This window comes from Megalobrama amblycephala, linkage group LG12 (assembly GCF_018812025.1).
Source record: "Megalobrama amblycephala isolate DHTTF-2021 linkage group LG12, ASM1881202v1, whole genome shotgun sequence".
Taxonomy (NCBI): domain Eukaryota; kingdom Metazoa; phylum Chordata; class Actinopteri; order Cypriniformes; family Xenocyprididae; genus Megalobrama; species Megalobrama amblycephala.
Genome location: NC_063055.1, coordinates 28,818,705 through 28,950,382, shown reverse-complemented (window position 1 = coordinate 28,950,382; position 131,678 = coordinate 28,818,705). Strand labels below are relative to the sequence as shown.

The window sequence follows — 131,678 nt, the reverse complement described above, 5'->3', positions numbered from 1 at the left end:
TTATACTGAAGTCTCTTGCTTCTAAGATTTTTTCCTGAGAAAAAGACCTCAGAAATCTCACATATCATCTAGAGTTTCAGAAGAGATCCCAACGTCACACACTGTGTTCAGACCTGTACAAAACTCTGCAATCAAACATCTGAGATTTCAGTATGAACTTTTTTGTTTTCAGTTATCTGACCTATTTTATTCGCATTGATAAGCAGAAACATACCACACAAAGTTGATGTGTCATTGAAAGGGCAACCTCTGACTGCAAGGTGAAGAGCAAGGTGAAGCAGAAGCAATGGTTGCGAGTTTCAGCAAGTTTGTTCTTGTTGTTTGCTGAGAGCTTCTTAAAGAGCTCGAGTCAGTTCTTCTTTCACTCACCTGTCACAAGAAATCTTTTGCATCCATCAGTAAAGTCTTTTTATCACATTCTTTGTTACCTCCCCTCTGTCTTTTGATTTTTTTTAGCTCACAAATCCACACAGACACAAACACACAAAGGATGGTCAATGGGAAATGATGTTGTTTGCTGACCCTTTGTTAGAAGCCATGTTTGGGACTTTCCATTTACTTCCATTTATTTTTATCCCCTAAAACTACACCTAACCCTGAGAGAAAACATTTTATACATCTTTATTAAAGGTGCCCTAGAACTTCTTTTTAAAAGATGTAATATAAGTCTAAGGTGTCCCCTGAATGTGTCTGTGAAGTTTCAGCTCAAAATACCCCATAGATTTTTTTTTAATTCATTTTTTTAACTGCCTATTTTGGGGCATCATTAACTATGCACCGATATATAGGTTGCGGCCCCTTTAAATCTCATGCTCCCCCGCCCCGGAGCTCGCGCTTGCCTTAAACAGCAAACACAAAGTTCACACAGCTAATATAACCCTCAAAATGGATCTTTACAAGATGTTTGTCATGCATGCTGCGTGCATGCGTCGGATCATGTGAGTATAGTATTTATTTGGATGTATTACATTTGATTCTGGATGAGTTTGAGGCTATGCTGCGTGGCTAAAGCTAACATTACACACTGTTGGAGAGATTTATAAAGAATGAAGTTGTGTTTATGCATTATACAGACTGCAAGTGTTTAATAATGAAAATAGCAATGGCTCTTGTCTCCGTGAATACAGTAATAAACGATGGTAACTTTAACCACATTTAACAGTACATTAGCAACATGCTAACGAAACATTTAGAAAGACAATTTACAAATATCTCTAAAAATATCATGTTATCATGGATCATGTCAGTTATTATTGCTCCATCTGCCATTTTTCGCTATTGTTCTTGCTTGCTTACCTAGTCTGATGATTCAGCTGTGCACAGATCCAGACGTTAATACTGGCTGCCCTTGTGTAATGCCTCAATCATGGGCTGGCATATGCAAATACTGGGGGCGTACATATTAATGATCCCGACTTTTACGTAACAGTCAGTGTTATGTTGAGATTTGCCTGTTCTTCGGAGGTCTTTTAAACAAATGAGATTTATATAAGAAGGAGGAAACAATGGAGTTTGAAACTCAGTGTATGTCTTTTCCATGTACTGAACTCTTGTTATTCAACTATGCCAATATAAATTCAATATTTAATTCTAGAGCACCTTTAAAACATTAACCACCATTATTTAAAAAAAAAAGGCTGCTCCCCCACAAAAGTAGATGATTTCAGGTTTTTCTGTCCAAAACATGACATAAACACACACACACACACACACATAAAGTACCATTCAAAAGTTTGGGGAGTAAGATTTTTCAGTAACACTTTAATTTAGGGTCCAATTCTCACTATTAACTTATTAGCATGCATATTACTAGGATATTGGCTGTTTATTAGTACTTAAAGCACATTTTAACGCCTTATTCTGACTGACTATATTCTACATCCCTTAATTCTACACACTTACATGCTACACAATACCTAAACTTAACAACTGCCATACTAAATATTAATAAGCAGTGATTAGGAGTTTATTGAGGCAAAAATCATAGTTAATAGTGAGAATTGGACTCTCATCTAAAATCATCTAATCTAAAGAAATTAATGCTTTTATTCAGGACACAATCAAAGGTGAAAGTAAAGACATTTATATTGTTACAAAATATTTCTGTTTTAAATAAATGCTGTTCTTTTGAACTTTATATAAATCAAAAAAAGTTTTCACAGTTTCCACAAAAATAATAAGCTCACATATTTTTAACATTGATAATGATGATAAATGTTTCATAAGCAGCAAATCAGCATATCAGAATGATTTATGAAGATCATGTGACACTGAAGACTGGAGTAATGATGCTGAAAATCCATCTTTATCATCACAGGAATAAACTACTTTAAAAAAAAAAAAAAAAGTTATTTTAAATTGTAATAATATTTTGCAATATTACTGTTTTAACTGTATCTTTGATCAAATAAATGCAGCCTTGGTGAATATAAGATATTTCTTTCAAAAACATTAAAAATTCCAAAGTTTCGAATGGTACAGAAACTTAAACACACTAAAAAATGTTTGAATGTTTTTATTACATGATAAAATATAATATTTTCAACCAAAACATTTCATTTAAAAAGGCTTGAGTTTATAAGTGTCCCGACCCAAAGTGTCCAAATTTGGCCACTGTACACATTACTTAGATTATTTCTCCACTGTGACTGTGAGGAGTTTAACTGTTTATATTTTTTTTTTAAAAGCATTACTGAGGTGTGTGTGTGTGTGTGTGTGTGTGTGTGTGTGTGTGTGTGTGTGTGTGTGTGTGTGTGTGTGCGTGCGCGCGCATGTGTGTGTGTGTGTGTGTGTGTGTGTGTGTGTGTGTGTGTGTGAGAGAGTGTGTGTTGATAGGTGCAATGCAGCTGTCAGCATTTAGAAGATGAAGGTCAGCTGCTTTACTATTAGTGTGTGCATGGAGACCATTCCTTTTTCCTTCCCTGACTGTTGTTCACATCAGCGTTTTAGAGGACATTTCTTCAATTTGTTAAATCTGTCTTAGTGACTCCAACCTTTAATGCTAATACTGACTGGCAGTTTACAAGTGCAATATGTCTAAAGAAAGTAGCCAGGGCAAATATTTTTCCACAGTGACCAGTGGTGCTTGTTATTTGTGTGCGTACGAGAGACACACACATGGCTTTGACATTGGCTTTGAGCCCATGTGCCATCGTTAAAGGGCAGTTTGTCAGTGCGCACTAGCAGCAGGCAGACGTAAACATGAGGGTCTGTCTAAAGTGCTCTAAAAGAGTAACCTCTGCCTGTTTTAGAGCACCATAGAATCTAATAATGGCCTGTTACAGACCATAACTTGACCTTCTGGAGTGTGTATGTGCCAGAGGTCCCAAAAATTATTTGGTCACTTAAGATACTCTCAAAATAAAAGAATGTTATTGCTTTAAATACTAAAATATCAAACTATATCAAGTAGCTTTTTTTGCACTCTTTAAGCAAAACATTTAACAACAAAGTCACAATGTGAAATATGAAGTCACATGAGATATAACGTGACATTGTGATATGTCACAATTTTAACCCAGCCAGTTCAATCACAGGCATGGATTCATAAATTTAAACATATTTTATTGTATTATTATTATTATTATTATTTAATTTATGAATACGAATCACTTAAACTGAAATGGTCCATTCCCTTGTTCCATTAAGATGTATACAAAATGTTTTAAGCTCTATTTTTTTATTATTATTATTATTATTCATTTAAAATTCTGAATTCATAATATGAATACTAAGGATTATTAAATTCAATTTGATGGAAATTTACTATACAATTGAGATTCATAAATCTTAAAAAAAAAAAAAAAAAAAAAGTTTAATTTAGGTGTGTGTGTGTGTGTGTGTGTGCGTTTCTCCCTTTTTCTTGGTATGATAATAGCCATAACCTTAGCCTGTAATGACTGCATGTGTGTCTGTTTTAATCGTCTATAAATAATAAAGGTAATAATAGAATCAGCTGTTGAGAAGGAAATACTGAAGAACTCTATCATCCCTTGTGAAAAGAAGTGTGCTTAATTGTATTGAATGTACACTTGTAGTATTTTTTTTAAACTGTACTTGCAGATAATATAATATTTCTGAAATAAAAGGCAACTTAAGTGTACTTAGAGTACACTTTCATGACTATGTTTCTTAACACACTTAAGTACACTTTTAAAAATGCATTGTTGAAATCAAAAGTTATATCTATTAATATTATTTAATGGATCTGAGCTAACATGAACTAACATTGAACAGCTTTATTTTTATTAAAGTCCCACTCGTCAATAATTTTATCCTTTAAACCCATCTTTGATCACCAAAATTACAAATTTAAATGTTTTTTTGTGTGTGTGAAAAAAAAATTCTTAATGCCTTAAAGGTGCCCTAGAATTAAAAATTGAATTTATCTTGGCATAATTGAATAACAAGAGTTCAGTACATGGAAATGACATACAGTGAGTCTCAAACTCCATTGTTTCCCCGTTCTTATATAAATCTCATTTGTTTAAAAGACCTCCAAAAAACAGGCGAATCTCAACATAACACCGACTGTTACGTAACAGTCGGGGTGTACACCCCCAATATTTGCATATGCCAGCCCATGATCAAGGCATTACACAAGGGCAGCCAGTATTAATGTCTGGATGTGCACAGCTGAATAATCAGACTAGGTAAGCAAGCAAGAACAATAGCGAAAAATGGCAGATGGAGCAATAATAACTGACATGATCCATGATAACATGATAATTTTAGTGATATTTGTAAATTGTCTTTCTAAATGTTTCATTAGCATGTTGTTAATGTACTGTTAAATGTGGTTAAAGTTACCATCGTTTCTTGCTGTATTCACGGAGACAAGAGCCATTGCTATTTTCATTATTAAACACTTGCAGTCTGTATAATGCACAAACACAACTTCATTCTTTATAAATCTCTCCAACAGTGTAGCATTAGCCGTTAGCCACGGAGCATAGCCTCAAACTCATTCAGAATCAAATGTAAACATCCAAATAATTACTATACTCACAGGAATCGATGCATGCATGCAGCATGAATGACGAACACTTTGTAAAGATCCATTTTGAGGGTTATATTAGCTGTGTGAACTTTGTTTATGCTGTTTAAGGCAAGTGTGAGCTCGGGGGCGGGGGAGCGTGAGATTTAAAGGGGCCGCACACTGAATCGGTGCATATATAATTATGGCTCAAAATAGGCAGTTAAAAAAATTAATAAAAAAAAAATCGATGGGGTATTTTGAGCTGAAACTTCACAGACACGTTCAGGGGACACCTAAGACTTATATTACATCTTGTTAAAACTGGTTCTAGGGCACCTTTAAAATAGCTTGAATGTAACTCTATACCCTTGCCTCATTTAATATACACAGATCTATGAATATGATAATTAGCCCCGCCTCCACTCACTTGCAAGAGCTTAGGTGAGATCCACTCGGTCAACTTACTGAGGTAAACGCTGCACAATGATAGCACTTTTTACAATGTCGGACTGGGATAACCTTCTTTTGAGACTCCCTTGTGCAGTCAGTTAATGAAATGCTAAAGCCCGCCAGCATGTTGACATGATTGATTACAAGGTAGTTTGTGACATCAGAAACACCAACAATTTAAGCTTTAAGTTTACACTTAAGTATATTCTTTTAAAATATATTTGTACATGTTTTAAAAGTAGGGTATTACTTTTTCACAAGGAGTGTTATTCAACCGCTAAACAAGAGAGAGCAATATGAGGAATAGAAAGAAGAGGAATTGAGAAGACTTGCAATTTGCTGAGAAGGAAAATAGCAGAGTGGGAGGAAAGTGATTTGTGCCAGTTCTTGATTGGTTCTGGCTGCAGTGCTTGATTAAAGGACTAGCATGAAGATAAGGAAGTTTAGAGTGAACATACACAAGCACACGAATACATAAACACAGCTACTGGATGTCAATGACTGCATAGTCTTACAAATTGTTTGTTGTGTTTTACTGACTGCCCACTGAGCAATAAGAACTCCAGGACACACTCACACGTGCAAAGAGACGACGTACCGCCTATAATTCTCATGCTAGCACGCGCCTGTTAACAATAAGAGCAGAAGCCATTGTACTTGACAACAGGATGATGATTGTGCCTCTCACAGGAGCAAAACAGACGGCCAGCTAACAATGCAGCCAGGAAGCTGTAACATTATGTGCTCATTTATCATAGTACAGACGATCATTAATAAGATCGTATTCTCATGCAGCACTGAGATTAAATCTTAAATTTTTAAAAATGATTAAAAGGATAGTTCATACAAAAATGGAAATTCTGTCATCATTTACTCACCCTTGTGTCAGTCCAAACCTGCATGAAAAGTCAATGGGGTCCAAAACTGCACTGAAAAAAAGGACAAAAACAGAAATATTTTTGAGTAAACTATCCCTTTAAATAAAACATAAATTAATTTAAGGGTACTTTTTTACATTTTTGTAAATGTACTTGCAGATAATATAATATTACAGAAATAAAAGACAACTTAAGTATACTTAGAGTACACTTTTATGACTATGTTTCTGAAATAAAAAAACTTTAAAAACTGTTTCTTAACACACTTAAGTATACTTTTAAAAGGTGCATTTTGAAATCAAATTAAGTTAAAAATAAAAAAAAACTGACATTTTTAAAAATGAGGGTCACTAAATGGTGAAAGAGTTTTCATTTTTGAGGAAACTATCACTTTAAATTAATTTTTTTAATTTTTACCAGTTTACAAATATATTTGCTCATTATTCAACTGCCATCTTTAAAAAAAAAAAAAAAAACTGTACTTGCAGATAACATAATATAACTGAAATAAAAAGCAACTTAAGTGTTCTACTTTCATGACTGTTTTTTTAACACACTTAAGTACACTTTTAAAAAGTGCAGTTTGTAATGACACCATTAAATGTTTTACTTTAAAAAACCAAACATTTTTAAAAATGAGGGTGATTAAATGATAAAATACTTTTCATTTTTAAGTAAACTGTCCCTTTAAATAAAACATACAGTAAATTCATTTAAAAGGGTAATTTTTATTTTTTTTTCCCAGGCTCAGAGATACATTTGCTCATTCTTTCTGTCCATTCAGTCCTGATCATTTGGTCCATTTGGAGCACAAGAGTTTGTCTGTCTTTAACATTCAGTGCGGTTTACAGCTACAGTAAAATCTCTGGAATAGAAACACAGCTATCTGGTGAAACAGGGTATGAAATGTTTAAAATCCACCTGTCACTCAAACTGTGACACCTCTGCCTCTCAGCGGGACGCCACTATGGGGGTCTGACAAAGCACATACACACAAGCACAGAATTAGTTTAAAGTGGCTGCTCAATAACAACCACATTTGGGTCACTGTAAACCATATGGCAAAAGAGGTTTTGACAGAGTGTAAAAACAATCTTGGCCCGTAACAGAAACAGCCCTTCAGGGGCTCATGAATAGCACACACATATATTTAGAAAATTGACATCGCCAACTACTGGCCTGGCATGAATAATACAGCATTTTTAGATCCGTGTGAATGGGGATCATTTTGACATTGTTGTCATCTGTACACAAAAAAAACGCAAAAGAAAAACTTTTCCATTTTTAGTACATTGTTGTCGTGTAAACGTACCCTTACCCTTAATTAACAAGACACTGTCACATTATCTGATAGATTTTTCTGTTTGGTGTGTAATGGAGAATATATTTTGAAATTTAAAATTAGTTGTTAGTTGAATTAGTTGAATATTAGCCATTTTGCGAACTGTGCCATTTCATCACTGTTACATTATTTATTATCTATAGAATAAATTAATAGTAGAAATTAATTCTACTTAAATTTAGCTTTGATTAAAATTAAAATACCACACTTTTACTTTTTTAATATGATATATTTATGAAATTCTTTAGGTATTTTCTGAAAATGCAAAGTTGTGACGCAGCCTACTTGCGACATTTCCTCTTTAAAGTAAAATAGGCTAATTTAAATAAAAATTATTGTCCTGAAATCATAGAAATTTGTCAATATTATGTTTAAACTTATTAGCCTTGTCAAGCTCAAAAGTTCAATGGCTCTGTTCCCACCTGTTATTAGACGCGATTTTGGTTCTTTGGTCACAAGTGGTTAGCTGAGGCATTTTGTTGTTATTTGTGTTCGAATTTCACAGGACCATCCCCTCTTATTCTACCTTTCACGGGAACGTCTAATGCTACGCCCAAAAATTGCATTTCTTCTACAGATGTGATGGGGTTGCATTCATTTTACTTGAAAACACTATCCGCCAGACTTGTATTTAGCACTGACTGCTTTTGATTAAATCAACAAAATGCATCTTGATACCAGGTGGATGATCAATTTTTCACAGTTTACAGCAAAAAACATATAAATACTGTGCGTAATGTATTTTGGTCATTGTTAGCCATTTTGGACCTTTTGACCTGCAGAGTTAATACATACTGAATGTACTGGGTTTGACACAACCAAAAATTTTGGGTCAAACCTGTCATGGGTGATTTATTATGCACACAAAATTACAAGCATATGACTTCCAAACTTACTGTGACAGGGTTGAAGTTCTGTAGAGTGTAGGTAATGGAGAAATATGATTTCTTGAAAGTTTAGTAATAAATTATTTAAATGAAATGATGAAAAAAAAATAATACATCATTTTCTTAAAATTGTGTAACCATTTCCTGAGAGTGACACATTTGTGATTTAGTTTATGACACTGAACATTATAACCATTATAACAAGCAATTACTCTAACTTAACATGATGACCAGCTCTTTTGCTTTTGAAAACTGGTCTGAATTAGTTCTCTGTTTACTCTTGCACTGTGCTCTGTCTTCTTTTCACACAATCTGTCCAGTGTGTGTGTGTGTGTGTGTGTGTGTGTGTGTGTGTCTTAGGTAAAGCTGTGGAGAAGCTTTTGTTTTCTGCAGGATTTGGGTCCAGATGTGTCCAAATTCCTCTAAGGCCCCCAGGAAAGAGGTAACCAGATAGGCGGTAAGCTTTATCCTCATGTTTTAAATGTGCAATGGTGTGAATGCACATTGTGCATGTGTGTGTGTGCACGATTGAGTATTTATGTGTTTCGTTCTCCTCTAATCCTGCTCATTATCCATTCCTGCCTCTCATCACCTTTATCTTCTTCCTCTGTTTTTCCTCCTCTCGTTGTTTTTCCTTCTCATGTTTTCCCGCCTGTTTCCTCCCTCTCTCCCTCCTTTCCACTATCACCACCTTCCTGATCCACAGCCCAAGGGCTCCACATAAATGCTAGTTATACAAATAATGATTAAAGAAGGCACTTCCTGTTAATTCAGAGATGTGTTGCATAGCAACCACCGAAGAGTGAAAACAGCAACACCAGCTTGTCTTTTGGTTCTCAAGCCCTTTAACTCTCATGGCCTGTTTGACCCTAAGACCATTTTAATCATTTGGAAATTGTACTTAACATAACTATCAGGTCAATATGAAATTACTTGAAATATGATGAAATATGTTTTGAGAGACCACATATGCAATGAAGTTTCACATGAGTTAGAGGGTGATAGTTAAAGCTTCAATATAAAAAACTGTTCATTAAACATAATTGAATTAAAGGTCCCGTTCTTCGTGATCCCATGTTTCAAACTTTAGTTAGTGTGTAATGTTGTTGTTAGAGTATAAATAAAATCTGTAAAATTTTAAAGCTCAAAGTACAATGCCAAGCGAGATATTTTATTTAACAGAAGTCGCCTACATCGAACGGCCAGTTTGGACTACATCCCTCTACTTCCTTCTTTAATGACGCCACTAAAACAGTTTTTTGACTAACCTCCGCCCACAGGAATACACCAGAGTTGCGTTTGTAGAGTGTGTTTGTCGCCATGTCGTCGAAACGCTGTTATTTTCATCCCGCAGTCCAATCACCGGGTCTGATTCCGGCTCAAATTGATAGGGTAAAATTAAAGACATGTTTACAATAACACTGAGCGCGTGCATCTCCACGTTATGGTAAGAGACGTGACCTTTCCCGGCAAGGAGCGCTAAACTGCTGTCGAATCACAACACAGGAACCGCTGGCACAATCAGAACTCGTTACGTATTTCTGAAGGAGGGACTTCATAGAACAAGGAAGTCATCAGCCCGTTTTTATGACAGTGGAAACAGCGGTATACAGATAAGTAAATTATGTGAAAAATACTGTTTTTTTTTACACGCGAAACATGAACACATGTTATATTGCACACTATAAACACAATCAAAGCTTCAAAAAACCACGAAAAACGGGACCTTTAAGGAAAACTTTTCCACACAATTAAGTTAGGTTCATACAACAAGACTACAACAAGTCCATTTAAACAAATAATAGTTTGTTGAACAAACTTAATCAATTTAGGTTCTTATGTCAGAAAAAGAATTTGTTGAGTGAAATTAATTAAATTAAGTAAAAAGTTTCCATGAAATTTAATTATATTCTTCCAACAAAAAGAATTAGTTTGGACTGATTTATTGTAGTGTTGTTGGATGAACTTAAATTCATCAAGTTACCATTGTGGTGAAGAGTGAAGCTTGTGCTTAGGTTGTGGGTAACTGTTGTGCACATGAGAGTTCCATGATTGTCTGATGGGGGGCGAGGCCATAGACCGTACGCAGATGGCTTAATCTGCATATGAAGAAGAGCAGCGCTGTAATCAAGTGTTGCCAATTTAGGGATTTTGTCACTAGATTTAGTGACTTCCCTGCCCCTTTTGAGACTTTTTTCAAAAGTTTAGGGACAAATCTAGCAAGTTCTTGGACAAACCTTATCTAGATTCTTATTTTGCCCACTGATCTCTATTCATATTTATATAGATCAATGAATTTGCCTTTATGTTATCTAGTGACATTTAGCTTCCAGTTTTAGCAACTTTTGAAAGCATTTGGCAACACTGCTGTAATCAACTAATCTTACTTCAAGTTACAATAAATAGCTAGTCTGGACCATGTTCACAAAACTTTTTATAGCAATTGCTTTTGAATATAATGAACAAGAAGTTACCTATGCATTGATGCCAGCAAAGCTATGGCTCAATGAGTAAAGCAATGATAGTAATGCATGATAGTTTAATGTTGAAACACACACAACCTAACAACAAGCTCTACTCTTCAGCACAGTGGTAACCTCAAAAATTTAAACATAGAAACTCTTTTAAATGTCCAGCATATCTGAACATTGAACACTAACAAGACTTTCCCTTTACTAAAAAAAAAATAAATTAAAAAGCACTTAATTTCAACATTTACTCTCCTAATCTACCCCTATGCAAACATGCTGGGAACTAGAAATCCACTGCCCAGTTTCATTCAATGCAGCAGAAATGATTCATGTAGTCCCAACACATTTTAATTAACATTTTACTAATTTAATTTCATTTAACGTAATAAATTGAGTGCAGATGACAATTAAGTAAAAAAAAAAACTAATATTTGTGTTGTTTCAGCTTATTTTATTTAATAAAATAGCAAAGAGCTAGAATCTTTTTTTTTTTTTTTTTTGAATGTACTGATTACAGATATATGTGTGTGTGTGTGTGTGTGTGTGTGTGTGTGTGTGTGTGTGTGTGTGTGTGTGTGTGTGTGTGTGTGTGTGTGTGTGTGTGTGTGTGTGTGTGTGTGTGTGGTGGGATCCATGTGAGCGTTTGTGAATTTAACCTTGCAGTGCACATATAAATATGAACCAAAGACAACACTATGGTCTATTAAAGCCTTAGAAGTCCTATATTTGGGCCTATATTATCTGCAAAACCTTCTATAAAAACAACTCTAAATGTTATTTATGTGGAAGCAGACCCCACACAAGCACACACACAGCATCTTCCATTATCCTGAGTCCAGAGCTCTTCCTGCTTTGCTTGCTGCTTTATCCATTCAGGGGACGAAGGGCAAAGGAGAGGGGCAGGTCAGAGGTCACTAAGCCCTCAGTGCAAGCAGGGAAACACCTTGCGAACCCTGTTTGTTCCTGAGAGAGTGAGGAAGAGGGAGTCCATTTTAATGATGTAGAATGGTATATAGATTATTTCATGATCTTTGTGGGTGTATCAGGGTAGAAATTAACATTATTATATATATATATATATATATATATATATACACACACACATTTTGCCTTCAGAACTGCCTTAATTCTTCATGGCCTAAATTCAACAAGGTGCTGGAAACATTCCTGAGATTGTCCATACTGACATGATAGCATCATGCTTTGGCGTAACTTTGTTTTAAAAAGTGAGTGGGACATGAGTGTGTGTTTGTGTGTGTGTGTGTGTGATCGCTGCGTTTCAGTTCAAGCGGCACATGAACCGATCATCTCTTCCTAATAAACATGGATTAACATCAGTACAAACATCAGTGATAAAGCACTCTTCTGCACGAGCACCAAGAGAGCACAGTTGCATGCCACTGATAACAGCGGCAACATCAATGAACGCTCAGCATGATTTCAAAAACAACATCTTCCAGCATCAGATCACCTCTTATTTAACAAACGAATTGGTAGGGACAGTATCGACGCTGGTGAAAAGTTGTGGAGACGTGTCCCACCCGCAAATTACGCATATGTCATCACGCAGTTGCTGCAGTTTTGTCAGATGCACATCCATGATGTGAATCTCCCATTCCACCACATCCCAAAGGTGATCTGTTGGATTGAGATCCGGAGACTGTGGAGGCCGTTTGAGTACAGTGAACTCATTGTCATGTTCAAGAAACCAGTTTGAGGTGATCTGAGCTGTGACCTGCCGTGTTATCCTGCTGGAAGTAGTCATCAGAAGATGGGTACACTGTGGTCATAAAGGGGTGGACATGGTCAGCATCAATATTCAGGTAGGCTTTAGTGTTTAAACAATGCTCAATTGGTACTAAAGGGCCCAAAGTGTGCCAAGAAAATATCGCCCAACTCACCATTACACCACCAGCAGCAGCCTGAACCACAAGCCAGGATGGATCCATGCTTTTATGCTGTTTACGCCAAATTCTGACCCGACCGCCTGAATGTCTCAGCAGTTCACACTTACAAATAATTAAATAGAGTAAAGGTTGTGCGTATTTGGTGTGCTGTCCGAGGGGAGGGCACTTCTCTATTTTTACATTTAGCGTTTGTCTTCCCGGCACTTCCGACATGTTGCACGTACGGAAGCCCGCCGCAGCCTGTCTTCTCCAGTAATGCGTTTTGAACCAAGCACTTCTCCAGTAATGCGTTTTGAACCAAGCACTTCTCCAGTAATGCGTTTAGTACCGGCACTTTTATTTTTCCACTTCAAGCACTGGGGGTGGTGGAGGGATGCTGGAAAACTGTCATGGAACAGTGGTAGGTCTGCTGTATATATAATCAAACTGAGTTGATTAACTGAATGTGCTCCTCCTGTGTTAATTAGGTTAATTATCTGAACGTACTCCTCCTGAACTTTGTTAATGAAACATCATAAATCGAGACTCATCAGACCAGACAACATTTTTCCAATCTTCTATTGTCCAAGCCTGTGCGAACTGTAGCCTTAGTTTCCTGTTCTCAGCTGACAGGAGTGGCACCCGGTGTGTCTTCTGCTGCTGTAGCTCATCTGGTTCAAGGTTCAACATGTTGTGCATTCAGACAGAGATGCTCTTCTGCATACCTTGGTTGCAACGAGTGGTTACTTGAGTTACTGTTGCCTTCCTATCAGCTCCAACCAGTCGTGCCATTCTCCTCTGACCTCTGGCCTCAACAAAGCATTTTTGCTCACAGAACTGCTGCTCTCTGGATATTTTCTCTTTTTTGGACCATTCTCTGTAAAGCCTAGAGATGGTTGTGCTTGAAAATCCCAGTAGATCAGCAGTTTCTGAAATAACATAAATTGCGAATCGAATGACAAATATTGATTTTATACAACAATAAGTCTATGTCGAAGTTCAGTATACAAGAAGTTAATATTGGGTTTTAGGATTGTGATTATTGTCTGTTTTTACTCTATTTCGCCAACAAAATTTGTTCTAAACAAAGAGCAGAACTGTTGCCCGCCTCTAGACCCAGGTGAAAAAAAGTACATTTCTATAATATATTTAAAGTGCTCTATTTTCGTTCACTAATTTTGTACTTAATATACTAAAAATTCTTCTTTAGTACATCTTAAGAACATCTAAGTGTACTCAACTGTGCTATTTTGAGACAGTATTAAATATGAACTAAAATGTGTTTTTAATATACTATCTCTGTATTTAAAAAAAAAGTATTTAGATACCACTTATTGTACATTTGAACCCATACTTTATTGCACGAAAATAGACCACTTTAAAGGTGCTAAAGAGGATGTTTTGTTTTATACATTTTTGCAATATTACTTGAAACTGTCTTTACTAACTGATAAAAGACTATTTATTAGGTGCACTGAAAGTAATAATATTAATATACATCATCTGTGCACGAGGTACGGCCTTAAAAACATCAGCCAATCGTTTACGCGATCATCGCGTAAACGATTGGCCATCTGGCTTGTCAATCACTGCCATGACGTTCCTTGTGAGAGACGCGCGGCTGCGCACTCCAGTAACTTTCCACACTCCACAGGCGCCGCATGCGATGTTTTTGTCAGGAGACAGGAGTAACAACTGCAGATTATGAGTTACCTGCGGTGAGTCCGACATAACGAATCCACTAACACGACACAGCGAATGCCGGTGGTAAACACTCGTGTTCCAATACTCGTGCACTAGTTTTGGGAGGCGTTCCCTCGAATTGAGCTGTGAAGGAGGGGGGTTGTTCTTACGCATGCACTCATTTCAAAAACTCACTAACAAGTCTTTGGTTTCTCAGTCGACGGAAAGATCCTCTTTATCACCTTTAAGTACATTATAGAAGTGTATTTTTTTTTCACCTGGGGAGTCTAGACCAAACACTGTCGTTCGTTAAAGAATGAATCACATTTATGAATGAATCAGTTGAGAATGATTCAATGAACAATTCATAAAGACATTATTCTGGAATGAATCAGCTGTTTTGACTGAATCAGTTGAGTCACCACTTACCCAGTGTAATAGATTCTGTTGATACTGTTTTCATTTGATTGCTAAGAGCCCTATAGTGTCTTTTATTCTAATGGAATTTAGTGGTTCAGTTTAGGAATTTGACACCAATTGGCCAAATATAATGTACACATTTACAGTTTTTTTCGATTGCTAAACGACAGTGGGCACAACTGGAGTCACATGTGCAAAACTCTAAGTACAGTCTGCACAGCAGCAGTTCATGTGGACCAAACTCTAGTTCGTTTTTCATTGCTTGAACACAGTTTTCAAAACTCTACACACTTATCCCATGACTTTAACCACAACCTGCACAACACTGTGGATTTACAGCACTTTGTTCAAATGCTAACACTCTGCTGTCAAAACTGTGAACCACACATTCAAAACACAATAGATTTCAGCCTTGTGCCTTTCAAACACTGCTGATTGCAATTTTGCAGGATTAGCCCCTCAATTATTTGTTTGAATTACAGTATGTACTTTTAGTTTCTACCTTTTTTTCTCATTACTGTAATTCCGTAAATTACTACAGACTATTGAACCAAACTGCTCATTTTCATTTACCTTAAAGAACTGTTATGTTCTAAAAATTTAAATAAATCATGTGAAAGAATGTCACTCTTTTCTTTGAAGAAAATATTACTTTGTATGAAGTCACTGAAATTGTTCAAACTGTAAAGATGAAAAGATTGTATTTTCTGTGTTGGAGTTTGATGCTAGTGTTTTTACTCTCAGTGTGTTCTGAGTGACAGTGTGTGTTATCACAGTGAGGGTTGTGTATAGTGTTTGGCTGCACTGAGCCTGTTTTGAGTCATGTGTTAACTGTTTAGCTCAGGTGACTGTTGGTAGTGCAGACTGTAGTTAGAGTTTTGCACATGTAGCTCCAGTTGTGCTCACTGTCGTTTAGCAATCGAAAAAAACTGTAATAAAATCTGCCTTAGAAATGTAAAAGGCAGCCCTGGAAGGGAGCAAAATCTCCCCTGAATGGAAAAAGGTTCATTTTTGTCATTGGTGTGTATTTGAGTTTATTTGCAGAGGTGTATGTGTGCTTTTCAGCCTCTTACATGGGAAGTTTTTATGTATAATGGTGTAATTAGGGTCAGAAACAGTGCCATATACAGATACAGGAGTCAGCCACCATTGATCCCCTGATGCAATGGCTTCCTCTATAACAATGGTCTTATCTGATCCAGCACTCAGCATTCACACAGGTGTGCCTGTATGTGCGGCCACTTAAGGACACTGTGTATGTGTGTGTGTGTGTGTTCATGCACCATTATGTGTGTCCATTGGAGACAAGCTATTTATGAGCCACATAATTTATGGAGGATTCTCAGGAAATAGTGCCATTTGTGTCTTATGTGTGTCCCTATTACCTACATCTGATATATTTAGCAGGATACTGAACTCATTTTAACTCTTTTTTTTGTGTGTGTGTAATCATGAAAAAATAAAACATTTTTAAGTGTTTTGTTTTTTAAGTGGAATATCAGTCCATATGTATGTACAGCATTTACCCGTCTTGATCAGTATTTCATTATGATTTACGCTTATATCTGCCTTGTCAAGCTATTTATTCATTTTTTTAGTTATTACTTTTTTACAGTAAATAAGCACAAGCTTTGAATGCAAATAATGGTGTTGTAGTGCAGTGAAATTTGCTGCCATTTTGCACTGACCCACAGTGTTGGCATAAAACATATTTTGAAAGACAAATGTCATGATTTATTATTTTTCAATCAATGTTTAACTTATTTCAATGTACAGCAGAACTGATTGAATTGAATGTACTCCATTATTGTTACTTTTCAAGACTGTAACCACATATTTGAATTGGCCATTGAAAAAACAGTATTTGGTAAATATTTTGGCATGAAAATATGGAAAGGAAGAACACAATCAAGAAATGTCAAAAGCCACACTTGAACTCACATCACCCACATAAGCAACATGACCACTGCTTCTGAACATGTGCCTTAACTCCAGTAAATGGCTTTGGGAACATTGCTTTTTTTTCATAGTTGGAACACTAGTTAAGTAGTGAAACTTGAGAATTTCCAAACAACAAAAGAGGTGACAAATCTGCCTGGAAGAGGACATGTGTCTATATCGGCCAAAGACTCTCCAAGGATCACAGCTGGAGAACTGCAGAAATTAGTTGAGTCTCGAGGTCAGAAAGCCTAAATATATCAAACAGGACCAGCTTCTATGGTCAGATGAAACTTTAAAAAAAGAATTTTTTGGCAGCGTACACAAGATGGGATTGGTGCAAACCCATCTAAAAAAAGTAGCCCATGACCATAGTTAAATATACTGTTGGACCTTTGAAATTGTGGGCCTATTTCTGCCAGAGGTCCTGGACATCTTGTTCAGACACATAGCGTCATGGATTCTATCAAATACCAACAGAAAAAACCACAACCTGACCGCCTCTGCTATTAATCTTATAATGGGCCGTGGTTGGATCTTCCATCAGGACAATGATCCAAAACAAACATCAAAACCAACACAAAAATGGGTCACTGAGCACAAAATGAAGCTTCTGCCATTCTGACCTGAACCCTATAGTAAATGAGTGGAGTGAACTGAAGATGAGAAGCACCAACATGGAGCTGGAAATCTGAAGGATCTGGAGAGATTCTGTATGGAGGAATGGTCTCTGATCTCTTCTCAGGTGTTCTCCAAACTCATTAGGCATTTTAGGAGAAAGCTCAGAGCCATTATCTTGGCAAAAGGAGGTTGCAAAAAGTATTAAAAGGGTGTAAAGGTACATTAAAGTATAAAAGGGTGCCATTAATTGTGGCCAATGTGTATAGGAGAAAAACATTTATTTCTTGAAGAGATTTTCCCCACATTTTTAATTATTTTGCTTCAATGAAAGGTTAGATTTTTGTTTGTTTGTTTGTTTTTGTTTTTTTAATAAATGATCAAAAAGATTAACAATGCAGATTTATTTTTACAGGCTTCTTTGTTCATATTTACCAAGGGTGCCAATAATTTTGACCATAACTGTAATTACTAAAAAAACAGCCCATAAGGAAAGTCACCCAGCTAACAAAAATATGTTGTAAGAATGTTTTGCTAATGTTCCCATTAAAGGTGCCCTAGAATTAAAAATTGAATTTATCTTGGCATAGTTAAATAACAAGAGTTCAGTACATGGAAATGACATACAGTGAGTCTCAAACTCCATTGTTTCCTCCTTCTTATATAAATCTAATTTGTTTGAAAGACCTCCGAAAAACAGGCGAATCTCAACATAACACCGACTGTTACGTAACAGTCGGGACCATTAATATGTACGCCCCCAATATTTGCATATGCCAGCAAATGTTCAAAACATTACACAAGAGCAGGCAGTATTAACGTCTGGATCTGTGCACAGCTGAATCATCAGACTAGGTAAGCAAGCAAGAACAATAGCGAAAAATGGCAGATGGAGCAATAATAACTGACATGATCCATGATAACATGATATTTTTAGTGATATTTGTAAATTGTCTTTCTAAATGTTTCGTTAGCATGTTGCTAATGTACTGTTAAATGTGGTTAAAGTTACCATCGTTTCTTACTGTATTCACAGAGACTGTCATTATTTTCATTTTTTAAACACTTGCAGTCTGTATAATTCATAAACAACTTCATTCTTTATAAATCTCTCCAACAGTGTGTAATGTTAGCTTTAGCCATGGAGCACTATCTAACTCATTCAGAATCAAATGTAAACATCCAAATAAATACTATACTCACATGATCTGATTTAGATTAGACATGCTGCATGACGAACACTTTGTAAAGATCCATTTTGAGGGTTATATTAGCTGTGTGAACTTTGTTTATGCAGTGATAGAGTCGAGAGCTCGGGAGGGGGCGGAGAGCGCAAGCAATTAAAGGGGCCGCAGCCTGAATCGGTGCATATTTAATGATGCCTCAAAATAGGCAGTTAAAAAAATGAATAAAAAAAAAAATCTATGGAGTATTTTGAGCTGAAACTTCACAGACACATTCAGGGGACACCTTAGACTTATATTACATCTTGTAAAAAAACGTTCGATGGCACCTTTAAATTATCAAAATGTCATTTCTGAACCTTCTCTGAACTTTGTTTTAAAAACACATTTTCTTGGTTATGTGAACATTAAGGGAACATTCCATTTGATCATTTTGCATCAACATTGCAAAGTTACTTTTGAATGTTCTCTGAACATTCTGAAACAAGTAGTAACATTTAAAAAATATTTGATAAATGTCCAATTAAAACATTCCATGAATGATGTATAAATAATGCTTTTGAGGTAACATTTGAGAACATTATGAAAGTACGGAGCCCCGCATGACATGCAGGAAAAAAAATAGTAGGCTAAATTGTGCGCATTTGGTCCCTCAATTTGCTAAATCATGCACACAATTTACTTTCTTTTCCTGTATGCCATGTGCGAGCTGCGAATAAAAAAGCCCAGATAACCCTGAACGTACATTCAATTAACTTTACTGGAAAAATGTTTGTTCATAACCTTGCCAGAACATTAACTAAAGTTAGCTGGGCATATGGCATTTTCATTATGGCCTGTAGATTTAAGGGAAACCACGAAAAAGAAACACCATTTTAAAACTCCCTTGGCTATGGCTCCAGGTGAGTATGCGTGTTATCAGACTCATCAGTGAGGGCAGTCTCGGGGTAAAGAGTCAAAGAGTCGGGCGGCTGCCCGCAGGCGCCATATTTCAAACATGCCTTCAATAATGAGCTGGGCTGGACTGACCCAGAGCTACAGAATGGCAACTCACTTAAGAGGAGGTGAAAAAAACACATTCATTGACAGAACAACTTGTCGGTATCCTCCACTATGTGATTACTGAGTACACATGGGGGAGAGCGAGGGGGTGAGCAGACACATGTTTTCAGGGATTTCAAAGACTCACAAGACTCTCTACATCAAATCAGAAGAGAATGCTAACCTGCTAAGCTAAAAGGCAAACAAACCATCATGATTGCCTTTTAAATCTCAATGAATTAGCTTGCAGGCCTAAGTCAACAGAAAGATGGTGATCTCTCTCTCTCTCTCTCTCTCTCTCTCTCTCTCTCTCTCTCTCTCTGTGTGTGTTGGGGTGTTGAATGGCACATGGGTGTGATATCGTCTGAGGAGGTTTCTTGGTGTTTAGCATACTCATATGAACACTTGGGACGTTGTCTTTACAACAGAGAGATCCAAACAACCAATACACAAAATACAAGGGAAAATTCTCCCTTTCAGTTTAAGCGGACAGCTTCTTGAAACTCCTTCTTTTTCATTGCCTGAAGTGCCTCTGATGACACACAAAAGCACAGAAACACACACACACGCACACCTTGTGTGATTTGTGAGGTTTGAAGTTCCACAAATCAAGCCATGAGATCAGATCTGACGTGTTAGGTGCCTGACAGCTGTATACTTCAAACAATCCCCAAATTACAGCTCACACCCCTCCTGTAGCTTCACCTCTGCTGGCTTCAGCCATGCCAAACTGCTTGGTCTGTGTTTGAATGTGAGTGTGCATGCATTCAGACGTGTGTGTGTGTAAATGAAACATCACAGCTCATGAAGTGGAGGACCACTCTAGCCTGCTATGTAGCAGCGGTCCGGTCAGCTGTACAAGGGCAAAAAACAACACAGCTGCTATAGGGTCTCTCACACATACGCACTCGCAGGCAAAGTTGCGGTTTCTTGTGTGGTCTTACTCTTCACAGCTGATAGAAAAATAAAACTCACTAAAATAGTAACTATTGGAAAACTTACATTTACTTTAATTGCATCATTTTATTTATTTATTTTATTTTTTTGCCAGAACAATAATGAGGAAAAATGTCTAAAAGACATTAACTTTTTTCTTTGTGCTCTTAAATTGTTTTATACCTGATGTACTATTATATATATATATAAGATTATATATAAGATTTTATAATCCTGCCTTGTCCAACTTTCAAATAATGCTGTTCTTTCTATTCATCATTGAATCCTGAAAAAAAGCATTCCCATGAAATTTTAAGCAGCACAACTGTGTCAACATTGAAAATAATAATAAATGTTTCTTGAGCATCAAATCAGCATATCAGAATGATTTCTGAAGGATCACGTGACACTGAAGACTGGAGTGATGATGCTGATGATGATTGCCATCAAAGGAATAAATTACATTTTAAAATATGTTAAAACAAGAGTTCTGGTAAATTGTAATAATGTTTCAGAAATTTATTTTTTGTTTTTCAAATAAATGCAACTTCTTTCAAAAACTTTTAGTAATCACATACTCAATAGCACAATACTCTCAATGTGTTTATCTCTTCATTACTGTTTATTTTGGTAAAATATTTCCAGTGTATGGCAGTTTTTATGCTGATATGCTACACTTTTATATCAAACTCAACCTCTGAATTAACCTCTGACCTCTAACCCCCCAGTTAACCCCATCCGGTCCGTTTGGCTTCACTTGAACAAGTACAGTATTATCAGTGTGATAAAATGTCCATGAGTAAATCACGCTCAAACAAAGCTTTCACTAAAAAATTTTGATTTGTTACAACAAAGGGCTTTTTGGTGAAGATCTCAATTTCATCTGCCTAATCTGGCAATTAGAGGTGTGTGTTGAGTGTTTGAAAGCCGTCTGGCTAATCTGACCATCTGCTTCTTATCAGTGTTTCTTTTATTTTTAAAATGTGTGGATTTATTTATTTATCTTAAGGATCTATTAGAGCAGCAGGCAGCCACATCTCTCCACAGTCAATCAGATAGCAGCCTATCAACCTAGCTGTGTGTGTGTGTGTGTGTGTGTGTGTGTGTGTGTGTGTGTGTGTGTGTGTGTGTGTGTGTGTGTGTGTGTGTGTGTGTGTGTTTCAGGTATTCCTTATACATTATGGGGACCAAATATCCCCACAAGGATAGTAATACCAATAAATTTTGACCTTATGGGTGTATTTTTTGGTTCCCACAAGGAAAACGGCTTATAAATCTAGTAAATGTAAAAGTGTTTTGAAAATCTAAAATTGCAGAAAGTTTTCTGTGATGGGTAGGGTTGGTGTAGGGGGATAGAATATACAGTTTGTACAGTATAAAAATCATTGTCTATATAGAAATCCACTAGAGGGCGCATTCTCGTCTGAGGGCCTGCCAGCTTGATTTAAGCAGGAAACTGTCTGTTGTTTTTGCCAGGCTGTCTGCTGTGGGTGTGTGGGGTGTTTTAGTTTCTCCCGATATGAAGCACTGAGGTCCAACAAAAACAACATGCAGAGGAAGGGGTGAGGGGCAGACTGGGGCAGGGCAAAGGATTATGGGGGCACGGCAACCCAGTCGCCTTTTTGCACAGCAGGAGCTCCTCACTGACTTTATGCAAATTTCAAAATTATACAATTTATGGCTACAAGTAATATTTCAACAAATATGAAAGGCATGAGTAATAATGCCAAAATATGAACCATGACCTCGCTTATTCCTTGCCTTTAAAGTAATTTCAAAGTATAAGGCAGTGAATTAATCATTTAACAGGTGTTTTGAGGGATAAAGACCCATGAGGGATCTGATCTACAAACCTATGGAGAGCATTTTCGGTATATACTTTAAAAAATAAATGCTTTTAAAGGGGTGTTTTGCCATAGAAGACCATTTTGGGTTCCCTAAAGAACCTTTCAGTGAACAGTTCTTAAAAGAACCATTTTTTTTTAGTGTGAAGAACATTTTAACAAACTAAACTAAGAACCTCTTTATTTTTACAAGTGATATGTAAAGTATTGGATCAATCTGTTCGATATGCATCATTTGCTATTTGTTTTCAAATAACCACCTTAAAATGTGAGGTGAGAATGTAATTCAAAGTGAGTTCTGAATCTAAATCTTAAGATGTTTACAAACTGAAAAAATAAAGATCATACCACAGATTCAGTGTGCTGTATCTAGAATGTTCTGATGCCAAAAACCGATGCCACGAGTGGACATGTGCAGACAGTATCCTCAGAATAAATGGTGAACATCCTTTTATTCAAATGTATGCTTTGCCATAAGTGCCACTATTCACACATTTTATATCTAATCTGATGCATTTAAACAAATTTGTCAGAGATGCATGTCTTTATTAGTTCTCAGTGTTAGTCACACATTTACTTCACACTATCAGTGAAGTGTTATATACGCTTTAACTCATTTTTTTTCCTTTAAAAAATAGTTACAATCCTATAGCACTTGAGTAGAAGATACTGACAGCTCATTAAGTGATTGAGAAGATCTGCAGATGATCTCATCAGTGACACTCTGATAGGTTTTGATTGATGGATTACACACTGATCCTGCTAAATGTGATTGCACATTAATTTAAGGAGCATCGTGTGTGAAACAAGATAAATAGTGGTGGAGATATATGAAACGACCGATTTAGCTCATGGGAACTTCTTGAAGGATACTCATCTGTAGAACATCTCAGATGTATAAGGAAAAATAAGTTAGGTGTAGCCTATAGTTTTCCTGTTTGTTTTGAATGTGAATTGCTCTCTATTCAGCCTAAGCTATTTCGCTTTAACTGCCCTTTTTCAGGTGCTGCAAATTGGGTGTAACGCGTGAACAGCGCGTCCTTAAGAAACTCGTTAATGTCAAATGCGTCGTTTCCTTTTGTTTTTGTTTATTTTGCGAGTTTGTGTCTGCTATTATCATGCAAATAAATGCAAGAAAGTGCGAATTAAATTCACACATATCCAAATCCTTTTTCTGACATGTAATCTAATCACCAAAGACACTCAGCGTGCTTTATAATATATAGCGAACAATGTATTTTTTTAGATTTTATTTTTTTATTAGAATCGCTGAAATGAATTGGATTTGAGCTTTTACGAATAAATATCAGTACAGATCAGAAGTTCACAACGTAAATAAATAGCAAGTTATATGATGTTAAATGGAATATTTAACGAGTCTGTCTTTTTAAGAGTTTGAATAATGTGTCTGCAGGTAAATCTCTTCTTTCTATTAAAGAGGCTGCAGTGATGTGTTGTATGGTGGAAGCAGAGTGTTTGAAGTGACTGCATGTCACCTTCATGTAATGTTTGAGTGAGAGGAAATCACAGAGCAATGCCTTTTTTGTATTATCATTTGGTCCCAGGCGCTGGTTTCACTGGGAACCTGTCTGAAACTTGTTTAGGCTTGCCATGTTTAGTTAAGTTTTACTTTAGTGCCATATACATATTTGTAGGGAGTAATTATTTAGACTTGCTGTGTAAATTGAATAGCCTATGTCGTTTAATTATGCAGGCATGTCTCAAAACATGCTACTTTACTGTAACAATCTTTTCATTATTATAGCATCATTGTTTCCATCCATTTAACGTGTCACATTAATCCATTTAACTTGTCAAATAATTCTGTCACACTTGAATTAAAGAGTCCTCTCTCATTCTTCACATAAAGTGTCGGGAAAAATGAACGCCTCACTGCAAGTTTTACATAAAACGTTGAGGTAGCAATTTAACTAAAGCTCATAGTAGGCTATGCTGACGGAAAAATAGGCTACCAAAAATAGCCTAAATAAATTTATTCATTTATTTATTCGGCCAGGATGTTCAAGTCTGCATGACATGAATGAACAAATGTTTAGTGTGTGGAAAAGTTAACAACATCCATTGAAATTCTGCGACTGTGACAATACGCTGTTTCTCTTTTTTATTTAAAATGTGCTGTAAATGAGACGTGACGCAAAAATATTTTTGTCAGACAATTTAAGCTAAATCTAACTTGAAAGACGAGCAAGCCATTACTTTTTCATTAAGAAGAAAAACAAGAGTTAAGCTCACTTTGTTGACACACTCGCTCCTGCCGACTGCGTGGCCCGGGGGGGTTGGTGTGCCGTGGTGGGTGGGAGTGTGTGTGTGTAAGGGGGCTGAGGTTTAGTGGAGAGATAAGGGGTTCGATATATGGGTTCAGAGGGAGGGGTGAGAAGTCTGGAGTTTAAAAAGACAGGGCGCTTCTCTCCCTCACACAGACGCGCTTCAGCTTCCAGTGAGGGAAACTTACCACAGACTCTTGTTTCAGACAGAAGAATCCAAACATTCCCACTGAACTCAGTCAAATTAAGACCAGAGATTCGGATACAACTGCCGAACTAGAGATTCGGATAAAACTGCCAAAAAAAACTGAAGGACTCAAAGCTAAAGCCTCCTCACCAAATGGAGCCAACGCCGGAATACGTCGACACTTACGACTATTATGACTATAATGAGACTGTGTGCGACTACTCGGAGTGGGAGCCGTCTTATTCTCTCATCCCCGTGCTGTACATGCTCATTTTTATCCTCGGTCTCTCCGGGAACGGCGTGGTTATCTTCACTGTCTGGCGCGCGAAATCCAAACGGCGCGCGGCAGACGTTTACATCGGTAACCTGGCGCTCGCGGACCTGACGTTCGTCATCACGTTGCCGCTGTGGGCTGTGTACACCGCGCTGGGTTACCACTGGCCGTTTGGCGTGGCTCTCTGCAAGATCAGCAGTTATGTGGTACTTGTCAACATGTACGCAAGTGTCTTCTGTCTGACCTGCCTGAGTTTTGACCGCTACCTTGCCATCGTCCATTCTCTGTCCAGCGGCCGGCTTAGATCCCGTGCCACCATGCTGGCATCGCTGGGTGCTATCTGGTTCCTCTCATGCCTGCTGGCCGTGCCCACGCTCCTGTTCCGCACTACGGTGGACGACGCAGGGAACAACCGCACCACCTGTGCGATGGACTTCAGCCTGGTCGCTCACAATCAGGATCATGAATCCCTTTGGATTGCGGGTCTGAGCCTTTCCTCCTCCGCTCTCGGATTTCTTCTGCCTTTCTTGGCCATGACCGTCTGCTACTGCTTCATCGGCTGCACGGTCACCCGCCATTTCAGCCACCTGCGCAAGGAAGACCAGAAGAAGCGGCGTCTCCTCAAGATCATCACCACCCTGGTGGTGGTCTTCGCATTCTGTTGGACGCCTTTCCATGTGCTGAAAAGCATGGATGCGCTGTCCTACCTGGACCTTGCGCCCACCTCATGCGGCTTCCTACACTTTCTGCTTCTGGCTCATCCGTACGCCACGTGCCTGGCATATGTGAACAGCTGCCTCAACCCATTCCTCTATGCGTTCTTTGACCTGCGGTTCCGCTCGCAGTGCCTGTGTCTGCTGAATCTGAAGAAGGCCATGCATGGGCACATGAGCTCCATGTCCTCGACCCTCAGCGCCCAGACTCAAAAGTCGGAGGTGCAGTCGCTGGCCACCAAAGTGTGAGGGAATTCAGTGAGAAGAACAGAAAACATGAAGTTGATGAAAAAACACTGGGTTGAAGGGGTTAAAAAAAGTGGAACGGCTGGTCCGTTCTGACTAGTGCTGAACTGATGGACTTTGGAGAACATATTGCTTTATGTTTGTAAATAACACTCATAGTTTTGTGTACTCTACTGTATTCGTGGATGAGTGGCTGGAATGATGTGACTTTGTATGAATGCATGTGTGAATTTATGTTCGCTGACACCTTCGTCAGCTTTGACACACTCAAAAACACGCACACACAGAAATATCCAAGCAAACAGGAGGTCAGTTTTGTCGAAAACATTCAAACTGTATTCTGACCGCAGTGATGCTGCACTGAGGATGAACTTGCTTGTGTGGTTGTAAGAGTGTGTGATTGTGTTGAAGCCTGTATACACTGGTGTAGAGATGCAAATTGTACAGTATTTTCGTACTATTTTCCTTTCTGTTAATTTGCAATGTTCAGAAATGTGTTCAGTATCTGTAGCACTTGTTAAGAGGAGATATAAAAATTATAATTTTTGTTAAACTCCCTGATGTGAATGTGTGTGTTTTTTTGATGAGCGGATCAGTGTGTGTGAGTGTGTTATAGTGCAAAGGTGATGCTGCTTGATTAGATAGTTTAAAGTGCAGACAGATAGTCAGGGTTTGGGAGGGGTTGGGTGGGTGTTTGGGGGGGGGGGCAGACAGACAGATGGCTGGTGACAAATGTCTCTGGGAAAAAAGGAAGGCAAATGCGGAGGAAGGGAACAAATGTGTGGGGTGTAAATGGATATATATACATGAAATTATGTTATATTTTTGAAACTTCTGTAACTAACTACTGCTACTGTATTAAATATGTTCCTTAAATACAATACCGTCTTAGCGTCATTAAACATGATTATGGGTATGTATTGGTGTGCGCATTGGAGTTCACACTAATAGTCCATCCTTCCTTTTTCCAAATTGCTTGTCCTACCACTTAATTGTATTGAATGTGCACTTGTAGTGAACTTCAAATCTTAAAAGTATATTTAAAAAAAAAAAATGTACTTGCAAACAATATAATATCAATGAAATAAAAGGCCACTTAATTGTACTTAAAGGGATAGTTCACCCAAATTTCATCATTTACTCACCCTCATGTTGTTCCAAACCTGTATCAGTTTCTTTATTCTGTTGAACACAAAAGAAGATATTTTGAAGAATGTTGGTAACCAGACAGTTGACGGCACACATTGACTTCCATAGTATTTTTTCTTACTATGGAAGTCAATGGTACCGTCAACTGTCTGGTTACCAACATCACCCATTTTTGGGTGAACTATCCCTTTAAAGAGAGTACACTATGTTTCTTAACACACTTAAGTGCACTTTGTAATAATGTCAAATTAAACATTTTACTTTAAAGTACATTTTAAATCAGTGTTTAATATTTTGTTGTGTTTTAAAGAAGTGATGCATTGACAGCATACTAAAACATGTAAAGTACTTGATTATAATGTAACTGTTACTTTACATTTACAGTTAATATATTTTAAATTGACTAAATTGCTACTTCATCATTACAAATGTGTAATTACAAATACATTTAAATACATGACACACAAGTCATGTTTTATTTGAGCATAAAAGCTCAAGGCTCAAAGCTGTCAGTACATTTGGCAGTAAACTTTAACTGGGGTATTTCAAAGAAAATAGAAGTAATTATGAAATTACATATAAAACATTTACTTAATTTCTTCTTAAGTGTGTCAAAAAGCACTCTTAAGATCAACTAATTGCATGCAGTTAAGTGTCCGAAGACATTACATTTGGATCACACTTAAGTATTTTATTTTTCTATTAATATGCTTTTTAAAAGTATGATAAAATGTACTTAAGTCACAATGTAAAATCTAAATTTATGCTTTGCATACATCAAAACAACAACAAAGATGCATAAAAGACTTAAAGTTCCTCTGAAAACCAGGTTCTGTAGATAGACTGAAACTTTTCTTACGTTTGGTGAACATACAGAGAGTTTCAAATATTGAAAAGAAAAAAAAAAACCTCAAATATCTGATTTGTAATAAAATTAGAGAAACCAACATAACGGGTGGGGTGGTCCACACATTAAAGACCAGTCTTACAGGCCTGGAAAACACACACACATAACATGCGGTCTAATGATGGTGACTAATTAACAGTGACATTGTGAGGCCCCTATGATTTCTAAAGAATGAAACAGGATGGATACATATCTGTTTGAAGCTACGTGTAGCTATTATGGGGCAAGTGAAACAATTTTATTTGAAAAGATGACCGTTAAAGAAGGGGGAAAGGGACGCTACACACACTCACATAGAGGGACATCAAACAATAACAACAGAACCGACATGCAGACACTTTCAAATCAAAGAGAGCGGAGAATAAAGTGAATGGACAGAGTAACTGAGAAAAAAGACCTTGAGCACTTGTCGAAGCCCCTCGTAACATGCAGAGTCCCATGATAAATATCACCAGATTGTTTTTGGCAGACTGTCTGATATACGCACTGTCTAGAAGAGAGATATGATGAGGTAATCTCATTAGCTGGATAAACCAGACCAATGATGTCATCTCAAAAAATCATAACAAACCTTAAATGCCCAATGCATTTGTCCACAACACACTAAATGTTAAGCAGCTATTTCACATATATTCTTTCCAGTGACAGTTTACTGTAATTGCAATAGCATAAAGTGAATGCATTTGCAATCGTTTGACAGATGCCTTCATCAACAGTGATTTAGAAATGAGGAACATTGCAAGCAGTTCATCATAAGAACAAAAAAAATTGCATTGCTCAAAAAAAAAATTGCATTAATCAAGAGTTTTACATAAGCTCAAGCAGAAGTGAAATACATAAAAAATTATAGAAAAAGAGCATCAAGAATATATATATATATATATATATATATATATATATAAAAATATATATAATAAAAAAAACATTAGTTAAATGATTATATGTTTGGGGTTCTCAGTTTCATTCAGAATCTAATGGGAATCTTATGTTTCAGGGCTTTTGTGCCAAACATAACAAACCAAGCTTTCAAAAAGGAGTTTCAAATGAAAAGGACCATGCTTATTTCATCCTGCCAATCACAACACACTTTTCTTCACTCTTTCGACAAGTCTTCCGGCATCCCTTCAGCAACCCAGCTGCATGTTTATTTCATTAATTAGGTCCAGGGGGCAAATATGCTTGTGCCCATCGATTAGAGACTGCAAGAAAACAAAAACAGTGAATTGTCTTTTTTTCCCAATAAAATAGGCTATATACAATTATACTCAAATGCCTCCGTGTGAAAACAGCAGCAGGTGCTGAGCTACAGTGTTGGAGTGTGTATTCAGGGCTGTTATAAACCATTAACCTTGTCTCAGAGTTAGATTATGATATACATGCATGTATGTGTCCCAGCTGCTAAGCTTCATAATAAAGAGCAGAAGTGCATACCCTCTGTCATCACTACTCAAACTCACTCACATCCCCCAGTCCTCGACAGGTGTGTTTCCTCACTGGATTTTGCCGTCACTTGGGCATCCTATGTCATGCCTTCAAACTTACACTGAACAACTGTCTAAATGCACCACGATGGACAGCTCTCAGGAGGCTTGGGTGCACTTTATCTGACCGTACTCCCATTCCTGACAAAATGATCTTAATTGGAGAAGTACTGCAATTTAAGTGTGTCATTATGTTTTATATTAAAATGTTCCGTTTGTGTTGCAGCAAGTTATGAAATCCATTTTTTTTGCCCAATCAGGAAAAAAAACTGCAGCTTTATTTCTCGTAATCATGACTTTATTTCTCATGACTTCATATTTCCCACTTGTGACTTGTAATGTCTCTGTGTGACTTAAAGGCTTAGGTCACCCAAAAATTAAATTTCTGTCAATTAATTACTCATCCTCATGTCATTCCAAACCTGTAAGACCTTCATTCATCTTCAGAACACATAATAAGATGTACTTAATGACAGAAAATTAATTTTTATGTGAACTAACCCTTTATGGCTTTAATACACTATGTGACTTTTGCTCAGAGTTTTGCTCTGATTTACAGTCAGGAGGAGTCGACACTAGTTGCTAAAAGCCAAAGCCAGTCTGCAAATTTTGGGCAGTCGGAGATGACAAAATTTCACAGAAAATCATATAGTGTATAATGGGACAGACTCTGATTTTTAGCCTCAAACTGTGATTATTTCAATTCAAAGCAAATCAAAGAAGTTTCATATTTTGAGCCTATTTTTGAACATATATTTGTTTTTATTTGTCATATGTCTCCTAGCAAGGAGGCGAATGTTTCTGCATGAGTTTGTTATGTTTGGAATGACTCACATAACCAGACATTTGCATGATGACATGAGGTCAGCACTCTCAGAGTGACTTCCCTCAAGATTTTCCTATGGGGTTTTATAATGGGGGTTTTCAATTTATGAGTAAAATAAGGTGACAATACTTGAACGTTTTGCACTACAAGGTAAACTGCACACACCCATATCGAAAACGCATATTATGAAGTTTTTAAATTTTAAAGCTGTTTTTATTTTAAAAAACACAAGTAACTAGCAGAGCTGGGTAGTAACAGATTACATGTAATCTGGATTATGTAATCAGATTCCAAAAATCAAGTACTTGTAATTAGAGTAAATTACTTTTTAAAATACTCGTAATCAGACTAAAGTTACTTTTTTATAGATTACATGATTACATATTATTTACACAATGGCACTAAGTTGTTCATAATTCATTGATTCTCCTAATTGTTTTTTTTAATGGTTATATTTTTTTTCATAATAAACCTGTTGCTTATATACGTTCGTGATTCTTCGAGTTTTTCCGGCGGTGGGGGGGAGGGGTGTGGAATCGTGCACAGAAATCAGCAATAACAAGAATATTTGTTTTTGTAATGTTGCTGTTTTCTAAATTTACTTAATTTTAAGTAAATATGTTTTAAAATCATAAGATGTGATTTTGTTTTATTCAGTGTTACTCTCAGCAAACGCTAACAGGTACATTAGTGTTAGTATTTTGAAGTATTAACTGTCCATACATTAAAAAGAATCTGTTGAGGCTCTTGTTGGTGAATAGAATATATTTTTGGACTATATTTTTTCTTTGTATCTGTCAAAATAGTACAAGATTATCCTACAATATATGTGACATCAAATAAGGGTTAGCACTAAAGTAATCTAAGTGTAATCCAAAAGTGGGTCAGATTACGTTACCAAAAATGTGTAATCTAAGAGATTATATTACTGATTACAAATTTTGTCATGTAATTTGCAATACTGATTACAACTCATACGTAATCTACCCAGCTCTAGTAACTAGATAAGAACATTTGGGGTGTGAGTGAAAACTAACCAAAGTCTGATGTTAAAGGTGCCCTAGATTCAAAAATTGAATTTACCTCGGCATAGTTGAATAACAAGAGTTCAGTACATGGAAAAGACATACAGTGAGTCTCAAACTCCATTGTTTCCTCCTTCTTATATAAATCTCATTTGTTTAAAAGACCTCCGAAGAACAGGCGAATCTCAACATAACACCGACTGTTACGTAACAGTCGGGGTGTACGCCCCCAATATTTGCATATGCCAGCCCATGTTCAAGGCATTACACAAGGGCAACCAGTATTAACGTCTGGATGTGCACAGCTGAATCAACAGACTAGGTAAGCAAGCAAGGACAATAGCAAAAAATGGCAGATGGAGCAATAATAACTGACATGATCCATAATATCATGATATTTTTAGTGATATTTGTGAATTGTCTTTCTGAATGTTTCGTTAGCATGTTGCTAATGTACTGTTAAATGTGGTTAAAGTTACTATCGTTTCTTACTGTATTCACGGAGAGAAGAGCCGTCGCTATTTTCATTTTTAAACACTGGCAGTCTGTATAATGCACAAACACAACTTCATTCTTTATAAATCTCTCCAACAGTGTAGCATTAGCCGTTAGCCACGGAGCATAGCCTCAAACTCATTCAGAATCAAATGTAAACATCCAAATAAACACTGAACTTACGCGATTAGACATGCTGCATGACAAACACTTTGTAAAGATATTTTAGGTATTGATTAGGGTATTTTGAGCTGAAACTTCACAGACACATTCAGGGGACACCTTAGACTTATATTACATCTTTTAAAAAAAAAGTTCTAGGGCACCTTTAAACAAACCCGCATCTCAAAATTAGCTATTCTCTTGAAGTGGTTTTCGTGATTAGATGACAATCTGTTTCAAGTATATACGTGTGTGTTGATGAATCTGCTGCATTTGTCTCGCAATATTAGGTTATACTGCGCAATTGTGACTTTTTATCTCACAATTATGACTTTATTTCCAATTACTTTTAAATTCTCATTAAACACTAATTTTCTCTGATTTTATTGTCAGGCCTAATCCTGCTATCAAACAGAGTTCTCTTTTACTCTTACGGACAGACATCAGCTGCTCTCATCACGCACCCGCACACATTCACACACAGAACGACCGACGCAGTAAGTGTCAAGTCAATAACGCAATGTGTCTGGCCTAGCTTGACAATGGAGCCTCTCATCTATAAAAACACAGAGGCCATCTTTGAGCAGAGCTTTGCTGAAAGACACACACTCACACAGGAGAACATACTCAATGAGTTGTAGGGTTACTGTGAGATGGAGGGCAGAGCTCTCTTAGAATGTGTAACACATTAGCTCCTGCATGTGAGTGTTACACAACTGTCCGTATGACAGATGAGAGTGATGTCTACTCTGGGAATTCCTACATTTTCTATCGTGGTTTCTCCCAGATAAATCACATATGAAGTTTGGCATCAGATCAAGTGTCTAAACTAAGCCAGATGGGTCTTATTTCAGTCTTTTTTGATATTGCAGACTCATCATTTATGTACAATCAAAAGAAATCATCCTTTTAGCCTCCCTGTCATGATGTTTTCTCTCATTTATGGGTAGAGTTGTACCTTCTTTCCATTCTGAAACCAACTTGTCTTCTAACAGATTTGTTCATTTAATCATAATCTCCATACCTTGAAACTCCCATGAAACTTTTTACCCATTTTTCTCTCATCTCTCCTCTCTTTCCCTCTTTGTTCAACCCTGTGGTTTGGGCTCTTTTGATGTTTAATGTGATTTCTACTCCTCTGTTTAAGCTGTAATGAGCTCTAAGAGAAAAAGAAAGTATTAGCCTAAGGATAAACACAATTTTGCCACAGAGAGGTCATATGTGGTTGTTTTATAGCACCCATCTACTACTATGAATTTGGCTTTATATTTCAAATCCTTTAAGTCAAGATGAAAATGTTAATGCAACCCAATGATTCATTGAAGCACATTATTATTATTAGAACAGATTATTTTAAATAAGTTTGACAAGAGACCAGATAAGAAACTCTGTGACATTTAAACAAAAGAATACAAATTCTGAATCATTCTGCTGGCGCATGTACAGCATGACTAGTCAGCCAGAGGGGTTTTGTGTTGTTTGGGTTAAGTTGTTAGAAATAATCTACAAAAGCCTTGTGAAGATTTAAGGCTGAATTTTGATAATTCTCCAGCTGTTTCATGGTGTTTATGCCTAAGGGGACATTAAAATGACAACGGTGTACATGAAAACTGAAAGGTTTTTCCTTTGCATGACAACAACATAGTCAAAACATACCCCTTTCACACGGATCCGCGACTAAACGATTAAAAATGATGTATTATGCATCCAGACCAGTAGATGGCGATGTCAGTTTGTAAAGAAACACTACACGCATATATATAGAATATATATAGAATAAACACGTAATACGTATGCACATGACGTCACTGTTTTCACCAATTCTGTTTTTGTAGTTCACACATGTTTTCAAAAGTTTATTTTCATCCACCCAAAACGCAGTTTTCGTGTATAAATGAATGGTCAAAACACACAAAACGTTGTTCGTTTTTAGTTGAAAATGGTGTCTTGTAAACATCCCCTAAATGTCCTGGAAAATTAGATTCAGAGGAATCTACAGTATATTGCGTGTGAGCTTACAGTATTGTGTGACACGGAATGTTTATCAAACTAATTTTAAACAGACGTCATAAGAAGTTACATTCAAGCCAGAAACACACACACGCACTCTCTCTTTACACAGGTGTCTGTGATCTTTCATTCATGAATACATATTTGGCTCCAGCTGCAGATGCTGTTTACTATCGAAGCTTGTATGGCAAGTCTAAGGGGTCAAACCTGCTTTAGGATGTTTCTCTGAGTGAGACTACTTTTCCTTTCTGCAATATTGCATTCTGAGTGCCGAATGCAGCTATTAAGACAAATCTTGCAATTGAAGAAACGGTGATTTGGAAGAGTGATATCCATAATAATGAAGGAGACAAGCAATACACACAGCTGATGTGGATGATCCTGTTACACAATGTCAAAACCAAAGGAAAAGCTCGTTGTTGAATTGTATATTCTTTACAACTCCCGGTGACCACACCCAGAGAGGACCAAACCTGTCCATGTGTGAATTCAGATCAGACAAAGGCTGAAGTGGCCCCTCCATTCAAGTGCAGACAAAAGCTACCTAAACTTGTTTGCACTGACTTTCATTCAAGTTCAGTGTAGTTTTCCAGGCAACATTTGAGGGTCTCATTGTATGTGCCTGTATGTTTGGCTAATAAAAGATAATATAGATAATATAACACAGCAAGCAGAACAATAACCATATTGTACACCAAAATCACCATCTCTCATCCAGTTCCTTTTGTGTTGCACAGAAACAAAACATCATATGGGTTTGGAGTGACATAAATTTTTGTAATATTAAAATATTGCTCCAGGTGGTATTCTTATTTTTTTTATCATTAACATATAAGGTGTATTTTTTTGTAGCTTAAGTTAGATTTCTTTCAATAAAAAGTAATACATTTTTCATTAATCAACAAAACAGCTATACACTGCAATAAAACGGTTATCCAAAAAGTGATATAAAGATGAATGAAAATGCTGTTAATGTTTTTCACAGCAGTTTTGTATTTTAAAGTTTTATTTGTATTGTTAGCTCCTTTATGTTAAACTGCATATGTATTTCTTCATTTGTAAAAAGCATAACCATACACCACAATCACCAATATTGAAATATTGCTCCAAGCAGTATCATTTATATATACACAGTACAGTCCAAAAGTTTGGAACCACTAAGATTTTTAATGTTTTTAAAAGAAGTTTCGTCTGCTCACCAAGGCTACATTTATTTAATTAAAAATACAGTAAAAAACAGTAATATTGTGAAATATTATTACAATTTAAAATAACTGTTTTCTATTTGAATATATTTCACAAAGTAATTTATTCCTGTGATGCAAAGCTGAATTTTCAGCATCATTACTCCAGTCTTCAGTGTCACATGATCCTTCAGAAATCATTCTAATATGCTGATCTGCTGCTCAAGAAACATTTAATGTGTACAATTGTACAAAATATTTGTGTACAATATTTTTTTTCAGGATTATTTGATGAATAGAAAGTTCAAAAGAACAGTGTTTATCTGAAATCTAATCTTTTGTAACATTATAAATGTCTTTACTGCCACTTTTGATTGATTTAATGCATCCTTGCTGAATAAAAGTATTCATTTCTTTAATTTCTTTTCAAAAAAATAAAAATAAAAATTCTTACTGACCCCAAACTTTTGAACGGTAGTGTATAATGCTACAGAAGCTTTGTATTTCAGATAAATGCTGTTCTTTTGAACTTTCTATTCATCAAGGAATCCTGAAAAAAAAAGTACACAACTGTTTTCAACATTGAAAATAATCATAAATGTTTATTGAGCAGCAAATCAGCATATTAGAATGATTTCTGAAGGATCATGTGACACTGAAGACTGGAGTAATGATGCTGAAAATTCAGCTTTGCATCACAGGAATAAATTACTTTGTCAAATATATTTAAATAGTACACAGTTATTTTAAATTGTAATAATATTTCACAATATTACTGTTTTTTACTGTATTTTTAATTAAATAAATGTAGCCTTGGTGAGCAGACGAAACTTCTTTTAAAAACATTAAAAATCTTAGTGGTTCCAAACTTTTGGACTGTACTGTAAATATATATATATATAGTTGAACAAAAAAAAAAAAAAAAATAGAGCAATGTAGCCTAAGTTAAATTTCTTTAAATATCAATCAATCACCATCAATCATAAATCTGTCATTTATCTGCATTGTTGCCACTTAAATATGCCACAATAATGTTAAATAATTGGAAAAAAATGTTTAAATATATTTTCAAACAAATGCATTTTACAAATTAAGAAATACACATGCAGTTTAATATAAAGGTGCTCACAATTTTAGCAGTGAAGTTTTAAAAAATTTAAACAATAAAATGTTAAAATATTGCAAAACTGCTTTGAAAAACATTAACAGTATTTTCTTTCATGTATATGTAAGAAAGTACTGTTAACTTTTTTCAAAGCAGTATAGTTTTAAAAAAATGGTAATATAATATGACGATCTCAGAGAAAAAAATGTATCTTAATTATGTCAGATAACATTTAAGCTAAACATGGTCAGATCAAAGTGTCTGAATAACTTTTGGTTCCAAATTTGTATCAGTTTTACTGGTAGTCCACTGTATGAAGAATTTTTGGGTATAATATGTCACAGTTTATTTTATTTTGTTATCCTCACTTACATAAATGAACTATAGTGTCCTGCACCCAATAGTAAAATATCAAAAATATCAAAAATGTCTGAATAATTTTTTGATTTACTATATATATATATATATATATAAACACATCAGCTTCCATTAATAATGTGTGCGGGCTGCGTGTGTGAATACGCGTCTTTGCGTGTGTGATACGACCAGGAGGGGTGAATCTCTGACTGCCCTGAGAACAAGCAGCTCTTCCTCTCACATTGTGCTTCTTAATGGATTAAACATGTTGTTTCCCCAGGATGCTACAACTGGGTCAGGATTTGACCGTTTGAGATTAAAGCGCAAGAAATGCACACGCAGCACTATCTGCAATCGCAACACTTATATAATTCCACTATACCGCAATGAGAAGTTAAAAAAATATTTTCACAAAGTATTAATAATTGGACAATATTACATTATGAAAGATTAAACACAAGGTGCATGAACCACAGTCAGTCTGTCTGTCTTTCACTGGAGGGAGATGTGGCTGCATCCGATGGTGATTTTGGCGGGAGGATGTCGTGTGCTTATATGAGTGTGTCTGTATGAGTGCCCAGCTGGACTGGCAGTGAGAGCAGAATCATTTAGCTTTCTAACGGGCAGCCAGGGGTGGACGGCCCGCACAATGCCATCCTCTCACGAGCACCTAAACGGCCTCTTTGTAGCTCCAGGAGGAAGGATGAGTCGTCTCTGCATCCAGATCCGGCCTTGCACACTCCAGCACACACTCACATACAGGTGTTCAAACAGACTAAATTTGTGCTGTAGCATTCCTCTTCTTTCCTAGTCTCCTTTTGCTCACAAACAAAACTGGGTCAGCACCTTTATTAAGCTTTCTTAAAAATAAAGGTGCCAAAAGGAGGTTTTCACACACAGCAACCACTTTTGGGTTCCCCAAAGAACCTTTCAACCCAATTTGGACTATTTTTTATTTCTTAGTGTACAAACATGTGAATCATTCTTAAGAAATTTTTTGCACTATAAAGAATCTTTTGTGCAGTGAATGATTTCACTGATAAAGGTTCTTCATGAAAGGTTCACCAATGCCAATAAAGATCCTTTATCTTTAGAAGTGTAGACAAACAATAAGGGTATGGGGAGGGGGGTATGTATATTATCATATTGCAATGTATTTTCTCACAAAACTGTATTGATATTCTCATAAGAATAAATATTTTTATTTCAATTTTTCGCATTTAGGACATTTTTTTTACATATTGGAAAAAGACATTGGCCACCATCCATTTATTTCCCTAGTATTTTTGACCAAAATCTCAAAACAAGCTAAAGATATAGTTCTAACAAGTCCAATGCAGATGAAAAAGAAACAACTGATGTAAAGATCCCAATATGACACACTAAACATAAAGAATCATATTACTATATAATGACCCAGATATCAAAATAATATCATACCAATTAATATAATAAGAGATTCACACCCTACACAAGTTAGACCACTTTTTAAATGTTGTGTTTACATTCTTAGCCATATTTTGGGGACAAATTTGTACCCAGAAATGAAATAAAATCTATCAAAACCTCTTTTTGGGGACATCCTTTTTTTTTTTTTTTTTTTTTTGGTAAAAACAGTATAAATAAATAAATAAAATACTCTACAATAAGGTTCTGTACGGAAGAGGATTAGGGCCAAGCAATAATAAAAAAATAAAACCATCTCAAGATTAAAGTTGTTAAATTTCGAGAAAAAACTCGTTAAATTTCGAGAAAAAAGTCGAAATAAAATGTTGAGAATAAACTCGTTAAATTACGAGAAAAAACTCGTTAAATTTCGAGAAAAACGTCGAGATAAAATGTTGAGAATAAACTCGTTAAATTACGAGAAAAAACTCGTTAAATTTCGAGAAAAACGTCGAGATAAAATGTTGAGAATAAACTCGTTAAATTACGAGAAAAAACTCGTTAAATTTTGAGAAAAAAGTCGAGATAAAATGTTGAGAATAAAGTCATTAACTTACGAGAAAAAAGTTGTTAAATTACGACAACAAATTCGTTAAATTATGAGAAAAATGTCGTTAAATTTCTAGAAAAAAGTCGAGATAAAATGTTGAGAATAAAGTCATTAAATTAACGAATTTATTCTTGTGATTTAACGAATTTGTTCCCGTAATTTAACGATTTTTTTCTCGTAATTTAATAACTTTATTCTCTTAATTTAATGACTTTATTCTCAACATTTTATCTCGACTTTTCTCTCGAAATTTAACGAGTTTTTTTCTCGAAATTTAACAACTTTAATCTCGAGATGGTTTTATTTTTTTATAATCGCTTGGCCCTAATCCTCTTCCGTAGTTTATTTATTTAAATCCAATTATTTATTTGAATATTTTGAAAATAATATGTATTTTATTCAATTTATTTATGTATTTCCGATTTTTTCTTTGTAGATTAACATAATAAATTTGCATAAAATAAATATATTTTATATAATTTTAAAGTTATATTATTTAAAATATTGTTACGAACTTCACAAACACAACATTCGGTCATAACACAGAGAGCAACACATTGTACATTATATATAATTTATTTTAATTATTATTTTTTTATGATTTAATTACTAGCTGTTCATTAAATTTACAAACCCCTTGTAGTTCCTTCACAAACCCCAGTTGTAACCCTGACGTAATGTAATATTTAATGGACTTCATGTTGTTGATGATTTGTATATTTATATTAATATGGTACAAGATTATCCTATTCAAATCATATGTGATAAATGAGTTTTTAAGTTTCTTTTAAAAAAGTTTTTTTTTTTTTTTTTGATTAAGTCAAAAGTAATCTAAAAGTAATCAAAAAGTAGTCAGATTATATACCTAAAATGTGTAATGCAATGGATTATGTTAGTAATTACAATTTTTGTTATGTATTTTGGAAACAATGATGAACTACATTTTGTAAGTAATACCAGCAGAGTTTATTTAGTACAATAGTTAATATTTTTATTATTTATTTGTGTATTTTTGCATTTTTTTAACAGTTATTTTTTTCTCCTAACTTTTCCACAAACTGTAGCACTCCCTCGTGGCCCCCGTCAGGGGTCCCTGGACCACAGTTATATGGAATGTCCCATTTAGATAACAAAGCAAAGTGCATGCGTGTGTGTGTGTGTGTGTGTGTGTGTGTGTGTGTGTGTGTGTGTGTGTGTGTGTGTGTTTGCGTGGTCTGGTTAAATTCAGTCAAAACTGCCAACACACAAAACTGTGTCCAAACTGACTGGAGCACTTTAGCAGTCTTAAAACCCTTTACTTGTCACCTCTCTTTCTTCATCTGTCACCTAGCAGACATCTCTTTCCCTTCACACACACACAAATAGACACACACGTCTGCCTCATCTGGCCATTGCTGCGAATTCCCTGCCTGTAACAACAAACCGCCATTCCCAACTTCCTCCTGACAGGTGCTCCCAATGAAAAGACCTCCAGTGTGAGAGATACATGGCACCCCATCAAAGCTATAGAGTGACGGGAAGTGAGCAGAAACAGAGCGAGAGAGAGAGAAAGGGGGAGAGAAAGAGAGATGACCCTCTCTGAATGTCTTGAGAAGCAAAGCAGCATACCAACACAGTCATGCTTTAGTTAACAGAGACATCACTGATCACCCCGAGCATCATCTGAGGGTCTATATGCAACTGAGCAACTACAATGAAGCAGTCATGAACTCAGGCTCACCTGCACTTCCAGCAGAAAGATCACAGCACATCAGTCAGGAGCCAAAGAATAAGCTACATGCACTTATTTTGATTAGGCCTATTTAGCAGCACAAGGCTGTTGGAAATAAAGGCAATTCATCATTATCCATAAAACATATGATTACAGCTAACTAAGTATTAATGAGGTATATTTTACAGCTTTTCTAACTATAGTTTCAATACAAAAGGTACTGAGGTCTTTTCCAGGTCTTGACCTTTATGAGCCTGATCAACACTGCCATCTGCTGATGCCGGCAATGTGTTACAAGTTGACTAGTATTTCAGTATTTATCAGCCAAGGCCAGTTTTGCCAAATAAACGTGTGTGAATTAAACTTGGCTGATTAAATACTAAAATACTAGTCAACTTTTAATACATTAACGGTATCAGCAGATGGCAGTGAAATGCTTTTACACTGTTGGCGTGGCTTGTTTGTTTGTTTGTTTGTTTGTTTTATCTGTGGGTTGAACGCGATTTTTAACCCCGGTGTCGTGACAAGTCGGGTCCTTCCTCAAAATCGGGTCTCCACAAACTGTCAGTTAATTATATTATATACAAATTATATTAATTTAAAATATGCATATAGCAATGCATAAGAAAACAAATGAGTCCATAATAAAACCAACTGAGCATAATTTCTTACACTTAATACATAATAGGCCTAATTATAATAGCCTATTAAGTGATAAATCATTAATTTGTTTTATTTATAACTGAAATATTTAACACTTAAAGGGTGGGGTATGTATTTTTTCAACAACGCTGTTGCAATGTTGATATTTGAAATCAACTCTTCATTGCTCCGCCTCCAAAACTCACCCTCCAATCCTAACCGCCCTGCTCCGAGTCGGTCTCGAACGGGACCCAATCCGCTTGTTAAGTCGTGACGTAAGGAACGCCGTTTCCGGGTCCAAGCCTCGACTCGTTTCACTTGAGAATGCCATCGACGGCCGTTTATGAGCGCTATTTATTCATATTATACATCAATCATTTAAAAAAGTTAAACATTTTAAATACTTACAATCTACACAACAGTCACCGTGCTCACAGCGTCACAGATATTAATATTTTAATGATTTATAAAAGATGAATCATTGTCTGGCCATCTGGAATTTTGATATGGAGATAAAGGTTGTAATTATATATTTTTTGTAGTATTACACAACATCGTGTATGTATATTAGCACCATTTGTTGTTTTCTTGTGGTATGAGATAGAGCGTTAGGACCCGGAAGCTCTGCCGCGTGACGTCAGACTTAACAACCGGATAGACCCTTTTCACATATCCGGGTTTCTCAGAAGCGGAAGTCGTCATAGTTGGGTTAACTTTTATAGTGGTGAATGAGAGAGTGTTTCCATTTGAGCAAATAGCAAAAGAAAACGTTTTTGATTTTGCTTTAGTCAGTGGGTTAAATGCGACAAGTGGCCATGATTGGGCGGGTTTTGTTATGCAAACCTGGCAACCCTGGCCAAGACTTTCATCTTGAACTACATTACATGATATATGCATTTAATGTATACGGAGCCCCGCACAGGACATGCAAGAAAAAAAATTAAATCGTGTGCATGATTTACTATTACTATTTTAGGGTACTAGCCTAGTTTTTGTTCATATTTTAATTTAAAGGGTTAGTTCACCCAAAAATGAAAATAATGTCATTAATTACTCACCCTCATGTCGTTCTACACCCGTAAGACCTTTGTTCATCTTTCGAACACAAATTAAGATATTGTTGATGAAATCCGATGACTCAGTGAGGCCTCTATTGAGGGCAAAGCCATTGAAACTCTCAAGGTCCATAAAAGTAACATATTTAAAACAGTTCATGTGAGTACAGTGGTTTTATCTTAATATTATAAAGCGACAAGAATACTTTTTGAGTGGCAGAAAAACAAAATACTTTTCAACATTATCTAGTGATTTAAAACGCTGCTTCAGCTTTACGAATCGAATCAGTAAATCTGAGCGCCAAAGTCACGTGATTTCAGCAGTTTAGCCGTTTGATAGGAGATTCGAATCACTGATTCAAAACAAAAGATTCATAAAGCTCATGAAGCAGTATTCTGAAATCGGCCCATATAGATATTGTTGAAAAGTCGTTATTTTTATTTATTTTTTTTTTTTGGGCGCACAAAAAGTATTCTCGTCGCTTTATAATATTCAGTTACTTCAGCTAGCTGGAATACAAAAAGGTTAGGTTTTTAAAATGTTTAATTTCAGTTAGGTAATGTCTATTTCATTTTGAATTTTTTTATTTAATTGAATTTTTAATTGTTTTAGTTTTAATTAACGATAATAGGCTTGGAGTGAATATTTGTATTTCTTGATTTCGTCACGCAGATGAGAAAATATATATCATAATTTAAAATAACAAAAATCTACATGTAGCATCTGTATAGTGCTTTCTAAAAATGTTTTTAACAATCTATAATCGATACTTTTTTCATAGTTTCAGTAAGCATAATTTCAGCAATGTATCTCTGCAGTTTAAAAAGATTGTATTCAGTTACTGGGCCAGCCAGAAGTCAGCTTGTTGCTCAGTTGTCTTCCTCAAGGGGGCGCAAGGGGCTCAAAAAGTCCAATCCTCCAGTGAGCTGCATCGACTGCATTCAATCACAAGACATTTTTTTTTTGGATATTCTATTTTGTCTTGTTCTATATAAATTGTGTACTAGAACTCGGACTCGAAAGGTAAGGGACCAGCAAAAACACACTAGTGTAGCTTTCATTTCATCCTACCATGCATTTGAGAAATGATAGTAAATCCAATTTTAGCTGAGTTACATAATAAAGGCTACACAAGGCTACATGTTTTCTCCAGAATGAGTAAATCTAACTAGAGACAATATGGAAGTTCTGAGCTCTTTAACATTTGGAAAGTTACTAAATACAAAGAAACAAAGAAAAATCTCAGCTATAATCCTCTTAAAACTGTTACACAATAAGAAACAATCAGTGCTTTACACATTTTTATTGGGCAAATGCTCATTTTCTATTTGACAAGTACTTTACAAGGACACAGAAAAAAGAAATGATGTGAGATTGTCCAAAAGTGCCATAAAATAAAACATGGGTCATCTCCCAGCTCTAGCATCTTATAAAATATAAGGCTTCTTTTAACCCCCATTAAGTGGGGATATTTAAAAGATTCACAAAGCATAGCAGCCCAGACCCTTATAGGATAAAAAAATGAATTGTTATATAAAATATAAAAATATGATGCTCTGATTTTTCTATACATCCATATAACTGTCACTACATCAGAACTACTTCAACATGAAAAAGCACAAACTAAAATGTCTGCCAGTAAAACAGCACCAGTAACGTACCTCTACTTTTAGAAATGGTGGATAGTGCCTTTTTGCCATAAAGACAAAAATGGACTTATTATCAAACACGTATTTGTACATATTTCAAAATAATAAAACACCTAACCAACTTAGCAAAAGATATAAGACACACAAGTGTAGATGGCCTGAATAATTTGAAATACTCAAATATTTTCCAAATAACTTTACAGTAGATGTGCAAAAACCTAGAAAACTCTTAAAATTACTCTAAAGATTAATACAAGATTATATATGTAAACAAATTATACCAGGCTGTTTATAATCGCCTCTTCACAGCAAAAGGCCTTTTAAAATATCTCTATTAAAGTAATCAATCCACATTTTGTATTCACACAATCAAAACATGCTGAACAGAGAAAAACAAAATATTATACAATATTTATAATATAGATTCTGAGCTGTTTGTAGCCACAGTCAAGAGCAAGACAACACTCCCAAAAAAGCATTCTTTCTGCATCTATCCTAAACAGCAGTAACATAAATATGTTTTCATATGGCCTGGCACATAAATGATAATAGAACCAGCCGCTACCCACTGTTTGGCTGAAATACAAAATGTAATTTGCATATCAATTTACATGAATTTTAGGTAAACAGGTCTTCAAAATGTTATACAGTCATTCCAATGACACTTTCAAGCTGCGTTTTAAATAAAATATTAAGTATGAAGGGCTTTTCACACTTGAAAGTTAACTCTGGGTCATTCTAAACCCCGGGTTAATGGAATCCTGGATTATCTTCACATTTCACTCTGCTCATAATTTACCCAGGGTTAACAGTTATTACAGTTTTTTTTTTTTTTTCAACTGTGAATTTTTCAACATCTCTGCCAATTACTTTCAATCGTGTACAGAAATGCACATAGGAGCTCACGAAAGAAGAGCTTTAGGTTTTGAATAACTGATTATGATATATCCAAAAATAGAATATTATGGCAAATGTGTTTGCAAAGTAAGACAAATGTTTGCTTTTGAGATGTGATCGTGATATTTTGAATGCAGTGCTTCATTTTGAAAGAGATGTGAGGCATTTTGCATTTTGTGTGTGCAATTCTTGGATTTGTGTGTAAAGTTTTGAAAATGTGTGCAAGCAGTTGAAAAAAAAAAAAACTGTAACATGTATCAAGAACCAGTTCCAAATTTCCAAGAATGATGAATTTGATAAGACACACATCTCAATTCTGCTTATCGATGTGTGTGCATTTCAATTTGACCATTCAAGAATATACGAAAGAGAACTCAATTCGGCACTCGCACGCTGTTTTCTGTGCTGCGCACACATCCAAAGTGCGAGCCCACTTGAATTCAAATTCAAAATTATGTCAACATATCCTCTTAAACGCAAGAAAAAGCATGTGTAAGTATATTTGATCCGTGCGTCCAGTCTTAAAGTGACAGCAGCCTAATAAACCTTCTGTCTCTCATTAATGTTCATTAACAAAAAAAGAACAAAAGAAAAAAATAATCACTCACTGATCCTGACAGAATAACTTTTGTAACTTTAATAAGAATTAACATTTTATTTATAAAAAGTAAACTATGCAGTGTTATTTACAGTACAGTCCAAAAGTTTGGAACCACTAAGATTTTTAATGTTTTTAAAAGAAGTTTCGTCTGCTCACCAAGGCTACATTTATTTAATTAAAAATACAGTAAAAAACAGTAATATTGTGAAATATTATTACAATTTAAAATAACTGTGTACTATTTAAATATATTTGACAAAGTAATTTATTCCTGTGATGCAAAGCTGAATTTTCAGCATCGTTACTCCAGTCTTCAGTGTCACATGATCCTTCAGAAATCATTCTAATATGCTGATTTGCTGCTCAATAAACATTTATGATTATTTTCAATGTTGAAAACAGTTGTGTACTTTTTTTTTTTTTTCAGGATTCCTTGATGAATAGAAAGTTCAAAAGAACAGCATTTATCTGAAATACAAAACTTCTGTAGCATTATACACTACCGTTCAAAAGTTTGGGGTCAGTAAGAATTTTTATTTTTATTTTTTTGAAAAGAAATTAAAGAAATGAATACTTTTATTCAGCAAGGATGCATTAAATCAATCAAAAGTGGCAGTAAAGATATTTATAATGTTACAAAAGATTAGATTTCAGATAAACACTGTTCTTTTGAACTTTCTATTCATCAAATAATCCTGAAAAAAAATATTGTACACAAATATTTTGTACAATTGTACACATTAAATGTTTATTGAGCAGCAGATCAGCATATTAGAATGATTTCTGAAGGATCATGTGACACTGAAGACTGGAGTAATGATGGTGAAAATTCAGCTTTGCATCACAGGAATAAATTACTTTGTGAAATATATTCAAATAGAAAACAGTTATTTTAAATTGTAATAATATTTCACAATATTACTGTTTTTTACTGTATTTTTAATTAAATAAATGTAGCCTTGGTGAGCAGACGAAACTTCTTTTAAAAACATTAAAAATCTTAGTGGTTCCAAACTTTTGGACTGTACTGTATATTTGATTACAATTTTAATTTCTATACCTGACCTTTGTTGAACTGTATATATTTGTGCTATTGCTAATTTGTTTTTAGTTTTTCTCTTCTTCACTCCAATTGTCGCATTCTCTCTCACTTTGTCATTTTTACTAATTTGATTAAACCTGGTTCTAAATTACTGGTGCAAATGTGAAACTTTCCTTTAAAAGCTTGCTTTAGAGCGACGATAACTTGGGGTGAAGCGCAGTGTGAAAAGCCCTTTTAAATCACTTCCAGGGTAAATCTCTGAGCCGTTTAATCATGTTTTATTCATTAACTGTCATACAGTATGCTTACATTTAGACTTATATGCATTATTCAGACTTATCTACTTTATGCAGTTAAGATGAAAAGAAAATGAGTCTATTGTTATAATACTGAAAAACATTATTAAAGCTTACTATGCATTTGGATGTAACAATTTGGCCTAACCGTAAACGGAAATTCTATAAAAGAACTGTAGCAAACCAAACAGTTCTGGCAAACATGTTGATGATACTATTGAATGACAATTCAGTGATTCAACTACTGACTCGGGATGTTAAAAAAAGCCTACATTTTTTTAATTATTGACTGTCACTGTTTTTGACTGACACTTTCCTTGCCGGAAGCATCCAACGCACTGAGAGAGAAATGAAAAGTTCCCCAAGTTCAGGCAACCAACAGCAGCAGCAGGGAAATAATTTTGCAGTTACAACAGAGTGATGGTACAAATTCCCAATCCATCTGTATTAAGGTTTGTATGTTCACATAAAAAATTAAACAAGGCATCACAATATTGTGATACTAACATATTGCAGAATCCCCGATTCCCACGTTCTAGTGTCTATAAATTTGCGACAACATTCCATATTTTGGGAAAGTGTTTGGTGTGAGAACAAGGACTCATATAGTTGCGTAGGCTAAGCAAAATTCGCCTCTCCCCTGTTATCCAGTTGGTTTTGCATCTGAGTGATTTTGGCCAGAACCTCCAACTCCTCGTTCTGCCGCTCTGTTTTGTGGCTGACCAGTGAACGGTAAAAATGCACAGCGAAAACGATAAACACCAAGCCAAAGGGCACCATGATGGTGGTAGAAGCGATTGCCGCGGCTTCCCCTGGGCTTATGCCTTCAGATAGAGTTACATTCTCTTGCTTGTCAGGTGTTTTATTCTTCAGAGGAAGGAACTTGACCCAGCAGAGAAGAACCACCTCTGCGAGAAACAGAAGGGTGCCTATGACGGTGGAGAAGGCCCAGGCCAGCTCGATGTGACGGTGCATCCGCTCATGTGGAGATTCCCTTATGGAGTTGAGGTTGTGGACGTTGCTCACGGCTTCCAGGTTGGGCAGGATACATGTGCTGATCATCAAGGCAAAGAGATGGACGGCCACCAGCACTGTTGTGCAGGCACTGAAAGCAACCAATAAACCAGGAGGGTAATTGTGATCTTCCTCCAACTGCACTTCCACCATTGCTACCTGAAAACACATTAATTGGTAACATAAGACCTCAATAAACATGTTTCAGCAACTGACCCAAAAGACCTTCGTTCATCTTCGGAACACAAATTAAGATATTTTTCATAAAATCCAATGGCTCAGTGAGGCCTCCATTGACAGCAAGATAATTAACACTTTCAGATGCCCAGAAAGCTACTAAAGACATGTTTAAAACAGTTCATGTGACTACAGTGGTTCAACCTTAATGATATGAAGAGACGAGAATACTTTTTGTGCACCAAAAAAACTAAATGTTTTGTTTCCAATCAGTGGTTCGGAGCGTGTATCAAACTGCCATAATCACGTGAACCATTGAAATTTTGAAACGTTTTGAAACACTTATGACCTAAAGAAGCCTCGTTTACAGAAACCACGTGACTTTGGCAGATTGATACACGCTCTGAACCACTGATGATTCGAAACAAAAGATTTGTAAAGCTTCGAAGCTTCATGAAGCAGTGTTTTGAAATCACCATCACTAGATAGTGTTAAATAAAGTGATTATTTGTTTTTTGGCACACAAAAAGTATTATCGTCGCTTCATAACATTAAGGATAAACCACTGTAGTCACATGTACTGTTTTAAATATGTGTTTAGTAGCTTTCTGGGCATCTGAAAGTGTTAATTATCTTGCTGGCAATGGAGGCATTACTGAGCCATCAGATTTTATCAAAAATATCTTAATTTGTGTTCTGAAGATGAACGAAGGTCTTACGGGTGTGGAACGACATGAGGGTGAGTAATTAATGACAGAAATTACATTTTTGGGTGAACTAACCCTTTAATACATCAGACCACATGCACAGCTTTGAAGTCACTCCACTGAATTATATGAAATTGAAAATTATTCCTACAATTATGATTTTTTATTTTATTAATTTTATTATTTTTATTTTATTATTTTTTATTATTTTTTTTAAAAAACAACAACATTTTTTAAAAATAATCATTAGCTATTGACATTTATTTCTGGCATACAAGAAAAAAAAGGAAATAACTACATTTGAAATTACATGGCAGTGTTATTTTAGTATCATTGAGATACTATTATAGTTTTTATTAATATTTTGAAGGTTTTTATTTTAAATTTTTCCATTTTTATTTTTGTTAAGGTTTTAGTATTTCTATTTATTTATTTATTGCCATTTTATTAGTTTTTGGTTTTAAATACATTTGTTTTTATTCATTTTTATTTCAGTTTTAGTTTAGTTACCGTAGTTTGATATATCAAGTTAAACTAAATGAAAGTGAGAAATGTTGCCTTGGAAACTAGCGTAAACATTTTTTTCCCCTGTTAACATTTATTTGACTTGATCTTTTTTACGGTTTTAGTTTGATATTGTTAGATTAAAACATTAATGTTTGCATCTAACGTTACCAATGTGTCTGGAATGATCTGGAATTGGATGTGACCAATGAGAATTATATAATCCTAATGTAAATGGATTAGATAAACTTCCAAATATATTTAAATTATAAATTGAAAGTTTAGAATGAAATTGTGACAAAATGTTGAAGAATTTTGTTGCATTAGCTCATTTTAAATTGAACAAGCCAAAAAAATCCATTCTCTGAAAGCAATTCTCAACATCTATGCAATTTTTTACTATATTATTAACTATATTATTGATTTAAAAAATGATTTTTTTCCAGCATGGCAGACACATTTTTAATTTGGCAAACAAGCGTGTGACCTCGTTCTTCTTCAGAAAACACCACAGACCACAAGCCTTCTGTGAAAGGGGCCAGAAACAGCCCAACAAGTTACAGCCACAGATATGAAAATGAGCTTCGAAGTCAACAGCAGGTTACAGTAGAAGTGCTCTACTCTTGTGTAGTGCATCTAAACAATCTGAAATGTGTAATTATGTTTCACCGATCTCTTAAGAGACAGACATTTATGATCTGCAGTTTCTTCATGCCACACCTATTCATTTCATTTCCTGTTTTTCTGCGCTGATAGAAAACAGACTAAGCTCAAGCACAATAATCACTATATTACACCTTTTGCCAATCGCTTTACACACATTTCCGGAAAAAAAAACATTTCTGGTTCTCAGGTGGATGGAGAGTCTGTTCAGCAGGGAAACAGTAGTAAGAAAATATGCTTATAAATATTCTTACAGTAGCAAAAATAATATTCTCACCAACTTTTAAAGGGGAAGAGACAATGCTTCCCATATCTTTTGTTTTTGTAATCAAATGATGTGGTGCGTTCAATCAAACTCTACAGTATTTTAGTGTAAATTCATCTCTACAATATGAACACTGAGCATGACGTGCCCTCATATTAATATTTTGGCATTTTAGTTTACTTTTGTAGGATTTTGTGTTGCGTCACCACTTGATTTCTATCTAAAAGCAAAAAGTGTTGGTGTATTGTGAAAAACTCTAAATGCCATCAGGGAATAGCTGTATTCATATAAAACACAAATGTCAATTTCTTATAAAACTAATTTAATAGTATTTCAAGTCTTTTCTATAGTGCTTTTCACAAAACAACTTTACAGAAATGTATGGCATGATGTTAATAATACCTTAATGCCTAATTGTTCACGTTTATCAGTTTATTATTTTACACCTATCACTGGTAACAGAAATACTTAACCCATGGTTCTACATTTAATTTATAATGGACTTTCATCAGTTTACTACTTAACACAACACTGTCAAAAAGGAAGTGCATTTCCTGTTACCATGATGTAATGCCATTTCCTGTTGCCATGATGAAATGTCATGAAATGGATCTTCCAGCAAACGGAAACCTGTCACAGTGAAGATATCGAGGCCCTTACAAATGTTTACTGTAACTGCAGTTGTTGCCAAAATTCTAGTTATTGTAACTACTTTACAATCATAATTTTTAATACGACGCCTCCTCGCAACATTGTAAGAAGTTTTAATAATGTATTTTTGATATTACTTGGGGTCAATAGTATACCCTATGAAAATGAAGACCTCTTTATTGTACTGTATAACAATTAATGTAGTGATTTTGGTATTTTTGTGTATACTATGATTACCCAAAAAATTAATTACGTAAGAGACAAAACTTATTAACAAAATTTGTTTATTTAATAAATAATTTAAAAATTATTTATGTGTGGAATGTCAATTGAATTTAGCAGTGTTTTGGTTAAACAAATCTTTTAAATGAATGAATCGTTCTCGTTTACTCATGTTTTTCGTTCACTCAAAGACAGACTACAGCAGTAGCCAATAGCATTCGAGCTCGTATTGCGAAGCAACATTTCATTGGTTATGCCAACTGAACGAATACGCCCCCTTCACTGACGGAATCGCTGAGATTCGGAGCAGCGCTAAAAGAGAAAACTCTTTCGTGAAATAACCGAATTAACTCAGACAACCAGTTATTTAACGATAATCTGCAAACGGACTAAACGACAGGGAGACGGCTTTCGTTCAGGATGATGCTTTTCAGAGTTTCTTAATGGATCGGAGGGTACGCTAATGAATATTTTAATATTCCTGAATAACAAAAACAACACTCTTGTCGCCCCCTACTGGCACGCCAATGGAAAGCACAGAAAGGGCCACTGAATCGTTGAAAGGTAATGAATCTTTTTAGTCAGTGGATTCAAAAATTCGCCTGACTGGAATGAATTAAAATCCTCACCACTGAGGGCACCAACAACTAACACTTTTAAGAGATATAAAAGCTAAACTCTCTAGCCCTCTGATTACGCTGTATCCATGACAGGTGTCGTTTGCAAATCAAAGTGATTGACATGTCACGCGTCGTATTACAACGCTATAACTCTGGAAAAGTTGCCAGGCTTCCGAGCGTTTCTCATTTACATAAGTGTTAAGTAATTACTTTTATTAACTCACCATAGCAAAGCCGGAGAGCAGGGCAGAGGTTCTGCTGGTCGCCTTCAGCTTAGCTCGACTCAAGTAAAGTTTTCTCCATGACAAAGCTTGAAGGGAGTGCTCGTTAGAACTCATTGCGCTCCTTTTGTTGTTAGTCCAGAAGTTATGAAACTTTATGGTTTAATCTGAGATCGCCTTTGTATCTTCTTGGTTACCCTTCGTACGTTTGCTGGAGCCCTTCAACGCGATGTGGCATACTCAGATTGTAAGATGACTAACTCCAGTTACCCTCTTCTACATTCTGTTTCATGAGAAACTACAAGTCGAGCTACCCACAACACACCGCTGACGATCACTGCGCAGCTGACGGTTTGTGGGATTTGTAGTCATGCTGTATTTGAACTGTCATGTCCTAGAATTTTGTTGCCACACACACACGCACACACACACATACATATATGGATATATAGATATATCTTGTCACAGATTTTACATTCCATCAGTAAGAGCAGTGTTAAAGTTGAATTAGCAGAGCTTTAGCACTAGCCTGTACATAAGATATTGCAATCCACAACAAAATGGGAGACATATGAGAGTTCAAAAGAGAACAAACTGTTGTTCTGCATTTGGCTCTTGTGTGACCAGGACAGCAAGTCTTCGTGGTCTATCGAGAGCTATGGTATCCAGGTAATGTTGGCATACCACCACAAACCACATCTGTTGACGCAAGAGGAAGCTCTCTGAAAGGGATGTCGAGGCAGGTACTAACCTGGATTGTATCCAAAAAGTATAAAACCACGGCTCCCCTGTTTCCACCAAAATTGTTCGTTGAGAGCACCACTGTACAGAGTCAGTATTCATGTTCGGGCTGCTATAGCCAACACTTGTCTTGTGCTAGTGCCAAATGTCAGTTTCAATGGTGCCAACAGTTTGCACTGGGCTGTGGACAATGTGAAACATGTATTGTTCTCTGATAAGTCCACCTTCACTGTTACAGTGTGGAGAAGCCCCAAAGAGGTTTAACACCTGGACTGTCACTGCCCGGAGTGAAGCACAGGGGTGGATCAGTATATGGCATTCCCTACTGTGCTTGATGGGTGCGTCACTGGCAAGAACTACCGAACCGTTCTGGAGGATGCAGATGTGCACCTAATTGTTCAGGCATTGTACCCTGAAGGGGGTGTCGTGTATCAGCATGATAATGCGCCAATACACACAGAAAGACTTGTGACAGAATGGTTTGATGAACATGAAAGTGAAGTTGAACATCTCCCACGGCCTGCACAGTCACCAGATCTAAATATTTTTAACCCACGCAGGGGTATTTTGGAGGAATAATTCAGAGAACGTTTTCCTCCACCACACACACACACACTCACACATTATTACTTATTAGCACACTTAATTCTTGACCCAAAACAGTTTAACCATTAAACCCACCAGAGGTTTCAATGTCTGTCTTGCCATTTTGTTTTTCTAACAGGTGCAGAATCTGAACATGGCATCAGGAATCTGTATGATGAATGATTAAGGTAATCTCTCTACCTCTTCTTTGGTGGTTTTTGTTTGTCTATAGCCTTTTTACAACTGATTAAGAAGTACGCAGCCAAATATAGCAGCTATATGGATGCTGTTGTGTGTAAGATACTAAAATGGGGTTTTATCTGATCTATTTTTAAAATTTACCAAAGGTTTGACATTATAATCATTACTGTGGTATTTGTAGATTATAATAACCACAGGTCAAACCACAGGTGGAACCCTATTACAAAGGTTACATCAATGTAATTGTAGTTTCTAGGTCATTTATTAATAAAAATTGCAGCCTCTGCATATTCAGATAATATAACTACACTGCTATAATTGTAGCAAAATGATTGAGCTTGATTGTTAGCATTAATTTTTAGCATTAATCAGCATTATCACTGAAATACCATACTATAGTTAGTGTTACTGTATTAACACTATGGTACATTTTCATAATAGTTTTTTTTTTTTCATTTGACAACAGTGTCACACACTAATATTAACTAATGAACCTTATTGTAAAGTGTTACCAAAATATTTTCAGCTAGTTGCCAAGGCAACATTTCTTTTCATTTAGTTTAACTTGAGGTACTAAAATAACAAAAGTGAATACAAACTGTATAGAAAAAATTAATAATAATAGTAAAATAAAAATAATGTCAAAAACGCATTACAAAATGACTCAAATTTAAATGAAGATTAAAACAAAAATAAAACGAAACTTCAATGTCTCAGTTGTACTAAAATAACATTCCTTTTGACTCAAAACCTTATAGTTACTGAAGTCCTAGCGACAACTTTGCTGTGTGACAACTAGCCCCGGTCTCCCCTATAATGCCTGATGTTCAAGACAGCTTCATACAGATATGCTTTAGTTAGTTTTTATATTAACACTATTACAAAAAAAAATTAATATATAGCCTATTTTTTTATATATAAGACACTTTTTTGTATTTTACATTTACATTATAATAGTATCCGTGTGGCAAATTGATTTCCTTTTTGAGTATTTCTCATTACAATTAAACAGATTGTTCTGGAGATTTCAGTCTTTTGATTTAAATCTTAATATTTGATGAATACATTTTGTATTTTAATTCAAACAACATAAATGAGAATGCCCAAATCTGCCATTCAGCGTTTCATTAGAAAAAACGCTGACTTATTGAAATTTCCTAAATGAAACAGAGGCACTTAAATGTCATATATTTGACCTTTGTCATTCAAATGAGCATCCCACCATGTTTCACTAACATTGCTGTATAAGACTTTCATGCACCAATGGTTGCAGAAAGCAACACAGCAACACATTAGACCGAAACAATCAAACCCAAGTTAACCGATAACTTCCTGTATTTGTAAGAGGAAGACAACATCAGACCCTCTGAATCACTCGCAGAGCGAGACCTTGCTCTCGCATGGTAATGTCAGTAGTCCTTTTGTGTGCAGCAGTGCCTCCCCTCCCCCTCTCCATCTCCCACCCAGACCCACAGTACAATGTGTGCTCTTTGTAGGCAAGCCTGTAACTGGACGCCAGGTGGTCTGTGATTGGCTGAGTCGAGGCCCCCTCTCCCCCGTCTTCTTTTTCTGGTGCATATGCATGAGATAGCAGGCTGGTGTGTGCCTGTGCAGCTGCCTGTTCCAGACAGGAAAAGAGAGGGAGAGAAACAGGAGCGAGACATTGGGGAAGGTTAGAGGAAGAGGAATAGAGAAAGGAAATCGGGTGAGGAGACAGAGGGCGACTGTGATTGGGGGGTTGTAGCCATGTCTATGTTCTGTTTGTCTGGCTGGCTATGAGATCAGGCAGCTATGGCCATGTCACTGAGCGCCGACGATGAGGATTACGACTCGGACACAGCCGAACAGGTCAGCTCTCTCTCTCTTTCTCCACATACACACAAACAATTAGCTGCCTTCTCAGGTTCCCTTCCTCGTAGCACCATGCCTTTCAAACAAGGCAATGTGTTTTCTCCACCTCCTCCTTTGCCTTCCTCACCTTCTTATCTCTCCATTGTTTTTGAGTTTTTGAGTTTTGCTTTATTGCAGCAGTAATAATAAGACCGGAGAGGTTTCCATGCGACAGGAAAGAAAACACTGATACAACAGAGAAGAGTGGTATCACCACTGAGCCTCTGTCTTATTGTTTGTCTCCATTGAGCTTCAGTTATCAGTTGTGATTGGTTTGACACATGCATGCTTCCTTTAGAAAGACTTGTTTTAAGGATAAAACACGCTCTTATTGCTTTACCTTTGTGTTTGGATGTGGTTTATACTGGTTTGTCTCATTTGTTTTGTTGGGAGAACTAAAATGTTGTAGATATAGACTTTTTTGGTTGCGATGTACTATGATTTTCACACTTGTGCAGGGTTTTTAGGGAGTAAAACCTGTATTTAAAGGAAGTCTAAAGTTCCTTTAAGCAACAGCATGACTGGACATGTGTTGCCCTTAAGTTCCCTTCCCATGATGCTCTGCTGCTCAAACTGTTTTCTAGGAAATGGAACATCACGCTTGGTTTGTTGTTTTTAAATGCGGACAAAATCTAGACTAGAAAACTGTTTTTCTTTTGCACCCATTTGAAAGGTTAAAAAATTATTAGGGACACAAGCGTAATTAGTGTAGTATTTTATTTTCCTAGGGAACATAACATGCTAATTTTTGCAAAAGACACCTTTGAATATATATATATATATATATATATATATATATATATATATATATATATATATATATATATATATATATATATATATATATATATATATATTTGTGTGAGGAAGCATGCACATATGTGGATGTTATTGAACCAAGTAAGCCACATGTGCTCACTAACAACACAAATAATGTGTGCATTTCAAATCTCTTAATCCCTGTTGTGACGTATAACTGGGTCCCGTGTCTTTAAAACAGTTTCTTTAGCTGTTGAAGACTGGGGGAGGGGAGGAGCAAAGTATGTGTGGAGTGGGGGGGACAATAGGAAGGCCCTGCTGCTCTTGGGCCCCTGTCTGAATTCATCTTGGGTAGTCTATAAGTCAAAAGATACATTTGCTTAGACTCTTTAGGCATGTGTTTGATCTAAGGGTGTGGCCATTATAGTGAATTGTTTGGGGGCAAATTTCATGGACATTAGCAAATTGATGTATGAAGTTCATTTTGCTCAGAAGTCACTTTCAAATCAAGCAACTTTCTGTAAAACGTAGTGAATCCACATTACCAACTTGAACCCATTATGAAATGTGCATGGGGAAATCTTTCGGCTTCATACGAAATTCCTGATCACATGGGTTCCCATTGAAATGACTGAATTTCATTTTGAAAAGAAAATTCGCTAAACACCGGTAAATGTGACTGCACCTTAAAGGGTTAGTTCACTAAAAAATAAAATTTCTGTCATTAATTACTCACCCTCATGTCGTCCCAGACCCGTTAGACCTTCATTCATCTTCAGAACACAAATTAACATCGTTAAAATAGTCCATGTGACTACAGTGGTTCAACCTTAATGTTATGAAGTGACGAGAATACTTTTTGTGCACAAAAACAATGAGTTTATTCAACAATTTCTTCTCTTTTCCCTGTCAGTCTCCTATGCTGTTGAGTCAACACAGTGCAGCACTTCCGGGTTCTACGTCAAAACGGCGACTCATTTTTGGCCGGCTCCTGCATCAGCATCACACACATGTTTTGGTGTACTGCGACGACCAATACTGAGTCGGCGTTCGGACGTAAACACGGAAGCACTGTGAACTGTGTTCACTACGTCAACAGCATATTATTTTTGTTGTGTTTTTGCGCTCAAAATTTTTCTCGTCGCTTCATAAATTAAGGTTGAACCACTGTAGTCATGTTGACTGTTTAACTACAATTTAATACCTTTCTGGACCTCAAAAGGTGCAATGACGTTGCTGCCTATGTAAGGTTCAGAATCCCTCAGATTTCATCAAAAATATCTTAATTTGTGTTCCAAAGATGAACGAAGGTCTTACGGGTTTGGGATGACATGAGGGTGAGTACTTGACAGAAATTTCATTTTTGGGTGAACAAACCTCTAAAGCTTTAATCGATTAGACAGATTTACTTAAATTGCACAGTGGTTTGATCTTCAAATGTTTGTCTCTTACACAGAACACCTCAACAAAGTTCAATATGTTGTCACTGACTTGGTCATCATTGTCGTGCAGAGGCGGTAGTTTTCACTCCTATGCTAGATCAGTGGTTGCAATGAGACCTTATGACTCAATGCATCCTTTGACTTGTGTCATGGTATGGGCATAATAAATTACCAAAAATTAAACCTATAAACTCTCACCATGAGTAAACATATTCACACAGACTGTACATTGGTGTGTAGGATGTGTAGATGATCGCATCTACAACATGAATGAATGTTTTAGGAGAATAGTGTGTTTGTTTGTGATGCGTGGTCATGTCAGAATGAGTGACCAAACTTAATTTCCTATCATTCTCTGTTAAATAAAGCAAATGTAAATGTAAAGCATCAGTTGCACACCTAAACGACATCCTTTGCTCTGCATTTTGTTGCATTAGAGCTAAAAAGCTTCCTGTCTTTTTCAGGAAGTAGACAGTGAGAAATGAATATGAAATTGCTCAGCGTATCCATTTTATTCAGACTAAAATCACTTGAACAGACATAGCAGCATAATTATTATGTATTATAATTATTATATATTATCGTAATTATAATTATTATAGCTGGGAACTTCCCATGAGGGCTTGAATGCATGTGGATTTTTCAGAATGGAGAATAATTATATATATATATATAAAAAAAACATGTCTTTATGTTAACTACATGCTGATAGGAACGAGGAGCCCTGCGGAGGTAACATGATGTCCCTGTAGACCACTGTGGTGGAATGATTCCTTCCAGACCCAACAGCAGATCATAGATTATAGACTATTGACTGGTAGAACATTACAACCAGCCTGCAGAAGACATTAAAATCAATGAGGCTCCACAGAAAGAATAGTCTGTGCTATTTGTTTATTCATCTATTTTGCTGGACTCACATAGATAGATCTCATAGACTTCATATCCATTGATTTTTGCAGCATATAATAGAAGAGTAACTGGAGAACATCTCAATGACCTGATGTTTTACTTTCTTCAAAAGGTCTGATCTAGGATCAGCTTCATCAGTCCAAACAGTAATTTGTTTGAGGTTGAGATTACATCTTAGGTTCTCATACACGTTTAGCCACCAAAGAGCTGATGAATATTGCCTGTGATACAGCATTCTTTTTGAAATGTCTATCTTTCAAATTGGGTTTCACACTCGGACCGCAGGAATAGAGGTCACAGCTGTGATGTATCACACCAAAGCACAAAAACACTGTTGTCCTTGATAGTAAGCATTCTTATAGTCAGCAGTCTGTACCGCTCTGCAGTCCCCTGAATCTGTTATGATGCAACATAGTGCCAGGGAATGGTTGTGTTCTAGTTGTTTTGGTGTGAAGGAAATTATGTCGTATAGAAGAAGACAGGGTTTTGCAAAGGCAGGAATACCTCTACAGTAGTATTTGCTTTTAATGTCTAAAACATCCCATTAAGATGAATATAACACCATTAATCTTGACTGCATTTCAGTTTTACTATTTAGTCCCTCAGAGGAAATATCTCAGATGTAATGCAACGGGAAACGAAATCATTAAAATTGGACGTTGAACCCAATCGTCAACCACTTCCCCCTTCTGAGCCAATTAAATGTTGAATAGAAGTGTTCCTTCACTCCACCAGTCAGCAAGAACTGCTGTGTTGCCATGGTTACATTGCAGAAGGACAGACTTCCAGTACTGCACTGCAGTTTTGTGCTTGTGTTGTAATGTATTCATTATCTGAGCTGAGGAGGCAAGATAACGACACTGTGTAAATGGAGAAAGCTGATATTAGGATTATTTTAGAGAGGATGATGATGATGATGCTAATATAAGATATAGTAATGTTAAGCAAGATGCTGTGAGGTGTGAAAAATGCAAGCTGACGTAATAAAGAACGAATTGTTCTCTCATATATGCATCTGTAGCACCTGGTGAAAATCCCTTTTCTCCTTTACAAGACCACTTAAAAAAAACACTGTAGGAACACTTTGACAAATCTGTAATTGGAACGTTAGTCACTTTGGATAAAGCTAAATGTAATGCAAATTAAGTTTAAATTACCTTACTATGCAACTGACATAATGTAAATGTCAACCTAATGCTAATTGTCAGTATTTTATGTGCTATATGTTATACTGGGCTAGCTGGAAATACATTTCTATTTTGATTTGGCATTGTTGCCAGTTTCATTTATAGATATAGTAGCGATTGCATCATGGCTCAGTGAGTCAGAGCTTATGCAGTAATGCTAGACCAGAGTCCTGAAAACTACTAATGGGTAGAATTTAAAATATTATTACATCTCCAAAGTACTCTTGCACATGATCTCCTCTGTAACCAGAACAAATTTGCTGGAATCCACTATTTCGGCTGCTTATTACTACATTAGAGAGCAATCGCAGTGATCCAAATAGCAGAGCAGCATAATGAAGTTTTTAAATAGGTTATATTCCAGTAGCTGGGCTGCATATGCAATTCAAAAGAGGTGCATAGTCGAGTAAGAAGTGATGATAAACAATAGCTTTCAAATCTCAAGGGTGGAAGAATAAAGGATATGAGCATAGATTATTTTAAAGCATAGCACATAGTGCAGTAGATTCATACAGGGATGGTGGGTGGGTAAACAGTCAATAAGAGGGACTGGAAAGAGCTTTGAAACAATGGAGAGCTGTATAATGTGCAGAATGAAGTCATTACAGAAGAGCACCGGTGATACTCAACACTTAATTTCTTCGAGTTAGCTAATCACATGTGAACCAGGTGCCCCTGTGCCATTTTTGATACTTTTTTTGGCAAGCAAATGGTATAAAGGAAACGATGTGGGCTGCAACTATGCATTTTTCTTTCTAGTTAAACATTAAACCAAAAGTTTAGCCTATTAGCGTCCAACAATACAGCAAAATTCATTAATATCAAATCTCAAATAGAACCAGCTCATAACAAAATTCTGAAACAAAAACATGAGCATTTCACCCATGTTCCCAGATGTCTCTTAATGAATGCTAGATTTCTAAAGAGATATAATGAAAATCTCTATTGTCGCATTACAGCAGTAAATTCAGATGTGTAAGTGCACAAATGCTTAAAGGGTTAGTTCAGCCAAAAATGAAAATTCTGTCATTAAAAACTCACCCTCGTGTCGTTCCAAACTCGTAAGACCTTCGTAAATGCAGTACAGCGTTACGGGTTCTATGCCGGTGCTGCGCTGTGTTTACTATGTCAACAGCGTAGAAGTGTTGAATAAAGTCATTATTTTTGTTTTTGTTTTTTTGCGCACAAAAAGCATTCTCGACGCTTTATAACATTAAGTTTGAACCACTGTAGTCATAGACTATTTTAACAATATCTGTACTACTGTTATGGGCCTTAAAACTGGTAATAACAGTAATGAGCTCTCGGATTTCATCAAAAATATCTTAATTTGTGTTCTGAAGATGAACGAAGGTATTATGGGTTTGGATTGGTTAATTTTTGTGTAAAGTAACCCTTTAGGAGAAAGAGAGGCAGGGCAGGTGGATGAATCAACGAGTGAACCTAAGTTTCGTTTCACCCCAAAATCAAAAGAAAAGCATACAATTTGTATTTTGTAAAACAATACAGTAAATCAAAGAATAATCAAAACTGTCAGATTGTACTTTTAAAAGCATGTAGGTGATTCTTCTGTTTTAAGCCTCAAATTTGCCTTTAGACTGTAGCTGGACCATATTTTAGTGTTTTTTTGGCAACAGTGTCTTCTTTATGGCCGTAAATCTACTTTTACTTTATTGTTGAATTTTTATTCTTTTTTTTTTTTTCATCAGCAACGGCTACCGAACAGACCCAAGCCTAAAATGGCTGCATCAACAGCTACAACTCCGGCAGCAACCACTTCTTCATCCACTGCTACAGCGGTCAAGCTGCCATCCAATCGAACCTCCTCTGGAGCTCGCCGCAGGCGCACACGATGCCGGAAGTGCGAGGCATGTGTGCGGACGGAATGTGGAGAGTGTCACTTCTGTAAGGACATGAAGAAGTTTGGAGGACCTGGTCGAATGAAGCAGTCTTGCATTATGAGACAATGTATAGCGGTAAGAAACTAAATTCAAACAGACACTGAGATGATTCATGAACCAAATGTGATACATTAAATCACAACCCCATTTCAGAATTTTTTACTTGAGAGACACCCATTTTTAGATAAAGTAGATTGTTTTTGAAATCTGGTGTTTTTAAATAAGAATAAAATGTAGGAACAGCCTTTGTGAGGAATCTACTTTAACCAGACCTCTGGGCTGTTTACTTTCTGAATTCAACTTCATCGCTTACTTCATAGAGAAAATGTATGAGGAACTGGTAGATTTCTAAGTAGATGTAGCAAATGGATATATATCAATATAGACAATTTAATCATTTAGCAAACTGAAATCCAGAAGATATGCCTGAACTTTACAACCAAAGTTAAAGGGATAGTTCACCCAAAATTGAAAATTTGATGTTTATCTGCTTACCCCCAGCGCTTCCAAGATGTAGGTGACTTTGTTTCTTCAGTAGAACACAAATGATGATTTTTAACTCCAACCGTTGCAGTCTGTCAGTCAAATAATGGGAGTGAATGGGAACTTGGATCAATAAGAGTCGAAAAACCTTGCATAGACAAATCCAAATTAAACCCTGTGGCTCGTGACGACACATTGATGTCCTAAGACACGAAACGATCAGTTTGTGCAAGAAACCGAACAGTATTTATATCATTTTTAACCTCTAAAACACCACTATGTCCAACTGCATTCAGCACTCGCTTAGTGAGGTCTGATCGAGCTCTGACAACAGAAGTGATGTCTAGCACTCATAGAAGTATATGCGCGAGACATCACTGCTGTTGTCAGAGCGCGATCAGACCTCACTAAGCGAGTGCTGAACGTAGTTGGACATAGTGGTGTTTTAGAGGTAAAAAATGATATAAATACTGTTCGGTTTCTCGCACAAACCGATTGTTTCGTGTTTTAGGACATCAATGTGTCGTCACAAGCCGCAGGGTTTAATTTGGATTTGTCTATGCAAGGTTTTTCGACTCTTATTGATAGAGTTCCCATTCACTCCCATTCATGCATTATTTGACTGACAGACTGCAACGGTTGGAGTTAAAAATCATCATTTGTGTTCTACTTAAGAAACAAAGTCACCTACATCTAGGATGCGCTGGGGGTAAGCAGATAAACGTCAAATTTTCATTTTTGGGTGAACTATCCCTTTAAGGTAAAAATAATTCAGTTGAATAGTTTAATTTTATTAACCATCACCGTAAAATGTGCGTATACCTATATATGTGTGTTTTATTTTATTATATTCATATTTTTTAACCACACATTTTCAAAACTGTTAATATTCTGGATGTTAATGTGTTGGCATGTGATTCCACAGCCTGTGTTGCCGCACACAGCAGTATGTGTGGTGTGTGGTGAAGCCGGTAAAGAAGACACACTTGATGATGAAGATGAAAAATTTAACGCCATGCTCATGGAGTGCTCCATCTGCAATGAGATTGTCCACCCAAACTGCCTCAAGGTCAGACTAACTGAACCCTAACCTAACCACTGACTTAAAGGGTTAGTTCAACCAAAAATGAAAATAATGTCATTAATTACTTACCCTCATGCCATTCCACACCCGTAAGACCTTCGTTAATCTTCGGAACGCAAATTAAGATATTTTTGTTGAAATCCGATGGCTCAGTGAGGCCTCTATAGCCAGCAATGACATTTCCTCTCTCAAGATCCATAAAAGTACTAAAAACATATTTAAATCAGTTCATGTGAGTACAGTGGTTCAATATTAATATTTTTGGTGAACCAAAAAAACTAAATAACGACTTATATAGTGATGGCCGATTTCAAAACACTGCTTCAGGAAGCTTCGGAGCATTATGAATCAGTGTGTCAAATCAGCGGTTCGGAGCACCAAAGTCACGTGATTTCAGCAGTTTGTTGGTTTGACATGTGATTAACGCTTAACACTAATCGCTAACACGATTCGTTTAATGCTCTGAAGCTTCCTGAAGCAGTGTTTTGAAATCGGCCATCACTATATAAGTCATTATTTTGTTTTTTTGGCGCACCAAAAATATTCCCGTCACTTTATAATATTAATATTGAACCACTGTACTCACATGAACTGATTTAAATATGTTTTTAGTACATTAATGGATCTTGAGAGAAGAAATGTCATTGCTGTGAATGCAGGCCTCACTGAGTCATCGGATATCAACAAAAATATCATAATTTGCGTTCCGAAGATTAACAAAGGTCTTACAACAGTGTGGAACAACATGAGGGTGAGTAATAAATGACAGAATTTTCATTTTTGGGTGAACTAACACTTTAAATAATGTTCTAAAGTAAATGGGAAGCAGTGTATTCTGTGCTCTCTTTTGTTTTGTGTGGGCGGAAAAGGAAGGAAGGAAGATATTGAACTGAAGTGCATGTTAGTGGGTGGCTCTGTTTTTAACACCCTTTAGTTCCCTTTTAGTGTGTGGTGGTGTAATGTATTCACATTGCTTAGTGAGAATGTGTCTTCATAAACCGTCTTGGACATCTCGGTCTCTTGCCTGTACAGGTGAAGGATGCAGCTGGGGTAGTAAATGATGAGCTTCCTAACTGCTGGGAATGTCCAAAATGCAATTACGCTGGGAAAACTGGAAAAGTGAGTATTTGGGGAACAGCAGTGCAGTTGTTTGGTAGTTTACAACAAAGATTTTAAGAAATGATTGGAGTTATTAAAGTTCTTTATTATCAAATTTATATGGTATACAGTTAAGCAGTGATATGTTTTTGTAATTTTTTCATTAATTTCATACTTTATGAACTTGCGTTGTCTCACATATTTAGTTCCTGTTTTAATTTCTTACAAAAAGCAATGTAGGGACTTGTGTTTCTCAGTCAGAATGATAAGGCCATAAGAAAACCGCCAAACCATATCTAGATGCAAATAAAATGCAAATGTGATCATTTTAATTCCGTTAAGTAACTGACAGTTTGTCAAGCTCTTTCCCTTTATATAAACTCTGAAATGTTTTAGCAAATAAGTTGGAAATGTTATCTACAGGAAATAAGTTATACCAATTAATTCTTGGTGAACAGTCCATAACATTCATAAGGTATAAAGATGTCTTTTGTATTTTCTTGCCACTCTTTGGCCTGCAAGCAAAAACGGGGCCCAGGCTTTAAGTACGCATCCAACCTGCCAGGGTCCCTGCTGAGGGAGCAAAAAGCAGGACGTGACGGTAGAGAGGAAGGGGACCAGACATCAACAGGTGCAGCATCCATCAAGAGGAAGAGTGAGAGGGAGGAAACTCCCAGACTGAAGACTGAGGATCTACCCTCGCGTCTACCCCCACTCTTGACCCCCAGTGGCCTGCCAAGACCACGATCCGAAGTGCCCAACTTCTTGAGGAAGAAGAGGAAGTTATTTGACGATGATGAAGAGGAAGAGGAGGCTAGTGCTAAAAAGAAGGTATCATTCATACAGACAAGAGTTATTTGCATAAACAAATCTGCTGTAGTTTTTCATTTACTTACTTTGTTAACATATTTTTTAGCCGAAGAAACCCTGGAGGCCTGAAGAGCCTTTGATTCCCAAACTCTCTCACATGAAAACAGAAGAGGAAGAAGACAACTCTGATGAGGAAGAAGAGAGGCAGGAGAAGCGAGAACCGCCTCGCCGTTCATTTAAGAAAGACTACAGCACAGTGAGAAAAGAGGAAGAGCGTGAAGAAGAGAGACGGGAGGAGAGAGATTCGCCTTTCAGATCCCTAAAGGAGTTTAACACCCTAAGGAAAGAAGACGATCAAGAAGAAGAAAAAGAGGAAGACGATGAAGAAGAGGATGAGGAGAGTAATGGCAAACGAGGCAGGGACAGCAGCCCTGCACTGAAGAACCATTCTTTATCGCTTGAAAGTGACGCATCACGGTGCAGCTCCCCAAGGGCAGGGCCGAGCAGCGAAGGCAGTGAGACGCAAGAAAAGGCACCACGCGCTCGGGCGAGGCGACACCGCCGCAAGCCCCCTAACCGCCAGCTCAGTGCAGAACTCAGCAAGCAGCTTAACATGGAGATCCGTCGCACAGAGCATTCACTAGCCAATGAGAACCAGCAACCACTCAAGAGCGAACCAGAGGACAGCGAGAACGAGGAACCAAAGAGAGGCTTACGGAACGGGACTACAGGGAATGGAGGAGGAGGTGGTGGAGGAGTAGAAAGGGGAGCAGGCGGAGAGGGAGGAGGGGAGCGGCCACACTTACGAGCAAGGGAGATGAATGGGACGTCTTGGGAGCTGCGGCACTTCTACCCTCCTCAGATCACCCCACTTGGTTTGAACCGCAGTTCACCCACAGTCAGACCACTTCCTGCACGTTCCCCTCCCAAGTGTGTTCAGATGGAGCGGCATGTGATCCGGCCACCTCCAATTTGCCCTCCACCTGATAGGCTACCACTAGCTGATGGGCGCAATCACATAGCTCCCAGAGAAGCATGGTTGGCTATCTTCGGTCACTTGAGCCATCGTGAACTTTGTGTGTGCATGCGCGTGTGCCGGACATGGAATCGCTGGTAAGAGAAACCTAAAGGCTGGTTTATCTTTTCACACTTAAAACTTGAGGCTTCTTATCTCTGGCCCTATCCCAAATGACACCCTCAGCACTTCCAGTCCTTCTCAATTAGTTGTGGGTGACATTTTGATACTGTTGAGTAATACAGTGTTTCCCAACTCTATTCCTAGGGGCACACCAACAGAACACATTTTCAAACTTTTCCTGTTCAAACACCTGATTCGACTCATCAGCTTATTAAAGGATTAGTTCACTTTCAAATTAAAATTTCCTGATAATTTACTCACCCCTATGTCATCCAAGATGTTTATGTCTTTCTTTCTTCAGTCGAAAAGAAATTAAGGTTTTTGATGAAAACATTCCAGGATTTTTCTCCATATAGAGGACTTCAATGGCCTTCAGATGGTTGAAGGTCAAAATTACAGTTTCAGTGCAGCTTCAAAGTGTTCTACGCGATCCAAGACGAGAAATAAGGGTCTTATCTAGAGAAACCATCACTCGTTTTGTAAAAATAAATAAATAAAATGTTTATACATTTTAACCATAAATGCTCATCTTGAACTAGCTCTCTTCTTCTTCTCTATCAGAATTCCAGCAGTGTAGACACTGCTAAGTGTATTACTGCCCTCCACAGGTCAAATTCTGAACTAAATTGTCATATACAATATGCTAATGCAAGAATATAACAATTAGTTCAAACTTTGACCTGTGGAGGGCAGTAAAACACTTAGCAGCGTCTACACTGCTGGAATTCTAATAGAGAAGAAGAAGAACAGAGAGCTAGTTCAAGATGAGCATTTATGGTTAAAACGTACATCATTTGTAATTTTTTATAGAAAATGAGCGATGGTTTCTCTAGATAAGACCTTTATTCCTCATCTAGGATCGTGCAGAAAACATTGAAGCTGCACTGAAACTAATTTTGACCTTCAACCGTATGGAGAGGCCATTGAAGTCCACTATATGGAGAAAAATCCTGGAATGTTTTCATCAAACACCTTAATTTCTTTTCGACTGAAGAAAGAAAGACATGAACATCTTGGATGTCATGGGAGTGAGTAAATTATCAGGAAATTTTTATTTGAAAGTGAACTAATCCTTTAATATGGACTCCAAGACCTGAAATGTATGGGTCACATAAAGAAGACCAAAATTTGTTCTGTTGGTGTGCCTCCAGGATCAAGGTTGACAAATACTGGGATAGTAGACCGTTGTAAAATCCCATTTCAACCATGAATTGACAAATAGGACATCCTACAGCAGGGGTGTCCATTCCTTCCTACGGATGGTCACCTTCTTGCAGAGTTTACCTTCAACCCTAATTAAACACACCTCAACCGGCTACTCAAGGTCTTCAGGACTTCTAAAAACTTCCAGGTAGCTGTGTTGGAGCAGACTGAAGCTAAACTCTGCAGGAAATTGGCCCTCCCAACAGTCTCATGAACTTAACAGACATGTGCAAACAAAGGCCACGAGAATGGAAGTGCCATTTTGGGACAGGTCCTATGTATGATTATTACAATTACATTTTATAGTTGGTCACTATTAGATCTGTGGATTTATGGTTTTAATTTATATTTTTTTTATTCATCTGTTCAGGTGTTGTGACAAGAGATTATGGACTCATATCGATTTAAAGCGTTGTAAGTCCATCACCCCACTCATGCTGAGTGGAATAATTCGCAGACAGCCCATCACTTTGGACTTGAGTTGGACCAACATCTCCAAGAAGCAATTAAGCTGGCTTATAAACCGATTACCAGGTCAGTGTTCATGTGAGCGAGTATGTAGATCCACGTCATCCAAATTTGTGTAGCTATCACTAAAGGCCTGTGCGTTTGGATGCAGGACTGAGGGTGCTCCTACTATCGGGTTGTTCATGGGTGGCCGTTTCGGCTCTCTGCACATCCAGCTGTCCTCTACTGCGTACTCTAGATCTGCAGTGGGTGGAGGGGCTCAAAGACCCCCAAATGAGGGACCTACTTTCCCCTCCGACTGACAACAGACCAGGTATTATACAACACTTCACTTCGATATGTGCATATCCAAGAATCAGAATCAAATACATACAATACAGAATGCATATTCTTTAATTTGGCTTTCTCTAACAGGTCAGATGGACACACGCAGCAAACTACGAAATGTTACTGACCTGCGTCTGGCTGGTTTGGACATCACGGACAGTTCTCTGCGTCTCATAATTAAAAATATGCCTCTACTCTCCCGTCTGGACTTGAGTTACTGCAACCATATCAATGACCAGTCAGTAAACCTGCTGACTGCTGCAGGGACCACCACTAGAGACTCCCTAACCGATGTCAACCTTTCTGGTAATTGCACTGTTTAAAAATTCAGCCACAAATGCCATTTGTAATACTACAACAATTAATATTCCCCACAAGTTAATATCCCTTTTTCACCAACACAGTGCTGGTTTCAGAGCTGGACCAGAGCCCAATCTTGAACTGTTGTTTCCATCATTGTTCCCTTAAGGCTAATTCACACTGCTCCAACGCCAACAGATGTGTTTATTGGGTTAGATGTGTTTATCAGATCAGTCTGTTGCACCAACTTAACATATTTAATCTGCGTTTGTCAGTCGTGGAATGTCTTAGCAGTGATGTAATCCGATGATCGCGTCGCATTGGTTGGAATAAAGTGTCTGCAATGTGAACTAGCCTCTAAACCTGGTCTCGAACCAAAAACATTAGCAGCTAGCGGGCAAGAAAATGCCATAACCATTTAAAGCTTCCAAAACAACAACTCAGTCTGGCTACATTGACACAAAAAAATGCTCTTATTTTAATCAGTGAAGATGTCAATGCAGAAAGCATCCAATGTGGGCAGATTACGTAATTTGGCTCATAAATTAGTGGAATTATGGGCCTTTTCAGAGTGAGATTCCAAGGCACCGGTATGGCAAGTCGTTTTAACTTTTATTTATTCTCAGGATATGAATTGTTGATATCAACAATTCAATTCTTGATATCAGGAATTATATTTCTACGGTGGCCCAGTAGTGCACAACACAACAAAATTAAAAAAGCAAACACAACACAAAGAAATCGAGTCACAACACAACGTAAACAAGCCACAATCGAGCCACAACACAACGGAATAAAGCCACAACACAACGGAAATGCTCCCGACCACTAGGGGGCTCTCAGAGCTCGGTATTGTTAGTATTCCTTGCCAATGTTTTATAGAGTTGGCAGTGATATGAATACCACGATTAGTTTCAACAGTATATAACACTGTATATCGACATGAAATATTAATTCAAAATCACTTGAGTGCACAATAGCTTCATATTTATACCTGTGAATGATTTGATGTGCTACCACGGCGAATGATGAAGGGAACGTCTGACAATTCCACCAAGTGGTTAAAACGTATAATTTGTATTCATTAAAATTACTTTTAACATTTAAAAACAGACATGTTGAAATTACAAAGCTTGTCAGTCTTACCAACAGGAAGTAACAAGCTTTGGAATTTGAACATGTCTGTTTTTAAATGTTAAACAAAGTCATTGTAATGAATACAAATTATACGTTTTAACCACTTGGTGGAATTGTCAGACGTTCCCTTCATCCGTGGTAACACGTCAAATCATTCACAGATATAAATATGAAGCTATTGTGCACTCAAGTGATTTTGAATTAATATGTATGAATTATGTCGATATACAACGTTTACATACTTAAAACTAATCATGGTATTGATATCTTTATAAGACTGTCGACTTTATAGAACATTGGCAAGGAATACTAATATTAACGAGCTCTGAGAGCCCCCTAGTGGTTGGGAGCATTTCCGTTGTGTTGTGGCTTTATTCTGTTGTGTTGTGGCTTTATTTTGTTGTGTTGTGGCTTTATTCTGTTGTGTTGTGGCTTTATTCTGTTGTGTTGTGGCTTTATTCTGTTGTGTTGTGAACTTATGTTTGCTTTTTTAATTTCGTTGTGTTGTGCACTACTGGGCCACCGTACATTTCCACTAGTAACAATGTAAATTCTTGATATCAGGAATTGCATTTCCAATAGTTAAATCTAGAATTCTTGATATCTGTATTTGTATTTTCACTATTGAAATGTCACCATAGACTGCCATTCAAATTCAGTTGTTGATATCAAGAATAGATTTCTTAATAGTTGAAATTACAATTTCGCATATAAGAAATACAATTCTTACTAGTAAAAAATATAATTTTGATATCAATAATTACATTATTACTAGTAAAAATGCTAATTTTTGATATCAAGAATATTCAATTGTCACTATAGTTGAAATGTCAGTTCTTGATATCAACAATTGAATTACTACTAGTAAAAATGTTCATTTTTGATATCTGACAATATATTTCTGATATCAATATAATTTCAGATATCTAAAATGACTTTTTTAGTAACAATCACATTCATGATATCAGAAACTAACATTGTCACTAGTGACATTCAAATTATTGATAACAAAAATTAACATTGTTACTAGTAGCAATTCAGTTGTTGATATCAAGAATAGATATTTGCACTAGTAACAAAGTAATTAATGATATCAAAAGTTATGATTTTTACTAGTAAGAATTGTATTTCTGATATATGAAATTGGAATATCAACTAGTAAGAAATCAATTATTGATATATACAATTGAATTTGAATGGCACTAGTGAAAATACAATTACAGATATCAAGAATTCTAGTTTTTACTAGTGAAAATTGAACTGTTGATATAAAGAATTAACATTGTTACTAGTAGAAATGTAATTCCTGATATCAAGAATTGAATTGTTGATATCAAGACATCATATCCTGAGAATGAATAAAAGTCAAAATGGCTTGCCATACACCGGCACTATTTCAAAGAAAAATGCATATCAGTTACTCTGTCAGGACCTATGAGAAAAATTACTTAAATGTTAAACCTGTGTATCACAAGAGTTGCATTGGTATACTTAGGACCAGTTGGACCAGTAAATAGTTTAAAAAAACTTTGGGTTCACTGAGTCTAATGCTGTAAAACTGTTAATTCCCCCTCACTGATTACTGATCTCTTCTTTCTTAATTCTCTCTTTAGTGTGCAACAGGGTCACTGATCAGTCACTGAGTTACTTCAAACGCTGCGGAAGCATCTGCCGCATTGACCTGCGATTTTGCAAGCAGGTGAGCCGACAGGCATGTGAGCGCTTCATTGCTGAGATGTCCGTCATCGTTCCCTTCAAACTGCAAGAGGATAAACTGCTCCAAAAACTACACAGCACCCCCTAGTGTCTGGGAGGAAGTGAACACCAGTCTAAAATGATACCATGTATCAGGTGCACTCATGTGTTCGGACTTAAACTGGATTCGCACATTTAAAAAAAAAAAAAGCACTGCAACACGTATGTGGACAAAGCGTTTTGTCAGACATAGAGCAGACACATTGTACTTAAAGGCACATAATTCTGCTCCTATTCTGAATGGTGTATCCTGATGATGGACTTTATTCTTCAAATTCTGTTAATCTTTAAGAGGAGATTTATATGTGTTATTACCAGGAGATTGTATTTAAATTGTTGTGTAGTAGAAAGCAGAGGAAGCAATGGGTATATAAACACACAACATTCACAAAATGCTCACTGGATACCCAGACAGCAACATAGTGTCAGCCCAGATCCGGCCCAATCTGGTCCGCGTGTGATCCACGTGTACAAGATCTGGGCCACACTATGTTGCTGTCTGGAACAACACTTAATTCATGAGAGAGTAAGCATGAGTGTACATTATTCAAAACCCTTCAAACAGTTTTTTGTATAAAAGATGTATCAGTTCAGATTTCTGTGCTGTTTGGTTCAGTCCTGGATATATGTATTGTTCTTTTTGTTTTTTAATATAATGGAATTTTTAAATATCTCTGTCCATTTTATGTCATCAGTATTGGAATTTTCCAGTCTGATCAGCATTTTTCAGTCACAAGTTTTGACTGCTTTGAATTTCAAGTACTTGCTGTTCTAATCTCAAACAGGTATTGAAGTGAAATTTGTTATTATGAGGTCTATTTATAAACCAGTGCCATATTCCATCTGTGTTGTTTTACACAGTTGTAACAGGCAAGTCAGTAGCCTGTATTTCATAGCTATGCCTGTGTAGAGTGCAGTTCTACAAGTGTTAGACAAAACAAATTGCTGATTATTTAATCTTGTTAGCTCAGTAATTTGTTTTGTTCAACACTATCAAGTAGTTCTGCATTTTATCCATGAGGTCAAACAGCACTTTGGTGAACGTCCATGCAGTATTTGTCTATGAAAGTCATCATGTGCTTTTTATTCCTTCCACAGTGATTATTATTGTAAAATGGTAATTGTTATGATGACAGATGATTTTAATGGTGTGTATTATTGTGAGTTTTGTCTCAGGATGATGACTGTCAGAAAGAGGAAGTCTGCCATTTGATCTAAGCCACCATACTTGTACCACTATAAATTAAGGCGTTGTTCGCCATCTTAAACCTTCTAATGTATATTCGGCTATTTATATTTGTATGTAATTAAAAAAAATTACTGTGAGGCATTTGAAAAGGGAAGTTATTTTCCACCAAAAAAGTAAATGTGCCTGTATTAGATATGAAACTTTAAATATGAAATTTGAAATGTTGCTTAAAGCAGGGAACATTTTAAAGCCAATGTGAAGTGCCATTTGCAGTCTATTTTACTTTCATAAGCTTTTACTTTCATAAGCTTTTCAAAAAGTCGATTTTGATTTCTGCTTTAAAGGATTAGTCCACTATCAAATAAAAATTTCCTGATAATTTACTCACCCCCATGTCATCCAAGATGTCCATGTCCTTCTTTCTTCAGTCGAAAAGAAATTAAGGTTTTTGATGAAAACATTCCAGGATTATTCTCCTTATAGTGGACTTCAATTGGCCCCAAACAGTTGAAGGTCAAAACTGCAGTTTCAGTGCAGCTTCAAAGAGCTTTAAACTATACCAGACGGGGAATAAAGGTCTTATCTAGCAAAACAATGGGTCTTTTTCTAAAAAAAAAATTAAAATTATATATGTATTAACCATACTCTCGTCTTGATCTAGCTCTCTTCTTATTATTATTAGAATTCCGGCAGTATAGATGCTGCTAAGTGTATTACTGCCCTCCACAGGTCAAAGTTTGAACTAATTGTTATATACTTGCACTAGCATATTGTATATGACAATTTAGTTCAAACTTTGACCTGTGGAGGGTAGTAATACACTTAGCAGCATCTACACTGCCGGAATTCTAATAATAATAAGAAGAGAGCTAGATCAAGACGAGCATTTGTGGTTAAAACGTATAAAATGTTTAATTTTTTTTTAGAAAATGACTGATGATTTCGCTAGATAAGACCTCATCTCGTCTGGTATCATTTAAAGCCCTTTGAAGCTGCACTGAAACTGCAATTTTGACCTTCAACCATTTGGAGGCCACTGAAGTCCACTATAAGGAGAATAATCCTGGAATGTTTATCAAAAAATTTATTTTCGGCTCAAGAAAGAAGAACATGGACATCTTGGATGACATGGGGGTGAGTAAATTATCAGGAATTTTTTATTTGAAAGTGGATTTATCCTTTAAATATTTCCGATTTCGGTACTGATTTAAAGATGCAGTGTGTACATTTTAGCGGCATCTAATGGTGAGGTTGCGAATTGCAATATTGAGACGCTACGGTGGCCAACACAGGACAAATATGTCGTCGTCTGAGACAGAAGAGAGTAGCTAGTCAATCAAACGCACTCTGTAGAGCAGTTTGTCCGTTTAGGGCTACTGTAGAAACATGCTGGTGCAAAATGGCGACTTATGTAAGGGGACCCACGGTGTATGTAGATATAAATGGCTCATTCTAAGGTAATAAAAACATATTGGTTCATAATGTAAGGTCTTTATACACCACTGAAAACATAGTTATGTATATTATATTGCATATATGTCACTGCATCCTCATAAAATTTACACATTGCACCAAATAATGAATGAGTACAACAAATTGACATTTTAGAATAACAAATGCAGTACAATCCAGTTCAAATCTTTCTTAGCACTTTTATTTAAGTGTTACAAGTAACTAAGAACATACATACCGCTTTATCTTTTTTGTTAATTCTATATTAAAGTAACAGCAACTGATCAAAAGAAACCAATATCAAATTATTTTTTGTTAAGAAAAATAAGCTTATCTGAATAGGTATTTACACAGGAATTAAAGACATGTCAGACATAACAAATTAAACAAGGATGTAATGAATCCGAATAAACAACTAAATGTTACATAAATCCCTTATTATCTAAAAAATGCCACACAAAAAGAGAGGCTGGTATTGCTGTGGTGCAGCTGATGCTTCAGCTCTATGCAATGTGCCATGATCCAACATCTAATCAGGTTTATCATACACATTAACAATGGCTACAAAATATGGGTAGATCATTTGTTTGGGTCATCACTCTCAATCGATGACTTTTTGTTTTATTTTTAAGGTTTTCCGACTTACATTAATTCAAGTACTAACAACAACTGTAGTGCACTGGAGACACAGAAATGCACCTTTTTGGCACCCATATCATCCCTCTTCTTTTACCCCGTGCATAATTTTTAAGTTACGGTTACTTTGCACATACATAAAATGCACATTTTCAAATTATATCGACAGTTATATTGTACCGGTTTATGGTCCTACTTTTCAAATATGACACCCAATACATTTAATTACTTGGTGAATACAAAACAGTTCCATTCTCTCTTATTTCTCACCATTTACACTGATTTAACAACAGGTTTATAGACTGGTTTTCTAGTCACATATTCAAGAAACCAGCAAATGTCCTAAGACTTTTGACAAAGAAAGGAAGTCATATGACTAAAAAACAGAGGACTAATCTGTTGAGGACCATGAAACATTCATTATGCTGCTTATAATTTGTTGAATGGTACCAGTGTCAAGTTATCAGAGGGTACAATGTTACTTGCAGGAAAAACTTTGTTCAAAAATCCAAGAGGATTCATAATATAAACAGGAAACAAAGGCCCATTCACAGATGTTGCGACAAAAACAAGAAATAAAAGAGCAATAGGAACATTCAAATCCTTCCATCCTGAGTTATGGTGCATGTTGATGAAAACACTTGAGTAATTCTCATTATTTTGTTCTTTTCTTGAGCTTCTCACAGTACTTGCAAGTGACATGTGAGCAAAATGTATTCAAAGCTGTAGGACATCGAGTCAAGGCTGTGAGGTGTTGCTGCTGAACAATTGCATATTATTACAGAGCCTCTTTGTAGAGCTTGTGGAATGTTTTTACTGAAGCATTTATTGACAAAGCCATTGTGGCCTGCTGTCTGAAGGCTTCCTGAAACGCCATGAAAATTTAAGCAGAGAACTTTATCTTCCGCACTAATCCGATGTGAAGACGGGCACTTGCTGGATGCATCCTCACCGAGTCTCTATTGCAATCTGCAGGTGAAACAGGACGTACTCCCAGAAGTATTAAGACTTGAAAACATGCACAGCCCTGATAACGTATTGTCTGCATATAGGGCATTCGTTCATGCGCTTCCCGCATTTAGTGCAGGTGACCATGTGACCGCACTCCAGCAGTACACAGTCAATTACAGCGTCCATGCAGATGCGACACAGGTTGTCGTCAGTTGATAACTGGGTCCTGCAACCATCTGTAGTGAGAGAGAGGAAAAACAGATGAGACATTACAACATGTGCCAATCCATCTGTAAGAACAAGATCTTGAGTTAATCAGCGGCTTCATGTCATATCCGAAGAACCAATCACAACCAGAGATGGCCACAATTCAAGTAAGATACCTCCAACTAGTGATGCACTGAAATTTTGGCGATGAAAATATTTGTCTGGAACAGCAATAAAAATGAAAAAAAAAAAAGCCTTAGTTGAAATAGTTTAATTGCCCGAAACAGTTTTCCCCCATTGTTTTTCAATGTAAACGCACTCTAGATAGACACAGGCATTCTGAAAAAAAATGTGGTGCTCAAGTTAAAGGAAGTAGAATAGACAAAGGTCTTTAACCATTGAACAAACGTTTTTCGCAGCATCTCACGCATGACACAGCATTCTAAAAACACGGCTCTTAAGTTAAAGGAAGTAAGGGGCCGTTCACACATTCTCTCTCGAAATCGATTCTAAGCCTAGTTTTAAACAGCAGATGGCACTGCGTGCTTTAGGGTGTTTTCACACCTATGGATCGCTTGTTTTGTTCCGAAACAGGGACTAAATTTGTTACAATGTTGCATTTTCTTCTTGGTTCGGTTCGCTTTCACATGGCAACATTTCAAAGCGTACCAAAATGCGTTCAGGCAAGTCACATGCGAGTACAACTGTCCTCTCATTGGTCAGAGTTTTCGCTGCGATCATCCATCAAAATAATGATTGACAAGCTAGCTCCATGAGCTTATTGTGGCTTTATTTGTAACTGTCGAGACACACACAAACATTTTATAAATGTAGCCGTCTCTCCCGCTGTTAAATGATATACTCCATTCATATTAATGCTGCGGCAAATTCAAACCCGCGCTCTTTCTCTCTCTCTCCATCTCTGGATTTCCCAGCGCTGTCTAGTAGGCGACCTGTTGTCCGTGTGTCTGTCGAGAGAGACCATTTGAATTTAATGATGAAGCAGAGCGGGAACTGAGACTTCGTCAGGACAGCATTCTTGCACGGAGAAGTGTATTTACACAATAGAGGCGCTCGTTGGTTTTCAGATATGGTAAATAATGTGCTCACTCACAGAACCAGACATTACTGCTTTTTATATCACATTTTCCATTATGAAAATGATATAATTTGGTTCGCTGGTCCGTTAACTGGGTCGGATTGCTTTCACATCTCAAGCGAACCGCTCCAGAGTTCGTTTGAATGCTTACCGAGACCACCTCTTCAAGCAGGTCTCGGTACACTTGTTTGGTCCACTTTTGGTGTGCACCCGAGTGCGATTGCTGCTTTCACACCTGCCCAAACGAACTGCACCAAAGGGGGAAACGAACTTTGGTACAATTCAACCGAACTAAATGAGGCAGGTGTGAAAGCACCCTTAGGGTGCGTTCACACTTGTCATGTTTGGTTCTATTAAAACGAACCCTGGTGCGATTGCTCGGTTAGTGCGGTTCATTTGATATGTGAACGCTGCCATCCGAACCCTCGTGCGCACCAAACAAGCGGACCGAGACCGCTGAAAAGATGGGTCTCGGTCCGCTTCCAAACGAACTCTGGTGCGGTTCGAATGATATATGAACGCAACACGGACCAAAGACATGTACGTTAACCTAACCAAAAACAGGAAGACGAGACCCTAAAAAGGACAGAATCCTCACGCATGTCGGTTTTTCTCGTCATAGTCGCGAGTTTGCCCATGACAGGCATCAGACGGGTGTCTCCATGCAGCAGATCATTTGTGTTTGTGACGGATGGATTCCCGCCGGTGTTTTGACTACTTTACACATTTTATAAGCTCTTCACGAGTTCCCAGCTGTCCAAAATACCATCACATGCAGGCTACGCCTCGCTACACACACACAACGAGCGCATTTACCTCAGCACACAGCATTGTTTTGGATGTTCGGTAAGTTCCGTCTCAAAATAGGCAATACGTCATAAAATCCGACCAATCACGTTATGAATGTATCCCTATGACTTAAGGTTTGGTATCTTTTGGTTTGGTGATAAAATTGCCAATGTGAATGCTAACCGGACCAGGACTAAATGTTTTTTTTTTCTTCTTTGGTCCGGACCAAATTAACCAAACAAACCGAACTACAAGTTTGAATACACCCTTAGAAACAGCCGTACTCTGCTTCCTTCCAATTCTTAGGGTGCGTTCACACTTGTCATGTTTGGTTCGATTAAAACGAACCCTGGGGCCTGTACCATGATGGTAGTTGAACAAACTCAGGGTTATAGGATTAGTTTCGAGTTGACAAAACCAAACCACTCCTATCTGGCTTTGTTGGTACCATGATGCTGATCATCAACTTTCTCTGTCAACTCAGGCTTTGATCCTGAGTTTGTGGAGCGCGTGCACATGAATCTGTGACAATAGTGCCAAACAGCCAATCACATGCCTTGCAACAGAGATAAACTGTGATTCACTTCTCGCGAGAGAGCCAGCGTGATTCAAAACTCTTTTGCTGAAAATGAAGAATTTAAACGCATTTACACTAATGGAAAATACTTGTCTGTGAAAGAGGACAAATAAAAGAAATGATCTTTCTCTATCAGTGCAAGTGAAAGTTGTGAAGTTAGTTTATATAGTTGATCATATATAGCAATAGAGACTCAAATATACAAGTTCACATGTAGTCATATTTAAAGAGTATATTTACTTATTTATATTACATAAGATCTATATATATATTAATATTCATTGAAACTAAATGCTTACTAACAACTGTTAAACTAAACTTGTGTGCATGTAATGGATTAATAAAAATATAGATAATTATACAAATCATATATAAATCATAAAATAATTCTAAGTAATTATCATTAAAACCAGACAATTTTATCATTAAATATTTGTTTTTTACTATATTGTGACATTTAATTTGGAGGAAGAGAAACTGAGGGATGGACTTTATTGTGTTGGGTGTGTCAGTGTCACTTAGCTTACGTCTGATTGGTCCAATTTCAGTTTGAGATCTCTAACCTAGAACATAACCTGCCCCGGAGCAGGTTAGCCATGGAGCGTAAGTTACTATGGCGATGAACACCGCTAAAAGCCAAGTCACTTTCATGGTACCTAAAACCCAGGATTGGCACAAACTAATCTGAAACTTACCTGGCTAGCCAGCTAATCCAGCTTCATGGTACAGGCCCCTGGTGTGATTGCTCTGTTAGTGCGGTTCATTTGAACATATGTGAACGCTGCTATCCGAACCCTGGTGCGCACCAAACAAGCAGACCGAGACCGCTGAAAAGAGCTCAGTCCGCTTCCAAACGAACTCTGGTGCGGTACGAATGATATATGAACGCAACATGGACCAAAGACATGTAAACGAACCAAAAACAGGAAGACGAGACCCTAAAAAGGACAGAATCTTCACGCATATTGGTTTTTCAGGCATCAGACGCACGTCTCCACGCAGCAGATCGTTTGTGTGTGTGACAGATGATTCCCGCCACTGTTTTGACTACTTTACACATTTTATAAGCTCTTCACGAGTTCCCAGCTGGCCAACATACCATCATATGCAGGCTACACACACACACACACACACACACACACACACAACGAGCGCATTTACCTCAGCACACAGCATTGTTTTGGATGTTCGGCAAGTTCTGTCTCAAAATAGGCAATACGTCATAAAATCCGACCAATCACGTTGTGAATGTATCCCTATGCCTTTAGGTTCGGTATCTTTTGGTTCGGTGATAAAATTGCCAATGTGAACGCTAATCGGACCGGGACTAAATGTTTTGTTTTTCTTTTTTGGTCCGGACCAAATGAACGGAACTACAAGTGTGAATGCACCACACGCACACACCACTTGAACCCTCTATAAAATAATAATTCATAAAGGTCGAAAAGGCTGAAACGAATTACAAGGGTGTTTGCAGTGAGCCGTTTACATCAATCTCACATCATAAAAGCATTCTGAGGTGAAGAATTCTGAAGTAAATTGTCAGACTCAGCTGAACGCACGAACGCTCTTCTTCGTGAGCATTTGAGTGTGCAGTTAAAAAAATAGCCTAGAGTGCCATCTGCTGTTAAAAACTAAGTTCAGAATCGATTTGCGATGCATTTGGAAAATATCAGAAACAATCCACGAATTGCGATGCATCGATATATTGTCCTAGCCCTAAAAATCAATTACCGAAACTTTATTTTGGGTTTCGGTAAAAACATTCATTTCAGTGCATCACTACATCCAAACTCTTGCATTGTGCAGTTTACATAATAAACCCTAGTCATACAACAAAATAATATTCGATGAAGGACATGGATGAAATGGGATAATGAGGGTAAACAGTCAAAGAATATACATTTTTATGACCCCAAACCCTACCAATAAAATGCATATTGCATTATTAATCATTTACATCAGTGTAAACAATGGCACTTTACATTTTTCCTTTCTTTTTTTCTTTGATAATACATGCTATCTGGCACTGGCCATGCAGGGAGGGGGCTGAAGTGCAATGACATCACAAACTGCAGTGCACCGGTGGGTGTGACCAGGGAACATTTCCACCAATCGCAAGCCTTACCTCCGATTCCGCCATTGCAGATTGGAGGGGGATAAGCTACCACTTAAGTGGGAGGAGCAAAGCACAGCTATTAGACTCAGCTATGAGTTATTAGTTAAACATTCTATTTAATTTACTGTGAAAATCTGAGCTGATCATTAATAAAAATCAACTCAGACCCACACCTAAAAAAGCATTTGCGCTCTTTTTAAGTCAGACTGTGAGGTGAAGTAATTTCCTACCTGCAGTGATGGGGTTGCTCACATTTTCCACTGAAAGGGAAGAAAAAAAACAAGCACCTTTTTATAAAAAAAGAATATACATATATTTTAAAGAATTTGTAAAACTTTCATAGACAGTATTTTCTCAATTAATTCACAATTGGCAGGTATGGCAAAAGGTTAATTTTAGACACTGTGTGTTGCAGTTCTGTATTTAACACTCACTAGATTTGCGATTGTCCTCATTTTCCCGGTAAAGCCTCCTGACGCGCTCCACCAGCTCCCACTTCTCACAGCATCCAGAGAAGCTCACAAAGTTCCTCGCGAGGATCTCCTTCAGCTGCCGGACGGTCAACTGCTCCACGTCATCAAGGGAGGACAGATCTGACAGAGACACTCTAGCCCGCCGCCGCGTCTGAGGACTAACCTGATGGTAACGGCACATTCATGTTATATAATCTCTGCAATTTAAGAAATTGTTATTTCATCTATAACCAGAAAATAGGAAATAAAATTGATTGCATTGTGACCTGTGTTGTTATTGTTGACTAAAAGTTTAAAAATTAAGAAAAAAAAAATAAAAGAAAAAAATTATATATATATATATATATATATATATATATATATATATATATATATATATATATATATATATCTTAAAAAAAAAACAATACTTAAACTAAAATTAAACTGAAAAACTGAAAATATAAAAATAAAAGCTAATTCAAAATATTAATACATACTATAATAGTATATAAAAAACATTAAATTAACACTGAATGTGACAAATTTACTTGAATACACAGTAAAAGGTGCTAAAGAGGATGTTTTGTTTTATACATTTTTGCAATATTACTTGAAACTGTCTTTACTAACTGATAAAAGACTATTTATTAGGTGCACTGAAAGGAATAATATTAATATACATCATCTGTGCATGAGGTAGGGCCTTAAAAACATCAGCCAATCTGGCCCTCTGGCTTGTCAATCACTGCCGTGATGTTCCTTGTGCGAGACGTGCGCAGCTGCGCGCTCCAGTAACTTTCCACACTCTTTTCACACTTTTTGTCAGGAGACAGGAGTAACAACTGCAGATTATGAGTTACCTGCGGTGAGTCCGACATAATGAATCCACTAACACGACACAGCGAATGCCGGTGGTAAACACTCGTGTTCCAATACTCGTGCACGAGTTCTGGGAGGCGTTCCCTCGAAACGAGCTGTGAAGGAGGGGGGTTGTTCTCACGCATGCCCTCATTTCAAAAACTCACTAACAGTCTTTGGTTTCTCAGTCGACGAAAAGATCCTCTTTAGCACCTTTAAAAATGTAAAAAATGTCAATTCAAGTCAATTTAATGGCCATCAGGACAAATTGAAGACCAAAGATGTGTGGAGATGATATGCTGCTTCTGACCAGCCCAGGAAAGTACGTATTACAGTTCTTGACCATGTTAGTCCTTTCGATTACAAGTAAATGACTTAACTCACCTCGGGTGTGTGTTCTGCCTGGTCAAGATTAAGGAGTGAAACTGAAGTGGAGTCCTCAATATCCTATCAGCAAGGAACATTTACACAGAAAGAATATAATTAGCCGTCCATGCTAAGAACAGCTTCAGAGAGGATTCACCACTGACTGCCACAAGTAAACAAGTTAGCCAAGAATCTTTAAGTTACAACATCATTCAACCCTCTTGTTAACAGTGGTATAAATGAATTAAAGTGCACTTAAAGGGTTAGTTCACCCAAAAATAAAAATCTGTCATTTATTACTCACCCTCATGTCGTTCCACACCCGTAAGACCTTCGTTCATCTTCAGAACACAAATTAAGATATTTTTTGATGAAATCCGATGGCTCAGTGAGGCATCCATGGCCAGCAAGACAATTGACACTTTCAATGCCCAGAAAGCTACTAAAGACATATTTAAAACAGTTCATGTGACTGCAGTGGTTCAACCTTAATGTTATGATGCGACGAGAATACTTTTTGTGCACCAAAAAAAAAAAAAAAAAAAAATAGTTATTCATTTTCATTATTCAGATTTGTAAAGCTTTGAAGCTTCATGAAGCAGTGTTTTGAAATCACCCATCACCAGATATTGTTGAATAAAGTTATTTTTTTGGCACACACAAAGTATTCTCATCGCTTTATAATATTAAGGTTTAACCACTGTAGTCACATGAACTGTTTTAAATATGTCTTTAGTAGCTTTCTGGGCAATGAAAAAGGAAATTATCTTCTTGGCAATGCAGGCCTCACTGAGCCATTAGATTTTAATCAAAAATATCTTCATTTGTGTTCCGAAGATGAACAAAGGTCTTACGAGTGAGGAACGACATGAGAGTGAGTAATTAATGACAGAAATTTCATTTTTGGTTGAACTAACCCTTTAAATCCAATGCCAAAACTGTGCAAAACAGTTCTGCCGCAAGCCTTTTACGAACCAGACGTTTTGAGCACAGATTTTTGTGCACAGCAGTGCATTCTGGGTAGGACTGTACCAGCCATGCATAAGTTCTTACTTAAATTACAATGAAAAGTCCACACTACAGGCTCAGTAACTACTAGCTAGTTTGTAACTCTGTACTTTAGTTGGTTGCACCATTTATTAAGCGTAGCTAGTAAGTTGTAAGCTCTCTGTAAAATAATGCTTAGTCACATAATATGGTATTTATCCTCAATGATCCAATAGCAGCCTTACATGAGCAGAAGTTGTGTTGAAATTATTTTAACTATTTTGCCTCATTTAACTAATGGTAAAAAATAAATTTCCATTGAAATATGATACTACTTAATCATAGGTATACACAAACTGTATTTGAAATTAATAATATCAATAAAAATATACAAAAAAAAATTACATTTATTATAATTTTATTTGATAACATGCACGACACAGATTGGGTCTCTTGAAATGTAAATGATTGCAAATGCAAACATTATCATATATGACTGAAGTATTTAAGTCTGTCAGGTAAAAAAAAGAGCTTACTGATATAATTTAGTCAATCTGCTATTTTCTTGCAACTGTTACTCCTGGTCGGAGGCTTCCGTAAATATTTCGTTTATACATACGAAGACCACTTATGTGTCAAAAGATCAAGGTAAATTTGATTTCTCATGTCATGGCCCCTTTAAACAGTAGTGTGCTATAATGGTCACATGACCTTCATCATACTGCATGTTTAATTTAGTGGTGTCCAGTTATCTTGAAAAAAACTTTTAATTCAATTTTGTATTGTATTTTGTGTTTTATTATTAAATTATTGAAATTTAATAAAAATTAAAGATATTTACAAAAACATTATTATCAGTTCATTAGACATTTTGAAAATGGATGTTTGAGTCAAGTGCATTGTGGGATATTTGCAGCACAATGCTCTCTGGTTTTTACTGCTCATTTTGGCAAATGTATTAGGATAATTCATGCATACGGAAAATTAGCATACTGGAATGTATGTCAAATAGCCATGGTAACAGATTAGAATAATCTGGACACACCTGATTGGTGGACTCTGAGCTGTTGCTCCTACTGATTTGTTCTTCTTGAGTTGGAGAGATAGCTGAGAGAGGGGAAGTGGGCTCTTCAATTGAAGGAGGTGGGCTATACAGGGGGCGTGATTGCAGAGAAGGCGTGTCTGGATCATCCTCACTTTCTCCACCTTGATGGCAAAGCACCAAGTCCACAAGGTCCTCTTTCTCCCTAAGAAAGATTTCAAAGTATTCAAACAAATCAAAAACACTAATGATATCAGCCCTATTATTAATAATGCCTGTGTGAAAGTACCTGCAGGTATCAGTGTTAATGTTGCGTAACACAAGGTACTGCCGTAAGTCTTTAACACGCAAACGCATGAGCTGTGGACGCTGGAATGAAGTGCCCTTCAGCAGCTGACAAGTTGAGCATCTGCGCAGGTTTTCCTGAAGTACTGAGCACAGCGAACAAAAACTCTTCTTGCAGTCACAACAGATGTGCTAGGGTGGAGAAAAAGAGGGAAATTGTGCTTAATCAAAAGGACAAAAAAAAGAAAGACTGCAATAAAATTAAAAACTCTCATCTGCATTTGGAAAGACAGGAAGATTGTGGATTATTAACTGCCTAATCCTTCGATATATTTTAATAATGTTGGAAGGCACTTACAAACCTTGTGAAAAAGTGTGCTTAATTGTACTAAATGTGCACTTGTAGTGTACTTCAAATCTTAAAAGATTATTAAAAAAAAACTGTACTTGTCTTGCAGATTATATGGTAATGAAATAAAAGGCCACTTAAGTGTACTTAAAGGTGCCATAGAATTGAAAATTGAATTTACCTTGGCATAGTTGAATAACAAGAGTTCAGTACATGGAAAGACATACAGTGAGTCTCAAACTCCATTGTTTCCTCCTTCTTACGTAAATCTCATTTGTTTAAAAGACCTCAGAAGAACAGGCAAATCTCAACATAACACCGACTGTTACGTAACAGTTGGGATCATTAATATGTACGCCCCCAATATTTGCATATGCCAGCTCATGTTCAAGGCATTAGACAAGGGCAGGCAGTATTAACGTCTGGATCTGTGCACAGCTGAATCATCAGACTAGGTAAGCAAGCAAGAACAATAGCGAAAAATGGCAGATGGAGCGATAATAACTGACATGATCCATGATATCATGATATTTTTAGTGATATTTGTAAATTGTCTTTCTAAATGTTTTGTTAGCATGTTGCTAATGTACTGTTAAATGTGGTTAAAGTTACCATCGTTTCTTACTGTATTCACGGAGACAAGAGCCGTCGTTATTTTCATTATTAAACACTTTCAGTTTGTATAATTTATAAAAAACTTCATTCTTTATAAATCTCTCCAATAGCGTGTAATGTTAGCTTTAGCCCGTTAACCACGGAGCATAGCCTCAAACTCATTCAGAATCAAATGTAAACATCCAAATAAATACAATACTCACATGATCTGATATGCTGCATGACGAACACTTTGTAAAGATCCATTTTGAGGGTTATATTAGCTGTGAACTTTGTTTATGCAATGTATTGTAGAGTCGCGAGCTAAGGGACGGGAGCGTGAGCATTTAAAGGGGAAGCATGCTGAATCGGCGCATATTTAATGATGCCCTAAAATAGGCAATTAAAAAAATTAATTAAAAACAATCTATGGGGTATTTTGAGCTGAAACTTCACAGACATATTCAGGGGACAGCCTTAGACTTAGGCTGTTTCTCAATTCCAAGAACGCAGAGAACGGACTTGCGTTCTCGTGGAGTCCGGTCTTGCCAGGCAACCTTGAAAGAATGAACTCGGAAGGACGTGAGGACACAGAACGCATCATTTGAGAATTGAGATGTGCTGCGATCTTGTTGCTCAACTGACCGTTACAGCATATTATATTATATAGCAAGTGGCTAATACACAATAAATACAACATAACAACATAAACAATTGTCATAACCTATTAAAACATTTCTTTCATATTATTATAGACATTATTTTCATATAATTTTATGTCTTTTTATTTCACCGCGTGTATTTATGAAAATGAGTAGCCTTTGGCTGCTTTGTCAATGTTAAGATTATTTTTTTTTTGCCAATAAAAATACCGCAGGCTTTCTTCAAGTTATCATTTTATTAAAATTAAGCAAAAAAAAACGGTTTACTTTCACGAGCCATCACGTATTTGTAGCTGGAATCTCACGAGAACTAAAGCTTACAGGCTTCCGTACGTCGACCGCCGCAGCGTCTTCTGGGATTTTTAACGGTTCGATTCCCTCAAGTTTGCATTCGATGCATCCTCGATATCAAGAACACATCCGGGTACTTTCATGCGTCCTCCGTTCTTGCGTTCTTGAGTACTGGAACGAACTTCGATGGTTGATGATGACGTAGAGCAAGAACACAAGGACGCAAGATTGCTGAAGAACGCATATTGAGAAACAGCCTTATATTACATCTTGTAAAAATGCATTCTGTGGCACCTTTAAAGAGAGTACACTTTCATGACTGTTTCTTAACAAACTTAAGTGCACTTTTAAAATCTGCATTTTGTAATAAGTAAAATTAAAAGTACATTTTAAGCTTTAAAAGTACACTTATTTTGATGCTACTTATTTTAAAAGGTGGTATAAAGCTATTTCATGCATTCTGACTGATTTACACTGTTAAAGAGTTGCATTCTCATGCTAAACATGGCCAAAGTTTGGCCAAATTTAAGTATGACGGAGTATTTCTGTGTCAAATCCAATACTTCTGGTTTCAGTACAGGATTATGAGTTTTTTTTTTTTTTTTTATGTGTCCTGTATGACATCAAAAGAAAGCAGAATACGGAAGCCAAGAGATTTTTCAATAATGGCTGTGACCCAATTCAGGAGCTGCACCCTTTAAAGGCTGCAAACATCATCGAGGCAGGCTCATTTAAGAAAAATAACCGTTAGATTGCAACATATGAAAGAAATTACAGTATTTTACACCTCACAATGAATATCAGTCAATTTTATTATGGTTACTTCTTCTTAAATATGACATCCTTGATGACGTATTCAGCCTTCAAATGCGACCTCCGGAGGATGCAGTCTCCGAAATGAGACACAATTTTTTCAAACAACAGAAGAATGAAATTACATACAAATATGTACTTAAGTCCATCTTAATTGCATTTAATATAAAATAAAATAAAGCTACTACACATTTTCATTTAACTGCAAATATCTTGCAATTAAGTGTCCGAAAACATTACATTCTATTTGCACTTAAGCATGTTCTATCAAAGTATATTTTTCCAAAATTAGTAAACTTTTTTAAAAGTAAACTGTACTTTGTTTTCACAAGGGTAAAGGCCCCATGAAATCAAATGAGAGATTTGTGCACATTCAAAAATTACACACAGAAAAAAAAGCTTATCTTGCATTCAGGCAAATATACACATTTTTGTCCAATCAAAAGCTATGTCCCCTGCCTTAATAGCACCCACCACCAAATAGCTATATTTGCCTGGCTGTGATTTACTGTAAATTTTGTTTTAAATGTACAAACTGTCAACATGGTCCTAACTTACAGATTCAGTAGGAAAAACATCAACCATTTCATGGGGTCTTTAATATAATAAACGCTTTTAGGTTTAATATGCAGAACAAATGAGATCATATGGCAAAGACAGGTGTGCAGGTCTACCTACCCTTCTCCTAAAGACAGAGAAGGCTTGTCTACAGGACTGACACACCAGGCTGGTGTTGGTGGAGCTTGTAGGCGGGTATGTAGAGTATCCCGCTGTGGGAGCGAAACGAAACGGCCCCGCACCGGCCCCGAAACCTGGCTGCTGCCCTCTCACGGCCCCGGTACCCATCACTTCATTCAACAGACCACAGCATGATGCCCACATGGACGAGGCCCCCGCCTGCACGGAAAACAATCACAAAAGACTTTCATGAGGACAATGATCTTCATTGAGTAGGTCTTTTCAAACATTTGACGTTTTATTAAGACTAGTGCTGTCAATCGATTTAGTAGTGTGTGAAAATTCATGTTTATGGTATGGGGTGTAGCAAGCTTAAAGCAGTTGCCCAATCACAACACATTGGTCTAGCCAGCCAATCAGAGCACATTGTGAAGACTGGAACATAGTGTTACTAAAAGACTAGGGACAGAGGTGATGCAACATTGTAAATAGTGTGAAAAATAATGTTTTTTAAACATTCAACCATGAAAACCTATTCTAACAGACCCCAAAACGAGCATAATAGGACCCCTTCAAACATAAAATAACATGTTATTTTTGACAACTCTAATTATAACATCCATTCAGAATGTCCTGCCCTGAAATAGTTCCCATTGACTGGGATCAGTCTCATTAGAGAAGGATGGGAATAGGGCTAAGCCATAACAAGGGATTACAGTGCTTTAAATGACTTGTGACTGCAGCTAGAGCTCTTAGTGACACTCAACAGAGTAACCATGGTGTTTTTATTTTCATAGGGAGCCAACAGTAGAATCAACTCCCAATTGTCACCGTGTGGCACAGTGAAGGATAGGTCCTGTTGCTGGGTCTCGCCTCCCAACAAATGAAAACATGACAGTAGAAGATTTAAAAACAAACTAACACATTGCTGATCATTACATCACTGAATACACTACATAAATTATATGACTGCTAGATGTTGACTGATATATACATATATTTAAGGCATGAAAGATGTCATGAATGCACAAAATCACACAATACAAATAACGCACGAGATGCTAAACTGGAACTCATCTGTTACTTATCGAGCTGATAGCAAAGAGAGCAGATTAATAATGCTAGCATGACACACAGCCAAGAGAGGAACAAGCTCAAAAACTAAACGAGCATTATTAGACATTACTGTACCTTCATAGCAGCTCCAGGACACCGCGGGAAGTCACCCAGCTGTATGTGAAGGCAGCCTGGCCATTGCTCATAAACGTCTAACTCCTCATTTACAGTCGCTGTCTACAGACGCACCGGGATCGCTATGTAACTGGAACGTAGCGTTTTCAGCCAATCACAGCGGTGGATATCCTGTGAGGCAACACCAACCAACCAATCATCTCGTACCTCCAGTAGTGCAGCGGAAGTTCGTGCATTTCGATTAAAGTTATTACACTTGATGTAATGGAACTGCTTGTTTCATTTGCTTTAATATGTTTTAGCATGATAGACTTAGTTCGCATCCTAATAAAGCCTTATTATTAGTTTTACAGAATTATTTTTTGAGCTGAAAGTTTATGTTATCAGCATAAAGAGTACTATTACAACATAAATAGTGTCTGAAGTTTATTTATTTGTGGTTTAACATTTATTAACACTCATTTTAAGCAGTGTTTATTACCAGATTTACTGAATAATTCACGAGTGTCACCTGAGTCTCAGGTCACTGTTGCTGTTCCGACAGATAACAATCCATAATTGATAAAGGGTTTTTTTTATGTTTAAAGCTGTATAATTAGATTCAGAATTGTTGTTTAATTATATTGGTAAATGTGTTGGTGAACATTTTTAGGCTTTGTGGATAGTTCAAAAAATTCCCCACACATCAAATATGAGGGGTGAATGTATTTTGAAAAACATTTCCAATGCTCTTCATGTCTTCTAGTGATTTATGCTGATGAAAAATTAAAAATGTATACATAGTCATTACTTGACAAAATCAACTGACATCATGAAAATATATTAAAGAAGTAAAAAATAAATTTAAAATGTATTGGACAGTATGCGCATGCTCATAAATTGGACATATATATTCGATAAACTATGTATATTTAGATTTTGTTCATGTATATGACTAATTTACATATAGTAGGATTGTTTTTCTTCAACTAAATGTAATGCCAAGCATGTCATATTCTCAACATTTGCGACCTCTTGTGTGCAGATAAAAAAATCTTTAAATGTAGTTAAACGTTAAATGCAGACTAAACTTATTTGTCGCGGAAATATTAAAAATTAGCTGAAAAATCTGTGAATTTATAATTAGCTCTATGTTGGAAAATATATAAAGGTTGATAAAATCCAATCGTGTGTCCTCAGGAATCGATTTATCAGCGCTCAACCCGATTCGCTAATGAATTGTTCTTTTGAGTCATGAGATATTTTCACTAAATCTTTTGAACCGTTTTGCAGAGTTGATTTCTAACAATTTATCCACATCGGATTGAATTGGTCTCGAGTCTCATTACCTAGAACGGTCTTTTTTTGAACATATCCAACTCGAAACGATCCATGTTAACAGCTCAACGACTCATTGAAACGAACTGTTCATAAGAACCGATTCAAAAAACTGAATCGGACTTCTGAGCACTAAAACATGATCAATTCGTCTGTGCTCTACAGTGCGTCCTGAAACGTAAACGGAACTGGAGGGTATTTTGAAGAAAAGGCCGTCAGATTGTTAGCATATGATCCATGTGAATATATTCATAAATGTCTGTGTTTCATTACTAAACTAATGTATTGAACATAGTGGTTATTATTATAAATTTTCACATGGAAGAAAGCCTTCAAATCGCTATTAACGTTACTGCATTTGAAACACCGTTGATGTTTTACCGTATTATCAAAATAATGTAAGCTAGATTATTTTAGCTTGCCATATAACAGCATAGTTATATCAAACTAGAGTATTTACTGCACCAATACACTTCATTTTATTGATCTTTGAGGAATATAAGTCCCGAGAGGCAATGGCCAGTGTGCATGAAAGTTTGTATTTCAACCCCATGATGACAAATGGGGTTGTTCATGCCAATATCTTCGGGATAAAGGATTGGGTCACTCCATACAAGATCGCAGTGTTAGCTTTACTGTATGAGATGTCCACAACCAAACCAATGGCTCTTCTGGACAGAAGACGCCTGAACAAACTCATCCTGCCTTTACAACAGGTATGCATGTAGCATTGCATGTAGTAAGGCTGTTTCCATTGACAGTTTAAAATAATAATAAAGTAAAACAGCTAATGTAATGTTTCCGGGCACATAATTTTCTAGATAAAGTTAAGCTGCAGATGTTTGATTTGTGTTTGTGATCAGGGTGCAGATTTGACCCTGGAGCAGTTTGTGAAGATAGTGGAGGAGTGCTGTCTTCGGATGGTCAATGCTGTTAAACTCAGGTACAGTGTGTATCTTCTCTTTATAAAGAACTTTGTATTTGGGTAGGTTTTAATGTATTAATCACTTATATAATCATTGCCTTCTGTTTTTCAGGTTGTTTTTAATGGCTGATGGAGAGTTGCAGGACATGGAGCATTTTTTCACTATCCTGCCAAATGCTTTCAGTGACTCGGAGGCATTCAAAACTAGTGTTGTTGGTACGAATATGTGTTTCTTTCATGGGTGTAACCACAATTACCATCAGATATTGCCCAATTTATAGGGTTAGTTCACCCCCAAAAATGTTAATTTTGTCATCATTTACTTCCCCTTATGTCGTTCCAAACCCGTAAGACTTTTGTTCATCTTCGAAACGCAAATGAAGATCTTTTAAATGAAATCTTAGAGATTTCTCTCCTCTATTGACAGTCTACACAACTACCATTTTGACGCTTCAGGTTCAAAGTTCATAAAGAGATTGTAAACTAATCCATACGTATTGAGTGGTTTAGTCCAAATTTTCAGTAGAGACTCGATGGCTTTATATGATGAACAGATTGAATTTAGGCTTTATACATACAAACATTCATCAACTCACACATCAGTTGTGGTAAACAGAAGCTCAAGCATGTTTTCTGGTCTAGGTCTGGATTTGTGAAAATCTTCTTAAGAAAAAGTTTCTTAAAATATATTATAAAATGTTCGTAAGTAAGTGTAATTCTTGCAAAATTCTTTGAGAAATTCTAAAATATTTTCCTAATTGTTTTTGTTTTTTTCGTAAATGTAAAATGACAAGCAGTGATGTTGTCAGATTGTGTACTTTCACAGACGTTTTCAATTTTTAGATTCTACGGGCCCCTAAATATGATCATCCTCATGCATGGGACTCTGGCCCTAAAATTTAAAAGACACTTATATATTTTCAAGTATAAAGACCCAATTAATACTGTGGAAAAATTAGTATTATAAATGCGTCAATTATGTTACATTGTGGTTTTTTTTCTTTTTTCTTTCTATTCTCTGTAGTACGGTTATATGTATTATTTAAATCAATTTATTTTTATATGCATATTTTACAAATCGATTTGTTTTAGTTATTTTATTCAATTTATGTACTCATTTTAATCTATTATTTTAGTCAAATTATTTCTTTATGTAGTTTTTTATTGTTTAATTTTTATATTTTTCACACTTTAAACCTTTCCTCCCCCTAGCACTCCCTTGTGGCTGGACATTTTTCATGGAGTTTCCTTATCAAATACAGCAAATTTAAAACTTAAATTACCTTATTTGTCCATCTATTAACTCACTTTAACTAAAGCATCTCATGATGTAAAATGTGTCAGATGAGATCATGTTCTCCATTAAAGTACATTTGTCACTTTCTAACTGTATAAGAGAGTGTTGTTAAAAGAGGTTATTTTAATTCAGAATATCTTGATTTTTTTCTTAAGTTAGCAAACATGAAAAAAGTAATTAAGAAGAGCTTTTTTTCTCTAATCTCTTTCTGTTTCTAGGTCTGTTCATGCGTCAGATGCTGCTGGCCTACAATAAACTATCGTTCAGTCAGGTATATAAGCTGTACAAGTCCCTGCAGCAGTACTGCCATCGTGGAAATCAGCCCGAGCTGTCCGCTCTGCCCGCCGAAGACATGGAGCTGACGAACACTGAAGACCCCAGCGCCGACCGCATAGACAAAGATGAGCTGGACACAATATCTCTACACCAGTCTGAACTGAGGTCAGAGGGAATTACGTGTTACTTGTATTATTAGTGGAATCGAGGTTGTATTATTATTTCAGGGTCAGTTTGACCCGTATTCCATTTTCAAAGAGCTTGAAACTATTTATTTTGTCTTGTAATTTTGTAACTATTTCTCATTTATGGCCTTGAATGTGTATGTAAAGATTGAACACGAATGTGTTTTGGAAAGGCTTGACAAATTTTGGTTACATCAATTGTGTTTGGGGTTTAATTGGCTTCCAATGTTTTTTATGCAATTTGCCAAAAAATCAACACTTTAAAAAAACAGCAAAGAGTTTCTTGTCATTTATTTTAGCTTGTCTAAGACTAAAATATGAAACACATGAGAACTTGATTCAAAGACATCCAAAGAAAATTCACTGTTTCTTCATCCATTTGAGTTTCACAGTCAAAACATCTGAAAGGATGTTTTGGGTTGTTGGTTTTTTGGATCTCACTGAAAATAAGTGCAAGAACCCAATTTTCCCCTCACAAAGGTTTGAGAACCAGACATAACAAATGTCAGAGGCTATTTATACAAAGTACAAACAGTAATAAATACTACTTGGACTAACTATAAATATTTTTAGATACTATTTATGTGTAGTTGTAGTTATTTGCTCCTCAGTGTGCAAATAGTCACTGTCACTACAAGTATTCATGAGAAGAAAAGTATTTTCTTTTTGTGTCAATTCAGCTAATTTTTTAAAATAAAAATGTGGATCAAATTGACCCCTAACACAATAGAAATAGATGGAAAGAAATTATTACGTTTCTGACATATTAGTCTCTGTCAAACTACAATAGTGTTTTTTTGTTTGTTTGTTTTTACATGAATCTTTAGTGTTTTTGATAATGTCTACTTTTGGCAAATTGCATGGAAACCAATGGGAAGTCAAATGGACCCCAACACAAACAGAGGCATATTGAATAAGAATGGACTTGACTGGGGGGTTTATTTCCTGTTTTCATCAGATCTGACGAGACCCAAGGTCCTTTATCTCAGAAACAAGCAGAATACTTCCTCGCACGACAGGTTTGTCATAACCTAGAAGAGATTTGGCTTTCATAAACACAGCTGTCCATGATTTATTTTGCCCTGTATGATTGCCACCTTGTTTTTTCCCCAGGCGTACCTCCTGAAGAATGATGAAAACAAGGCCATGTCGCCAGCTAAGTTACAGGACGAGCTCAACAACATTCTCAAGTTTAATCCTGACTTCGCTGAAGCTGTAAGCTGAAATCCTTCATTTCAAGAGACAGATGATGAATCTCTTTTTACTGTCACTGAGCCTCTCTCTGTGTCTCCACAGCATTACCTCAGCTATCTGAACAGTATGCGAGTGCAGGACATCTTCATCTCCACTCACAGCCTCCTGCACTACTTTGACCGCCTCATTCTTTCCGGTGGAGAGGGGAAGAGCAATGGAGATGAAGGCTATGGTCGCAGTTTACGATATGCTGTCCTGAATCTGGCAACCTTGCACTGTCGTTTTGGACACTAGTGCGTATTAGTTATCAAGATTATGTTTTGAGCACTGCATTGTGTCAGGAACATTTCATTTTTGCTGGGAAAATAAGTGGCAGCCAATACAAATTTAGCCTCTGAACTGTTGTTATATGACTAAAGCTGTTTTCAAATTTCTGTGGTTGTGTGTGTGCAGTCAACAGGCTGATTTGGCTCTACAGGAAGCTATCCGCATCGCACAGGAAGCAAATGACCATGTGTGTCTCCAGCACTGTCTGGTAAGAACAGTTTGTCTTATTCCTTGCCTATTTTAAATTTTAAAGGTTATTAGAATTATCATAAATATATGCAAACTTCATTTTACCTTTATGACCTTTCAGTGACATGCGCTTGTCTCAGTTTGAACTATATAATGTTTTCAACATAAACAACAATAATAAATGTTTCTCGAGCACCAAATCAGCGTATTATGTTGTAGAATGATTTCTGACAGATCATGTGACATTGAAGATTGGAGTAATGATGCTGAAAATTCAGCTTTGATATCACAGGAATAAATTACATTTTAAAATATATAACAGAAAATACAGGTGCTGGTCATATAATTAGAATATCATCAAAAAGTTGATTTATTTAGCTAATTCCATTCAAAAAGTGAAACTTGTATATTATATTCATTCATTACACACAGACTGATATATTTCAAATGTTTATTTCTTTTAATTTTGATGATTATAACTGACAACTAAGGAAAATCCCAAATTCAGTATCTCAGAAAATTAGAATATTACTTAAGACCAATACAAAGAAGGGATTTTTAGAAATCTTGGCCAACTGAAAAGTATGAGCATGTACAGCACTCAATACTTAGTTGGGGCTCCTTTTGCCTGAATTACTGCAGCAATGCGGCGTGGCATGGAGTCCATCAGTCTGTGGCACTGCTCAGGTGTTATGAGAGCCCAGGTTGCTTTGATAGTGGCCTTCAGCTCTTCTGCATTGTTGGGTCTGGCATATCCCATCTTCCTCTTCACAATACCCATAGATTTTCTATGGGGTTAAGGTCAGGCGAGTTTGCTGGCCAATTAAGAACAGGGATACCATGGTCCTTAAACCAGGTACTGGTAACTTTGGCACTGTGTGCAGGTGCCAAGTCCTGTTGGAAAATGAAATCTGCATCTCCATAAAGTTGGTCAGCAGCAGGAAGCATGAAGTGCTCTAAAACTTCCTGGTATACGGCTGCATTGACCTTGGACCTCAGAAAACACAGTGGGCCAACACCAGCAGATGACATGGCACCCCAAACCATCACTGACTGTGGAAACTTTACACTGGACCTCATGCAACATGGATTGTGTGCCTCTCCTCTCTTCCTCCAGACTCTGAGACCCTGATTTCCAAAGGAAATGCAAAATTTACTTTCATCAGAGAACATAACTTTGGACCACTCAGCAGCTGTCCAGTCCTTTTTGTCTTTAGACACTTTTTACGCTGTCTGTTGTTCAAGAGTGGCTTGACACAAGCAATGCGACAGCAGAAACCCATGTCTTGCATACATCTGTGCGTAGTGGTTCTTGAAGCACTGACTCCAGCTGCAGTCCACTCTTTGTGAATCTCCCCCACATTTTTGAATGGGTTTTGTTTCACAATCCTCTCCAGGGTGTGGTTGTCCCTATTGCTTGTACACTTTTTTCTATCACATCTTTTCCTTCCCTTCGCCTCTCTATTAATGTGCTTGGACACAGTGCTCTGTGAACAGCCAGCCTCTTTTGCAATGACCTTTTGTGTCTTGCCCTCCTTGTCCAAGGTGTCAATGGTCGTCTTTTGGACAACTGTCAAGTCAGCAGTCTTCCCCATGATTGTGTAGCCTACAGAACTAGACTGAGAGACCATTTAAAGGCCTTTGCAGGTGTTTTGAGTTAATTAGCTGATTAGAGTGTGGCACCAGGTGTCTTCAATATTGAACCTTTTCACAATATTCTAATTTTCTGAGATACTGAATTTGGGATTTTCCTTAGTTGTCAGTTATAATCATCAAAATTAAAAGAAATAAACATTTGAAATATATCAGTCTGTGTGTAATGAATGAATATAATATACAAGTTTCACTTTTTGAATGGAATTAGTGAAATAAATCAACTTTTTGATGATGATTCTAATTATATGACCAGCACCTGTAGTTATTTTAATTTGTAATAATATTTCACAATATTACTGTTTTTACTGTATTTTTGATCAAACACAGCCTTGGTGAGCAGAGATGTATTTCTAAAATATAAAACCTTACCAAACTCAAACTTTTAAATGATAGTGTGTGTATGTACTAGGGCTTGCATAGAGCAGTCGAGAGACCGACTACTTCAACCACTAGTCTGCGCTGTCGGAAACAATCGACTACTCGAGCGTACATTAACCATAAATTAATTTTTAAAAAGAGAGATACGTCACAATATTGTAAATCTTTCCATTTTAAACCAAAAAGCGGAGCCAATGGATATCACACAAGAAGCAACGTGCAAGCTTTGCGCAAGACTTATGCCGGTGAAAACTTGGTCGGTAGGCTATTCAAAGTGAAAGTAAAAAGTGACGGAGCTGCCTGATGCTGCATTAATGGACCATATTCTCTCAGAGATGAATTTCAACATAATATGCTGATAACGGTATATAGGCCTATCCATTATTTTTCTTGTGGCCCGTATATGGTGAAACAAATTAGAATAATAGTATTTTGTATTTTTTAAGTCGGTGCTTGAAGTAGGCTAGCTCTTAATTTTCATTGATGACTGCAGTCAAAAAAATTTGCAAGAAATGCAAGAAAAAATTTTCAAAGATGAGCAAATATCCTAATCTTTTATTATCCTCAGAGCACGTCAGTTATGTGGTGATGCGCTATGAAATTAATATTAATTTAATAATGAAAGTAGCCTAATCTAATAGTAATAATAATAAACTTAGAGGAATGTAACAGGCTTACATTAATTGGAAATGCCAAATCCTCTTAATATTGCCAATATTTGATGCTTTGACAATATCTCTGGCTATCGTCTATACATGATCATCGTCTGTTGACGCAGCCCGGGTTATCGCGGGTTTATTTGGCTTTACTCTAAAATGAAAATTAAAATATGTAATGTCATAATTATAATGTTTTGAGAGTTTACTTATAATTGTTGCATTAGGCTATGAATTAATAAACATTTATAAGAACTATTTCATGTCTTTTCATTTACAGTAGCATGAACCACGAGTAGTCGAGTAACTCGAGTATTGTTTTGATAAGAAATCGACTAGCAGAAATCAGTAGTCGTGCAACCCCTAGTATGTACTGTATATTATACTTTACAGTCTCTGCTGTATTGTAATTTTTTTGAATTTGTGATTTTAGAGTTGGCTGTACACACTAGAACAGATGAAAGGATCTGATAGTGTGGTACTAACTGAAGACTCTGTGAAAATTGCAGCTCACTTTTGTCTCCCTGTGAGTAACTCGTTAAGATGGAACCATTTTAATGCCCTTTTATGGAATATAGAGAAATGCTTTACATAAGAACAAGACATAATAAATGTCATCATCAGGCACATTAAGTGCATATTAATCTCTTGCAACATCATTATACATTGAAATAAAAAAATTAACGTTCTCTGTTGTGTTTTGCAGTATTTAGCTTCTCTAGGCATTCAGTCGCTGGTCCAGCAGGGAGCGAAACAGGGCATGCCGGCCAACAAGCTGCTGGACGCCCTGCGAGGAACCGACATCATGCACTGGAAGCAAAGCCTCTCTGAGCTGATAGAAATCAGCCTGGCACAGACCACCTCCATATGGAGGATGTATGGCAAAAGGTCAGATAGCACAGAAACCCTCTTTTTATTAAAATGTAAAAGAACTGTGAAGTGAAATTAAATTTCCTTTGATTCTACTTTAACTGTCATATGTAAATAATGTCTTCAAACAGACTGTAAGGGCTCTCACTTTCACTTCTTCATTGATATTAGCGCCACAGCTGATGCAGTTTTTCAGGTTTGATGTAGTTTAAGCTGAATTTATTTGCGTTCTCTGTAGCACTATGGCACGGCAGCAGGCTCAGCTCCTGTTGAATATGAACAGTCTGGAGCCGGTGAACTTCAGTGTGCAGCAGAACAACACTGAGGCGTTTGCCGTCGCCCTCTGCCATCTGGCTGAACTTCATGCTGAGCAGGTACTGACCTCTCACACAAGAACATAAACACAAATACTTTTGTTTTGCTTGATTTCATGTATTGTTCTTTGCCTAAATGTATTGAATGCTAAAATAGCATGTTTGGGATTTTTCTTCACCTTCAGGGCCTTTATGCTGTTGTGACGGACATCATGAAACACTTGAAGCAGCAGTTTCCTCCTCATACCCAGCATGCCAAGGTAAGTCTGCCGAACACAATATAGATGATCAATCACAGATCAGCAGCCACTATATATGATTTTATTTCTCTCTTTACCAGCTCTGGATGCTATGTGATCTGAAAATTCAGTTTGAGAAGGCTATGAATGATGGGAAATACCATTTGGCTGAACCCCATGTCACAGCGATCTCTGCCTTAAACAGCACTGAGGGATTGTACAGGTAGATAACTGCACATAGTATATTTTTCTAGTAGATCGACCTGTTCAAGTGATTGTTTGTGTTCTTGTCTGTTCAGGAAAGCGCAGCTGCTGAAAGCTCTGAATCGGACGTCTGAAGCCTCTAAGATTCTGCAGCAGCTGCAGCAGCAGTGTGAGAAGAGCAAGAACACAGAGATGATCATCAGGTATCTCTTTATAAAAAGAACAGTCTGAGATCACACTGGAAATCTGGGATTCAAGATCTAATTGAAACCTGGAAATAAGGAATGATTTAGTGTTTAGAGGAATTGAAGTCAGGATGAAATCATGATCAACTAGCACTTTAATTGCCATCACAGGAATAAATTACATGTTATGTTAAAGTATATTAAAATAGAAAACGGTTATTTTATATTGTAATAATATTTCACATTATTACTGTTTTTACTGTATTTTTGTGATCAAATATATGCCGCCTATGAGCATAAGAGACTTATTTCAAAAACATTTGTATTTGAAAATGTGTATTAATAATGTGTATATCATTTTCACTTTATATTAAAAATCTTAATGACCCAAATTTTTGAAGTGTGTATTTGAAATCTTGTTGAAACGGCAGTGTTCCCATGTCTGTTTTTAACTCTTGAGTGTGTTTGTGTGGCAGGGTGATGCTGGCCTCTGCAGAGCTTCACTGGGACTCGTCTGGGTTTGCGTCAGCTCTGCCGTTACTCTTACAGGCTCTCGCTCTGTCCCGCCAACACAACCTCCAGAGCTTGACCTCAGAGACTGTGTTACACCTGGCATTTACACAGGTACACCAACAAGAACCTTCACAGATTGTGTTCAGACACCTGATAATGATTGACAGATGCTCACAAAACATCTCCTAGTTGCTTGATTTCATCTTAGAATTCACTCGTGTGTTTTTTTGTTTGTTTTTTGAAAGATGAAGGAATTGTGTCATTTTAAACTAGGAGTGTCTGATATTGATCATCTCTCTTCATAGCTGATGTTGGGGATCCCTGAGCAGGCTCTCGCACTGGTGCAGGACGTGTTGGAGTCGGTTTTGGCTCACGGTTCTCTGATAGACAAGGGCAGAGCTCTGCTGCTGGCCGCTCGCTGTCAGATGGCTTTAGCAGGAAGTGCCGCACAGGAACACAGACTGACTGGTACTGCCCGAGTCCTGTTTGTCACCATCTCACTGTATTCAAGTCACACTTCATATGTTTAAGTGAAGTATTTTCTTTCCTGCAGCACTGGAACAAGCCGTACACACTTTAGATGAGGCAGCGGTGTATTTCTCTCGTCTTGACTGTAAAGAGCGTATGAGAGACATACACTACCTACAGGCACGATTACATCACACCCTCGGCAACGTCTCTCAACGCAACAAGTGCGCCATGCTCTTCCGTCTGCTGGATCAGGAGCTGCCGTCGTCTGGAATGACTGTGGTCAATCGTCTTTAGAAAACCTCAGCTGTGTGTGTTAAAGGGTTAGTTCACCCAAAAATGAAAATTCTGTCATTAATTACTCACCCTCATGTCACTCCAAACCCATTAGACTTTCATTCATCTTTGAAACACAAATGAAGATATTTTAAATGAGATTTCAGTCCCTCCATTAACAGCTACAACTTTGACGCTTCAAAAAGTTCATAAAGAGATTGTAAAACTAATCCATATGAATTGAGCGGTTTAGTTCAAATTTTCTGAAGAGACACAATGGCTTTATATGACAAACAGATTTGATTTAGGCTTTTATTCACATATAAACATTGATCAAGGAACATGAACAGAAGCTCAACTGTACATGCTTGATGCATGAGGTTCATTAGTTCGTCAAGCAAACATGCTTGAGCTTCTGTTTACCACAACTGATGTGTGATTTGATGAATGTTTATGTCATATAAAGCGATTGAGTTTCTTTAGAAAATTTTGTCTAAACCGCTCAATTCATATGGATTCGTTTTACAATCTCTTTACAAATTTTTTGAAGCGTCAAAGTGGTAGTTGCGTTGCTGTCAACAGAGGTACAGAAATCTGATTTTATTAAAAATATCTTAATTTGTGTTTTGAAGATGGAAGTCTTACAGGTTTGGAACATGAGGGTGAGTAAATGATGACGATTTCATTTTTGGGTGAACTAACCCTTTAATGAACGACACCAAACATTGTGTCCTGTACCGTGTGCATTTAAATGTGTAAAAATGTTCTTTTTTTTTTTTTAAAAGTTCATTGTTCTAGTGCTTTTCTCAAATAAAGAGATTTCAGGGGATCTGTTGCCTGGATACAGTGTTTCCCCAAACAGAGTTCAGAAATATTTGACCATTTAAATGTCAGTTGCAGAAATTCTATATAAACTTGTGGAAATTTCTTTTGAGATTCTCCATTTACAGTAACTATATATTTATTGGTAAGCTATTTGTAATTACTGTAATGTTACACAGTCTTGTGTACAGTAATGCAAGGCATTTTTCTCCACCTGAGAGAAGCCTAACATGATCATGTTGTGATAAGAGCTCTTTTGTGTTTACTGTAGTTTTTCTGTATTTACAAAACATTGAGCACTGGATACAAATAAGTACCACAGAACAAGAACCAATCAAATAACACCTGGATCACAACGGAAAATACTGTGGTAATGCAAACTCTTACAACAGTCAAAACTGAGATAAAAGTTCTTTCATGGAGAACCAGCAAAAGTGTGGCAATGATGATGCTGATCATCAATCATTTGACCTCTAATCCAAAGGTGAGAGAGCAAATCCAGAAATACAGAGCAAAATCCAGTGAGCAAAACATGGTCTGAACACAGTGCGTCGCCAGATCTCTTGCTCACTTGACTGCCAAACAAGTCAACTATTCTTACAGAGATTCAGAGTGAATAAATGAATGAACTTCAAAGAACATGAACACTTCAAGCAAAATTAAAACAGTTGTGACAATTTTGAACAAAATGTGGTTCAACGGTTCAATGATTCAAAATAGCCTGCCAGCAGGAAAACATCTCACTGGCTGTTAAACACCTTTGAAATGCAAATAGTTCATGATGAAGATGTATTAGATGGATGTGCTCTGGGCTGCAGTAAGCAATCTTTGGGCCCGGTAGAAAACATCCATTGTGGCTGAAATTGTGTCAGTTGAAATCGTCTTTCAGTTTGCCAGTCCCAGCGGCTAAAACTGTTCACAACAGCGGGAACTCCTCTGTGATCTAGTGAACTGATATCTAAATGCCAGTCCTACAATAAACACACAGACAGGCACATATGGAGTCATTACTGAAGTCATATCACATCAGGAGATCCATTTAAAAAAGGCAGAGATATTAATATCAGTCATTTATTTTTTAATTATATGAACTCTAAATGAAAATATACTCACATTAGTATGAGAGTTTCTCCAGTTTAAAATGTGGATCAGCCTTTAGATCAGAAAGAAGCTTCTTTGTTGAATCTCCTAGTTTATTTCCAGTCAGATCCAGTTCTCTCAGGTGTGAGGGGTTTGATCTCAAAGCTGAAGTCAGAGCAGCCCAACTTTCATCTGTGATATCACACCACTTCAACCTGTAGAGAACAATGACACACTCTTCAGTCTCAGATCATGAGACAGATTTTTTTTTTTTTTTTTTTACATTTGTAGATATTTTTGACAGACATTTATAGATATATTTACATTTTTAGATTCTCCAGATTTCATCAAAAAATATCTTAATTTGTGTTCCGAAGATAAACAAAAGTCTTGTGGTTTTTAAATTGTTAAAAATCTTGAATAGTTTGAAGCACAGACCCACATTTGGTCTCTTTTTAATGGAGACACTTGGCAGATCACTGTAGAAGTGAAAAGAATAATGAAAGTGAAAAGTTATAGAAGTTTACGAAAATGTAAAATGATATTTTCAATATTTTTATAATTTTATATCAATAATATATTTAATAAAAAAAAAAAGCTTTCAGAATGATTTTGTTTAGGTGCAGTACTAAACCTTTCCCCTAGATGACACCCAGGCTTTGAGTGGTTTGAGTGATCTAAATTATATATTTCCAGAATTTTCATACAATTTATTGAGTAGAGAACCTATTCAGAAGTAGTATGGCCAGTTTGGTAGTGTTTGATTTGAATTCACAAACATAAAGACATGCAGGATGTGACATTGAAGGGGTTAAAAAGCCACATACTAAAGTCATGTTTTTAAAGTAACAGGCAAGACAGACACAGTAAATACTAAAATAATATCAATATGAAAAAAAAAAAAATCAATTTTCCATTCAATTATTAGTTATTTCATAATTGTTTTGCTCTTTCTGCATTATATAATTTTTTTCTGATAATTAAACAGTATTTTTGTTCATGCATTATTTGATTGCTTACAGTTTTTATTTTTATTTAGTTTTCCTTTGCTGTGCATTGGTGTAAATAAATACGATCTAACACTTGTAATGAGATAAAGGCTCAAGAGAACATGTTGATTCTGTGTCTTCAATGGGTGCCATGTGATGTGATGAAACATGAATATGGATGAAATCAGCTTGTACGGGACATTTGAGCGTCTTTTAGTTATTCCACAAGTTGATGCGCATCTTCTTATCTTGTATTCACAAGTATACTTTATCATGGTTTATTCTTCCAAGTAAATAAAGAATCATATTTCCTAAATACAGCTAATCCTCTTGCACAGCGATGTCTTCTCAACAACTTATTCATAAAGATACTATACTTGAGCCAGTTTATGATGTATTACAATCATGATAACAGTCAAAGCTTTTTGTTTTCCCACCGTGCATCTGAATCTTTACTGCATGTGCATAGTTATCTTTTCATGTGCCCTGCAAAAATTATGTCACTGAACATGTGCAGTAAGAATAAATATAAACCTAAGAAATATATTCAAATTAACAAAAACCAAAAAATTAAACCAAATTTACATATTAAATGTGAAAATATAAACTCTGAAATATAAAACATGGCTCTTACACAGCTTCGCATATTATTCCGCTGCTATTGAATATGATTATGTTAAAACATTTATTAATGTTGATTATAATCCAAACACTCTGATTTAATCACATTAGAAACTACTGGAGAATGTGTCTGAGATCATGTGACTAGTAGAGAGATGATCTTACTTCAGTTTCTCCAGTTTACAGTGATGATTCTCCAGTACAGCAGAGAGAAGCTTCATTGTTGAATCTCCTAGTTTATTCCAGGACAGATCCAGATCTCTCAGGTGTGAGGGGTTTGATCTCAGAGCTGAAGTCAGAGCAGCACCACCTTCATCTGTGATTCTACAATCACTCAACCTGTAGAGAACAATGACACACTCTTCAGTCTCAGATCATGACACAAATTTTATATATTTATGTATTTATTTATTACATTTGTAGATATTTTTGACAGACATTTATAGATATATTTACATTTTTAGATTCTCCAGATTTTATCAAAAAATATCTTAATTTGTGTTCCGAAGATAAACGAAAGTCTTGTGGTTTTTAAATTGATAAAAATCTTGAATAGTTTGAAGCACAGACCCACGTTTGGTCTCTTTTTAATGGAGATACTTGACAGATCACTGTAGAAGTGAAAAGAATAATGAAAGTGAAAAGTTATAGAAGTTTACGAAAATGTAAAATATTTTTAATATTTTATATAAATGTATACATTTTACAAAATGTGCAACTCTAAAACTGCAATAAAATCAAAGTAAAAAAAATGGAACAAGTTGTGTTCCAAATTTGCAGCAATATTAAAAAAAAAAAACAAAAAAAAAAAAACAACAACTCCTCAACCTGTAGAGAACAATGACACACTCTTCAGTCTCAGAGTTTAGCTCCAACCTTAATCAAACACACCTGAACAAGCTAATCAAGCTCTTTAGGCAGTTGTGTTTTTTTTTTTTTTTTTCAGGGTTTGGAGCTAAACTCTGCAGGACAGCGGCTCTCTAGGCCCGAACTTTCCTATCTATGGTGTAGGGGGACAGAATACAGTTTATACAGTATAAAAATCATCACGCCTATGGAAAGTGCCTACAAGGATAGTGTGTATGTGTGTGTGTGTGTGTGTGTGTGTGTGTGTGTGTGTGTGTGTGTGTGTGTGTTTGTGTGTAAAAAGCCATGAACTGTCATAACAAGTAAGAGACACAGGAAATACTAAATTAATATATATATATTCATTTTTTTTTTTTTTTAATTCGAGCAAACGTTGTTTGGGGTCTAAAAAGACCCTATAAGGGTTAATAATGTATTGTTAGTAAATGTTGCAATTAACATTAACAAAGATTAAAGGTGCTAAAGAGGATGTTTTGTTTTATACATTTTTGCAATATTACTTGAAACTGTCTTTACTAACTGATAAAAGACTATTTATTAGGTGCACTGAAAGGAATAATATTAATATACATCATCTGTACACGAGGTAGGGCCTTAAAAACATCAGCCCTCAGGCTTGTCAATCACTGCCGTGACGTTCCTTGTGAGAGACGAGCGCGGCTGCGCGCTCCAGTAACTTTCCACACTCCACAGGCGCCGCATGCAATGTTTTTGTCAGGAGACAGGAGTAACAACTGCAGATTATGAGTTACCTGCGGTGAGTCCGACATAATGAATCCACTAACACGACACAGCGAATGCTGGTGGTAAGCACTCATGTTCCAATATGAGTGTTTACAAGTTTTGGGAGGCGTTCCTTTGAAATTCTTACGCATGCGCTCATTTCAAAAACTCAGTAACAGTCTTTGGTTTCTCAGTCGACGAAAAGATCCTCTTTAGCACCTTTAATAAATGCTGTAGAAATGCAGTTCATTATTAGTTCGAGTTAATGTAGATAACTGATGTTAACTAATAAACCTTATTGTAAAGTGTTAGTGAATATGACATTAGCAGTCTGTTAAATTAATTTTACAAGAATAATACACACAAAAAGGACTGTTTGAGTATTGTGCATTTTTCCCTTACTACTATTTTTTATTAGTTGTTTAATTATTTTAATGGAATCATTAGGCAGAACCTGAAAATTTCTTACGATTCCCAACCCTTGTGACTAGTAGAGAGATGATCTTACTTCAGTTTACAGTGATTATTCTTCAGTACAGCAGAGAGAATCTTCATTGTTGAATCTGTTAGTTCTTTAATAGAAAGACTCAGTTCTCTCAGGTGTGAGGGGTTTGATCCTGGAGCTGAAGTCAGAGCAGCACAACCTTCATCTGTGATTTCACACTTATTCAACCTGTAGAGAACAATGACACACTCTTCAGTCTCAGTTCATAAGTAGATTAGAGATTACTTTATTTAAAGCGTGTATTTTTTTTATTTGCGTGTGTGTGTGTGTGTGTGTGTGTGTGTGTGTGTGTGTGTGTGTTTAAAAAGCCATGTACTGTCATGCATTAACTGTAACAGGTAAGAGACAGAAAATACTAAAATAATATAAATGTGAATAAAATCAATTTCCCCTTTTAACTACTATTAACTACTATAATTCCTTTTAATTATACTAATGTCTAATTAAAATGTCTACAAATATATAAAAGTGATCAGAGATCAGGTAAAACACTTGCTCAGTGGTTCTCAGTGGCTGCTTTTACACTGGCACAAAAGATCCGCTTTTTTGCTCACATCTGACACAGATCGGAATTTTTTGCACACAAGTAAACAAAAATCCGCACAAGATCCGATTTTTTTTGCATCTGATCTGAGCCACTTCCAAATGGTGGTTTTAAATCAGATACATATCCGATCTCTGGACATGCGACCTACATCTAAACACCCATATCCAATCCCCATTGGAATTCCAAGCCGCCACAAGGCGAGGATGACGTTTGCTCGGAAATCAGCCTAGCTTTGTTTTTTAGTCTATATTTGATCTCGATTCGATTTCGTGTGCAAAACATCCATAACACTAACAGCTGTTAAATTATCCATTTTGGCAGATAAACATGGCAACCCGACGTGAAATATATAAATCATTTTAATAGCACGGCCATTCAAGACCTGAGGGTCTACCATGTGCATGTAAAGCTATCAGTGACAATCATTTTGGACGGGAATGAATGTAAACACAGATATTGCATACCAGTTGCATCTAAAGTGAATGTAAACAGACTTGCCAAAAAACAGATATGGTTGAAAGATCGGATCTGTGCATTAAGACTTGCAGTGTAAATGCAGCCAGTGAATCCACATGAAGGTTTCAAAGCTTCCTGAAGCAGTGTTTCGAAATCGCCATTCACTTTCCCCTTCAATTATCAGTTATTACATATTCTTTTTTGCTGTCTGCACCTAAATCTTTTTCTCATAATTAATCATAGTATTTTTGATCATGTATTATTTTATTTTTATAGTTTTGCTTTGTTGTGTGTTGGTTAAATAAATATGACAGTCATAAAAACTTAAAGGATCAAGGAAGACATGTTGATACTGGGCCTTCAATAGGTGCCATATGATGTGATGAAACATGAATATGAATGAAATTAGCTTCAGTTATTACTGTACTGAGACTGAATATGATTATTGTAAAACATTTATTAATGTTGATTATAATCCAAACACTTTGATTTAATCACACTAGAAACTACTGGAGAATGTGTCTGAGATCATGTGACTAGTAGAGAGATGATCTTACTTCAGTTTCTCCAGTTTACAGTGATGATTCTCCAGTACAGCAGAGAGAAGCTTCATTGTTGAATCTCCTAGTTTATTTCCAGTCAGATCCAGATCTCTCAGGTGTGAGGGGTTTGATCTCAGAGCTGAAGTCAGAGCAGCACCACCTTCATCTGTGATATTACAGTTACTCAACCTGTAGAGAACAATGACACACTCTTCAGTCTTGGTTCATGACACAGATCAGATTAGGAATTACCTTATTTAAATGTTTAATTTTTTTATATTTGCCATTTCCATTTATTTATAAATGTGTGTGAATGTATGTGTGTGTGTTTACATATAAAATATTTTAAACAGAAATTAATTGTTTGTTTGTTTGTTTTTTTGGGGGGTTTTTTTGATAAAGTGATCTCATGGTTGTATGGAATTCGAAAGAATGTATATGAATGTAAAAGGCTGTATTTCAAAGTGTTAGAAAGTGAAAATAAAATAAAAATATTGTGGAAAGAAATGTTGAAGACCAACTCTAAGTTGAAAAGACATAAACCTGACAGTCATGTGTTATTGTGACAGGTCAGAAATACTATAATAAATATGAATAAAATATTTTTTTTCCTTCAGTTTCCAGTTCCAGTCTGCAGCTTATAATCTTTTTCTCATAATTAATCATATTATTTTTGTTCATGCATTATCTGATTGCTTACAGTTTTTATTTCAGTTTTTCCTTGCTGATTGTTGGTGAAAATAAATATGATCTAATAATAACTTAAAGGATCAAGGAAGACATGTTGATACTGGGCCTTCAATGGGTGCCATGTGATGTGATGAAACATGAATATGAATGAAATCAGCTTCAGTTATTATTGTACTGAGAGTGAATATGATTATTGTAAAACATTTATTAATGTTGATTATAATCCCAAACTCTCTGATTCAATCACACTAGAAACTACTGGAGAATGTGTCTGAGATCATGTGACTAGTAGAGAGATGATCTTACTTCAGTTTCTCCAGTTTACAGTGATGATTCTCCAGTACAGCAGAGAGAAGCTTCATTGTTGAATCTCCTAGTTTATTTCCAGTCAGATCCAGATCTCTCAGGTGTGAGGGGTTTGATCTCAGAGCTGAAGTCAGAGCAGCACCACCTTCATCTGTGATATTACAGTCACTTAACCTGTAGAGAACAATGACACACTCTTCAGTCTTGGTTCATGACACAGATCAGATTAGGAATTACCTTATTTAAATGTTTAATTTTTTTATATTTGCTATTTCCATTTATTGTATAAATGTGTGTGAATGTATGTGTGTGTGTTTACATATAAAATATTTTAAACAGAAATTAATTGTTTGTTTGTTTGTTTTTTTGGGTTTTTTTTTTGATAAAGTGATCTCATGGTTGTATGGAATTCGAAAGAATGTATATGAATGTAAAAGGCTGTATTTCAAAGTGTTAGAAAGTGAAAATAAAATAAAAATATTGTGGAAAGAAATGTTGAAGACCAACTCTAAGTTGAAAAGACATAAACCTGACAGTCATGTGTTATTGTGACAGGTCAGAAATACTATAATAAATATGAATAAAATATTTTTTTTCCTTCAGTTTCCAGTTCCAGTCTGCAGCTTATAATCTTTTTCTCATAATTAATCATATTATTTTTGTTCATGCATTATCTGATTGCTTACAGTTTTTATTTCAGTTTTTCCTTGCTGATTGTTGGTGAAAATAAATATGATCTAATAATAACTTAAAGGATCAAGGAAGACATGTTGATACTGGGCCTTCAATGGGTGCCATGTGATGTGATGAAACATGAATATGAATGAAATCAGCTTCAGTTATTATTGTACTGAGAGTGAATATGATTATTGTAAAACATTTATTAATGTTGATTATAATCCCAAACTCTCTGATTCAATCACACTAGAAACTACTGGAGAATGTGTCTGAGATCATGTGTCTAGTAGAGAGATGATCTTACTTCAGTTTCTCCAGTTTACAGTGATGATTCTCCAGTACAGCAGAGAGAAGCTTCATTGTTGAATCTCCTAGTTTATTTCCAGACAGATCCAGTTCTCTCAGGTGTGAGGGGTTTGATCTCAGAGCTGAAGTCAGAGCAGCACCACCTTCATCTGTGATATTACAATTATTCAACCTGTAGAGAACAATGACACACTCTTCAGTCTCGGTTCATGACACAGATCAGATCAGGAATTACCTTATTTAAAGTTTGTATTTTTTATTTACCTTTAAAAATAATAATAAACTCTCAGGCAACTAGGCAATCTTGAATGAAAACAACAAACCATCTCAAGAACAAACTGAGGACTAGATATACACAAACTAACAAGGTGGAAAACAGAAAAGGGCCTGTACCATGAAGCCGGATTCGCTGGCTAGCCAGGTAAGTTTCAGATTATAGTTTGCGCCAATCCTGGGTTTTAGGTACCATGAAAGTATGAATGAAAAAATCTTTATTACGGTTACATAACATATAAATGTATAATTTACCCACATAAGCATAAAAATATAAACAGAACCAACCGAAAAGGTGTAGGCTGAAGCCATAGCTTATTACACCTACCCTTATTACAGCGTCACATACCCTCCAACTGATATTAGGTGTGCAATTCCATCATCACAATTTACAACATTTTACACATTACAATACACAACTTAAGCTTCCATCTTATAATTCATATATATTTTGGATTTGAACATTTTTTTAAACTGAAATATAGAGTTCCTTCTCTTAAATTCGTCAGTTAGACCGTTCCACAAATCGACCCCTTGAACCGAAATACAATTCTTTTTTACATTAGTTTTGACCACTGGTTTTTTAAACATATCCTTTCCTCTTAAATCATATTTACCTTCCTTAATTTCAAACAAACACAATATATTTGCTGGCATAATTTGTTTTTTAACTTTGTACATAAACAAAGCTGTATTAAGACTAACTAAATCGTAAAATTTTAGTGCTTTAAATTTAAGAAATATTAATTTAGTTGATTCATTGAATGAGGAATAATTAACAATCCTAATAGCTTTTTTTTGCAAAGTAAATATAGATTTTGTATTTGACTTATAGCTATGCCCCCAAATTTCAATGCAATAGGTCATATATGGTACTAAGAGAGAACAATACAAAATATACAATGTAAATTTGTTTATGAAATACTTGATTTTATGTAATATAGCAATGGTTCTTGACATTTTTGACAATACATGTGTTATGTGTGGTTTCCAGGATAATTTGTGATCTATTATTACTCCTAGAAATTTTATTTCCATTACTCTTTCCAAAACCACATCACCAATTTTTAAGTTTGTACGATTATGTATTTGTCGATTACCAAATATAATATATTTGGTTTTAGTAATATTTAAAGATAATTTATTTGCATCAAACCACAGTTTAATTTGAAGTAGTTCTCTCGAAACATTTGTAAGAAGCTGGTGCAAATTCTCACCAGAACAATATAAAGTTGTATCGTCCGCATATAAGACACACTTTAACAAATCAGACACTTTACAAAAGTCATTTATATATAAAATAAACAATTTAGGACCCAGCAGAGACCCCTGGGGCACCCCACGTCACCCTACATATTTCAGAGTTTTCATCATTAAAGTGTACATACTGGTACCGATTGTCAAGATAACTCTCTAACCAAGAATAAGCGGGCCCTCTAAAGCCATACTTTTCCAACTTATTCAATAATATTTTATGATTAATAGTGTCGAAAGCTTTTTTTAAATCAACAAAAACACCCACCGCATATTTTTTATTGTCTATTGAAGAAGCAATATCCTCTACTAATTGCATTACTGCCATTGAGGTAGATCTACCTGCCCTAAAACCATATTGTTCCTCTTGCAGTAAATTATATTTTTCTATAAAATTATCCATTCTCTTAACAAAAAGTTTTTCTAATATCTTAGAAAACTGAGATAGCAGTGAGATAGGCCTATAATTGCAAAATAAATGACGGTCTCCACTTTTGAAAATTGGTATAATTTTTGCCATTTTCATATTATTAGGGAATACACCCATTTTAAAAGATTGGTTGAATATATAAGTTAATGGTTCGGCAATACACTCAATAGTGTTTTTAACTAATAACATGTCAATATCTGTCCAATCTTTTGACCTTTTATTTCTAAAACCATTCACAATTTGCAGAATTTCTTTTTTATTCAATTCTGATACAAACATTGAAAACATATTTGTATTAACTCCATTAATCTTGTAATTTGACTCTTTTATATCATTTGCTATTTTATTACCCACATTAGCAAAGTATTCATTGAATTCATTCGCTATATCTTTTGAATTTCTGAAAAAAAATGTCATCCCTTTTGAAATAACTTGGACAATCTTGTTTGACATTTGTATTTTTAATTAAATTGTTTAACACTTTCCATATCTTTAACATATTTTGTCTTGATTGATCTAATAACTTATGATAATATTCCTTTTTACTATTTCGGATTATACTAACTAATTTATTTTTGTATTTCTTATATTTATTTTCTGTCTCTTTTGTCCTATTTTTTATAAATTGTTTATATAATATATTTTTCTTTTTACACGCATTTTCTATTCCTTTAGTAATCCATGGCTTTGTCTTATAATTTTCCTTTACCCTGACTTTTTGCATGGGACAGTTAATATTATACAACTCAATATATCTATGCAGGAAGACATCATATGCTACATTGACATCTGTTGTCGAGTAAATTTCACTCCATGCTTGGATCCAGAGATCCTTTTTAAATGCTTCTATATTTTCTACAGTGCAGCGTCTTATTAATTTGTATTGGGTCTGTGTCTGTATTCTTTTTCTAAATACATTTTTAAACACTGCGAATACAGGCAGGTGATCACTTATATCACAAATAAACAGACCCCCCAAAATGGTTTCCTCAATTCTGTTTGTAAAAATATTATCTATTAGTGTCGCACTTTCTGTTGTTATTCGGCTTGGCTTATTGATGACTGGGCATAAACAATTACTGTACATTGAATTAATGAACTCTGTAGTTGTTTTAAGTCCAAGTGGATTGACTAAATCCACATTGAAGTCTCCACACACTATTTTCACTTTATTTGTGCCCATTATATTCACCAGTTCTGACATTTTATCATTAAAGATAGTTACATTTGTTCCTGGTGGTCTATACACACAACTAAGCATTACATTTTTTGAATTTTCAACTTCAATTTCCACTGTTATACATTCCAGAACATTTTCAATAATATATGATGCCTTTTTTACAATTGTACTTCTTAGTGTTTTATCAATATACAAACCCACTCCTCCACCCTTCTTATAATTTCTATTTGTTGTATATAACTCATACCCTTCAAGTCTTACTTCTACCACTTTGTCATTGTCAAGCCAGGTCTCTGATACTGCAATCACATTAAACTTTTTCAAAGACTTAAGAAAATGTTTTATAGAAGAGTGATTTTTACATAGACTTCTACTGTTAAAATGTATAACTGATAACGCTCCTTGAATATCTACACTGGTGTTAAATTGTTCCTCTGAATAATACTCACAATTTATTTCAAGATTATTATGACAGTTTGTTTCAGGGTCAATGTCATTTTCAATATCATACATCTTATATTCAGTTTGATCAGAACTATTAAGATTAGTCTGATTACCCATTAACTGCATATGGTCCTCAGTGTCTCTGTTAAGTCCATCCGTATTCCTTAAAGATTCTTGATTTGACATGTAAACCCCTTGTTCTGTTGTTCCCCTTGACACATGAGTATTTCACCAATTTTGCCGACATTGTCCCCAGCAGTTGCCAACATACCTGCTCAGTTGATCCAGTCATTTATAGCGGTCCAACTCTTTCAAGTTTCTTATTATAATTGATCGATTTTGTTCAGCTCCATTTGGTCGGATGTACACCTTCCCATTCCTTGACCATGTGGCTTGTATTTTGTTTTGCTTCCTGAGTAAACGACCACATTTTGCTAGGTCTGCATTTTTTTTGGTTAAATGTTCATTTATGTAGACTCCTGTGCCTTTTAGTTTTTTAGATTGTCGCAGTAGCTCAATTTTTTGCTTAACTGACACTAGCTGAATCACAATGGCTGGTTTCCTTTTTCGATCTTTGTTTGGAATAGTATGACAACTGGAGATGTTATGCATTTCTAACTTGATGTTTTTACCGTTTAGAAATAGCAAAAGCTGTTGTTCAAGTGTCTGTAGTTCCTCAGTAGGGGCATCCTCACCTTCATCCATTCCAGCTGCAGCTCTTGCATAGCTGCGATGTTTTGTCTCTAATCCAGTAATGATGAGGTCTTTGCTCCTGATCTGTTGTTCCAAGTCGTCAGTCCTTTGTTCCAGCTGTTCAATCTTTTGGTCCCTTTGAATTATTTTTTCTTTCAGCAGCCTTATTTCTTCCATGAGATCCATGAGGCTTTTTTGTTGATTCACAACTTTACTGATCTCATTAGTCATGAAAGTTAGGGATTTTTTAATTTCTTCCATCTCCTCTGATAGTTTTTTAGTTGCCATTTTCTTAATGCACTCCGCAATACTCACAGAAGTCAAAGACTGGGGGTAAATTTGATGGACCTACTTTGCTTTGTCAGTCACAATGAGCTCTAGGCCAGACAGGTCTCAGACAGGCCTCAAACACGCCTCAAACAGGCCTCAGACAGTCCAATATTGAGGGTCCCAATCTCCAACTCTGGTTCAAAAATAACTCTCTATTGCTTTCCCCATTAATAATTCCAACACAAGAGAAGCATCATTTTAGATGGATTGTATTATATCCAGTTGATTTTTGATGGATTGTGGAGGGCCTCTAAGCAGTGACAAACAGTTGCAGCCATCATGATATAAAAGTAACTTGTTCATCGCCATGGTAACTTGCGCTCCACGGCAAATCTGCTCCAGGGCAGGTTATCTTCTGGTTTAGAGATCTCAAACTGAAATTGGACCAATCAGATGTAAGCTAAGTGACACTGACACACCCAACACAATAAAGTCACTCCCCCAGTTTCTCTTCCTCCAAGTTAAAGGGCACTATATAGTAAATATATTTAATATTTTATATATTTATATATTTACTGATGAAATTGTGTGGTTTTAATGATAATTACTTAGTTAAAACTTAATTTGTATAATTATATGATCTATATTTTTATTACACACACTTATTAAGCATTTAGTATTAATGAATATTAATATATAGAGATCATATGTAATACAAACAAGGTGTAAAATAATATTAAATGACTACATGTGACCTTGTATGTTTGAGTCTCTATCGCTATATATTATCAGCTATATAAACTAACTTCACAACTTTCACTTGCACTGATAGAGAAAGATCATTTCTTTTATTTGTCCTCTTTCACAGACAAGTATTTTCCATTAGTGTAAATGTGTTTAAATTCTTCATTTTCAGCGAAAGAGTTTTGAATCGCTCCGGCTCTCACGAGAAGTGAATCATAGTTTCTCTCTGTTGCAAGGCATGTGATTGGCTGTTCACCGCTGATGTCACACATTCATGTGCACATGCTCCACAAACTCAGGATCAAAGCCTGAGTAAACAGACAAAGTTGATGATCAGCATCATGGTACCAACAAAGCCAGATTGGTGTGGTTTGGTTTGGTTTTGTCAACTCGAAACTAATCCTATAACCCTGAGTTTGTTCAACTACCATCATGGTACAGGCCGCAGGTGTAAATCAATGAACTAATGAGTAACCATTGTAACCAATAAACACAGACAAATGAAACTGATTAAGAAACGTTGAAAAGTCACTTGATAGATGGATGTCACTACCAGTATCTATAATTGTGAGAATTAATCATTTAAAAATGAATATATTACCCAAACTACTTTACTTATTTCAAAATATTCCACTTCCACCACCTTCAGATTTGTTCTCAAAAAATAAACTATGTTTGTCAGATTCATATGGAACAAAAGGAGGGCAAGACTTTGTTTGTCTTTGTTTTATTTACCATTTGACAGAGGGGGCTTAAAATGTCCAAACTTATTGTGGTATTACTGGGCTGCACAGCTGAGGTCTGTTATGTTCTACTTTTCAACAATTGAGTCTCCACACTGGACTGAAATCTCACAATCAAACCCTACCTCTTCCCTCATTCATATATTCAGACACAGCAGAAAAAAAAAAAAAAACTATGGAAACAAACTAAAAACCCAATTTTAAAACATATGTTAAAGATATAATATGATGTACAAAATTTTATTTAAAAGACTCCAATTCGATATCTCAATATAGTCCAATATGGGGTAATCGGTTCTTTGTACCAGCAAGAGCGGATGCTACATTAAAATTGTGGCAATCGAAGGGACTTAAAATGATTCAAGATCTTTCTATGACAGATTCTGATATTATGATGTTTTTTGAGGAGTTGAGGCTTAAGTTTAGCCTCAATATGAAGCATTTTTTCAAATACCTCCAGATTAGAAGCTTTGTTAAAGCAAATCAAGATAATGTCCTTACAAGACCCCTGCATTCATCTTTGGAAAAAATTATGATAAAGGATAATTTGAGAAAGGGTATCATATCTGAATTTTATGGGTTGCTGACATCTTACTGTGTTTCACAGTATAAGTTGAATGCAGGGAGGGAAAGCTTGCGATTTGAAATTTCAGATGAGGATTGGAAAGCAGCTTGTATTAAGGCTCAAACTATGTCAATAATACATGTCTTAAACTTATACAATATAAATGGTTAATGTGGACATATGTAGCACCGGTGGAATTAAATAGACATAAAAACATACCAGACATATGTAAGCTAATACGGAAGCTAGAGGAACTTGGTTTCATTGTATTTGGCAGAAAAATGTAATTATTCTGGGAAGAGGTAAGAGTAATAATTGAGAAGATCATTTCAAAACAAATTTTACGAGACCCTAAGCTTTTTCTCTAGCCTTTATAGATCTCAGCTTGCTTTATGCCAAAAAATGTGTCGCTCAATACTCAATGGATAAAACAGATGTTGTCAAGCCTTCCATTAGAAAAAATAATCCCCCTCTCTCACGGTGTTTAAACGTGGAAGAAATTTAAGAGATTATTTAGTGAGATCAGACTTATCTGCCCCATCAACAACAACTCAAATGACACTGACACCTATTCCAGACGGAAATTACTAATGTGGTTTGTGTAATCAGTGTAATTATACGTATCGTTGTACATCGTTTAAACACCCACATACCGGTAAATCGATCCCCATCAAAGGAAAAATCAGCTGTAAAACCAAAGCAGTCATCCATCTCATAACTTGCCCTTGTGGTAAATCATATGTAGGCAAAACCAGAAGAGAACTTAAAACACGCATTGCTGAACATCGTATACTATAAGATGTAAAAATAGGAATTATCCATTGGCAGTACATTTCACTGATTTTAATCATCCTATTACTTCATTACGTTATATAGGAATCGAGAAAATATCTTCACCGAGGAGAGGTGGTAATTTGGACCAAATTCTACTCAAACGGGAGTCTTTCTGGATTCATAAACTAGAAACCTCGACTCCACATGGTTTAAATGTTGACTTATTTAAGTTGTTTTCTGTAGCTTTTTGTGATTACTTGATTTCAATTTTTTTTTTTTCATGTAAGCATTTCATTTTTAATTGGTTTACTATTTAATGTTTTGATGATTATTCTGATGTTTTTGTTTTCAGAAAAATGTTTTGTGGATGTTAAAATTAATTTGCTGGATTGTAATTTTGTTTTTATATTTTGCTTGTATAGTTTAATTTGTTGAGTTTGTTACCTCTCATGTTTGAATCCAATAGCTAGTTACTCATTGGATGTTCTGATCTCATTGCTCTCAGCTGTGTATAATTACCGTTCATATTTAGGCTATGCTATTCTCCATTCTTGTTAAACTATATCTTGACAAAGGCTACGAGCGGAAATGTTGGTATATTAAATCAGTCTTTATGCTTCAGGGAGTGTGCAGTTGTTTCCTTTTTACTATGTGATGTGATGAAACATGAATATGAATGAAATAAGATTCAGTTATTATTGTACTGAGACTGAATATGATTATTGTAAAACATTCATTAATGTTGATTATAATCCCAAACACTCTGATTTAATCACACTAGAAACTACTGGAGAATGTGTCTGAGATCATGTGACTAGTAGAGAGATGATCTTACTTCAGTTTCTCCAGTTTACAGTGATGATTCTCCAGTACAGCAGAGAGAAGCTTCATTGTTGAATCTCCTAGTTTATTTCCAGACAGATCCAGATCTCTCAGGTGTGAGGGGTTTGATCTCAGAGCTGAAGTCAGAGCAGCCCAACTTTCATCTGTGATTGTACAGTCACTTAACCTGTAGAGAACAATGACACACTCTTCAGTCTTGGTTCATGACACAGATCAGTTTAGGAATTAGCTTATTTAAATGTTTATTTTTTATATATTTGCCATTTCCATTTACTGTATAAATGTGTGTGAATGTATGTGTGTGTGTTTACATATAAAATATTTTAAACAGAAATAATAGTAGCACTTTATTTTACAGTCCTGTTCTGCATGTACATACTATGTACTTATTGTAGCAATTACAATAACTGGGTTATAACTAGGTATTAACACTAAACCTACCCCTAAATCTAACCTCAACCCATGTAGTTACCTTATATTAACAGTACTTACTTGGGTAAATACACTGTAAGTGCATGTACTGTAAAATAAAGTGTAACTGAAATAATCACTAGAGAAAGGTGAACATCATGAACAGTAGGAATTAATTTATAGGGATGCACCAGTACCAATATTGGCATTTGTGTCAGTCCTGATACTTGTGCTCATTCTAATTAAAATACTTCATCATAAGACCAATTCCACGCAGCATGTTCACACAATGAAACACTGACACATTTACATCATAGATATCCTTAATCTCAGTTATCTCCGTTCTGCTGTCTGTTTGTTCTTTGGTCAAATTAATAGGATATAAAAACAAACTCAATATTCACGTCTGTATAGCTGCTGTGAGAGCTGATAAGTGAAGCACATTAAGTTTATTGAACAGCAACACAAATGCACATCCCTTTCTCACAAACATCACTGGAAATCTTGCAATTGTTTTTTTGGATATTTCAAGATGATAACTTGAACTGAAAAACAAAAGCAATAACAAAATGACACTTGCCCAAATTTATATGCTAACCTTATTGCAACACTTTACATTTATGCAAAAGAAAAAATGAATATGAATATACCTTGATGCATATAATTACAATAATTGCTGACAGGTTCAGGATGTCTTACATAGACGTTTGTGCAGCAACTTCTATATATTGTGAACAGGTATACTGGTCAGGTGCCATCAAGTCAGAAAAAGCTTATATAATTGGGCGTTTGTAAGACATTTTAAAATTTATTGCAGTGAAAATGTATAATAAATTAAAAGTATATAATGTAGATAAAACAAAATTGGATTGATGATTTTTCCCATGGAACACAAATGTACTTATTTGTATTTATTTATTATCCTGTTGTTTTCTATATAATGGAAATGCATGATGATCACTGGACTGTCACTGTCACTAGGACTGTTACTGCTTCCCCCTCAAAAAACTGCATGACATCCTTAAATCTGCATCTGTATGACTGCTTTGTATAAGATGTGTTTGTATACCTAATGGAGACTAAAATGTGTGTAGTCTGACCTATTTTTTCACAGATGGAATCCATTAGAGGTGAAGAACTCAGTATGATCATTTTGACAGACAACGGCACAGCACAATACTGCAAATAGACTATATAATATTGTTTTTATGCTGTGAAGTAAAGTGAAGCCATACTTACCGAACTGATCTGGCTTCTTTAATCACAGGCAGCAGCTTCTTAAGAACTTTCATATTTTCTGCTTTATTTTGACCTCTGATGAATTTATCCAAATTAAACTCATCCAGCTTCTTCTCTGATGTCAACAACACAAAAACTAAGAGAGTTTGGCTTTATTTATTGTTTCTTTTTCCAGATACTGCTGTATCTCCTCCACTAGTGAATGATCACCCAGTTCATTCAGACAGTGGAACAGATTGATGGATTTATCTGGAGAGTGAGTGGCCTTGATCTTCTTCTTGATGTACTTAACAGTTTTCTCATTGCTGTCAAAGCTGATTCTTGTCTGTGTCATCAGTCCTTGTAGAAGAATCTGATGAGACTCCAGTGACAGACCCAGAAGGAAACGCAGGAAAAGGTCAAGATGTCCATTTTTACTCTGTAGAGCCTCATCCACCGCTCTCTGTTGCAGCTCAGATAATGAAACCCGGTCTCCATTAGCTGCTTTCTTCTTTTTGTTAAGCACATTTATGTTGTTGTTTGTGAAGGAGAGGTGCACATATAGAGCCGCTAGATGTTCCTGAATGCTCAGATGAACAAAGCAGAAAACTTTCCCCTGATACAAGCCAAACTCCTCTCTGAAGATCTGAGTGCACAATCCTGAGTACACCGATGCTTCTGTCACATCAATGCCACAATCTCTCAGGTCCTCTTCATAGAAGATCAGATTGCCTTTCACAAGCTGCTGAAATGCTAATTTTCCCAGTTTGACAATCATGTCTTCATCTTTCACTTTCTTCTCATAGTGCTTCTCATGTTTGATGTTGGTCTGAAGGATCAGGAAGTGTGTGTACATCTGAGTGAGAGTCTTGGGAATCTCTCCAGTCTCTGCTTCACTCAACATCTTCTCAAGAACAGTGGCTGAGATCCAGCAGAAGACTGGGATGTGACACATGATGTGGAGGCTCCTTGATGACTTCAGGTGTGAGATGATTCTCTCAGCCAGACTCTGATCAGTGATTCTCTTCCTGAAGTATTCCTCCTTCTGTGGGTCATTGAAGCCTCGGACCTCTGTCACTCGATGGACATACTCAGAGGGAACGAGATCAGCTGCTGCTGGTCGTGAAGTGATCCAGATGAGAGCAGAAGGAAGCAGATTCCCCTTGATGAGGTTCATCAGCAGCTCGTCTAATGAGGCTGATTCACTGACATCACACAACCTTACATCGCTCTCAAAATCCAGAGATAGACGACACTCGTCCAGACCATCAAAAATGAACAACACATTATGTTCATCACTAAAACTGTCAGTTTCTTTTATTTCAGGGAAAAAGACATGAAGAAGATCTGAAAGAGTAATTTTTTTGTCCTTCATCAGATTGAGCTCTCTGAAAGGAAGTGGAAATATGAGCTGGACGTCCTGATTCTCCTTTCCTTCAGCCCAGTCCAGGATGAACTTCTGCACAGAGACTGTTTTTCCAATGCCAGCGACTCCCTTTGTCAACACAGTTCTGATGGGTTTGTCTTGTCCAGGTAAAGGTTTAAAGATGTCATTGCATTTGATCGGTGTGTCCTCTGTTGCTGCTCTCCTGGATTGTGTCTCAATCTGTCTCACCTCATGCTCATTACTGATTTCTCCACTTTCACTCTCTGTTATGTAGAGCTCAGTGTAGATCTCATTCAGGAGTGTTGGGTTTCCCTGCTTTGCTGTTCCTTCACACAGACACTGAAACTTCTTCCTCAGATTTGATCTAAATGTGTTTAAGGCTTCAGCAATGTTAGAGCCATGGCTGTAAAATCAAAATGCCATTACCAATGAGTTAAAGAGGTAAATATATAGAGAATTTTTTTGGGGTTTTTTTTGTTTTCTATATTATGAGAACATACTGTTTTATTAGGTTTATGGAATGCGTAAATTATTAAATTTTAAATTATCATGTGTTTGAGTAACATGTGATGAGCAAAAAATATAAAAATCCTACAATTTACCTTAAACCAGGATGCATTCTTTCATTAAAGTCTTGATTTACAGTTTCATCATACTTCATTTTCTTACAGGCAGGTTCTGTTATGACAGATCTGTATGGCGAGGTTGACCTTAAACATCATGAATGAAATAAAGAATCAGACATTTAGATATTGATGGAATTTTCATAATTAATTATTATGCCAACAATTTTACTTATTTTTACTTATGTACTTGCTCCAGGGCACAGATCTATTATTCAGATTTTAAATCTTGTGAGAATTTTACAAATTCTCAACCAGGAAAATTTACAACCAGGACATATCTAAACACACCTCCACAGCTGGTACCTAGTTGTGTTTCTTTTCACCTCCTTGTGTTTGATTATCTGTCTGATTCAATGAATCTCTGTGTTTTATATCTGGTTTGTAAAATTAGATTTACAGGATGTCATGGCTAGTTATAGACAAGCTGTTTTTTTTTTGTTTATATATATATATATATATATATATATATATATATATATATATACTGAATAATCTTCCTACATGCTACATATACATGCAAGTATTAAAAAAAAAAAACTATTGTGCAAGGCTATACCAGAGATGAGGCCATGTCTCCACTCCTTTTTTTTTTTTTTTTTTTTTGATTTACCATAGTTTCTTCATTGACATACACAGTATGTAAACAAAATTTAAACAAATCCACCTTTTCTAAATGAATGTACAAAATACACAGACACTCAAGATAAGTTAAACCACAAAATGAAACATGCATCACATATCTGAGAGACCGAAAACCTGTCAAACAACACTAAACTGCTCTTCTGACTCTGGGAATGTGCAGACTGCTGTGTTCTAGTTTGTATTTGACATTTAAGATTTTCATCAACATATGTACATATATTTTGTTTTGCACTGTTGTGCACTGAAACTAACAGAAAATTAATCAACACTTTAGACTGTCTCTAAGCCAGAATCAAGCGATGAACAGAATCAGCAAAGGCAACAGACAGCCTCCATTTTGATTAACTTCATGTCATTGCTACTTGTGACCTGACTGCTTAATTCAGATTCTAATACAAAATGTCATACTTTATTTTATATTTATTATATTAAAAAAAGTTTATACCTGAAATGTGGCCTAGTGTTTCCACTCTTAAAATTTTGTGGCGGTTCGATAGACCAGTCACTCTTTCATAGACACACAGCTGGGCTCTGGTGAGTCTGATTTCTCCTGCTGGACTGAACTGTAACAGAACAGATGTAGTTTACTCCTTCATATCACATAACACATTATTTTTCAGCAATAAGAACATTGAGAAGACTTTAATTTACTTTAATGCACTTTCCCAGCCAACAAAAATATGTTCTTAGAATGTTTAGCTAACATTGCCATAAAGTTATGAAAACGTTAATTCTGAATGTTTTTTAAACGTTGAAAATGTCTAGTTTTTTTAATCAACAATGTTTTTTTTTCTTGGTTTATGTGAACATTAGATTCTATAATTTTGAAAATGTTATGAAACCGTTATTTCGGAATATTTTCTGAACATTCAAAACACTGAACGTACAGTATGGCCAGTCCATCACCAGGCTCACACACAGACACTTGAGTATCGCTTAATTTACCTCTGCTACATGTCTTTGAACTGTGGTGGAAACTGGAGTACCTGAAGGAAACCCACACTGACACACAGAGAACCTGCTAATTCCTGGCTTAACTGAGACTCAAACCAGGAATCTTCTGGCTGTGAGGTGATAGTGCTACCCACTGAGCTGCCCTGTTTATATTTATGTTTATGAATTGTGATACTGATAAAATGTAAGCAATTAATTTCTTATAGCCACATGTATGGATTTCAAAATAACAGAATTTTTAAGTAGAAAAACTGTTAAGACACGTTTCCAGAGTGTTTACATTTTTCTGGAGTATTAAGTAAGTGCATTAAATATTTGAATGCAAAAATAACAGATATGACTTCACTGTAAGATTCACATTTTACTGTAGTAGAAAATACTGTGTTAAAGGGAAAAAAAAGAGCCTCTGGGAAGTACACAGTCCAAAACATGGAATCATAAAGAGCAAAGCTTATGTTTTCTAAACGAAAAACACAACCCTACCAAGTTAAACAAGGAAAAAGAACAAACTCAACATGATAGAAAAAGAAAACACAACAAAACTGTTCTGCTTATATGGAGTTTCAAACATTGTCGCTGTACAGTGATGCTTCAGGCTGGAGAGGGACCTAGAGTGTAACGGTTGTCTGCAGATGCTGGAAATTTGGTTTAAAAATAATGTGGAATGGAGCGCATGCACAGAGTTGTGAGTAATAGAAAGACAATGAGAGAATTTAGTTGAGAATCAAATGAACACAACTTGCATTCATTATTTGTTCCTTATGCATCTGTCTTGTGACTTCATGTTCTCTTCAATTCTCTTTAATGATCAAACAAGTAGTAAAATTAAAAAAAATATATATATTAGATGAACTTCCAAAATACATAGCAAATATTAATAACATCATAAAGACGTTCCGAGAATGTTGTTCTAAGAACGTTTTGTTATGAGAATGTTCAAGTAAAAATAACATTGTAAGGATGTTCCATGAACGTTGTTCTCACGTTTTCTCTCTACATTATGAGAACATTCATTAAGTACAAATTAAATCTTAAGGACGTTTCATGAACGTTGTACTCAGAACATATTATGATAGCATAATGAAAACATTCAGCAAATAATAATACTAAAATGTTGTTCTGAGAATGTTATCCTGAGAACGTTTTCGCTCAACATTATGAGAACATCAGTCATTTGATTCTCAGCCAGAATTAAGCAATGAACAGAATTAACAAAGGTAACAAACTTTAATTAGAGTTTCTGGATGCATTTTGATTAAATTAATGTCATTTCTACTCATGACCACCTGACTAAGTGCTTAATTCAGATTCTAATACAAAATGCCATACTTTATTTTTTTATTTATTTATATTATTTAATATAAAAAAAGGTTTATAGCCTACCTGAAATCTGGCCTAGTGTTTCCACTCTTAAAATTTTGTGGTGGTTCGATAGACCAGTCACTCTTCATAGACACACAGCTGGGCTCTGGTGAGTCTGATTTCTCCTGCTGGACTGAACTGTAACAGAACAGATGTAGTTTACTTCTTCATATAACATAACATTATTTTTCAGCAATAAGAACTTTGAGAAGACTTTAATTTACTTTAATCTACATTTTCTGACATCTTTTTCTGTAACATGAAGAAAGTGGTTTAATATTTCATTCTCAGACAGAATCAAGCAATGAACAGAATCAACAAAGGTAACAGACTTTAATGAGAGTTCCTGCCTCCATTTTGATTAACTTAATTTCATTAATGTCTAATACAAAATGTAATACTTTATTTTTTATATAAAAAAAAGTTTATACCTGAAATGTGGACATGTGTCTCCACACTTCAAATTTTGTGGAGGCTCCATGGACCAGTCACTCCTCATAGACACACAGCTGGGCTCTGGTGAGTCTGATTTCTTCTGGACTGGACTGTAACAGAGAAAAGATTCAATTTACTCCTTCATATCACAGAACACATTATTTATCAGCACTCAAGACTTTAATTCACTTTAATGTACATTTTTAGACATCTTTTTCTATGACATGAAGAAAAGTTGTTTAATATTATGTACCCGTACCTGCATCCTATAAAAAAATCTTCATCTCTGGATGTTTGTGTATCATCCATGATGGAGCTGAGCACCTGACACAGTGTCTGATCTCCACCATTGAACAGGTAAACACGAAGAAATGAAACAGCCTTTAGGCTATAATACAGCTGAACAGTTCAACTAGAGAAAATTACACGCATACAATTGTATGTTAACACAAATGCCTCTTTGAACAATCACAGAACGCACTTAAAATCCGAGACAACAATCCGTTAAACAAATTAAATTCCTTTTATTAACGTTTCTATGAAACACGTACTAGCATCGATTCTGTTCAAAATGGCGAAACACCAACTCTGAATACTTTCATTTTTAATTTGTCTCAGGGGCGGCGCTAGGGGTGGGCTAAGGGGGCTGGAGCCCCTGTTAAGAAATATTCGGTGTCTGAGATTTTCGGTGACACTGGGCGGAGCTTGCATGAATATTCACGAGTTTCCTGTTTTGAGTTAAAGCGCCACTGAAAATGTTAGTGGACTGTCCTTGGATCACAAAACTGCTTCTGTAACGTGATTGTGTTTCCGCGTCGAATGAATTTATGATTCTTTTTTATTAATCGTCGCTGTCCGATGAAAACCACGTATGTCCATTTTGCCGATTTTGAGATTTTTCGACGGATTGAATGTCCAGGTTCATTTCCGTATACAGTATGCTTCGCATATCTAAATGGCCAATGAAAAGTTGTGAAATCATGTCATCTGATTTTCACGTATATCCATTTGGTGTCAAAGCTGTCAATCACGCCGCGTATCTCCCGCCCTGAAGCATCTCGCCGGTCTCGTGTAGTTTCATCGAAGCTCAGCACTGGATAGCCGAATAACACTGTGAGGTAAAGTATCAGCAAACGTTTGTTTTTGACAACTGTTCTCAAGTTTATTATATATTCACAACTATTATTTATCGGTAAATGGTCTAGATGAAGTAATTGTCACCGAATATTTTTATTTATTTTTATATTTGTGAACCTGGCTGATGAAAGTACGACATTGAAGCTCTCCACAGTTTAGTTCTAATCTAATTCTTCACAGATTAGTTTGCTTGCTAGTATGTAAATAAACTCGGTCTCATTGATAAGATTCAAACTTTTTTTTTTCTTAGTCAAACTGATCAAATTATAGCCTGTAATGCTACTGTCATGATTGTCACTAGAACATGCCTCGCTCACTCATACTGCTATCACCGCTTGCCAGAGGCTGAGAATGTCCAGCACTAGACTTATCTTGCTACGTTTTTATTGTGAAGATGTTAACGCACGGATTTCCGAAGTGAAGTGAATGTCAGTGTGACGAGCAGGGCGGGCGAGAGCCGTGAGGGAACGGCGCGAGGCCGGTGGCGCGAGTGATAATGAGCATCACCTGCGAGGCGCGCCGGCCTCGAGTCTCTCACGGAGGAGCCTCCGGAGGCATAAAAGGAGGAGAGACGACCATGAAGGACGAGAGAGGACCAGGCCTGGGGCCTGTACCATGAAGCTGGATTAGCTGGCTAGCCAGGTAAGTTTCAGATTAGTTTGTGCCAATCCTGGGTTTTAGGTACCATGAAAGTGACTTGGCTTTTAGCGGTGTTCATCGCCATAGTAACTTACGCTCCATGGCTAACCTGCTCCGGGGCAGGTTATGTTCTAGGTTAGAGATCTCAAACTGAAATTGGACCAATCAGACGTAAGCTAAGTGACACTGACACACCCAACACAATAAAGTCCATCCCTCAGTTTCTCTTCCTCCAAATTAAATGTCACAATATAGTAAAAACAAATATTTAATGATAAAATTGTCTGGTTTTAATGATAATTACTTAGAATTATTTTATGATTTATATATGATTTGTATAATTATCTATATTTTTATTAATCCATTACATGCACACAAGTTTAGTTTAACAGTTGTTAGTAAGCATTTAGTTTCAATGAATATTAATATATATATAGATCTTATGTAATATAAATAAGTAAATATACTCTTTAAATATGACTACATGTGAACTTGTATATTTGAGTCTCTATTGCTATATATGATCAACTATATAAACTAACTTCACAACTTTCACTTGCACTGATAGAGAAAGATCATTTCTTTTATTTGTCCTCTTTCACAGACAAGTATTTTCCATTAGTGTAAATGCGTTTAAATTCTTCATTTTCAGCAAAAGAGTTTTGAATCACGCTGGCTCTCTCGCGAGAAGTGAATCACAGTTTATCTCTGTTGCAAGGCATGTGATTGGCTGTTTGGCACTGATGTCACAGATTCATGTGCACGCGCTCCACAAACTCAGGATCAAAGCCTGAGTTGACAGAGAAAGTTGATGATCAGCATCATGGTACCAACAAAGCCAGATAGGAGTGGTTTGGTTTTGTCAACTCGAAACTAATCCTATAACCCTGAGTTTGTTCAACTACCATCATGGTACAGGCCCCTGGACTTTATTTTATGTTTTATTATGTTTGTGTGGCCGGCAGACGCCCGCGAGGGTCTGCCGGCATTACTTTCGTTTTGTTCTTTGTTTATTTTGAATTAAAGTTACGTTGAATGTTCGCCAGTTCCCGCCTCCTTCTTCCCATATTTACGAACTACGTTACAGTCAGTATTGAGTCTGATTAGTTGGTATTGCTTGAATCACCTGAAGAATAAACATGAACTGGTAACTGGAGTTTACTGGAACTGCATCTTCATTTTCACTTTTCTTTTCTGCAATACATTGCCAAATAAACATAGCCTGGTGAGACAATGACTTTCCTTTATCGAGGTAAACGTTTCCCCCCTGACGCCAGACGTACGTCTAGGAGTGACAAAATTACGGTAGGACTGTGCAAACAAAGTATCTGTCTAGCATTACCATGTCAGTGTATTGATTCATTGTCCCTTCATAGTTTGCAAGAGACATTTAATAAATTTATAATTAATATTAAATAAACTAAGCGTATTTAATAAACTAAGACGTAGGCTATTTAATAAACTGAGCGTATTCATCTGTCAATATGAAACGCGACTTGGCCATTCTAATTAATGATCGGAAGAACGCGTATTGACCACCGTTACTGTAAAATATGCACGTATGTCATTTAAACTCAATTTTGGTCAAATGTGGATTATATCATTACACTGGCAAGAATATGGTTACATGTAAAGATGCCGTACCAAGTATGACAACGCTACATTCAACTGCTTTTGAAATACGGTGTTTTTTTCACTTCCTGAAAAGTAACCGTTTTGGACATACGTGAGTTTCATCGGGCAGCGACGAAATAACTGTTTATGTATGCTCAATAGTTTGTAGGTTACATTGTGTCGAGAGATATACTTTAGTAGTGATTACAGCCACTGGTGGTCTATCATTAGGAAATGAGCCAACATCGAGTTTGTTTGTTTTAGTAGGCTACAACTGTTTTGATTTTATTTTAGTTCGTTTGAGAAGACAACTTGTATAAATGTATCTGTGGTTGCATAATAAAAGTTTCAGTTGTGATTGTGTCATTCCCTATTGCTTTCTCAGATAGCCTGCATAACTTTAACCAGACATTATTATTTTTAAAACACATTGACAGTTAGATTTATGTTCCGTTTATGTTTTTGACTTGCATGAATTAATGTAAACCTTCTTTATCCTTTTCTGCAAAACACACACTGTTAAAAAAAAATCCCGTTGTTTCTACGGAAAAATACTGGCAGCTGTGGTTACCAGAACAATACTGTAAAAATGACATCAAACCGTAAACATACTTACGGAGTTACATGTGAATTTTACATTTTAAATATGTATATTTAACATTGGATTTCAGTAATATTAACATCATTGTTACACACTGTAAAAAAAAATCCCAGTAAAATTTACGGTAAAATAACGTATTTCATTAACTGATATAATGTTAATTTACCAACCTAATGAAGTACTAATATCTGTTTTGTACCTTTATAATACACTGACAGTCACCAAACACAGTGGTGATGAGAGTCACATGATGAATCAAAGTTCATCACAAGCAGCTTTTCCACAAGCTGAGAAGCACAATACTAATGCACACAGTGTCATTCACACACACACTAAACACCATCATGGTAACATGCATGAAATTTTAAAAATGCAATAAACATTAATTTAAAAACATTAGATGTAACATAAAACCCTAATGTACATAACTGATTAGAAAAAAATGAGAAAAACTAAGAAGAAACAGAGTTATTTCAACGAAAATATATCAAATGTGAAGTATCACGCAGGGAATTGTGGGAATGTCAATATACGGTTTTTCACTGTAAATTTTACAATGAATTGTTATTTTTCACTTCCAAAAACTGTGAATTTAACGGTATTTTACCGTAAAATTACATTAAATGTACCATTAGATCTATTACAGTTATTCACCGTATATAGTACAGAAACTTTCTGTAAACCAATCAACAGTTTTTCACCGCAGCATTTTTACAGTCTTTTACTGTTAAAATCACGGTCATTTTTTACAGTGCACAATGCTCTCTATGAATAGAAACATGAGACCGTAATATTAGCTTCCCTGCAGCACTTTCACAAGGTTTTATCTTAATGCGCTTTCCACAACAATTAAAATGTTAAAATTGAATTACAAGTGGTTAAATTGATCAGCTACAAAACTAAAAGTTACTAATGCAGGTTTTATTTAAAAATATTTAGGCTATATGGAGAAGACAATTGGCAAAAGTATGAGGAACATTATTGTTATGTGGATAATCACACATATATACATACTACTGTGATTGTTCTGTCATTTCTTAATTGCTTGCTCAGTTGGTAAATGTTTTTAAAGAGACTTTATTAAATCCTAAAGTTAAGTGTTATTTTTTTCATATTATTAGGAAACATTCGCAATCTTTTTTTCCCCACAAAATGATGCATTTCATTGACAAAAAAAAATAAAATAAAAATTAATGTGGAAAATACATGAAGCACTGTGAATCAGGATTCAGTTTAACAGTGTTGATATGGAACTATATGGAACTATATGATCAAACCTGCAGTATATTCACAATGAAATGTATTAGTTCTATTCTACAAGCTTTCCATAACAATTAAAATGTTATTTATGTTAAATTAGCTGCTAAAATAATAGACCATGTAGTAATTTGCATATCTGTAATATCAAAGATGAAAGTAAATAATGAGAGTAGTTTCACTTTGAATAAAAAAGAGCAACTGATTCTGTGTTGGAATTTTATTCACAAATGAGAAGTCACGACATATGACATGCTTAATTAGCAAAAACACTTGTATTTAAACACACTTTACACATGGTCTTGGGATCCCAGACAAATTAAAGTTTGGTCTGCTCTTGTGATCCCAGTGATACCAGCCTTTGCTACTGACACATTCAATCTGAAATATACAATAAAATGACATTACAACAAACATGTATTATTAAAATGTTTAATACACGGTCATTTTCAAAACAAAGTGAAAAATAAAAGTGTCTGCTTTGTCTGGTGTACAGGGATATTTATTGGCAAAAGTCATATTTGGGAATGAAAGAATATTGGCTATAGATATTATATTAGTTATCACATGCGTAATTCACCGTGGCCTATTTGGATAATAAATAAACTATATTTAAAGTACATTAACATGTTTTCTTGCATGTGTGCAATTTTTGAAACATTACATATAGAAATTCAAGTCTACCCAGATTAGAAGTGCTTCTGCAAACTAGGAAAGTTTACTGCTGCCTTCACCACAGGAGTTTACAATTAATATTATTATGCTACCATACATTTTGGCAAACTTTCAAAACTATATGTTTAAAAGACTCGAGGTAATACAGAAACAACAAAAAAATAGGCTACTAAAACGCTATTGGCTCGTTTAGCGAATCCTAACGACACCTCTGGCGAGTCATTGGCTGTGTTCATATCAAACATAGCTAACACATGACACGACATAACACAATATAGCTTATATATATAAAATCTTGTGCATCAATAACAGTTAGAATAAGCTTGACTTCGTTTAACGCTGAAACATAGGCTAATTACCTTTAACGTAAGCCGAAGAGCGTGCACTAACATTTTCAGTGGCACTTTAACTTAAAACAGGAAACTCGTGAATATTCATGTAAGCTCCGCCCAGTGTCACCAAAAATCTCAGACACCGAATATTTCATAACACCCCGGATGTTTTCCCAAAAGCCCCGAATCTTTCAGGTTTGAGCTTTCTTAACAGTGCTCTCAAAATATAATTTTTTCTAATTTTTCTCTATTAAAATATGTTAAACAGTTCAATATCGCTTTTTTACAATATTCGTCATAGATATCCATACACCGGCAGCGCTTTCTCTTCTCTCCAACAGCGCGTTCACGCACACCGCAAGCTGAACACAGACGCGCCTCCTGTCACTCACTCAGAGCAGCGGCAGGCCTCGAGACCCTCGTTAGGTCCGGTTGGATAGGATATAACAGCTGATATTACAACTTTAGCACATTTGTCAGCTAAACATTCATTCAATGTTTCCCAATGACCCTGTGCCGCCGCCACCGTTTCATCATAAACCGAAAATTTAAAACATACAAAGCTTAAATGGTCTCTACGTTGTATTTTACCAACGAACTAAAATCGAAACCGTGATATGGCTTTGTGCCTTTATAAAACAGCAAAATTTGCGCACGCGATCAGCTG

At 36.1% G+C, this 131,678-nt stretch overlaps 6 protein-coding genes across 10 annotated transcripts; 3 read left to right on the top strand and 3 right to left on the bottom strand.

The window, feature by feature from the left end:
• The first annotated feature begins 24,903 nt into the window (after positions 1-24,903).
• On the top strand, positions 24,904-26,839 carry aplnra (apelin receptor a). Its single transcript, XM_048211050.1, has one exon. The coding sequence runs from the start codon at positions 25,182-25,184 to the stop codon at positions 26,262-26,264; it is 1,083 nt and encodes a 360-aa protein (XP_048067007.1). The 5' UTR covers positions 24,904-25,181; the 3' UTR covers positions 26,265-26,839.
• A 19,696-nt stretch (positions 26,840-46,535) lies between these two features.
• Positions 46,536-52,030, bottom strand: orai1a (ORAI calcium release-activated calcium modulator 1a). Its single transcript, XM_048210408.1, has 2 exons — positions 51,900-52,030; positions 46,536-48,025 (listed from the first exon to the last, which is right to left on the bottom strand). The coding sequence occupies exons 1-2, from the start codon at positions 52,011-52,013 to the stop codon at positions 47,471-47,473; spliced, it is 669 nt and encodes a 222-aa protein (XP_048066365.1). The 5' UTR covers positions 52,014-52,030; the 3' UTR covers positions 46,536-47,470.
• kdm2ba (lysine (K)-specific demethylase 2Ba) lies at positions 51,563-72,643 on the top strand. Of its 4 annotated transcripts, none has more exons than XM_048210405.1 (12): positions 52,111-52,247; positions 53,362-53,410; positions 54,920-55,271; positions 61,323-61,589; positions 62,923-63,066; positions 64,114-64,200; positions 64,702-65,010; positions 65,096-66,102; positions 67,701-67,864; positions 67,950-68,111; positions 68,213-68,431; positions 71,176-72,643. In XM_048210405.1, the coding sequence occupies exons 3-12, from the start codon at positions 55,215-55,217 to the stop codon at positions 71,364-71,366; spliced, it is 2,607 nt and encodes an 868-aa protein (XP_048066362.1). In that variant the 5' UTR covers positions 52,111-52,247; positions 53,362-53,410; positions 54,920-55,214; the 3' UTR covers positions 71,367-72,643. The 4 variants fall into 4 exon arrangements, with proteins under 4 accessions (XP_048066364.1, XP_048066362.1, XP_048066361.1 ...); XM_048210404.1 differs by having other exon boundaries at positions 64,693-65,010; XM_048210407.1 differs by lacking the exons at positions 52,111-52,247; positions 54,920-55,271 and adding an exon at positions 51,563-51,619 and having other exon boundaries at positions 64,693-65,010.
• Positions 72,644-73,981: 1,338 nt separating this feature from the next.
• On the bottom strand, positions 73,982-89,061 carry rnf34a (ring finger protein 34a). Of its 2 annotated transcripts, XM_048210402.1 has the most exons (9): positions 88,908-89,061; positions 87,717-87,935; positions 84,334-84,521; positions 84,048-84,249; positions 82,034-82,096; positions 80,771-80,972; positions 80,567-80,596; positions 80,346-80,387; positions 73,982-75,781 (listed from the first exon to the last, which is right to left on the bottom strand). In XM_048210402.1, exons 1-9 carry the CDS (start codon positions 88,911-88,913, stop codon positions 75,597-75,599), a joined length of 1,137 nt encoding a protein of 378 aa, XP_048066359.1. In that variant the 5' UTR covers positions 88,914-89,061; the 3' UTR covers positions 73,982-75,596. The 2 variants fall into 2 exon arrangements, with proteins under 2 accessions (XP_048066359.1, XP_048066360.1); XM_048210403.1 differs by lacking the exon at positions 80,346-80,387.
• A 1,309-nt stretch (positions 89,062-90,370) lies between these two features.
• Positions 90,371-101,205, top strand: anapc5 (anaphase promoting complex subunit 5). Its single transcript, XM_048210399.1, has 17 exons — positions 90,371-90,940; positions 91,088-91,167; positions 91,262-91,365; positions 92,665-92,887; positions 93,866-93,926; positions 94,021-94,122; positions 94,204-94,394; positions 94,555-94,636; positions 97,741-97,833; positions 98,014-98,195; positions 98,416-98,551; positions 98,677-98,751; positions 98,832-98,953; positions 99,030-99,137; positions 99,596-99,743; positions 99,938-100,100; positions 100,186-101,205. The coding sequence occupies exons 1-17, from the start codon at positions 90,740-90,742 to the stop codon at positions 100,395-100,397; spliced, it is 2,283 nt and encodes a 760-aa protein (XP_048066356.1). The 5' UTR covers positions 90,371-90,739; the 3' UTR covers positions 100,398-101,205.
• A 235-nt stretch (positions 101,206-101,440) lies between these two features.
• LOC125280082 (NACHT, LRR and PYD domains-containing protein 12-like) lies at positions 101,441-125,353 on the bottom strand. Its single transcript, XM_048210398.1, is given in 15 exon segments — positions 101,441-102,169; positions 102,312-102,493; positions 104,054-104,227; positions 105,987-106,151; positions 107,544-107,717; positions 108,525-108,698; positions 109,507-109,680; positions 117,714-117,887; positions 119,372-119,510; positions 119,513-121,140; positions 121,340-121,447; positions 122,451-122,568; positions 124,343-124,459; positions 124,753-124,866; positions 125,016-125,353. Coding segments are annotated over 10 exon segments (3,042 nt in total). The 5' UTR covers positions 121,399-121,447; positions 122,451-122,568; positions 124,343-124,459; positions 124,753-124,866; positions 125,016-125,353; the 3' UTR covers positions 101,441-102,169; position 102,312.
• Between the last annotated feature and the right edge of the window lie 6,325 nt (positions 125,354-131,678).

Bases quoted from the DNA above. Each gene is read 5' to 3' on its own strand.
- aplnra (XM_048211050.1), top strand. From the start codon at position 25,182: ATGGAGCCAACGCCGGAATACGTCGACACTTACGACTATTATGACTAT.
- orai1a (XM_048210408.1), bottom strand. From the start codon at position 52,013: ATGAGTTCTAACGAGCACTCCCTTCAAGCTTTGTCATGGAGAAAACTT. The intron at 48,026-51,899 runs GTGAGTTAATAA...ATGTGTTTTCAG, and splicing joins TGCTCTCCGGCTTTGCTATG to GTAGCAATGGTGGAAGTGCA.
- kdm2ba (XM_048210404.1), top strand. From the start codon at position 55,215: ATGGCCATGTCACTGAGCGCCGACGATGAGGATTACGACTCGGACACA. The intron at 61,590-62,922 runs GTAAGAAACTAA...GTGATTCCACAG, and splicing joins TTATGAGACAATGTATAGCG to CCTGTGTTGCCGCACACAGC. The intron at 68,432-71,175 runs GTAATTGCACTG...TTCTCTCTTTAG, and splicing joins AACCGATGTCAACCTTTCTG to TGTGCAACAGGGTCACTGAT.
- rnf34a (XM_048210402.1), bottom strand. The intron at 84,522-87,716 runs GTAGGTAGACCT...TCTCCACCCTAG, and splicing joins TCTCTGTCTTTAGGAGAAGG to CACATCTGTTGTGACTGCAA. The intron at 75,782-80,345 runs GTAAGGCTTGCG...CTCTCACTACAG, and splicing joins CTGCAATGGCGGAATCGGAG to ATGGTTGCAGGACCCAGTTA.
- anapc5 (XM_048210399.1), top strand. From the start codon at position 90,740: ATGGCCAGTGTGCATGAAAGTTTGTATTTCAACCCCATGATGACAAAT. The intron at 91,366-92,664 runs GTACGAATATGT...TTCTGTTTCTAG, and splicing joins ATTCAAAACTAGTGTTGTTG to GTCTGTTCATGCGTCAGATG. The intron at 98,552-98,676 runs GTACTGACCTCT...CTTCACCTTCAG, and splicing joins CTGAACTTCATGCTGAGCAG to GGCCTTTATGCTGTTGTGAC.